General features: G+C 49.0%; 1 protein-coding gene across 5 annotated transcripts; it reads left to right on the top strand.

Moving 5' to 3' along the window:
• Positions 1-15,112: 15,112 nt before the first annotated feature.
• On the top strand, positions 15,113-86,064 carry Zbtb40 (zinc finger and BTB domain containing 40). 5 transcript variants are annotated; one of them, XM_055611258.1, is made up of 19 exons: positions 15,113-15,256; positions 46,747-47,496; positions 48,119-48,252; positions 57,357-57,519; positions 58,079-58,221; positions 63,159-63,351; positions 63,577-63,660; positions 64,934-65,070; positions 65,878-66,079; positions 66,623-66,756; positions 68,373-68,541; positions 68,855-69,316; positions 70,208-70,414; positions 73,172-73,336; positions 75,968-76,185; positions 77,021-77,183; positions 77,842-77,928; positions 80,833-81,059; positions 82,546-86,064. In XM_055611258.1, the coding sequence occupies exons 2-19, from the start codon at positions 46,800-46,802 to the stop codon at positions 82,738-82,740; spliced, it is 3,780 nt and encodes a 1,259-aa protein (XP_055467233.1). In that variant the 5' UTR covers positions 15,113-15,256; positions 46,747-46,799; the 3' UTR covers positions 82,741-86,064. The 5 variants fall into 5 exon arrangements, with proteins under 5 accessions (XP_055467233.1, XP_055467234.1, XP_055467232.1 ...); XM_055611259.1 differs by having other exon boundaries at positions 15,113-15,267; positions 75,971-76,185; XM_055611257.1 differs by having other exon boundaries at positions 15,113-15,267.
• Positions 86,065-109,876: the final 23,812 nt, after the last annotated feature.

Genomic DNA, 109,876 nt, shown 5'->3' with positions numbered 1-109,876 from the left:
TCTTCTTCTTCTTCTTCTTCTTCTTCTTCTTCTTCTTCTTCTTCTTCACCTATATTCAGAGCATCCTGCTGCAGCAAACCGCTTGCTGCTGTGTAGAAATGGTTCTGTTACGGCTATCTAGTATTTTCATGCTTTAAATACACCTATACTGTGTGTGTCATGTATGTGCAGGTATGGTAGGAGGCTGGGACAGAGAATCAGATCCCTTGGAGCTGGAGTTACAGGAGCTCGGGTGTTGGGACTCAGCTGAAGAGTCTACAAAAGCAGCCTCTCCAGCCCCCATCCTTGCTTTATCTGCCCTCCCTTGTCAGAAATGGCCTCTTTTCATGTCTCTGTTTAAAACGTGTCGAGGAGCACACCCTAGCCTGAATGTGGAGATCAGAGAACAACTAACAACTTTCCATCTTCCATGGGTCCCACAAATCGAATTCATGGCATTTAGGCTTGCCTGGTAAGCACCTTCACCTTCTGATTAGTTTTGGTCAACTTGACATAAACTAGAGTTTGCCAGTTTGACTGGTGACTGATATGGGAGGGGCTGGCACACTGGGGGTGGCGTCCCTCCCGGGAAGGTGTCCTGGGAGGTACACTAGAGGCAGCTGAACTGAACGTGAGCCAGAAAGCTAGCCCATAAGCGGTGTTCCTCCATAGTCTCTGTGTCGGTTCCTGCTCCAGCTCCCTGTCTGCCCTGGCTTCTCCCAGGGATGGATTGAAACGGGCTCCTTCCTCCACAAGCTGCTTTTGGCCACAGCGTTTTCTCATAGCAATGGGAAGTAAATGAAACACCCGCTGAACCAAATTCTTCTTTCAAAAGCAAGCCCATTGAGAGACCTGCTCACCACGTAGCCTGACCACAGCCAGAGACACTACGAAGTGCAAGTGTGTGGTGACGGAAGAGGTGGGAGAGGAAGATAGGCAGAATGGTTTGAGCACTGTGGGGAGGGACAGAACTGGAGACGCAAGGGCAGAGAGAAACAGCCTGATGTGAGTAACCTGTCCTGCCACCCGAGGCCATGGTGAAGTTCCAGCCTGGGCTGCTGAGGGACACGTCTGGGTCCGTGGCCATGGGGCGGCGGGGGTCTGTGTGGACGTCCCTGGTGTGGGCTGCCTCCTGGAACCATGTATTGCAGGATATTTAATCACACTGTGAGCCCTGAGATTGTGTACTGGGAAAACCTGTTTCTGGTTGTGGAATGGCTCAGCCCGAGCACACAGCTTTAATCTAAGAGCTTTCTGTAAACAGGATTAAGTAAAGTTAACCCCAGGTCAAGGTCAAGAGGCAGAACAAGCAACCAGATGACAGAAAATAAACATGGGTAAAAAACTATAGAGAGGAAGTCCAGAGGACAGAAAGAGAGCTGCACAGGAAGTAGAAAGGAGGGACATTCAGTTTGAAGGGTTCTTCAGACAATGAAGGGAAGGAAAAGGGCTTTTTCCTTCCGGTGTCAGCTGAATAGGAAGGTCAGCTGGGTGCATTCTCTGCCTCTCTGAGCTATTAGGCTTTCACCCCAGCATCTGGATCCAGAGTCTTTATTGGTAAAATGAAACGTTTGGGATTTTGTTATAAAACCATTTTGGTGCCCAACCTGGGTCATGAGCCTAGAACCCTGGAATAACCCCACTCAGCCAAAGCCCCAGAAGGAAAAAGCCCTTTCTTCTCCATGCTGTCTGAAGGACCCTTCAATGTCCCTCCTTTCTACTTCCTATGCATCTCTCTATCCACCCTCTGGAATTCCTCTCTATGGTTTTTCCCCCCATGTTCACTTCCAGTCACTTGGTTTCTTGCTCCACCTCTTGACCTAGGGTAAACTTTATTTAATCCTGTTTACAGAAAGCCCTGGGATTGATTAAAGGTGTGTGCTAGGGCCGAGCCACAGCATAACTAGAAACAGGTTTTTCCAGTACACGATCTCAGGGTTCACAATGTGATCAAAGATCCTGCAACAATCACGTTGATTTCCAAGGGCTTCACAGAGCTGGTCCCACAACTTGGTGGCTGTAGTACTCAGGAGAGTGGCCTGCACCTCATCTGGCAGCACAGTAGAGCTAGCCCGGCTCCTTGTCTGCTGTCCAGTGGTATGGGTGAGGGAGAGGTGCCCTCTTCCTTCTCCCCTTTTGCAGCCTCCGGCAGGCAGGACAACTAGCCTTGAGGTCATGAGAGCTGGCCGTCGCTGACTGCAGCACTCAGGAGATCAGACCCTGCACCTCATCTGGGCAGCACAGCAGAAGGCCCTGGTGGCAGGGGCACTGGTGAGCTGGATGAAGGGCATGAGAGTGGGAGATCTGTCCCCACCCCTTGCCAGGAATGACATTGGGTGAGCTAGCCAAGGCAGTGCTGGACAGCTCACGCTGGTAGTGTGGGCGCAGGAGAGCTGGGGGCTGATTAACACAGCTATCACCCTGCTTTGAGTTGCCCACCCAACATCTGTGGACTGCTGAATAGACTGAAGGGGCCAGTCCTGCAGATCCAAAGCTGCGGGGTCTCCGTGACACCTGATGTCTGAGGGGAGTCCCTGTGAGGATCCAGTATTGACGGTGTAGCACAAGCCAGAGGCCTCCACCCAGACCAGTGACTCACTGCAATGAACACTTGCAGGTGAAGACATGTGGACAAAGGGTAGACCGTGGGACACACTGGGGCACACCACAGCAAGATGGGGCTTTGTTTCGTTTTGATGTTTTTGTTTTAATTTTCTTTCCAGGGGGAAAGTTGCAAGGGTGGAGAGCAGATGGAAAGGGATGGGAGACAAATGGGCCTGGGGTGCGTGATGTGAAATTCACAAAGACTCAATTAAAAGCTAAAACAGAACAAGCCCCAAGTCTGTTAACCACTTTATTGCGCTTCCCTCAGAACTGATAATGCCTTTAATTATACTGTTTCCTTCCTATTTTCAATCCACTCTGTTTCACCTCCTTTTATGATTGACATATACAAATGTATCATTTTATGTAGTATTTCTAACTTATCTCTTTTTAAAAAAGCTTTTTTGAGACAAAGTCTGACCATGTAGCCCAGGCTGGCCCGGAACCCTCTGCAACTCTCCTGTTTCTGCCTTCCCACTTCTAAGAAATGCATTTAAAAGTCTAACTTCCCCTGTCAGAAATGCCTTGGCAACGTTATACTGGTTTTTGTGCATCTCTGGTTTAGGTATTAATTTCCCTGACAATAGCACCTTTCCCCCCAGGGATTAGAGGAATGACTCTGAGTTTCTAGATCCGTGCAACTTTTACTTATTGATTCCTGCCTGACTTAGCTAATTGCTCAGAACTCTTTCAACTCTTAGGAATTCCTTCATTCTTCTGGAGCTTAGCATGTGATCTGCTTCCGTGAATCTTGTGTGATTGGGGAGAGTCAGTGTTCTGGGCTTGGGGTGGGTTTTTTGTTTTTGCTTTTTTTTAATCTATTTATCACTGAATACTCAAACACTGCATGCCTTTGCTTTTGCTTGATGTCTGTTGGTTTCTGAGAGGATGTGTTCCTATCTGCAGTCACCACTGGGAGTTCACCTGCCTGGCTTCGGAAGCCCACCAAGAGTTTAACTAAGTCAGACCATCAGCCTCACCTGTGCTATCACAGTACCCGTCTCCTCAGAGAAAGGACTTAAAAAAACAAAACAATTCGTGTGGGACTTTGGGTTCATTTGGATGCACTGTTATTCTAGCTTTCTTTTGGTTTTCATTTAATACAGATTATATTATATATTACACATATATAATTTTATCTTTAATACACCAAGTAATATTTGTTCACATGATTTAAACTTATAATAACACAGTAAGCTTTGGTAAGAGGACTTGACAAAGTAGAATAACTAGGGTTAGTAACTGAGTATCACAGCTCATAGGGAGAGGATGCTGAAAATCCTCCAAGGAAGGAAATGATACAATGTCATCTTATACACAGGGGATAGATATGCTAACTATCCTGATACAATTGTCAGGATCCACACATCCTGAAATACTACACCCCATGAACACCCAAGACTGCTCTGTGCCCTTGTATCTACTTAGAGGAAAACCAAAATAATACTAAAAGCTTTGCTGGAAGGGGCTAGAGAGAGCACCGTGGTTCAGAGCCCTTGCTGCTCATGCAGAGGATCTGGATTCTGTTCTTAGCACCCACATGGCAGCTTACATCCATGTGTGACTCCAGTTCCAGGGGCTCTGATGTCCCTTCTGGCCTCCAAGGGCACCAGGCACATACATGGTGCACATACATGCATGCAGGCAAACACTCATACACCTAAAAATAAACAAACCTTAAAAAAAAAAAGAATCCTCATCCCCCACCATTCAATAGCTCTTTTTCTAGTTTCCTGACGTTCTTCTGCTCACTCCTACATAAATTCACACATGTTAACAGTTCAAAGCTGGTATCTGCCCGAGACAGAGAAATGGGTTTGTCTTCCTGAGGTTAGTTCCCTATTAATTCGTAATGTATTTCCCAGTTCCAGGCATTTTCCTGCAATTTCATAACTTCAGGTTTTCCTTATTGCTTAATGAAATTTTAGTGTGTACGTGTGTGTATGCATGCTGTATGCACAATAGGGTGTTTGTGTGTGCATGCATATGTGTGAATGTATGTGTCTATGTGTGTTATGTGCTCAAGCGTGTGTGTGTGTGTGTGTGTATGTACCACGTTTTCACTATCCATCCATCAGCTCAGCTGCTTCTATCTCCTTGTTATTGTGAAAACAACACAGGTTAAGCAGGATGCACACATGTCTCTGTGGTGGGACCAGTCTTCTTTATGCTGTCCTGAGACACTGCGCCTGAAGTGCCTCTTGTTTTATAAATCAAAGGTGTAAGGCATACCTGCTTTGAACAAGCCTGCCAGCTCTGCCTTTCCAACAGCTTTGCCCATTTGGGGTCTCAGAGTCATGCTCTGGTAATTCTCATAGTCCAAGCCTTTTCATTATTATTGTATTTGTTACGGTGACCTTTGATGACTGACCTTTCAATGCTGCTATTTTAATTGTTTGGTTTGCTATGGGCTGTGCCTAGAAGAGATAATGTGCTGAACCAGTGAGTGTGTGTCATCTGACCTCTCCATCCAAATACCCTGTCTTCTCTCTCCTTCAGCTTCCATTCACTAAGACAATGCTGAAATCAGACCGTTATTAACTCTGCATGGCCTCGAATGTTCAAGTCCAAGAAAGTGCTGAAGATTATGGCAGACCAAATGTAATCCTAGTGCTTCAGCACACCAACTTGTATGAGGGAAGTTATGAATAGAACCACTTGGTTGGTGAGTAAGAAACAAAAGACAGCAAGCTTTACTGGTGATACAGAGAAATTTTAATGGTCTGGGCAGAAGATCAAACCAGCCACAGCATTCCTGTGAGCCAAAGGTTGACCCCAAGCCGAACCTAGAAGACAGGGAAGGAAAGGTCAAAAACTCACAGAGGTTAGAATGTGTGGCTTGAGGAAAGAGGTCATGCTCCTTTGGAGGAGCAAGGTGACACCACAGGTACAAGGGACCCAAAAGCAGTAGCTCTGATCGCTGATGGAAGTGGCCACACTACACACAAGGGTGCTGATGGAAAGGAAGTGACGTCCACTGGAGGAAGCCATCAAGGACTGTCACACCCATAGAAAAGTGAAGGCCAGTATCGCATCACAGGTGGACATATGAGGGGCTAATGCAGCTGGTTCAAGTTGGCGCTGCTCCTTTTCCTGTTGCTGTGGTAAAAACACTCTGACAAAAGCGACTTAAGGGAGAAGGGGATCATTTCAGCTCACAGTTCATGGTACAGCCCATCATGGCAGGGAAATCAGGCAGCAGGTGCCTGAAGCAGCTGGCCACACTGTGTCCACAACCTGGAAGCAGAGATTGAATGAATTGCTGGGATTGCTTTTGTGCAGTCCTGGACAGCAGCTGGGGACAGTGCTGCCCACATGTATGGTGGGCCTTTTTACCCTAGTTAATGTCATCTAGTAATCCCTCGTCGTCCAGAAACCCTGCTGCTAAGCTTGAAGTCCACCATGACTGGAACACCCTGAGCTCTGTGCAAAATGGAGGACTCCCTTTGCTGGCAACGTTTCCTCTTCTCTGTCCTGAGAGCCCAGATCCCTGCACCTTCTACCCAAGGAATGTCATGTTGTCCTTAGGGAAGTTACAGGCCCAACTCCCTTTCCCCCCATTAGAACCTCTTCAGCAAGCACCTGGGACTCCTAGAATGCCTGTCCATGTAAATGAGGCATCTCAGTGTCCTAGTCTTTCAGCCAGTGATCTATATTTCCACCCTGAAAATTCCTATACCTCCCCAAAGTTCTATATAACCTTGTTCACCCAGAACAAAACTGATCTGACTCCCTGAAGCTGTTACGGAAGCTGTCATTTCTGTTTTACTCTCCCTGGCACTTCCCCCTGCTCCCTTTGCCCTCAATCCCCAGGGGCAGGGATTTGTCAGAGATTTGTCACCTAGGTAATCCTAGGTCTTGTCAATTTGACAATCAATATTAGCTATAAAAAGAAGCCAAGACTCATTTACAATTCTGAAAACTGGAGACTTTAAGAATTATAGAATAATTATATATTACTTATATATTATTATTTATTATATTATATTATTTAATTATAGAATGTTTTTAAAGTTCTTGCCATGCTGGGTGTGGTGGCATGTGCCTGTAATCCCAGCACTTGGGGAGGCAGAGGCAGGTGGATCTCTGTAAGTTTGAGGCCAGCCTGGTCTACAAAGTGAGTTCAGGATAGCCAAGGTTACACAAAAAACAAAACAAAACAAAACAAAACAAAACAAAAAAAACAAAACCCTGTCTTGAAAAAAGAAAAAAAAAGAAAAAAAGAATCATAGAACATGCAGAGGCAGGTGGATCTCTGTGAGTTCTAGGCAAGCCTGGTCTACATATTGAGTTCCAGGACAGCAAGGGCTATGTAGAGTCACCCTGTCTCAAAAACAAACAAACAAACAAACAAACAAACAAACAGAATTATAAAATCTAAGCAAAGAAGTGAAAGATTGCTACAACAAAAATTCAAGTCATTGAAATAGAAAAATCACAGAAGACATGATAGATAGATGATGGAAAAAGATTCCATGCGCTTGAATTGGCAGAATTAATATGGTGAAAATGTCTATAACCAAAATCAATATACAGAATTAATGAAATGCTTATCAAAATGCCCAGGTCATATCTCACAGGTTTAGGAAAATTAGTGGAACCACAAAATACCACATGCAGCTAAAGCAATCCTAAGGAGAAAGAACCATGCTGGAGTGTAATTACACTGCAGAGCTATAGTGATAAAGACAGCCCAGCATAAGAGTAGAAGACAGATGGAACAGAATAGAGGACCCAGAAAGAAAGCAGCAAAGCTATCCCATCTAACTTATGACAGGGAGGAAGAAAAAATAATTTGGCAAAAAGACGGCTGTGCAGCAAACGGTGCTGGCAAAACTGGACTTTGCTGGCAGGGGAATGAAATTAGATCCATTCACCTTGTACAAAAAACCAGTTCACAACAGATTGAAGACCTTCATTTAAAACTTGAAAGCCTAAAACTTAAAGCACAAGAAACTTCAAAATGTTGAGGTAAGCAAGAACTTGTTTGTTTGAGCCCTGGCTATCCTGAAGCTTACTCCTAAGACCTTGAGCTGGTCTTGAACTCAGATTTACCTGCCTCTGCCTCACTCACATGTGCTGGGAATAAAGGGGTGTGCCAGTACCCCCAGCGTGGCAAGAACTTTTTAAATAGGACACCAACAGCACATGAAGTAACCCCCAGAATCAACAGACACATTGAGTACAAAAAGTGTCTGCACGGAAAAGGACACAGTCATCAGAGTTAACACACAGAGAGCCCAGAGAATGGGAGAAAATCTTAACCAGCTCCACCTCAGACAAGTGTAGAATTTACAAAGAATGAAAAACCCAAAACTGCCAATCAGCACCTAGGCAAAAGAACTGAATAGACTGTTAAAAAGGAAGACAGACAGACAAATGGCCAATAGCTATTTTGAAAAGTGTTCACTCTCCCTAGTCTCCAGTAAAATGCAAATTAAAACTTCTGTGAGCTACACCCTCACTAGTCAGCATGATTATCATCACTGCGTCTGATGACAACTGTTGGCGAAGATGCAGAAAAAATTGGAACCAACCTAGCTGTCTATCAACAGATGGATGAATGATGGGAATTTTGTACATATATGAAAATGGGGCACTACTCAGTTCTAAAGAAAAATGAAGTTAAGAATGTGACAGGAAAATGGATGGATCCATATTAAGCAAGATTACATGACCACAGAAATAAACCACATGTTCTCTCTCATACATGGGATCTAGCCAATACTATACACATATATGTAAACAGCTGCACATGTGGGTGCAGTGTAACATGAAGAAAGGGGAATAAGGATGGATATTAAAGGATGAGGAAGGATGACCGAATGCAGGTAATAAACATGGTTATGGAGGAGGTGAAGATAGTTGGCATTCTAATTCTAAATCTGTAGCAGAGGGTTTCATTTTGTTTTGTTTTGTCTTGGTTTGGTTTTAGTGGAGGATAAGTGCATGAAGTATATTTGATTCCAAGTGTGTAAGATTTAAGGTGAAGTCTCACATCTGTTCTGCATGCCTATTCTAACTGTGCAGAAGTTCGCTGAATTGTGTAGACTTTGGGCCAGGTTAGTTTTGGTGTGTGATGTTTCTATGCACAGCTTTTTATAATAAAGTTTATAACCGTAATTTTTAGAGGATTTATAGAAAATCTCTCCTCTGCCTGTGTTGCAGATACAGGACGAGCCTTGATGAGTGTGCATCTGTTTTCAATGTGGTTTACTGAATATTTTAAACCTGCTGTTGAGAAAAAAAAATAAAAAATACTCTTTCAAAATGTTGCTATTGGCAACAAACCCAGTTATGCAGGGGCTCTGCTGGAGACATACAAGGAGCTTAATGTTGTTTTGTTTGTATGTTGATACTGTCTGCTGAGGGATGCAGGTCAGTGGTAGGTAGAGCAGTTGTCTGTGTGCAAGAGGCCCTGCTTCAGTTCCTAGCGTTGATAAGTCAATCGATGCCCCAAGTTTCTCTGTCTTAGTTACAGTTACTGTTGCTGTGATGAAACACCATGACCTAAAGGAACTTGGGAAGGAGTTTATTTCACTCACAGTTCCTTATCAGAGTTCATCGTGAAAAGCTGTGAGGGCAGGAACCTGGCGGCAGGAGCTGATGCGGAGGCCAGGGAGCAGTGCTGCTTACTAGCTTGCCAGCCTGTTGTCCTACAGAACCCAGACCACCAGCCCAGGGGTAGCACCTCCCACAGTGGACTGTGCCCTCCCCATCAGTCAACAATTAAGAAAGTGACCTACAGGATTGCCTGTAGCTTGGTCTTTTGGAGGCATTTTTCTTAACTGAGGTTCCCTCCTCTCATAGGTCTTTTAGCTTGTGTCAAGCTGACATAAACTAGCCAGGACAGTCACTGTTGTCTTGTTCTAAGAAACTGCCAGCCACCCCAAGCATCAGCAACAACTATCCTGATCAGCTAGCAGCCATCAACACCAAGGCAAAAACTTTACACCAGCAAAAAGATTAGACTTTGGGTTGGAAGGTAGAGCTCAGAGAATGCGTACACTCCCTGATTCCATTCCCAGGAACCCCTCCCCCCAGACAGATGTATCACTGAAGGCTCAGATGATAAAAAAGATTTTAAACAGTCTCTCCATGAGCATGTGTGTGTGTGTGTGTGTGTGCGTGTCTGTTTGTGCCCATGTGCACATGCCTGTGGTGCTGGACATCAAACTAGAGATAAAATCCACCGGAACTAAAGACTGGCTGAAGGCTAGAAAGAGAATGGCGGGTGGGAGCATCATCTCTGAGCTGAAGGGGAGAAACAGGCTTGAGGGGAAACCCGCTTGGGTTTTGGGTGAGACGAACATGAAGGGCCTGTGCACTGTGTCAGCAGAGGCATTGATTCCAGCTTTCTGAATGTGAGTGCCGTTGGCCTCAGGCCTAACCGAGGCGCTGAATTCATCTATAATGTATCAGCAGGCGCAGGGCTGGAGAAGTGCTCCAGGCTGGGCAGTGCAGCTGGAGCGAGAGGAGTGCCCTTTTGTCTTTTGTCACCCAGGATAGATGAGCAGGCAGCTGACCTTTCTGAGGTATTTGGCAAATTCCAACAGCAGCACCATCTGGGACTGAGGTGGCCACTGGGCAAGATCTGAAGACTGGGACTTCCTTGGGACTGAAGGGGAGGACCAAGAAACTAACACTTGGAAAGGCAGGAAGGGGGACTCGAAGCCCTGATACCTGCTCTACCTAACACAGAGCATGTGTGCAGCCTGGAGCGGACTTTGATTCCACAAATAACACCACTGCCTTGGGGAGCAGCGGAGACAGCTGACCCGGCAGCAGCTGCGTGGAAAATGCTATTTAAAGCCCTGGCTTTTGCAGCACAGGACTCTGGGTTGGGGATTTGATTGGAAGGCAGCGACCCTGAGGAAGGAACCAGATTTGGGAGGGAACCATCAGCAGGTGGTTGGCTGCTGTTGATCCTGAATGTGTTCCGTGAGCTCATTTTCATGAAATGATGTCTCTCCACCTCTCTCTGAGTAAATTAAGTGTGTTGGCTCGTGGAAAGTGCTTAGGATAATGTCCAGCACACAGCGATCAGTGGATAGAGCCTGTCATCATTGTCATTACTGTCTCCACAGCCACCTACTAATGTAAACATGTCCAGAGATGGCGAGATGCTCAGCTCTAATGACAGGGTAGAGCTAAGTGGTGAGATTTACCATCATTGGCCTCCCGCTCTTTTTGTGGTTTCCTGTAATCTTTTTGTTCCTTACAGCAAACACATTTATTATGTAAAAAACAAAAGTTAATATCCAAGATTGAAGAAGGTACAGCTCTGGACTTAGACCTCCTATTTTAATCCCTAATTCCTTGAAGAGCTGTGTGCTTGTAGGCAGATTTTTTTTTAGACAGTTTCCTCTTAAAAGAATAATTTTTTAAAATTATGTGTGAGTGTGTGTGTGTGTGCGCGCGCGCGCGTGTGTGCGTGTAAGTGTTTTGGGGGCTACGTGCCCATAAGTACATGTGCCCACAGAGGCCAGAAGAGGGCGTCATATTCCCTGGAGCTAAAGGTACAGGTAGTTGTGAATTTCCTGGTTTAAGTACTGGGAACCAAACTCAAGTTCTCTGCAAGAGCCATACATGTCCTCAACTGCTAAGCTATCTTTCCAGGCTCACAATACGCAGGTTATGAGAGTTAAATGAGGTAATCTAGAAACCATGAGGTGCGGCATTTGGTAGGGAGCTGTAGAGATGAAAACTGCTCTCCTTAGCAGTGAAATGCTGGTGGCTGCTCTATTGCCCACTCAGTGTCCTTGGTATGCTTGACAAAGTGGAAATGGTAGCTTTTCACCGTTCATCTTTTGGTGGTGGGGGTCAAGCTCAGGATCACTTGCATAGAAGCGAGTGCTCTGGCATTGACCCACACCCCTGGGGCTCCACAGTGGATGAGTTAACTGGAACCATCTCTGGTGGTATCTCACATGGGGCAGTGGCCTGAGAAAGATCTCTGTTAAGGCAGAAAGTGCAAAGTCCCCAAGTGTCTTTCCCATCAAGGTCAGGTTTCTACCAACGGGGAAGCATGTGTTATTTTTGCAAAAGCTGGTGCCACTCTCAGAGAAAGTGAGGCTACTTCTTATTCTTCCATGGGGTGACAGGGTCCTCCCATGTTACTACACTGCCTCAAACTCCTGGGCTCAAGTAATCCAACTGCCTCAACCTCTTGAGTAGCTGCGACTACAAACATGGGCCACTGTGCCTACTCAGAGTTTTGTTGTTACAAACTACAGGCTCACATGCTGGCCACATGTGCTCCCGTGGAACCTGCTCCCAGCCTGTGCTCTTCTTCCTGAACTTCAGGCAAGTCAGAAGACTGTCTCATGCTTAGTGCTCGGCCTTGGCTGGAGATGCTTCTTGCTGCAGTGGGCGGCAGTCAATGCAGAGACGCAGAACTGGACTAAGGGCTGCGACTAAGTGTCTATTGAGCACTCAGCTCCACACCAGGCACCTACACCAACCCTGCCCCCAGGCTCGGGGAATGCCTCCAAACAGAGGCGGAAAGGATGTGAGAGCAGGAGGACGGGGACGGAGTGCCTCGCACTGCCATCTTTGAGGTATGACGGGGTCATTGCGTCCATGGTTACCTGCACGCAATCAAGCCAACAAGGCCAGCCAGGGTTCCATCAGGCAGCACAGATTGGACTCAGTGGGTTAAAAAAATTTTTTTTAAAGAAGACATGAAAGTGGGAAAGGGACTTGTTGAGGAGCACCCAGGGGAGTGGGAGGGGGGAGTTGGGGTGTATACGATCAAGGTGTTCACATGTATGAAATTGCCACAGAATAAATAAGTAAAAGATGTTTTTAAGAGATGTCTCCTGCAGGTTGAATATGCTTGGGACTAGAAGTATTTTGGATTTCAGACTGTGGAATATTTGCCATACATATGAGAAGTCGCGGGAGACTGGCCCACATATAAACTCGAAAGTCATGGATGCCTCATAGACTGAAGACTATTTAAAATCAGATTGTCAGTGCAGCACTAATTTGTGTATGTGTGTGTACGCGTGTTTTGTCTGCGTGTATGTCTGTGCATCATGTGTGTATCTGGTACCTAAGGGGGCCAGAAGAGGACATCAGATCCCCTGAGAGAGGAGTTACAGATGGCTATGGGCCACCTTTGTGCATTGTAGAAATGGAACCCAGGTTCTTTGGAAGAGCAGCCAATACTTTTAACCTCTAAGCCATTGCTCTAGACCCTTCACCCATGTTTTACCTGCAATTTGTCACATGAGATCTTGTGTGGAATTTTCTTCTCACGATTCTGTGTTGCCACTGGAAAGGCTTTGGGGTCTGAAGCACTTTTGACTCTGGCTTCCTGACTGGGGATACTCAATGACAGGATTTAAGTAAATGTAACCTGGAAACTGCAGTGAAGGTTCACTGCCCCCCCCCCCCCCTTTCTCTCTCTGTGTGCAGGCATCCTAGGGAAGGTATTTCTTGTTATTCTAATTTTACTATGTTTATGTGCGTGTGAGTATTCCATACATGTGGAGGTCAGAAGACAACTCTTCGTAATAGAGTTTTCTCTCCTTCCCCATGGGTGCTGGCGATTGAACTCAAGTTAGGCTTGTGTGACAACAGCTTTTACTTGATGGCCTATCTCACGGGCCATGTGGTCTTTTTATTACATGTATATCATTTACTTGTGCGTGAACAGACAGTGCTACAGCATGTATGGAGATCAGAGAACAATCTGTTTGAGTCATTTATCTTCTTTCAGCATGTGGGGTCCCAGGAGGACGGAACTCAGGTCATAAGGCTTGGTGACAGGTAACTTTAGCCACTCAGACATTTTGCCTGATGCCATGTATTTATTTATTTTTTAAACATATTTTTTAAGATTTATTATGTATACAATGTTGTATTTGCATGTATACCTGCATGCCAGAAGAGGGCACCAGATCTCATTATAGATGGTTGTGAGCCACTATGTGGTTGCTGGAAATTGAACTCATGACTTCTGGAAGAGCAGTCAGTGCTCTTAACCTCTGAGCCATCTCTCCAGCCCCCATGTATTTCTTTTAAGATTAAAAAAAAAAAAGCTTTTAAAAATCCTACTGTTGGGATTGGAAGAGTAGCTCTGTGGAAGAGCCCTTGACTGCCATCTGCAAGGATCCAGGTTTGATCCCCAGCACTGAACAAAACAAAACAAAAACAAAACAAAACAAAAAAACTGTTCTCTGTAACCACAGTCATGAAAATCCTGTGTGCACGGTGGCCTCCTGGGATCTCTCATTTTAATCCTTACGTGACACAAACCTGGTTAAAGGATTAAAATGTATTGCTTGCTTGAGGTGCAAGTCAACTATATTTCCATACATGACAGTGGCCGCACTGGTCTTTAAAATGCACGAATTCAGTGCCTACTTGTGGAGTACCCATGCGCAGAGGACTGTCCTAGGTGTTTCCTGCACCTGACAGCTCTACGTGTGTGTGTGTGTGGTGGTGGTGGGGGGGGCTCCTTCTATACGTGAACGTGGGGCTGCTGTATGTGGGGGAGCAGTAGTCACAACAGCTGTAGGTGAAGGTCTAGGGGCTACAAAAGCAGTAAATCTGATGCTGAAGGTGGATAACAGTGAGAGCGACGAAAGAGTTGCCTGTGTACTAGGCAGGGGCCAATTAAATACTGGTTTGACTGTGGCAAGGAAGGTATCTGAAGCCAGGCAGTGGTGGCGCCTGTCTCTTACCTCCAAAGCACTGCGATTAGGGATGGGTTTTGTTTTGTTTTTTTGTTTGTTTGTTTTGTTTTTTTGTCAGGGTATGTTATCCCAACAGAAAGGAACTATAACAGCTGGCCAGAGTACTCTAACGACCTAAACTCCTTGGCGGCGGCTGTGCACAGTGACAGTAAACATGACAGGCCAAGTGACAGCAATTCGGGTGACAGCTCTAGTCCATTGGTTGAACTTCTGTTTTAAAGTTGCACTGAGTCAAGTTGACAAAGACAGCACAGGGGACAACTGAATATGACTGCCGAGGGAACAGCTGTAACCAGGAGCTCGAATTTGCAACCAGAAGCCTGGATCTGGGCACTGGCAGCAGGTCTGTGCCTGCCGTGACCGCGTTCATGGCCAGCGATAACGGTACTGACGTTAACGGGATCCGACTCACATCCGTTTGACCGCCAGAACGCCCGGATCTGGGTTTAAAACCCGTGTGTGCTGCGGCGGTGTCAAACGAGGGAGAATAAGGGCAAAAGAAATGCTGTGAGCACCCACACCAAGCCAGGCCCGGAAATCAGTCACGTCCCCGTCCCGCACAAGACGGTGTTTGTTGTTATGGAAAAGGGAAAGAAGCCTTTGCGGTCTCTTCGCCGCTAACCTCACGGGGGGCAGAGGAAGGAGCGATCCTGACAGGAAAACGAACTCCAAAGGAGCTGTTGCGGAGGTCAGAGGTCAGGAGCGACCCGTCGCCAGCTTACCCTGGGATCCTACCATTGGTGGAGAGCGCGCACGTGACGCAGGCACCACCTCCTCGCGAGACCGTCCCCAGCACGTGACCGTGGCGTGCGCACGCCCAAGCCGCTGCCCTCGGCGTCCCCGGCCCCAAGATGGCTGCCTTTTGGGGTTTCCAGCGCTGTTGAATGGAGAAAGCTTTATTGTTCCCTTCGGGCAGGAGTGTTCGTGTCCTCTATGGCGCTGTCAATAAAGAACGGCAGTTTGAATCGGTACTGAACAGGTAACCATAGAAACGGCGCTGGGACTCCGCGTGGAGACCCCTGTTGTGGCGGAGGCTCCAGAGACTCCCCGAGTGAGGGGCGCCCTGGGACCCCTGCGCGATGCCGGCTACGGCCGCGGCGAGCTCCGCGGGGCTCGCGTCGGTCACAGCCGCCGCTGTCCGCTGTCCTCGGGACGTGGCCCCGGGGTCGGCCCTCATTCCGGGCGTAGTCTCGACCGTGGTCTCCGCGGACGGACGCTGGCCCCCGCCAGGCAACCGAGGGCTTTCTTACCCGGCTCCGCTTCCCAGCCAACGCCCGCGCCCCGAGGACTCCCTCCCTGTCCCTGCTCTCAGAGTTTGTGTACTGCGAGACAAGAATGGTTTATCCGTTTTAAAACAGTTGAGGGGGAATAGAAGCCATATGTAATAAAACCTCAGCTCCCCGAAGTGAAGTTGCACCGAGACGCAGCCATGTTCATTGTTTATGTGCTGTCTGGCCGCCTGCCTGCCGCAGGGCGGGGGCCGTGCGTGCAGTTGTTTGGCTTGTATTCAGCTCTGATGGAAAGGCCGGTAAAGCCGGAGTCATTTCTCTCTGGCGCTTTACAGAAGTTTGCCAGCCAGCCCTGGCCCGAGACACAAGTAGATTCAGAGAGTGTTCAATTGACACAGTACCCTGGCTTCCATGACAAGGCCAAGCTAATAGCTTCTTATTCTTTGTAATGTTATCATCTGACCAGTACGTGCGGTAGGCAGTCTACTTTATGTTTATACGTAGCTTTGCAAGATACTTTCCTTGTACAGAAAGTGAAGTGTGGTTATGCTGTTTTAGAGCGTGCTAGGTTATTAGGGCTAGCAATGTAGCCTGTCACTGGGAACCCCCTGTATGGTAGCCTAGGTCAGATCGCCTCAGACTGCTGAGTACCCCCCCCCCCACACACCCACCGTGAGCGTTCTTCCTTGGAATTGTATCCAAATCTTGGTGTGGGTTATAGCTGTTTAAGTAGTCTCCGAAGTGCAAATTTTTGGTGCTTTGCATAAATTGCACTGACCCGAAATGTAAATATGGTTCCAGCCTGTTTTTGTTTTGTTTTGTTTTGTTTTGTGACAAGATGTCCTGTAGCCCAGGCTTGCCTGGAAGTGTGTGTGCGTGTGTGTGTGTGTGTGTGTGTGTGTGTGTGTGTGTAGTTAGCCTTGAGCTCCTGATCCTGCTGCCTCTTCCAAGTACTGAATTTATAGGCATGTGCCCCCTTTCCCTGCTCCCTCACCCATTTAACATTTTTTTGTTTTGTTCTGTTTTGTTTTTTACACTTATGCCTGCAAAGTGGTTTAATCAGTGGCCCAGGAACTTCTACTATGTGCAGGCATGATTCCTGGAAATGTATTGTGCACAAGATTCCATGTGCACAGATTCCTCTTCGTGGAATTTAAATTCTTCAAAGGGCTTGACTAATACACAGATATACAGAAATAATTTTTCCTCCTTTTTTTTTTTTTAAGAAAAGTCTTGCTGTGCAGCCCAGGCTCACCTTTGACTTGAGATCTTTCCTCAGCTTCCAGATGGAATTACAGTTGTACATTACCCTTTCCTGCCTGGCAAAAATAATTTCAAACCTCATAGCATCGTAGCAGTAAAATGAGTAGTTAATACTCACTGAGCAATTTCTTTGTGCCAGGTGCCGGCACTAGGGCTTAATAGGAGCTGTCAGCCTGTGACACAGATAGTGTTAGGATTAACATTTTACCCAGGGGAGAGATGGCCAGTGTTACATGGTGTATGAGCAGGGAGCACGGAGCTGAAGTAAGCAGATAATGCCATGCTGTGTTCCATCTGTTGTCTTTCCTGCCAGCTTGTGAGGTCCACAAGGCTAATGCCACCTCTGACTTTTTGTGGTCTCAACTGCTAGCCAATGCCACAACTTGGTGTTTCCAGGAAGGCAGTAAACATACAAACCTTGAGCGTCCTTTGAGCAAATATTTGAGAATTTGTTTCATGTCAAGGGCACTGGTAGAGCTGTGGCTTGGTGCACTGCAGAGCACTTGTCTGCCCTTAGTCTGGGCAGCGTGGCTTCCTCAAAACAAAACAAAACAAAACCAAATTGTCTTGTTCACTGATAAAGAGAAACTGTCCTAATAGGTCTCAGTGTTTTCTTTCTGAGGGGTCTTCTTGGTCTTGAACTGGTAAAGCAACCTATCCTCCTGCCGCAGTGTGGAGTGCTGGGATAGTGTGCTTGCTATTACATGTAATTATATCTAACTGGAAATGCTAACCCAAATTTGGCCCCAGGTGTATTAAATAACTGAATATTCAGATATGTTACAAGCAAAATGAGGGGTGGCTGGATATGCGTTGTTTTTTTTTTTTTTTCTTTTTTTATCTTTTGGGAAGAGAGGGAGACAGATTTCTCCTAGTGTTTAAATAGAGACCAGCTTTCCCAAGAGGAATTTAATTGTTCTTCTGAATTATTTAAAAATTACATTAATTGTGTGTATATGTGTGTGTGAGTGAGAGAGAGAGGGGTGGAGGAGAGGGAGGGAAGGAGGGAGAGGTGAGAGGGGAGCTAGGTGTGGGTGTCTGCATGCAGTGGTGTGATTGAGAAAGAAGACAGTTTACAGGACTTGGGTCTCTCCTCCCACCATGTTGTGGCACCGTGAGGGACTGAGGCTTGGCAACAGGCACCTTTAATCCACTGAGTTGTCTCATCAACCCAGAATTTAGTTTTTAAAACCAAGCCATATAGTTGTCTACACAGAAAGTTTTTCATCATTTTAGTGCTTTAAGCTTGGAACTGTCTGCGTTCCTACATCAGCAATACCTACATTTTGTGGGAAGTTGGAATGGAACCCAGGCCTGCGCCACACCAAGTATGTGCTTTGCACCTCAGCTATGCTTTAAACCCTAATATCTGCACCTTAACAAGGGCTTTGTGGGGAAATAATGGGTGGTGCCTCAAGGGTGTGTTTGCAGTTGATGGTGATTTTCCTTTCAAAGTCTTCTTAATAAAGTAGCATTCTTTAAGTCAGGCGTGGTGGTACACAGCTTTAGTCTGTGCACTCAAAAGGCAGAGGAGGGTGGATCTCTGTGAGTCTGAGGCCAGCCCAGGGGGGGTGGGGGGAAGCAAGCATCATCAGGCTCTGTCTCATAAAACAAAAACGTAGATCCTTTACCATGGTATGGGATACTTGAAAAGCACCAGGCCTTTTGAATAGGTTTGAACAGAACATGAGCATGAGAAACTACAGACTGTGCTAAATCGAGGAATTGCAGGAGCTGTCATATGGAAGAATGGATGTCAGGTTTTGCTTTAAACTGTATGCAGTAACCGTGTTGGGCATGTCATCAGAAGATGTCATCCAGGCCAGAGAATGGTGCTGGGAGCTGGCCACGGAGTGGCATGTTAATGCAGTGTTGAACTGCAAGCCCAGAATTAAATTGCTATTTTGGGTTTGGGTGGGACCTTTTCATCTGAGCTTTGCTGTTTCTACTTTGTGATTTGGGTCTGTTGGGTTCCAGTAAAGAGGAGGTGGTAACGCCAGCTTTGAAGCTTGGTATGAAACTGCAGGAGGAGCCAGGGCATACCAATTTGTTTTTCAATCTATTTTATTTCAGTTCAAAGCGTCAGTGCAGACGGCAGCCCAGGAAAACAAGCCACACTTTGGCAACACTCAGCTGCATTTGGAGATTGAGGAAGACCGAGAGTAACCAAAGTATGGCTTGTTTTCCTGGGCTGTCATCTGAGATGATGCTCTGACCTGAAGTAAAAGAGATTGAAAAACAAATTGGTGTGCCTTATTGCCTCATACCAAGTACTCACATTACCCCTCCCCAGCACTGCCTGGGCTGACACGCTGGGGAAGGTGCTGCCCCTCCAGCCCTTCTCAACTCTCAACCCTATGGGTGCTTTGCTTTTCTGAGGAAATTGAATTGGGATATGTGCTTCCTGGATCCAATCGCTTCCCTTCCAAAGCCATCATCTGGATAATGTGGAGAAGGAAGCTAGTACCCACAGAGGAAGGAGTTAAATATTAAGGATATTAATGTTCAGAGATGAAGTTATCGTTTTCTGTAAGTCACACAGAGGCTTCAGTTTTTCATTCGCAGAGAGCACAAAGTGTGCAGCCCTGGCAGCCCTCCAAGGAACAGGGGTTGGGGTTGGGGGCAAGGAAAAGACCCTCAAGACACCAAGAAACTCATTTCCTTACACAGAGTAAATACAGGATAGCTGATCCACGAAAACCAGAGACCGTTAATCTCCAGGGAAATGTTGGCTCTTGATGGATCCATGAGCCCTTTGAAGATGCCTGTAACTCCACGTCAATGCCATTCTTCCTGGAGGAGATCCCGTCACTTTAATCACATCTCAGAGGGCCCTTGACCCTCAAAAGGAGCAGAACAGATAATGAGTGTTATATGTAACACCAGACTGGAAGTCACACAGTCAGTCACTTTACAGATCTGTGACCTTGACCCCTAGAGTTTTGAAAGTTCCTTTTTTGGTTTTGTTTCTTTTGTGAAGTGGTCAAATATAATTGACAACTTAAGGACATGCTTCAAAAACATCTTGTGACTGTTAGGACCTTACAGGAGACTAGTGAGATAGTGTCTTTTAGCAACCTTGTTAGCAGATTCTGCCTGCCTTCCTTTTTGGAGATGGGCTCACATATAGAAGACTGGCCTTGAGTTCCCTGTGTCAACAAGGATGATCTTGAATTACTGATTCCATTGCCTTTTCACCCCAAGTACCAGGATTACTGTGTGGGCCTCTATGCCCTAATTGTCTCTTCTTTTTAAAATATTTGATGTATTTCTTTTTTTAAGTATTATTTATATGTATTGGTATTTTGCCTGCTTCACACATATATGTCTGCGTGAAGGTGTCAGATCTTGGAGTTACAGACAGTTGTGAGCTATGACGTAGATACTGGGAATTGAACCCAGGTCCTCTGGAAGAGCAGTCAGTGAGCCATCTCTCCAGCTGCTGATGTATTTTTTTTAAGTGCCTTGCACATGCTCAGCATGCAGCTCATCATACAGGTTCATCACTGCCACTAAGTTTTGATGTGGTACGATTTTAGTGTGTAAAACGTGGTGGCTGGCTGTGTATGTACTGCGTGTCACCTTGTAGAATGCTGAAGTCTAGCTGGTTACATATGTGCTTTCCTCTTCAGGTCAGCAGGAGGTGGTGGAAGAAGCTGCTGCTGGCTAAGCCCCTACCCTGTATGTTTCTGCTCCCCTTTCTCCGCCTCTGGTTACAGCTGTCACCAGGTGCCAGATATGGCAGCAGCCTTCTAGTGTGCAACCTTCACATTGCCCTCTCAAAGGCTCTTCTGTTGTCTGTGGCCACTGTTTCCTGTTCAGTACTTAGCACTCTGTCCTGTATTAGGAAGTGCTCAGTGTCCACCTGTTAAATGGGTGAATAAACCAGAAGAGGGCAACAGTGAGAAGACCTGAAAAGGGCCCCACTATTTCCACCCCCAGGTACCCCGAAGTCTGCAGCCACTGATTCAGGGTGGTTGTGTACCTTAACCCATCCCAGAAATACCATATCAATAATAAAAATTACTGTCCTCGCACACACACCAAGTATTGTGCACCTCACTAGGTGTCTTACATAATTATGCCCTGTAGTCCTGTGTGCCCTCCCAGCCGCCAGACATTGGGTACTATTAGTCCTACCCTCAACCCCATTGGTGGAGTCACCTGGATAAGGAGCTTTCACCTGTTTTTAGATTTTCACGTTTTCTGATTCTAACCAGAAGTGAAAGCCAGTTTCACTCGAGCTGAGCAGGGGCATTCAGTTTTACTCCAGTGAAAGTGCAGCCTGTGAGACAATCCTCGTTTCAAACAAAAAAACTGTACAGCAGCCCTATGCTCACTGCACAAAATTACTTCAGCTTTTAGAACTTTGGCAAGGGTTATTTGAACATTTTATTTTTTGAGAATTTCAAAGTCTTGTGTTTACATTGTTTTCACCCCACAATCTCCCCTTTTCAACTCCTCCCATGTCCCCTGACTCTCATTTTCGTGACCTTGTCTTTAATTATTAGTGTTACATATATGTATATATTGATAAATGCAACCTGCTGAGTCCATTTAGTGTTGTTCATATTTGTTTATTTTCACAATTTTAAGTCCCAATCATTAGTCTTTTTACATTATTACTGTTATGGTGGTACTACAGCCTTTTGGGCATGCTCAGAAGTTCTTTCCATTGAACTAGAATCTCCCAGTGTCACTCCCAGCTCCCATTTCTAAAGACTGTGAAGAAAAATTCCCAGTATATTAATTTGAGGATAAGGTGATGAGCTCCTTCTTAGGCTTGAGAAAGCACATGTTAAAGGCTCCATACAAGAACTGCAAAGCTAAGTGAGGCTTAGCTCTTCATACGGCCTTCTACAGATTGCTTTGCAAATTTTCAGCTCCAGTTGTCAAGGGAAAGGCAGAAGGAAGGGAGACAGGAGCATGCCATCCTTAGCTTGTGTTTTCAGCTTTGGCATGGGCTTCCCACGCAGAATGCTTCTCACCCCTGTCTGTAGCCAGCCCTTGCTCATGCTTCACTGCCTCTGTGTGCTCTGCCTGTTCTAACTCCTCCCTTTGGTTTTATTAGAGCCATCAGGAGTGATTGGTTTTCAAAGGGCTGCCCCTGTTCCGAGTGCCCAGCTCCTAGCCCGATGTCACGAAGGAAGAGACTTTAAAGTGAGTGACAGTGAAATTTGCTCGATTAGCCTGTAGGTTTGGCATGGCACTGGAACTTTTGAGTGTTTCTCTGAGGGCCTGGCAGTCATTAAGTATGATCACCCTGGACACAAGCTGCTCATTCAGCTGGCCCTCTGCTGTCAGATGCCCTCCGTTCCAGTCAGGTTAAAGCCAGAGGGAGACTTCTGAAGGTCAAAGTCCAGACGGTGGAGTAATTGGCCCCTAGAGTTCTGGATTTCTTTCCTGGGCTGCAGAATGGTGAGGATGAAATTTTCCCTGTTTCCCTTTGAACATTTTTGAGCAAATAACGATGGAATCCCACAGGCTCTTTGCCAGAGTTAAAGGCAGTGGAGAAGCTGCACTTTTGCATTTTTTTTTTTTTTTTGTTAGTTCCTTAAGATAACCCTCTTGTTATACTCCCCTGTGATGGACTGGGGGAAAGCTAGAGATGAAAGCAATTCCCAGTTCTTCAAAGACAAAGGAAGAAGTTAACAGTGCAGGAGAGGAGAATGGCGTTCCTCTGTGGAACACACACAGAGGGTACTGAGGGCCGAATGATCTGAGCATTGCGGTAGGACATGGTGCAGAAAGACAGGCGTCCGGAGTCGCTCTGTGCTGCCATCCTTTTCTACAAAGGTGGAAGAAAAGGCAGATTTGGGCAGAGAGCGGGCTCTTCTTCCTAGCTGGGCCGTGATCTCTCTGAGAGCAGTGTGTCTTGTCTGTGTAGTGCCAGGCATCATGAGGGGCACTGGCCTGAGCTCAGTCGAGCTCTGCTGGGTGGACAGGCACACCCCACTCACAGCCACTTCTGGGAAGCTGGGCACGAGCTCATATAAAACACTGGAGGGGTAGCAAGCCATGAAGGGAAGAGTTTGGGCTCTTGGTTTGGCCCATGGTTGGTTGGCCCTGTTTCGTTGGGGCCTGTGGTGAGGCTAGGAGCAAGCACATGGGAGGAACAGACTCCACTGTCCTCTCCGGGACATGTCCTCAGTGCTCAGGCTTTCCACACAGGCCACTGGTTAAACTTTTAACACCTCCCAGTAGCTCTGTTCTGTGAGGTTCATGCTTTCAGCACGTGGGCTTGTGAGAGCATTTAAGGTCCACACTGTGCCAAGGGCTTCATACAGCAGAGTATAAGCAGAGAACAAGTAAGCTTTACCATTTCCTCAGTCTCATTTTGGTGCTAGGGAGACTCCAGGGTCTGTTGCATGCTGGGTACGGACTTCACACCCACTTTCTGATGTCACTTAAACAACCTGTTTACTGTGTGTGCTTGGTACCTCTGAGCAGGGGCAAGGTGTCCGGATGTGAGAAGACCAGGTTCATCTAATTTGACGTTCTCAGGCTTGGCCCTTATAACTCTCTGGTAACAGTGTCATCTCTGTCATCAGACGGTGTAGGTTCATTTACTGACTGCCACTCACTGACTTGGTTATTTGGGCAAATGCCTTCATTTTGTAGGCCTCCACCTCCTTAGTGGAGAGAGGTTAATATTAGCAACTGATTCACTTGTTTTACAGGATTCTGTAACGCCACTTGTATAAGATACTTGCCCCCAAGAGGAATGCTTTGGAAACGTTACCTGCTATAGAAGGGTCCTGATGGCAAACTCACAACTGTCGTCGTCTTTCCAGATTGTCTTCCTCATTGCTTACCCTTTAGAATATACAGGTGGCCCTGTTTGCCTATGGGTTTCTCATCCATGGATTCAGCCAACCTTGGATTGAAAATATTTGGGGAAGAATGCACCTGTCCCGAGCATGTAGAGAGTTTTCCTTTCCTGAACAATCTCTAGAACAGCTGTTCACATACCATCTGCATTTTAAAGAGATGAAAGTTTACTCAAGGATGTGCATGGGTAATTGGAGTTCTGCACAGTGTTCAATGAGCTTTGGGCATCCAAAGGCTTTGATAACTGTGGGGGACTAGAATCAACACACCCAGGCACCAAAGTACAGCTGTTTATTACTGTGAATTTAATAAGGACTTAGGGCTGGGGTGAGGATGCTCAGCCCTGGGTTTAAACCCCAGCTCCAGTTGACTTATTAGTGAGGAATGGTTAGGTATCCCAGGGCTGTGAGATGTAGCCACACATGTAAGATAGGAAACAGGAGGGGTCTCTTCCTGGACCTCCATCATCAAGGAACTTCAAAATAAAACACTGAGCTGTGAAATGTGAGAACTGGGCTGGGGTCACTTGAGAAGCCCCTCATTTCCATTATATGCAGGGTTTGTATGAAAGTTCTCAGATCATAGCCTGGTGCTCCTGAGAGAGGCCTCACATTATCCTGTCTCTCCCTTTTCTAGCTGGCTGTATCCCAAATCAGCTTTGTGAGGTGAGCAGTGGAATTTTTTTTAAAGATTCATTTTTATGTATACAATGTTCTTTTGGCATGTACACCTGCACACCAGAAGAAGTCATCAGATTTCATTAGAGATGGTTGTGGTTGCTGGGAATTGAACTCAGAATCTCTGGAAGAGCAGCCAGTGCTCTTAACCTCTGAGCCATCTCTCCAGCCAGAGCAGAGGGATTGTATCAAGTCTTTGCTCTCAAAAGCGATTATGTAATATCTGACATATATATCAAAGACAAAAATATAACTTAATAATGATGCACAGTAATAAAAACAAACATTTCAGCCGGGGGACGCCTATTTTCCTCTCTTTGAAATGGTGCCCTGTGTTGGGCAATAACAGCTCACTCTGATGAGTGTCTGTAATGCTACAGGAGCTGTTGATATCTATCAACTTGTTTATGTAGAGAGGTTATTCTCACAACCCCTCATGAGGAGAGCAAGCCCTGATGTCATCTCCGTTTTACGTATGAAGAAACTGTTCCCAAGAATAATCAACTTGGCTCAAGTCTTAGCTCATTAGGGGGCTCTGGTGCTTACCCCTGGGCAGCTGTGTCTAGAGGGCACACTACAGAACTTTACCGTGGAGCACACAGCCTCCAGCATCACAGTACTTAGTGGGGTACTGGGTCCCTGCCAGGGCACTTTCATTTGTACGTCATATGGAGATTTGGAGATTGGAGTCTGGCGCTGCGTTAAAGGTGTAGTCCACATGTATTCCCTGCCGAAGAAAGATGTATTCAGATAATTGAGTTATGAGAACTTGCAAGTCATCCAGGTTTTCAGGTCAGAGCAAAAGGCCTATCAGGACAAAGCCAAGGGTCTTTTGTACACCTAAGAGGCTGGATTTGAAAGCATTAAAGCAGTGATTGCTTGTTGAGACTCTTGACTGCAAGATGGAAAAGTTGGCATTAAGTATAATGCAGTCACAATCCCCAGTCGCTCATTAGGCGGCTGTGCTGCTCAGGGGATTTTGCGGTGGAGTCTGTGAAGAGTAATCTTGGATGAACTGGATCAGAGCAGCGTGCCCAGAAAGGCACCTAAGTCCTGCAGAGCCTCCTTCTGCTGTAATAGCCCTGCAGAACTGCTTGTTTCTATGAATTAGTCAGACGGTGAGAGGGCCTGAGCAGTTTGCTATGCTGTTTTGATGTTTTTGCTTCATTGTATCTTGTAGAAGGCCCCAAGAAGAGTTTCCTTAGAAATTGAGAGAATATGGGAAAGGCAATTAGTTGCCTAGGGTGCTTGCTAGAGGCAGAATACCAGTCAGATGCCTGCCCCCAGCTTGGAGTTGTGGAAGCCAGCCTTCCCACTGGTCTTTAAACATTTTAAAAATAATTTTAAAGATTTATTTTTAGTTATGTGTATATGTGTGTGTTAACATATATTTATGCAGGTGCTCGTGGAGGCCAGAGCCATCAGATACCCTTGAACTGGAGTTAGAGGGAGTTGTGAGCTACTGTCTTCTAGAAGAACTGATGTGCTCTTAAGCACGGAGCAGTCTCTCCAACCCCCTTTCCTCCAGTCTCTGTTTCTGGTGATTAGCCGCTGCTCGATGCGTTAGACGCTGTGCTTATGACGGCCAGAGCTTCTGCTGTACTCACCCAGCCTCCCTGGCACCCTGTTGGGGAGGTGAGGAACCTGAGCCCCACAGAGATCCCACTGCTTCACAATTGGGATTCACACCACACCTGTGTGGTTTGCTTTGACTAAGCCACACCTAGGGAGAGAGGAACCCCCCCACACACACACACACACACTCCAGAGATGCAGCTGGGTGTCTGTGGGTAATGTACGGAATATGCAACTTCTCTTTCTCTTCACAGCCTGGGCTTAAACCCCATCCTATACTTAAGGAGCTTTCCTGCTGGCAGTGTCCAGTGAAGGTAGAGAGGTCCTGGCTGAAGAGACTGAAAGACAAAAAAGAAGCAGCAGTAACAGGAGCAGCATTATTTTCCCCTTACACTATTAAAAACTCTTAAAGTGTCTAAATGTTTTCAGAAAATTTATGTAGATGTAATTTATTAGATCTAGTTTATTTAGATGTAATTTAGTTTAAATTGTATGGTTAAATGTCTGTAACCATTACTTACAAATTTTAGGACCTCTCCTATAGGGCACTTCAAAACAATCTTGTTGCAGTCACTCTTCCTTTCCTCCCTGCAGTCTGTGGTAGCCTCTAACCCTCTTGTGGAGCCCAAGTTTCCTTCCGTGGACCCCCACGCAGTATGCAGACCGTGTTAAGAACTTCTTTAAGGTCGAATGCTGTTCCACCGTGTCGATGTGCACTGTGCCCGTTCCCCAGCTGATGCGCAGCTGATGGGTTGTTTGCCCTGTCGCTGTGTTTGATGCTCTGGAGCACACCATTGCAGACTTTTCTGTGTGGGTTTTCTGCTCTCTTGAGTGCAGCCTGGCAATGGAACTGCGGGGTCATTTGGTGTTTAACGTTTTTTTTTTTTTTTTTTTCCTTGAGACAAAGTCCCACTGTGTGCCTGAGCCCCCTGAGTGGTAGATTATAGGTGTGCATCACCACATCTGGTGAATGTGTGTTTAGCTTTTTGAGGAACTTCCAAATGGTTTCCCAGAGCAGCTGCGCTGTCTACACGCCCACCTGCTCTTCCGTAGGTTTCAGCGTGCCGCACGCTTGGCCCTGCAGCACTGTGTTTTCTCCCCTCTTCTGCTTGCTTACAGCCCGGCACGTGTCCTTTCCTGCTCTCTGGCTGCGTTGCCTGGCCCAGCAGGCGTGCCTGTCCAATCCTTTGCTCACTTTTGGTTGGCTTATTGGTCCTTCGTTGTTGTGAATGCTAATTCTGCTATATTGTTCTTCTCAGATAGATGGTTTCTAAGTGATGTGTTTCTGTTTTCTGAGTTGTCTTTTTACTTTCACAATGGTGTCCTTTGATATACAAGAGTTAGTTTTGTTTTTGAGATCTGATGTAGCCTAGACTGCCTTGAACTTTTGATCTCCCTGTCCCTACCTCCCAGGCATGGGCCAACATGCCTGGCTCTGAAAACCTTTAAGATGACATGAAATCCAGTTTCACTATTTCCTCTGGTTATTTGTCCTTTGGGGATCACATAGAACTTTGTCCAGAACTGAGGCTGAGCCCAGGCCATGTGCATGCTGGTCAAGCAAGCACCCTCCCGATGAACTATACCCGAAGCCAGCAGCCTGTTTGAACGGCTGCATGATATTCCCCAATGTGGCTCTATATTATATTTCCTTAAAAATCTCTTGTATTTTACGTTTTCAGAGGTTTTTTTCAAACTGCTAATACTGTTGCCTTGACTACAGTGCAGGATTTCCTTTCCTTTCTTTGCATTGATAGAATTCTAGAATGGATCTAAAGGACATATCCATCCTTTCTATCACATAGTACTCATTTCTGTAATTACATACTTGATATGTAATTTCATTTTGGTAGAATAGTCAAGCAGCAGCACAAGTAAATACATTGTTCTCCATCCCTAAATAGCCCTGTCTTATCAAAGGGCATTTTTTCTAGTCCTGGACAAGCATTTCGGCTCCACATGACTTGCCAGTATGCACTTCCTCAGCAACGTGTGAGTGTCCGGCTCATTGTTCCTTTTCTCTGTTAGCATTCTAGTAATTTTATAATGTGAGCATCTAAGCTGATGTTCCAGGCCTGAAATCCCAACTCTCCCAGAGAAATAAGGTAGAGAAATAAGGGCCAGAAGTTTGAGGATAGCCTGGGCTGCATGAAACACATGCACACACTTTAGCATTTATTGAGCATTTGGTGTTGACAGCACTGTTAAGATGCTAAAATTCAGTAATTAAGTGACTTACCCAGGTCATGGAGTTTGCCAAGGAAGTTTAACAGTGAGTCCTATGTCGAAAAGCCACTCCTTCCCAGTTAAATATTACCATTGGAAAAACGTTCTGATTTAATTGCCTCTAAATTATACTCATTTAAAAATTTTTTTAAATGTGTTTGGGTGTTTTGTCTGCTCATATGTCTGTGTATCGCTTGGATGCCTGGTGCCCACAGAGGCCGGAGAGGGCATCAGGTTTCCAGGAACTGGAATTACACATGACTGAGCTGCCTTGTGGGTGCTGGGGATCCAGCTTGAGTCCTCTGGAAGGGTGGCCAGTGCTCAACTCTGGAGCCATCTCTCAGCTGTGATGGTAGGTATTTTAATCACAGTCAAAAACTGGACTAACAAATGTGCTGTGTGCCATGTCCAGTGCTATGGCAGTCTGAGACACAGAGCCCTCCCTCCTGAGGGCCTCTGTTGTTATCTTAGAAGGTGGGTGTTTTAGTTTTTTGCCCAAATAGAAACATAGGATCCAGAAACTGGGATGCTGGTTCTGGCCTGGTGTCTAGCATTGCTTAGACACAGGAATAGCTTGGGCAGGCCACTTAATTTCTCACAGTCTCTTCAGCCATAACTGAATACGCTGAGTTATGTAGTCTCTAAGCATAATTTAATTGTACAGTTTTCAGATTCGTAGTTCTTAGTTTTTGACAGGCTCCTGCTGGGTAGCCCATGCTGGGTTCTGACTCACCATCCTCCTGCCTTCTATGTGCTGAACCTACAGGTCCCACCACACCAGCTTTCATCACCTTCTTATGTAGGATCATTTCATGGCGGTGGACAGTGATGAATTAATTTCTTTTCTAAGTTTCAATCTGCTGATAAACAGTAGGAAGGTAGGCTGAGGAAATGAATGAGGCATGTGGAGAGAGCCAGGGAGGGGTGGGGTTAGTGGAACAGAGAGGGAATGAGGGGTGAGTCTGTTGCAGCCGGTGTGTGGTTGGTGGCAGGGAAGGGAACAAGGTGAAGGTGAGTTTGAAGTAAGCTGGGGGCTTCCTCGGGTTTAGGCCACTTGGAAGAGGGAGAGATCTGATCTGCCTCAGATAGATGCTCAGAGTAAAAGCACGCTTTGGCAAGTCAGTGAGGGGCCTCCTTGCATTCTTTTGGAGCCATTAAATCCTCAGCTCATGACCAGTGCTCAGAAGAATCCTGCATGCACTGGTCACAGGACAGACCAGGCTGCAGAAGAGGACAGCTCCTCAGTGGTGGAAGGAACAGGGCACTGACATTTGGCATTGCACCTTGATCCCAAAACTTACTGTTGAATTTACTTTAATGACCAAGGTGATCTATGGGGCTTTCTCTAAATGTCAGCTCCATGTAGCTGACTTCTTTTTGTTTTCTTCTGTGATTTGTAAAGGGTTTTCTGCTCTGGCCACTTGCATCTTTTCACAGATAACTGCAAAGAATAGGCATAGCTCACATTATGGATTGATTCTCTGATTTATATTGAGTTATTTGTGTTTCTCAAGTCCAGCCAACTGTGAGACTTTGCAAGGATAGGTTTTGTGTATCTGCAAGGCTGATAGCCAAGTCAGACCTTTTGGTAAATTAAGTTCAAGCCATCTGGGGAAGTTTCTTGGCAGCTAGCTAGCTGGCCTGTGCCAGCAGCACTTTCCTAGATACATAGCTTCACTCAGTCTCTAGCAAAGTGCAGTAAGAACAAGACCTCTCAAATGGGGGCATTCCCATCAGGCTGGCTAGCATTTCATGTCTTTTGGGAGAAGCTTGGGGAGCCCAGAAGCCCTGGAAACCAGAGAAACTGAGGCTGTGAGGACAGGGAGCCAGGAACTGGGAGGGTAGTTTCGTGGAGAAAGGCACTTACTGGCTAAGTCTGGTGACTTGAGCTCCATCCCATAACCATATGTTCTAGTTTCCTTTCTGTTGCTGTAATAAAACACATGGACCAAAAGCAGCCAAGCATGAGAGGGCTCCCTTCAGCTTAAAGGTTAAAAACCTGAGTTTTCAAGTGCGGAAACTTGAAAGCAGAAACCATGGAGGAACACTGCTTGCTGGCTTGCACACAGGCTCATGCTTAGTTACCCTCCTTGTACATAGCCCAGAATCAAATGTCCGGGAACTGTTTCTGTCCACAGTGGGCCAGGTCCTCCTACATCAACTAAGAATCAAGACAGTGCCCCAAAGACATGCCCATAGGCCAATCTGATCTGGGCAATGGCCCACCTGAGACCCTCTTTCTCAGGTTACTCTAGGCTGTGACATTTAACTAGGGTATCACATAAAGATAAAAGGAAAGAAGTGACTCTAAAGAGTTGTCCTCTGGCTTCTATGTGTGTGTTGTGACATGTCCCCCACCCGCAAAATATAACTAAATTTTTTAAGGGCAAGGAGCCAGGCAGATTGGCTTTTGAGCTGTGCCTAACATTAATAACTACTGTGCAGTGAAGTCTTGGGCAAGTTCCGTTGCAGTATACCAGTTTCCTCCACTGTAAAATGGAGATGGGGATGTTAGGGGAATTAAACAGGCCGATGCTCCTGGCATTGACACTTGAGAGTCAAGGATCTAGAAAAGAGCAGGTGGAGAGGACTGGCTGAAAATGATGTTTTAATTGTCTCCTGCTTACCCCCTTGATGAGAAGGGGTTTCTGTTTGAAGAGTCTGGGGATGGCCCCACACAGAAAGCCTGACAGTTAGAGGGTGGGAACAAGGTGCAGCTGTGCAGAGCCTAGAGAGCACTGAGTGCCAGTGGGAGGCAGCTTGTGCAGTCTCCAGAGGTTGTGTGTGACTGGCTTCTGCAGCTGCCTTGGGGGAGCTGAAACCCTCTGCTGAGGAGCTGCAACTGGTTTCTGTAGATGTTTTATTTCCTCTGATGAGGGGATGAAATGAGCGCTAAACCCAGGTTTTACTAATACATGGCTTGGGCAGAGCCAAGAGCATTTCTGGCTGGTATACATGCCCTTAATCTCTCTGGCTGGAATATAGACATGACACACCTTTGATCCCCGTGGCTGGAATTTAGTACACACCTTTAATCCCAAACAATGACATCTAATTGAAGGGCAGGCAAAGTGATGAATCAAAGAAAGATTTGACAGGATGAGTCAGAGATAGGATGCTCTAACTATCCCTAGCCCTAAGCCTGGAAGCTTCAACCCTCCTTACAGTCTAATCTTCTACAAGCCTAGACCTGAAGGCTTCAGCTTCCAGTCTCCATCTGCTAACATAGGCCTAGAATGTTTTCAGACTCTGAGGCTTACTGCTCACCCTTTCTGGTTCTTTCTAAACTCTGGCTGGCTGGTTCAACTTAGCTGTTATGGCTCAAAACTTCTCTCCAAGCTGACTGATTCAAACTGGCTTCTCTCCACTTCTTACTGAATTGCTCTGCTTGGAAAAACTGCCTCTGAACTCCATGAACTGAACTGTACAAACTCAACTGCACTCAACTGAACTGCACAGAATTGTACTTTAGTCCCAAACTCTACTGTACTATCTCCATGAACTCTTGCTCTCTCTCTCTCTCTCTCTCTCTACACTGCTCTTAAGTAGCTTTTTTTCTCGTCTGTTCTTGCAAGAGTTGGATGCATCCTATCTCTAACTCATCCTGTCAAATCTTTCTCCAATTTGTCACTTTTTTTGCTCCTCCAATTAGAAATGTCATTGTTTGAGATTAAAGGTGTGTACTAAATTCCAGCCAGTGGAATTTAAGATTTGTATTCCAGCCAGAGGGATTAAAGTTGTATACTAAGGGCATGTTATTTCAGCCAGATCACACAGACCTAGGTCTTTGGATGTGATCCTTTGCCAGAGCAGCCATGTTCCTGGATTAAAATTTCTCTACAGGTCTTTGATTGGAAATTTGTCCTGCTGATTAAGCTGGAGCTGAGTGTGGATGGGCTGAGCACTTTAGGTCCTTTGAAGCCCTTTCAGTATTGCCAAATTCCAAGGCAGCATCAATATTGAGTTTTAATTTTTTACAAAAGAATAGTGGTCTCAAATGCCATTGCAGGCAGCTTTCAGGATCTGGCTAGGAGACTGCTAAGAAGTTGAGTTGTGTGGAAGAAGACAGATGCATTGTGGTTAGAAAGGAAATGTCACAGTAGGTCATGGATAGCATCGTGAGCCAAGATATGTACTCAATTCTACATATATTAATGGCTTGTGTGTGCCATCTGTAGCCTTTCAGAGGCCTAACCAGGTCCCTGTGACCACTTCTTGACCCTAGGTAAAGAGCAGCTTGTCCTGAAAGTGAACCCTGTTGGGTCTAGTTAGAGTGACAGTAACCAGGGAAGCTGGAGGTTTTTGGAAGACCAGGTTGTTGGAATGCAGGCCAGAGGCACTTGGGTTGGTGCCAACAGGCTATGGAGCCTCTGTATTCTGTAGATTTATTCCCAGAGACACTGGAGTGTTGTGGCTGTCCTTGGTTTGACTAGAGCTAGTGCAAAAGGAAGGGACTGTATAGATGACTTGTAGCTTTGCAGACATGAAGTGTGGCTTTAACATATTTGAAAATAATTAGATATGATCAAATGTGACTTGAAGTTAGGCCATGGCAGGCAGTAACTGGCTACTCCACAGCATCTGTGTCACCTGGAGCTATTAGAAGTGCAGAATCTCCTTTGACAAGATCCCCCTGTGATTGTTGGGCACGTTAAAGCCTGGGAAGCTGCTGTAGTGGATGAGAGGGCTCGAGTTTCAAGTCAGAGAGATGGGTGAGACACTCGCTGCCGGCCTTGGCTTGCTTGTGTCCTTGGACTGCTACTTAACATCTTCACTGTCAGGGCCTTGTTATAAAGGGAGTTTAATGCCTTACTGGGTTGTTAGCATTAAACAGCTCAAGCGGTTAAAAGGGCAGTGTGGTTCATCATTACCGTGTCTATCAGTGGATCTGTGAGAAGTGACATCCTAGTATAACTGGTAAAATATGAAAAAGAAAGCCCAGTCTATCAATGCTGATGGAGACATGAATTGGCAATTTAGAAAAATCAGCCACTAGTTGTAGTGTCACTGGAGAGGCCAGTCTGGGTTATTTAGCAGGGACCTGTTTTAAGAGACCAAGTGCTCAGCAGTACAACATTTGCTTAGTTAGCATCTAGAAAGCCCCCAGTTAGGTCCCCAGAACCTCACAAAAGGAACAACTGGAGAATGAAAGCCAAGAGAAAAACATGGTCCTGAGCTGCTGGCCAGTAAATATGGTTGCCAAGGTCGCTGCCAGTCTCCTCAAGGACAGGCACAGTATTTCTGTTAAGTAACCAATGGTTGACAGCTCAGTTGGTAGAATTGGCTGCAGAGGGGTGGGCGGCTAAGTCTTAGCAAGCAACGCAGCCATGCATTGTAGAGCACATAAACACGGCTTTCGTATTGAGACCTGGACTTAAGCAGGCCTTAGCCCTTTATTAGCTATTTGGTTGCTTTACAAAGTATTCAGTATTTCTGTGCCTTGGTTTGCATCTGTCCACAAGGTTGAAGGGGACTGTGAGCTGTAAATCCCAGTACATAAGCAAGCTATCTATCTATGCAGCTCCTTGCTCCGGAGGTAGCCTCCCGAATCCCTGAAGGCATGTGTTGTGCCTGAGTCGGCCCTTAGACCCTTCCAACCTGGACTTCCCTGGAGCTCTTTTGACTGCTTGGAGTTCCCAGTGACCAAAGTGTGCCTCGGGAAACACCACTGGCCCGTTGAAATGTTGCCAGTGGTCTTTCCTGATGTAGATGGTGACATTACAAACAACAATCACAGGTGAGCGACTCAGCCGTGAGCCTCCGGGTGGCACAGGGAAGTCTGCGTTCCTTACACTGCAGCTCTGCCTACCAGGCTTTCTGTGTCAGAGAAGATACCAAATGACAGCTGCTTTTGAACTTGAGAGATCCAGGCCCGCTGAAAGCTACCGTCACCCTTTTCTAACCTCACCAATCCTCCTCCCATCCTCAGAAATAATTGCCAGGGCTTCTCTTTTAACTTGGCTGATTCCTCCAATACCTTACATTTTAAATCATCTCTTCGTGTGGAGCAGTCCCCCATTTCTTGTCTCTGAGTGTGTGATCTTTGCTGTAATTATGTTGAGAGCCAGCTATTTCACCTGGCTCTGGTTGTTTGTGAGATTCTAAATAGCCACAGGGTTAAGGCCGACTAGGATCAGAGAGTGGCTCAGCCTCTCAGGACCTCAGTCTCCTCCCTTGAAAAGGAGGCGATTGGACTAAGGTCATCTGGTCGTGTGACAGGAGTACGTGACGAATAAAGTAATGAACTCCTGTGCCATAAAAGCAACCAAAGGGCTCTCCAGGTCCCCTTGGCTCTCTGGCTGCCACAGAGCCCGGGCAATGAGACAGAAGGAGACCAGGATTATCACTAGAGACAGTAAAGCGAGAGGTAGAATTGGTAGGAGACCCAAAATGACAATCCTGGACCAAGAATTAGAATAGCTTTTCTCTCCTGCGGTGGAAACCCAGCCTCGGGAGCCTGCAGCTGGTAGTGTGCGTAGGGCGTCTGATCGGCCGTCTTTGCTTTCGGTCCCTCTCCTAGATCCATTCATCACCCCTTTCCTAATGCTCTGACTCAGTTGTCTCCTTCCTGTTTTGGAGGTTCCACCCTCAAACCCACGTGCTCTTTCCTTGGCTCCGCATCTGGCCACACCCACTACACTGCTGTCATGGTGTATTAGAGACTGTCTACGGGTGCCTGGTGACTGCCATGGGGTCCCTTCAAGAAATGGGCCCTCAGCCTAGAGCGCTTAACCACTGCCCTCACCTATTGAGGTCACAGCTCTAATCTAATCTTTTCCCCTTCCTCGCTGTTCAGTGGGTAGGCCAGGCCCATGTTGCCTCCCTTTTGTCCTCTCTCTGGTCTCTTCTAGGCTGAGCCCGTTTGAGAGTTCTGCTTTTAGCTAGCCAGTGCTGGGTGGGCCAGGTGCTCCCTGTGGACATGGGTCTTGGTTTATATTCCACACCGCTCCCACACAGCACCTAGCAGCGTGTTAATGATGGTGTGTGGGCTGCTGCCCCGAGACTCATGGAAAAGTAAATACAGGAGATCTGGTGCTCAGCTCTCTGGTAGTAGCAGCAAATGTCTTCGCTGGGTGGCTGTGGAGGGCAGGACCTTTTCAGTTCCACAGTGTGTCTGGACCTTGTCATCTGGAGTGTTATTTTCTTCTGTGTTCTTTAAAGGGATGTCACCTTCCCTCCAAACTGCGACTTAGCTCCCACGTGCTTTCTCTGGTTTCCCCTGTGTTCTTTGTAACGTAAGGAACCTCAAGACTTCCAAATCCTTTTTGGAAGGAGTCAGAATAGAAATTTAAATAAATAAATATTCTTTGTGCCCCTTTTAGAAAGCTGGCCTAGTTTTCTACTTTGTGTTGAATTCCCATTTGTGTTTTGGGTCATTATACAGCACTTGGTTCAGCCAATTAAGTTTCTTCTGTCTGGTGTCTTTATTCTGAGTCAGTCTAGCCTTTTCTTGAGGCTTTAATAGTGCTCCTTTGAGGAACATCCTTCTTTCTGGAGTTCTTTCTTGTTGCTTAAACGTTTTCCCCATGGGACCTTTGACGATTTCTCCTAACCTAGCAATTTCTTGCAAGTGCTTCGTAACATGCTTTCTGTTGCTCCTGTGTCAATCTTCAAGACTTAGAGATTTCAACACTTAGTGATCGGTTATAATTTTCTTTACCTCCCAAACCACACTGTAGGGAGTGTTCTGTTCTCTCTCCATGGAACTACCCTGCAAAGGGAGTTCGGCTGAAATTGGAAAGCATGTTGGAAGCTTAGCCTCTGGACCTTCTGTAGCACTCCCTCCCCCTGCGCAGGCCACAGCAATATGGCTCATCATATGCATTTACTTAGCAACAGAATTCTGTAGCGGAAAGTGCTGTGCCAAGGTTGTATAGTTTGTTTCTTTAAAGACAGATACTTAAGCCAGAACGCTAGTTTCAAAACTATTTAGATTTCACGGTGTCTTTTGGTAGGAAGCATAGCTAGTTCATTAATGCTGACTACACATGGCACTATTTTAAGTGTAGACACACGTAAACACACAACACTGTTTAAAGTATAAATACACATAGACACACATGGTACTGCTTTAAGTGCAGGCACACACAGAGACACTTGCACACATGCAATATAGTTTCTGAAAGTTCAAGCAGAGAATCCTGCTTCTTGACAAGAAAATTGTTGTCGGCTTATTGTGATTACTAATACTTACAGATTTATTGTTTCCATTTAGTGCGCTCCCCTTGCCTTTTCCCTCACTCACTACTGGATTAATCATATTTTCCTTATTCTTTTTATACATCTGATTTGTAGATACTTTTTTATAGCTCTGGTTTGTAAATTCCTTTCTTTTTGTCTGTTATTAGGGATCAGACCAAGGGTCTCATGCATGTCAGGCAAGGGACTACCCTACTGCTGAGCTGCCTCAGCCGTGGCTTCTGTTTCCTTATGTTCATATATGTCACCATGTACACTTATCAGGCAGGTTATTTGGGACATCTTCTGACTTATCAGATTTTAGGTGTATACCATCACTGATCACAATTAGTGATTTTAAAAGAACTTTTTTATTGGTTCTTTGTGAATTTCACATCATGCACCCAATCCCACCCATCTCCTGACCACCCCCCTTATCCACCCTCCATCCTTGCAACCTCCCCCCAACAGAGGGGAAAAAAAAATCTCCTCGTGGAAGCTGTAGAGTGTCAGTGTGTCCCACAGTACACCCTTTGTCCACACTTCTTTGTAAATGATAATGCAATGAGTCGTTGGTGTGCTTCAAGGCCTCTGGCTTGTGCTACACTATCAATGCTGGATCCTCACTGGGGCTCCTCTCAGATGTCCTGTTGTTGCCCTGTGTCATGGAGATCCTGTAGTTTTGGATCCACAGCACCGGCCTGTCACGTGCTCTTTCACATGCAGTTCACCGATGGGGTAGATGCTGGGGTGGGCCAACTCAAAGCCCTGGACCTGGGCCTGGGAGGTATCTCAGCTGCTCAGCTCTCTGGCTCCCCTGTACTCACACCACTGGGGCAAGCTCTCCTGTCCTGCCCTGCCCTGGCTGGCCCATCCAATGCTGCAGCTGGCAAGGGGCAGAACCAGCTTTCCCTGCTCTCCTGCCCTCACACCCACACCATCAGGGTCAGCTTTACTGTGCTGCCCAGGTGAAGTGCAGGGCCAGCTCTCCTGAATGCTGCTGAGGTGAGGGACAGGACCAGCTCCTGCTGTCATGACCGCAGGGCCAGCTTTCCCACAGTGCCCCAGCAAGGGGTGGTGCCAATTCTGCACAGCTCTCAGCCATGAATATATCCCCAGGCGGCAGCCCAGACCAGGGACATCTACCTGGCCTTTGGTGGTAACAGACCCCTGGTACTGCAGGGCCATAAACCCAGATATGCTCTCCTGTGGCAGCACAGGCCAGGACCCCACCATGCTCCTAGGTGACATCACTGGCTACTCACATCAGGCTCTTCCTCACTACTCTCAACTCTCCAGTTTTGCATCTCTTTATTGTGCCGGCATCTTTCTGTTCTTATTCTATTTGATTTTCCACCATTTACTTGCTCCTCTTAGTGGTGCCCGGGATCTCTGAGTGTCAGGGGGTCATCTCAGGAGTGGTCTCAGGAGCGCTATGCCTGGGCTATGCATTGTGACATGGCCTCTCTCCTCTCCACACAGCAGCCACACCTGCAACGCATCTAGGGATGGGGCATTAGTGATCTCAAGTATTCTGTATTTGACAGATTATGGGAGGCCAAGGTTGAGACAGACAGGGTCTCGCTGTGTCGCTCTGGCTGGTCTAGAATTTGATCTGTAGACCAGGCTAGCCTTGACCTCACAGAGATCTACCTTCCTCTGCCTCCTAAGTGCTCAGATTAAAAGCATGCACCACAATTTGTGCATCCATTCCTCCACTGAGGGGCATCTGGGCTGTTTCCAGCTTCTGGCTATTGCAAATAAGGCTGTTACAAACATGGTTGAGCAAATGTCCTTATTGTGTACTTGAGATTCTTTTGGGTATATGCCTAGGAGTGGTATAGCTGGATCTTGAGGAAGCGCTATTCCTAGTTGTCTGAGAAAGCGCCAGATTGCTTTCCAGAGTGGTTGTACAAGCTTACATTCCCACCAGCAGTGGAGGAGGGTTCCCCTTTCTCCACAACCTCTCCAGCATGTGTTGTCTCTTGAGTTTTTAATCTTAGCCATTCTGATGGGTGTAAGGTGAAATCTTAGGGTCGTTTTGATTTGCATTTCCCTGATGGCTAATGAGGTTGAGCATTTCTTTGTTTCTCTGCCATTCGATATTCCTCTATTGAGAATTCTCTGTTTAGCTCTGTACTCCATTTTTCAATTGGATTACTTGATTTTTTGCTGTTTAACTTCTTTAGTTCTTTATATATACTGGATATTAATCCTCTGTCAGATATAGGGTTGGTGAAGATCCTTTCCCAATCTTTAGTCTGTCGTTTTGTTCTGACGACAGTGTCCTTTGCTATACAGAAGCTTTTCAGTTTCATGAGGTCCCATTTATTGATTGTTGCTCTTAGAGCCTGTGCTCAGCAATAAAAAACAAGGAAATCATGAAATTTGCAGGTAAATGGTGGGATCTGGAAGAGATCATCCTGAGTGAGCTATCCCAGAAGCAGAAAGATGCGCATATAGACACTCATATAGACATATAATATAGGATAAACCTATTAAAATCTGTACACCTAAAGAAACTAATCAAGAGGGAGGACTCTTGCTAAAATGCTCAATTCCTATCCAGAAAGGCAAAGAGGGTGGACATCAGAAGAAGGAGAAAAGAGGGAACAAGTTAGGAGCCTGACACAGAGGACCTCTGAAAGGCTCTGCCCTGCAGACTATCAATGCAGATGCTAAGACTTATGGGCAACCTTTGGGCAGAGTGCAGGGAATCTTATGAAAGAAGTGGGAAACAGTAAGATCTGGAGAGGACAGGAACTCTACAAGGAGAGCAATAGAACCAAAAAAAATCTGAGCACAGGGGTCTTTCCTGAGACTGATACTCCAACCAAGGACTCTGCATGGACATAACCTAAGACCTCTGCACAGATGTAGCCCATGGCAGTTCAGTATCCAAATGGGTTCCATTGTAATAGGAACAGGGACTGTCTCTGACATGGATTGGCCTGCTCTTTAATTACCTCCCCCTGAGGGAAAACAGCCTTACCAGGCCACAGAAGAAGACAATGCAGCCACTCCTGATGAGACCTAATTGACTAGGATCAGAAGGAAGGAAAAGAAGACCTCCCCTATCAGTGGACTTGGGGAGGGGCATGCATGCAGAGGGTGGAGGGAGGGAGGGATTAGGACAGGAGGAGGGAGGGAACCACGGGGGGGGAAAAAAAAAGTGAAAAAAGAATAATTAATAAAGAAAAAATAAAAAAATAATAATAACAATAATAAAAAGCATGCACCACCACATCCAGCCTGTATATGATAAATTTGGACACATTTGCTTGTAAAACACAACACATGGGGTGGGGAGAGAATTCATTGGTAGAGTACTTGTTTGTGTAGCATGTATGGCCTTGACTTCCATACCTGCTACTCCAAAAGAGAAAACTGTAGGAACTACCGCTGTCTACAAAAGGGTGGGGAGCAGCTCCACTTTGTTAGACAGAGTTCTCCCATCTTTCTCATTCTGATTTTAACTGTGCCCAGCAACAGCTGCCTGATGCCACTACCTGATTCTATTGTAGGATCAGTTTTGCCTGCAATTGTGTCCTGTATGCAGGACTGTCTGTCTAGTTAGGGCCCATGTCTGCTTTCTCTGGCAGTTTCTTTGAAATGTATCCATGATGTGTAGACAGGAGTCTCTCCTTCATGGGAAGAAATTATGCAGTTTCTCAAATGGTTATTGTATATTTTCACCAGAAGAGATTCCAGTTCTCAGTACCCCCACTGCTGCTTATTTTAGCTGAGGGCTTTGTGATTTCTTTGTTGCTGCTGTTTCTCTGACCTTGCCTCTTCTCTCTGGTTCATTTTCCCTCTCACAGTGGCTCTGGCACTGATGGTCTCCCAGTCTCAGACTTTGAGGCTCATCTCAAATGGCACTTTATCATCCTGTGCACACTTGGTTTATAGGCACACCCTGCAGGTGAGAACAGTGCTACTCCGTTTCTTTTCACACCATTGCCATGGATGGGAAGTCAGCAACTTGTCTGCCATTCCATCGCTATGGATGGGGAGTCAGTACTCTGCTGTTCTCATCATGCATTTTTGTTTGTTTTAATTCTTTTTCTGTGCTAATTGATATTTTGAAATTTTCATTCTAAAGACATATATCTATCTGTGATTTTATTTACTTATCTTGGGGGACTGCTCATGTCTTTCATGTTTTTAGAAGTGTAGCAGAAGCTGAGAGAGTGTTGTGATTGTCACTCGCTGACACATTTCCTTGAGACAAGGTAACAGAATTTTCCTGTCTCTGCACACTCCCTTTCTGTCTACACTGGCATCTTGGGCACACACAGCCACGCCCAGCTTTTACCTGAGTGCTGGGGATTAAAGCTCAGATTTCCATGCTTGCGCAGCATGTACTGCTTAGGCACTGAGCCATCTTCCCAGCTCAGAATTGGGGTGTTCGCCCATGTTTTTGTGTCTCCATGTCTAGAATGCCCACAGATGCCTGTCAGGCTTCTTGTCCTATCTTCTACAGTCTGAGCTTTCCTTTAGTTTTTGTCTTTTTAACTCTACTGTCTGCTGTGAGCAGTTGTCTCAGCCTTTCCTTCAGCTCTGTCTAATCTCTTCAGCAGTGAATGGATTTCTGTAACTAGTTCCCTTGGTGTGTGTGTGTGTGTGTGTGTGTGTGTGTGTGTGTGTGTGTGTGTGGTGTCGTGTCTCCATTGTTACATGGTATCCTTTCATGTGTTTGTAACCTGTGTTCATGGTATTGCCTGCTATGCCTCATCCTGTTGGTTAGATTTTACTTTCATTCACTACTGCGTATTAAAGACCTGCCCCTGTCTGTCTCAATAACAGGATGTTTTCCTGTCTGGTGGCTTGTCTTCCATAGTGCACACCTTCCATTTCTGCTCACCTGTGCTCTCAGTCACAGTTCAAATACCCCTCGTCTCGAGCTGCTACCACAGACAACGCTCAGGGAGCACTTCCCGCCCTACAAGGCATGTGTGTACTGCCTGACGCCTGAGCTCTTTACCAGATTCCCTTCCCAGAGCAGCATGGATTAATACCCACCAGTGACCCCTGAACCCAGCTTCTGCCTAATGTTTCTGTTTGACCTTGAACCTGAGCAACTTCTCTGGGCCTTAGTCTTCTCATCACTAAAAGAGGATAGTGTTCATCCCTGCCACCGACAGGGGATACTGTCATGTCTGCCTCCTCAGGTGTTTCTAGAATGAAATGAGTTGATAAACGAAATGAGTCATAAGGTGAGTTGTAGCAGCTCTGCTGACTGCCTGTGAGTTATTTCGCTTGCCCTTCCTCTCTACATTCCTTTTTTTTTTTTTCTGTAAGAGTATAGGAATTTATTCTATTTTCTAGCTATAAATTCCCTGATGCAGAAGTTATCTCCATTTGTGAATCTGCAAAGAGAGTTCTGTTGATACCTGTACACTCAAAATATGAGCCCTCCTGTTTCTTTTAGGGCACCATGTAAGAAGTCTTTTCTTACCCCCACTTCAAAGGTCCCCTATGAAATTTTCTTCCGTTACCCTATATACAGTTGCCTTGCTCACCGGCCTTGGCCTTCACGTGGTCTGCGGTGGCAAGAGTCCTTTCTGGGTTTTCTGTTTCTCTGTGTGAGTCTCTTTGCTTTGGGGTATGAAAGTTTCTCGGTTTCTTCTGATGCATACCAGAGACATGTTTTTGTGTTAATTTCTCAGATTGGGATTCCTGTAAGACACAGAATGCTTGCTGTGCCTGTGTGGCAGAGGCCTGTGTGTGGTTCTCTGCATCAGGTCTAGATGACTAGAGGCTGCTGTCAACTTCCTGGTGCTCAGTGCTGCTTTAGCATCGGGGGATGGGCCTGGGCCCTGGGCTTCCTGCAGGGTCTCAGTTCTCGCTCCCTGTCCTCTGCCTGCTGGAAGCCGCATATCTTGCCTGCATTACTGCAGCGTCCTTCAAGTCCAGGGCCTGAACAGGAGCTTGAAACCCCACAGGGCCACTGGTCTCAACTCCCACTTACTATTCTAGCTTTGATTTTGATGTCTCTTTCATTTTCAGGTGCCTGGGGATTTTTTTTTTAAACTTGACTATGTATTTTAAAAGCATTTTTGTGGGTTTTATCCAGCATTTCTGTGTGTCTGTAGTTGTAGAAAAGATGACTTTATATCACCTCGGTGTGCTGTTTTGCCAAAGGTCGATTCTGAAATTAGCAGTTCTGTTAGTTTTAGTATTCTGTTACTTTTAATATTGTCTGCTTATACATTCATTAAGTAGCCCTTGCCTGTCCTTGAATGTTTTTGTGTATAACTAACTCCATTCTCCTTTTATTGATGAGGTTTACCACATTGCTAGTACCTGCACACTCGCTATGTAATACACTAGTTTCCCAAAGGACCTCGGCTCAAGTCCTAGCACCATATGGTGGCTCCCAACCATCTATAACTCCAGTTCCAGAAGATCCATCACTCTCTTTTGACCTTCGTGGGCACTGTAGGCGTGTGACACACTTATATACATGCAGGCACAACACCCATACACTCTGCCTAACTGCTTATTCATCAACTTAGTACATTATATTTTCTTTTTACTTGTTAATAAGAGTATGAAATAGTTTGACCAAAAGATCTCATGGGCAATGCTTAAAATTTTTAAGTTTTCTGCAACTTTTTTTTTTTTTTTCTGTAAGTAACAGGAGATGGATACAGATTTTCCCACGCCGTCACTGTTGCTGCTGTCACTTCTGAGTCTCTCGGCCCTCTGTCCATGCATTGAGAAACTCACAGGGCCTTTCTCCTCTGTGGCTTTTGTGCAGCCCTGGCAACTGACGTGTAGACAGGGTGACCCTCTGCCTCCTTTCTGCCGGGGTTGCGAGCATGTGTCACCACAGAAATCCATGTACCGTTTAATAGTAGAGATGTTAAAATAGCCTGTACTCAAGTGGTAGCTAAGTGCTCCAACCGCCCTCTCTGAGGAAACCGAATGATTATATGCATTAACAAATGTCAGCCACCATGGGACGGATGACGTGTGGGATGGCTGGAAGTGGAAGATGTGCAGTCTCTTAGGAATGACTCTGTAACATTTACTCTGTGTGTGACTGTTTTGCCTGCATGGTCTATGGACCTTGTGTGTGTCTGGTGCCTGTGGAGGCCGGTGGAGGGGCATCGTATCCCCTGGAGTCACAGATGGGTATAAGCTGCCTTGGGGTGCTGGTGAGCCTCCAGGAGGGAGAACTCAGGAAAGAGTGTGGGGCGCCCTGTGACAGGTGCCCTGGGTGTCTGACTCTCAGTTGCGGGTACTCGGCCTTTGTCAGTTCATTAGTCAGGGTTTAGGGTTTCCAGCCTATGCTTGTTCTATGGAGGTTTTTGCCCTGGACCTTTGTTCCTGGTGATTCTCTGCTTCTGCCTGGCCCATCTTAGGGAGCCAGCATCTCCCCTTTAATCAAGGGTTCCCCATTGTTCAGCTTTTTAATTATTGTTAGGACCAGGAACCTTATAAGCCCTTCACATGCACACGAAGCCTGGGCCCTGGATAGATTTGTTTCTGTTTTTCAGGTGTCAGAAAATGTAAAACTGATAGTGGGTGGGATCAGCCATGATTGTTTAACAAAAATGTTCTTTTAAAATCTCTGTTCTTTTTAAACAGAGATTCAGAGATTCTCCAACCTTGTCTTACCCTGTGGAGACACTGATTTTTGTCATCACTGTAGAATCCACAAACCCAAACCTGAGCTGTGCCCTCAAGTACCTGTCTTCTTCAGTGTCATCTGGACTATCTTGTCAGTGACCTGAGTACCATACTCAGGACCTGGGGTGTTGGTTCTCTCCTCCTTTGTGCCCTTCCGTTCCTAAATCACTTGGACTCTTTTTCTTCTGTCTTCACCTCTAGTGAGGCTTCCTTGGTTTGTTCTGGATCCCTTTTGAGGGCAGAGTCTGCCTTTAGAATTGTCTTTCTTTAATTCCATAGAAACACCACTGAAATAACATTTTAAATGCATCTCTGGCCATGTGACCTCAGTGGCTTCTCTTTACCTTTAAGAGAAATCGCAGGTTCTTCCAAGTGGCCTACCTCCCCTCTGTGTACAGATCCCTGTCTGGTTCTCCAGACCCATCTCTTGACTCTCCCAGTCCCCATTTTATGTTCTGATACCACTGAGCCCTTTATGACCTTCCTCCACTCCAATGCTCTCCCTGCTCAAGAGGAGGCTCTCCTACCTGTGTGCCTTCTGCAGGTGGTCCTTCACATACTGTTTTAGGCCCTAGCCTTCTTACCTCCTCACCTGTTAAGATGCGGGTCATGTTGCTGGGGAGGTAGCTCCACGTAGAAATGTGTTTGCCACACACCGCAAGGACCTGAGTGTAAATCTCTGGGTAGCACAACTCTCCTCCCAGCACTGCTGTGGGGAGATGGAGGCAGAGACACTCATGAGCCAAGTAGGCTGGTGTGTATTGACATTCATGAATATACATCTATTGTGTGTACACACACACACACACACACACACACACCAACACCAACACACCAACTCCTGGACTCCTCTATCCCAAACTGGGTTGTTACACACACATTGCAAATCCCTATCATCGTATTTCCTTCTAATTGGTGTTTCCTTCTGCCAAGTCATCAGCAATATGTGTGCTAGGCAGCGTTGTGAGCACTGAGAGGGAGTGGTAAAGACCCTCTCCTAGTAAAGCTTAGGCATTGCCTAGGAGACAGGTGAGGCGCAGCCACAGCGCCACATACCTGTGAGTGATGTGTGACGGGTGAAAGCAGAGCAGGACGAGGTGAGGACAGTGCCAGTGGCCAAGTGTTCTTGCCTGCAATGTTCTAGACATGAAATATTTTGGGTATATTTTTTTTAACATCTGCCTTATGGAGACTTGAGTATGGGCCCTTAAATATAAACACAGTATTCGTTCTTGTACAGTGGCCTGAAGGTCATTACACACAGGCAGTATTGTTAGTGTACTTGATTGTTGATTGTTGAACCTGTTGTCTGTGATACCATGTTGGTGCCATTTCTGATTTGCAGTCAGAAATGGTAGCACGCTCCTATAAACCGTTATCCCTATATAAACCAAAAGCCCTATATAAACCGATATGTGAGGAACCCTGTGGCTGAAGTGTGCTCCTAGGTCAGCAAGGAAGGCCATGCACTTAGAGCTGAAGGTGGCAGCATGTACAGGAGGGTAGGCAGCCAGTGGCAGCTGGATGACGAACAGCTGGTGTAGTTCACTATAAGAGCCTTGACTTTGATCTGACACTGAAGCTGTCTAAGGCATTTGTGCAAAGAAGTGTCAGCCCTGGCTGTGTGCTAAGTAGATCGCTCTGGCTTTCAGATAGAGGGAAGGGCAGGCAGAGGCATGGAGATCAGCCATGCCATTATTGCAGACTCTCGATAAAAGGGAGTGAGAGCTTAGATCGGCCTGGAAGGACTGAGAAGTGCCGGGATTTGCACTTACTGCAGGCAGTGCCAGTAGGGTTTTGAAGGGTTGGATCTAGGGTATGAGGGAACATAGCTATCAGAGCTTACTATTGGTTTTTATTTTTATTTTTACTTTATTATATGTGCATTGAGTGTTTGATCTGCATGTATGCTTGTGTTTTCTGAATTCCGGGTAGCCTTGAAGGTCAAAAGAGGCCTCCAGATCCCCTGGAACTGGGATTACAAACAGTTGTGAGCTGCCACATAGGTGCTGGGAATCGAACTTGGGTCTTCCAGAAGAACTGCTGAGCCATCTCTCTAGCCCCCACTATAGGGTTTTGGTGTGAACAGTGGGAATATGATTTCTGGGAAGTAGGGGAGGTGGCGGGGAGCTTTGGAGTCAAAGTTTCAGAGGCCTTTTAGGTTTCCAGTTGGAAGTGTTGAGAAGGAACACAGGAAGTTTATATACTGGGTGTTGGAGTTAACCAGGAGTTAAGAGAAGGCTTGAGCTGGAGAAGTGATAAAGAATGCCCCGCAAAGGATACAGGGAAGCCTGGCCAGTTGGTCAGTGGAAGCATAAACCAGTGACAAATTTGTACAAGGTAAGGGTGATGATGCCTGTCCACTGCTTTGACAGCTTGAGCATGGGATCATTATACTTCCAGCCTGTGTCTATGTGTCCGTCCTTCCTGCTGGTCAGCACTCCTAGGGGGCAGGAGTAGCATACAGCAGAGCAGTTACAGCATTCAGATTAGCTGCTAGAGATGACAGGCCTTTCCATTGCTGGTTTTCCCTCAGCTGCTCTGTGGAATGAGGAAGGAGAAATGATTCCTCTAGAGTCACAGTAAGAATCAAGTGAGATTATGTATGGAGGGCACCAAGAGTGGTCTCTGCCTCTAAATAACCGTATAACTATTATAATTACTGCTAACTCAGGAGCCTTGGTGCCCTGCCCCTTCCTGTTGAGCAATACTGTTGCTGAATGAATGAGTGGGTTTCTGCTATTGAATGCGTGAGTGAGTCTTTTGGCTTTTTGAGCATCTCCCACTAGGCCTTTCCTGAATGCGTGTTTGTTTAACACAGTCCTTTGTGGTTCTCTCTAGGGCTAGGTGGAGTCTGGAGGGTGAGAGGAAGGAATTGAGGGCAGAGCCAGACCATGGAACTCCCCAACTACAGCCAGCAGCTGCTTCTGCAGCTCTACACCCTGTGCAAGGAGCAGCGGTTCTGTGATTGCACCATTTCCATTGGCAATATCTTCTTCAGGGCCCATAAACCAGTCCTGGCGGCAGCCAGCCTCCTGTTCAAAACCCTGCTGGACAGCACAGACGCCATCTCCATCGATGCATCAGTGGTGAGCCCTGAGGAGTTTGCCCTCTTGCTAGAAATGACATATACTGGCAAGCTCCCTGTGGGCAAGCACAACTTCTCTAAGATCATCTCCTTAGCGGATAGCCTGCAGATGTTTGATGTGGCTGTCAGCTGTAAGAATCTTTTGACTGACCTCGTAAACTGCTCCGTCCAGGGCCAGGTGGTGAGGGATCTCTCAGTGCTGTCCTCAGGGGCAGGTGGCAAGGAATCAGAGAAGGCTCAAGTGGAAGTCCTTTCCTCTGACAGTGCTGGGAAGCCCTCTTCTTCCCTGGAAGATGCTGCCACGCCAGCAGGCCCCGAGAAAGCCGAGACCCAGGAAGCAATCCACGTGGCTCCTGTAGAGATGAATGCAGACCCTCCCATTGCCCATGAGGTTCAGGTGGCTGCAGAGGCGGCAGGGATAACCCCTCAAACGGCGGAAGTTTGTTCTCCTTCCCCTGTTGAACAGATCCCAAGTAAGGCAAAGGAGGCCAACATGGAAGCAGGTGACAACCATTTGATTTTGTACTTTGTTTCACTTAAATTTATATTTAATTGAAATATATGCCTCTATTGCTAATTTCAGTAGTTAGTGGTTTTTATTTTTTGAAATTCTTTGTTTTGTTGTCATTTGTTATTTGGAGTCTGAGTCCCTCTATGTAGCCCCAACTGGCTTGGAATTCACCATGTGGACCAGGTTGACCTCTAACTCAGGCAGTCCTCCTGCCTCTTCTCACAAGTGCTGGGATTACAGGTTTGCATCACCATGCCCCACAAATGGTTTGTTTCACTGATAATTTGCCAAAGGTCACCATTAAGTAGGAGATCACAATTTACTGCAATCATCACTGGAATCTTTTAAAATGTCTGGGTTTTTGGAATTAAAAGTTGAAGCAAGCTACAGAGCAGGGAGACAATACTAAGACAGCAGTGCTCTGCTTCCCAGAGCTACCCAGGGCCATCACCAGACAGATGATGTGCAGAGGAAAAAGCTTCAAGATCCTGCCATCCTGCTTGTTGCTCGTGTGCTAGGTGGGCAGTCTGTGACTGAAAGTCCTCAGCTGAAACTGCTTCTTCATCGTTTCAAGTAATGAAACCCTGTTTTGTTTCATTCTCTTCTTCATTCAGAGTGTGAGAGGAAGCAGGACCAACTGAATTTCCTGCTAGAACATGAATGTGTCTTCTCAAATGCAGTCTTGCTCACCCAGGACGTGTTGCACAGGCTGGAAGAGTGCTCAGAAATTAAAGGCTCTCAGAAAGAGGTAGGTGCCCTGGGCAGCCTTTGTCTCTAGTTCAACACTTCAGGAGTCCAAGTCAGTGTCCCTCACAGGGCAGAAATAGGCAAATGCAAAACACCCAGGGCTCCACTTTCTCAAACAGTCTGACCTCCTTCCCTTCCTGAAAGAACAGGCCTGAAAAATTGCTAGGCAGTGTGCTTCCAAAAAGAAGTTGTGTCTTGATCATGTGAGAGTACATTTTTTTGTTGTGTTTTGAGGCAGGATTTTGCTTTGTAATGAAGACTGGCCTCCAAGAGCCTCCTGCTTCAGCCTTCCAGGTGCTGGGATTTCAGATGTGCACCATGATGCCTGGGTTATCACCAGTTTTGTTTCTGTTTTTGTTGTCGTTTTGTTTTGAGACAGGGTCTCATTATGTACCCATGGGTGGTCTGGAACACTCTATGTAGACCGGGCTGGCCTTCAATTCACAGAAATCCTCTGCCTCCCGAGATGTACCTCACTATGCCGACATCACCAGTTTTGGTCCATAATACTTCACTGATCACACCATTCCTTTCCAATTAATTAAGGATAGGATGAGGCAGAGGTAGTTTCAGATAACCCCACATCAGAGAGGTAGACACAGATACTCAAAACACTTACAAAGACTGTTTAATGGAAGCACCCAGCAAGTGGCATTTCATCAGGAAGGAATACAGTGGCCCTTTCAGACATTAAAATCACATGGATAAACATTTGTTTAGTAATGCTATGTTAAACTTGATACATAATTTATCTCATTTAATCCTCACAATAACTGTGGGTCTATTTTTGTCCTGGCTGAGAATACAAAGAGGTGATGTAGCTTGGTTAAGGCACAGAGCACGTAAGACACAGAGCATTCTGTGTCTTAGGATTCTGTGTCTTAAAGATTCTGACTGTTCTGTGTAGTATTACAGAGAGAGCACTGGGCCTTTCTTGTGTGTGTGTAAAGCAGGTACTCTGCCACCAAGTACACCCTCGGGCCAAAGTCTGATGTTAGAGAGCTGCACACTGAGTTACCCTGATTCCAGCAGAGCAAAAGTGACCCATATGTGTGTATAAACATGTTAGCAATTGCCTGACAGGAAACTGCCAGATGGTTGTCACGCTGTTTCCTAGCTGCCCTTTTCTGTTTTCAGTAAGGCAACTGAGACCCAGCCCCATGTGTGCTCTGTACACCTGACCCTACAGGGTTCACAGCACAGGCACTCAGTACCCATGTGCTTCCTCTGCCAGCCCTGATGCCCCTGCTGAGAGCTCGGCAGGGGCCTCTAGCAGGTGAGCGCCTCTGATGGAGCCCTCTGGTGCTGTCGGCATGTTAACTGCTAATACTGAGGGTGAATGCCTGCCAGTGCTTCATTGCTTTCCTGGCTCATTGCAGGTTACTTTTTAGAAAACAAAGTCAAGATTTAGTATTGATTTTAACCATATTAATAAATAGCTGTGCATAGTCCTGAATTAGAGCAATACTTTTTATAAGGCTGGTTGAACCCCCCCTCAGGTGGGGGTGGGGGAGGTTAAGTCCCTTTGTCTGATTGCTCTGAAGGACGTTGTGCTTTAATATTTTTTGCACTTGCATGTGCTCTTCACAGCTTCTCCATCATTTTTGTCATTGGTTTGTTACCTTGATAACTTCTAGACACACCTCTTCACGCTCTCATTCAGGGCTTCTCTCCGCCTCTTCTGGAACCTCATTCCTTAGACCAGCAGTGCTCGCATTCGTAATACTTGTGTTTATTTGACTTGTGTCTTTGCCCTTTTTGCATGGCACTGTGCCTAAAAGTGTCCCTTGCAGGTGCCAGAGAAATGGGCCCAGTGGTTAAGAGTACTCACTACTCTTGCAGAGGATCCGGGTTCGGTTCCTGGCACTCGTGTGGAGGCTTACAACTGTCCATTACTCTGGCCTCTGCGGGCACCTCCCCACAAACACGCTGTGCATGCGTACACATAGGCAGAACACTCATAAAAGTAAAAGAAGCCACAAAAAGCACATCTTTTTGTGGGTCTCTTGAACACTTCCTTTTTATTTCTTTCCTTTCTAATTCGTGTTCTAATCTTCTGATGGCAGTAACTTTAGCAGTGCTTAGAAGAGCCCCAAGTCCTGCTGGTGATCATTATAGGCTTATGTTATTTCTTCCTCAAGCTTAGAGGTCAGAGTACCAGCTTTAAAAATCACTTGGTGGTTGTATTTAAAACTGCTGTAGACTGTGGTACAGCTTTAGACTTCAGAAGGAAGAAACAGTCTTTAAGAACATAAGATTAACTTAAATGTAAGGGCAGAGCATGTAGCGCATGGTGGAGGTCTTGCCTAGTAAGGCCCTGGACTTGACCCCCCGCACTGTGAAAATGAACTCCTGAGTTAGGGTTAGGGTTGTGGGGCTGTCTTGTACCAAGTTCCCTTGTTCTCATTCCTTTCAGCTGCTCTAGAGAGGCATGCCTGGCTGCAGTACACTGCACACAATTAAAGTGCACAATTTGCTACAGTTTTAATGTACGTTCAGAAACCACATCACAGTCAAGGTGGACATGCAGCGCTCCAGATCTTCTCACGGCCTTGGGTGATCCATCTTTCCACATACCCACCCCCAGGGCCAAGCTGCTTCAACCTTTTCTATTCACAACCCCTTTCTGCTTGAGAAATTTTATATGACCCTGTGTATACAGGAATATAAAGCAGATATGCAAATCCAACATTTACTGATAGTAAATCAAGAAATTTATTTTAAAAATAATTTTTTGGCGTACATATATACTTTCATCATTTATTACAGGCAAAAGCAGATTTGTATACTAATGAGATAGATGTCTATTTTTACGTAAAGAATTAAATTTTGGCTGAATATTGATACTACAAGATGCAGAGAGCATCGTCAGCTTTTTCAGAGTTGATGAATACCTGGGCTTCACAGCCCTGAATGCAAGAGAGCGATGCTTCATACAAAATGGCACAAGTCTGTTTATGGCCGTTTCAGACATGATGTGAAATTCTGTCCTAATCCCAAGCCAAAATTCATTTAACCTTTTAAAAAATATATACATAAAATACAAGTCAGCACTTCGAACAGCAACTTGAAGGTTGAGCATTCTAGCACGATGCAACACAAAATGCACTGCTTCAGCGCTCACGCTGAGAGAGTGTGGTAGAAAACGGTGAAAGTCCTTGTTTCCATAGGCCATCGTCTCTGTACGCAGACGGCTTGCTGGGAGCAGTGGAGTCTGTAGTTCCTAGGAGCGGCAGTCTTGACTCAGCGCTGAGGTTCCTGAGGCAGCATTTGCAGCACCGTGTCGCATGCCCGTGTGTGCGTGTTCAGAGCGGAGGCCGCAGCAAAGTGGTGCTGTCACACCATGCGGGCACCTCCAGAAATACTTCAGATTCAGTGACTACTAGGTTAAACTTTGATTTTCTTGTTGCATGTTCAGAAACATTTTGTTGCCATATCTTTTGTAACAACAACTCCCTTCTCCCCTGTCCCCCACCCCCATTCAGTCAAGCACCTGTTGGGCCAGGCTCCAGATAACCACTGATTGGCTTTCTGTCAATTTAGATTAGTTTGTGTTTTCTAGAGTTTTGCGTAAATGGAGCCTGGGGGTGAAAATCGTTTCCTTAACATGCTTAGTTGAGATTTATCCATGCTATTGTGTGTTCTTTCCTTCTTGCTGCTAGGTGGCGCTCCCTTGCACAGCTGATAGTTTATTTGCCCAGCTTGGCTACCTCCTTGTGATGTTGAGCAACCTAGTCTTTACAAGGCTTGGTTTCTTCATAGAATGGGAATGTCATCAGATACCATTGTGGGGTTATCATGACATAATTAGGATTATTTATATGTTGTTCTCCCTAAAATGCCAGGCACTCAGCAGGAGCTCAGTAGGTAGCAACTGCTGCTTTAGTTTGTAATTACCTCAGTGCTCAATGGCCTAAACAGCCACTAAGCCCCTGAGTTCTCTGTAGTGTCCTAGTACTGTGTGCTTTACATGTGAGATGTCTACAGTGGCCCTAGGCTTCATCTATCAGGCATGTGTTCAGAGAGGTACCAACCTCTGAGTGGAAGTAGCTTCCTGAATTGCAGGGGCAGGGTCTCTGACAAAGTCCTCAGTCTCTCCAGAACAAGGGCGTGTTCTGTATGGTTTGGAATGCTTGTAAAGATGTGTGCCCCCAGAGAGCCTGCTTCGCAGCTTGTGATAGAGCTTGGGAATCTGCCTTTAACAGGTTCCCCAGTAGGCTGCCATCTTGGTGTCTGGGCACCATGGACCACATTTTGAGAAGCACCACGGAAATTGATGACCTCCAGACTCTGACACTGAGGGCAGAGGACATGATGCCTGTGTCCTAAGAGGCCAGAGAGTATCCATTTTCCCCAGGTGTCACTCTGCTTGCTTTTGATTCAGCAGGTATTCACTGAGCAACTGGCTTGAACCAGGCAGCTCTGATCACTAGCATCACAGATTACTTCCAGGTATAGCCAGCTCCTGGGTGGAGTCCTGCTGTAAGGCTTCTGTCATGAGCATATTCAAGAGCAGTTCCCTAGAGCAGCATATTTTAAGTTCTAGTACAACTATAGGGCTTGGCTTTTCTTGTTGCTGTTTTTCCTGTTTCATACATTTTTAGTTCCCAAGGAGTTTTGGATGTTTTGTTGATTTTGTTATTGGGCTAATCGTCATGATATAACTTGACACCTTTAAAAAGTTTGGCCTTTGAGGCCTGCTGCCACTGGTGAGTGGCACAGGGTTCTGGTTGAGACCCACGGATGCGGGTATACAGCTGGCCTGGACTGAGTTCAGGGAGGACGTGGGCTCCTGGTGTCTTGATGGGTTTAATCTCCCACACTACCTGATGAAAGGTGACAAAGCCATTCCCTAAACCAATGATTGCGCAAACATGAGAGGCAGGGCACTGGAACCCAGGTCCCACAGTCGGAACTGATTGTGACAGGTCTCCTGGGGCCCGGGGTGTGGAGCATCTCCTGACAGATCATGCCAGTCTGACTGTCACTACCATAAGCAAAAGCAAGGGGTGACTCCTGGCTGAGTAAAGCCTGCTTCAAGCCAGCCCCTACTTTCTTCAGTTTGTGCTACAACTTTTAATTGTCTTCCTCCTTTATCCATAGCCATGTCCCTGCTTTTAATTAATTGTGTGTATAGCAAAGCGATCTTTGTCAAGAATAAGGAGCTAACTTTTCCACTATTGATTTCTGGGCTGTCTGATTCACTTTCAGTTTATGTCCTAGAAAGACTCCCAGAGCTGAAGACCTACAAGCGCTTGTCCTCCTTCAGCTGCATTTCAAAGGCAGGCTAGTCTCCTCCTCCTCCGTGAATCTGATGCTCTCAGCAGTTGCACTGCTTTGCCTTGTGGCGCGGTGCAACTTTTCATTGTCATAAGGACAGTGCTTACTGGCTGGGGTGTATATACTGCTCAGAGCAAGTGACTGGCAGTCATTTCACAGGGCTATGAGGGGTGAGACTCAGCTGGTGTTCCAGATTTCCACTGTTCATCAAGTCTGGGCGGCACAGCTAGCACTGCAGAAAGACTCAGTTAAACTTTGCGTAAGTGCCTGCCAGGTACTGGTCTCAGTAGTAATCACATGGACTAAGAAGAATGGCCTGCATGTTGCCTGTGTCCCGCTCAGTGTTCAGTGGCTGGTTCTGGTGGGTCCAGTAGCATCCAGTGCAGATACATTTAATGTACCCAGTGTTTCGTTCAGACCACTCTGTTTGCTACCCTGTAACCTCAGGCAGGTTACCTAGCCTCTCCAGTGTTCATCTGGAGCAGCAGGAAGGCATCCTGGGGTAGAGTGAGGAGTAAAGTAGACAGCAAGTTTATACTTTAGTCCAGGATGCTGCAAAACTATTATGGTCTGTACCATGGTTTATTTTTATTTTTTCTTGGCGCTAGGGATTAAGCATGGTAGGCAGGCACACTACCCCAGAGCTGTATCCCAGCACTATCTTCGTCATTATTGCTGGCTCCTGCCCCTCAGCATGAAAAGGAGGGCCTGAGTGCACAAGATTGTCACCCAAACGAATGTAAAAGGCAGAAACAGTTGAGATAATCATATGAATCCAATGAAAAGGCTTGAGTGCAGGGACAGATTAGATGGGTTTCCTCTGTCATAGAAGGAAAACTACCTCATCTTTAAATATGTCTCCTTGTATTTCACTTTTGTAACTTTGACTACTTGTGTGAACATGTGTGTGACGTGGACTTACTGCAGTCAAAGGAGTTGTGGCATTTGGTTAAAGGACCTGGCCCTGAGGCCAACCTGTATTTAGTTGGGATCTTGGAGCTCTGCTACATGGTAGCAACCCTGCACAGTATACGGCACCCTCTTGGCACTCCATCTGGGCAGAGCTGCTGTGGCAGAAGGGCCGGCTCCACTGCAGAATGCCTGCAAGCCTGGAGTGCCAGCTCTGATGTGGCTGCCAGTCAGTACCAGAGTGAAGAGCGGGGCTTCCAGGCAGCCGACGGCTCCCTCCTGCCCTCTCATCAGCCCACTCCTGATCCTCCTCCCGGGTGGTCACCCAGCACTGCTGCTGGGCAGCGAAGTTAACAAATGTTTTAATTTCACCGCTGAGTAGTTCTGCAGAGGGAGAGACAGCAGAGAGGATAATGAGAAGCACTTCATAAGCTACCGATGGTGGAAGCTCCTCTATGCCCTCAGCTCAGATCATAATGCCAGACACAGTGGATGCCCAGAGAGAATCTGGACGATTCCGAGAGCCAGGTGAACAAAGGAAACAGCCTGGGATAGAATAAGGTGACTGTGACCGGTGAGAAAGGAAGGGAGGGAGGAAAGGGAAAATAGAGGAAGCAGTATGTTTACTGAGGGCGCTAGGAGTGAAGAGTACCTGTGAGCTACCTCTTCTGGTGTGAGAAGCCTCTTCAGCAGCCCAGAAACAGCGAGCACTTATTCCTGCAGATTCTGCAGGTCAGGAGTCCAGGCGGAACCTAGCTGGTCCCTGATTGAGCATCCCAAGGCTGCAGCTGTAGTGTCGCCAGCTAGTGCTGTCTCCAGGCGCAGTGGGAGAGCGTCTTTTCTAAATTCTCCCAGGACCTTAGCGGGTTCCAGAAGGTGTGCGTTCATGCTCACTCTGCCGCAGTTGGGCCTGTCCCTTCTTCCCAGGGTAGTTCAGATCGGGTGTCTTGCGTCTCCCAGGGCAAGGAGAGAGGGACAGCAAGTACACAGAGCAAGCTGTGCTTGTGCCTACACTGTCGCTGACGTGCACGCTGGCGCTCATGGGTCACACAGAAAAGTGTAGAAACCTGCCTCCCAAAGGTTTATCCTATTGCTTGCGCCATAGTCTCTTTTTGAGAAGTAAGTCATAAGATTCAGCCCAAGGGTGTAGGTACCTGGTCACAGAAGTCTTGAGAGCTGTTTTTCATGCTGTTGATCCCAGGGTCCCTAGTGCTGTCAGTGAAGGGTGTTCTAAAGAGATGGCAGACCAACTAACAAAAAAATGTGAGAAGTTGAATTAATTTGGCCAAAGGGGGTTTAAGCATTCACCTGCTATCTTTATTTCGCATTCATTGTTTTTGAAGTAGATCTGTTACCTAGGGGTAATAGATATTACTGTATAAGATCACTGTGCAGACTTTTAAAATGTATGTGCGCCTGCATGTGTGCAGTGTGTCTTCAGATGCCTGCAGAAGCCAGAAGAGGGCATCAGATTCCCTAGAAGTGGAGTTACAGGTGGCTGTGAACTTCCCAACATGGGTGCTGGAGACTGAATGCTGGTCCTCTGCAAGAGCAGCAAGTGCTGTCAGTCATGGAAGTAGACTGTGAAACTAAGTTTGTCCAAGCTTGCTTTTAAAGATGAACAAAAAAACATAAGAAACCCCTTTTCAAAGGTTAATTTAAGTGCTAAAAAGGCAACTGTATGCATGGGATTATACCTTATGATTTTTGAAATAAATTTTTGCTAAAATAGAAATATTAACTCTAGCTTCTCACTGGCCTTCCTCCCATCTACATAAGAGATGTTCTGTCAGACCAAAGGAAAGCATTTGTTTGTTTTTCCACTGGTGTTGCTGATATTTTACTGTGATCTGAAATATTTAAGGTTTGCTCTGTGACCTGAGACCTGAAATCTAAGGCCTATCTCACAGAGCTGTATGGCTCTATATCAGAAGAGACACCTGGAGCTTGGAGCCTCTTTACAGAATTGTCTGGGGAAAGAAATGAGTTGACAAGAGGCTGGGGCCAGCCAGGCTGCATAACAGTTCCGTCTGCTCAAAATACTGTTTTAGCCAGTCTTAGCTCCTGCTGTGGTTGTGGATTTGAGGGAAAGCTGAAAGTGGCTGGCTACAAAGATGGGTTTTTAACCATAGTACTTCTTTGTCACTGATGTCAGAGAACTGTGATACCAAGGCAGAGTGATGCTAGATGTTATTGCAAGGTTGAGTGGCGCAAGCTGAGAGGCAAGGCAGTCTGTGTGTGAGTGTTGGTTCCAGAAGGAACTTTGTCACTTCCCTTTCTAGAGTAGAAGCAGCCATTACCATGGGGGTAATTATTATGTGAATCATGTTCTCTGACAGCTGGCACCTATAAGCCAACACATTGTTAGCCTTATTACAGAATAGATCTAAATGTAATAAGGCCTGTGTCTTTCTAAATAGTCTATCATTCAGAATGTGAATGACTTAAAGTGTTCTTTTTTCCTAACTCGCAAGATTTTAATTGCATTCTCAAATAGTAAAATGACAGTTCATTCAATTTGAAATTCAGATATCCTTGCCTGAAAAATACCCAGTGTCATAAGATTCAGAACGGAATAATTAGGCAAGAAGTGCATTGCATTTGTTAAAAATGTACTGCACACCTACTATGTGCCGGACTGTGCTTCTTGCTGAGGCTATAGAGCCCTAGAAGCATGATTGTTGCCTTCTAAAAGTATCAGAGTAGAAAACAGTAATGAAACAATTCCAGTGTATGTGTCCAGTACAGAGGAGGACCACCAGAGAGGAGGTGGGCCTGTGGAACCCCTAGCTAAGCAAGGCTAGCTGGTGGAGGGCCAAGGGAGAGCTGTGAGGGTCAAGATGTCAGAGCCCTCACGCCACAAATACAGTTCTTGTAGACAATTAATCTCTCTTTCTCTGTGTACTTGGTTCACAGACCATAATGGACTGTCTCAAGGGTGAAGGAGGGGCCTCAGCATTCCAGAGAATCCTGGACAGGGTGCACAGTGGGAGCCTGGACGTGCAGGCGGCCTTGTCTCTGGTGAGGCTGTACCAAGAGTCTCCACCGACAGAGGACTCGTCTCAGGCTCAGCCAGAAGGTAGGAGGCTGTGCTGGCCACTGGGTGACCCAGCTTTTAGAGTTCTAGCCAGGAATCATACCACTGACGGTTTTCACAGGGGGTCTCGTGGCACCCCAGAAGCTGCGTGTTAAATATGCACAGGCTCCCTGTGAGTCCTCGTCTCTGCCCTAGTTATCTAGGCTGCTGCCTCAACAAGCCGAGGCTGCTGTCGCTGTCTGCTTGCCTTTCAAAAAGTCGGACGTCCAAAGCAGTGCCTCCAGTGACTGGTTCGCTGCCCGCACTTAAAGGCTGGACAGACTTGCTCTCTTTCGGGTTAGGTACAAAGCAGTGGCCTCGCCTGCCAGAAGTTAACCTCTGGCTGGCTCTGAAGCTTTGTATTTCGACAGATAAATGAAACATTTTTCCTTTCATAGAGTTTAAACAGAATAATAAAGTATTTTCCTCTCCAAAAGTGATTCTGCATTCAGGTGCACAGAAGCACTTTACTATTCTGTTAGATCTCTCTCGACAGACCACGCTGTCATTTTCTTCAAATTGACTAGCTTCTCTTGTGTGTCTCTAATTCTTTCTTCCCCAGGGAGCGCAGGGGAGGGAAAGACCTTGTCTGTTCTGTTACTGGAACACAAAGAGGACCTGATCCAGTGTGTAACACAGCTCAGACCTATTGTGGAGTTCCTGGAAACAGCCAAGGAGGAATTCCTGCCTGGCTCCGAAAAAAGGGTAACTGTGTCGAGCCTCTGCCCCCTTCTGAACTGCTGCAGAGCTTGTTTCTAGCCCCTCTGCGGCACGAGGCACTTTTTACCTTGGATATTTTGATACCTTCCGCATAATAATCACCTTGGCTGATTGGCAGTTCCTGTGGCATGCTCCATTCATTTCTTGCCATAGCCTATACCGTACACTTTGCAATACATGACAGCTGGGCAGGGAGGTGGGCAGATGAGCCTGCTGCTAGGACTCTGAATTTACAGGAAGTAGTCACATTTGTAATTATGATGCTTGTCTTGTTTACAGAAATGACACATGGTTAATATGTAGCTACAGAGGAAAATAAACAAAAAACGAAACAACAACAAACAGACAAACAAAAGCGAGAGGGCTCTGCTAGCAGCCTTGTGCTTCCCTTCCCTCTGTCTCCTTGGAGTCCTGGGGTGAGGCAGTGAAAGCTCAGGGCTCTTCTCTGCCCTCATGTGTCTCTTTCTACAGTGTGGACGGGGGAGCAAGTGCTGTGATAGTCCACGGGCGCCCCATGACTCACTCGCTCCTTATTCTTGAGTGCTTGTTGCCAGTATTTTGGTGTTAATGAGTGATACTGCAGAGGACATCCTTGCAGGCAAAGCTCTGCAGACGTCTCAGTATTATTTCCTTAGGGTAATTTTTAAATGGAATTTTAGAATAGAGTGTAAAAAGTTTCTCGTGGACATTGTCAAATTGCCCTTCAGGAAGGTCACAACAGTTTATTCTCCCAACAGCTAGCTGCTAAAACCCTCATAAAACTGCTGGCATGACTTCTCAGGGCAACTAGATAACTGTATTTGTTGGTGTTATCGATTTCAACTTTGTGCTAAAAATATGTCTGTCTAGAAGGAAGGGTGGGAAGAGAGAACTTTCGTGGCATTGCTTCTTAAAACTGCAGAGAGTGACTTAGATGCCCAGGAGAGATGTTGTGGAACTGTTGGTGTGATAGCACTGGGTTCAGAGTGGCCTGGGTCCTAGATTCCATCTGCCTGAGTCGACTTAGGTTGAATATCCAGGCAGACAGAGGGGTGCGGGCAGCTTCTAATCTCAAAAATGTATTCTGGAAACTGATGATGTTCCACAGTTCTGTAAACTTCATGGACAGTGCTGATAGGCTAGGGAATGAGCTTGTTTTCCTCCCGAGGTTTCAGATTAGGTGTAATTGTAGTCACTCAGGTTGGGTGAGTTGCTCATTACGCTAGGAGCCCCTCATTCCCTGTTGCTAAATTTCATTCGATTATTCCTCCCAGCCCTCTTCTGATGAGCTGGGCTGAAAGTGGACTTTGAGATGTTCTATTATCTTGTAAAGCAGCACTTAGAGGCAGAGCCAGCCCCAGCCTCTTTGCTCTGCTGCAGGATAGACCATACTGTCATTTTCTTCTGTCACTTTCAGTTTATTTGACAAAAAAGGCTGGAGCAGAACTTAAATTAGTTGCAAATCACAGCAACACTTCTTAAGCTGGAGTCGTACAGCCACAGCAGCTACTCAAGCAGTGCAGCCAGGCAGATGGTCCAGGAGAGTGTTGAGCCCATGGCACAACTTCATGTCACCATGGGGAGGGAGCACTGGTCCTTTCAGAACTTCCTTTATGAAATTATGCTTTTCATGCTTTATCTGTAAAAGCCTTGAGTTCTTTCTGTAAAAAGTGAGAAAGAAGAATTTCTTACCTCAGGACATACGCATAGCAATTACTATAGTTGCCATTTGCATGCTGCTTAGAGCTTGCTAAGCGATGCACTAAAGACTTCCAGTGTTCCTGGATTTTTCTTCCCAGCAGCTCAGTGACCTAATACCATCCTCAAAGAACCCAGAGCCTGGGGAGGCTGAGGCTCTGCTGGGCTGTTCTGGGCCTGAGCACACTGAGACATCCTCACTGTGCAGATGGCTTGTGGATAATTGCAGCATACTGTTGCTTCTGAAGGAGCACGTGTGTCCTTAACAGCCACACCAGGCGCTGTGAGCAGCAGCCTCATCTCAGAATCCCCAGAAGAACAGTGCAGGACATGGTGTGGTTATCTTCATTTGCGATGGGGGAAAGCGAGCTTCCAAGGTTCATGTAACTTGCCCAAAGTCACCCAGCCTGAATAACTAGAGCTGGGGTACAAACTGGGTCAGTCTGGCCTTAAGAACCATCTCTGTGCTGCTGCACTGGGCATCAGAAGGCTGCTTAAGAGTGAAGGGTTGGTGCTGAAGTCACTACAGGCTTTAAATACAAGGTCTTAAATCTTAAATTATGGTTCACTTATTCGATATCTACCATATATTAGACCTTATCTAAGTAAAAAGGACTGGTTTTAAAGCTCAATTCATTATTTTATGATGGAGCTAATTTGATAATGGCAGCTCCTGGCATGATTCCGTGACGGATCTGCTTGGCTGTCTACTGAGAGGAGGCGTTCCCCAAAGGAAGGTGCTCAGTTCTGTGGAGCCATGGACCAAATACATTGAAATAGTCTCCTGCGTCTGCTTTCACAGGTCCTTTGTGGCCCACTAACAAGCAGCTCTATGGCAAGAGGAAAGTGTCTGTCACATGTGTTATTGTTCAGTATCTCCACTAGACAAGAAAGATCAAGGGAAGTGAGACTGTTGAGTTGTGAGTTGAGCTGAAACATGTGGCCAGTGAGAACAAATTCACAGGGCTGTGGAGATGGGGGGGTGGTAAAGGCAGCTGCATGAGCACGAGGGTCTAAGAGTGGATCCCAACACCTATGTGTTAGGTAGGCAAAGTGTGCCTGTAGCCCCAGTGCTGGGGTAGGATAAGGGGGTCTCACACAGAGGATCACTGGGGCTGATAGGCCGAGATCTGGGTTCAGTGAGAGACCCTGTCCCAAGGGACAAGGTAGAAGTTGATAAAACAGGACACCCAATGACTTCCAAGTTGCTTGAAAGTTTTCCTCACTGCTTCTGCTTGCACAGTGTGCGCACACTTGCACACAAGCGCACCTACATAGCATAGGAGCATGGGCATGCATACATGCAGAGAAGAATTCGCAAATAAAAGACCGGCAAACCACAGCGGCACACGCTGCGTTCTCAGTACTTAGGACGCCGTAGTCTTGCACTGCATCCAAAGAGCTGTCAGACGTTCACTACTTACTGGATCAAACCAGCCAGATGTGAAAGGGCTTTCAGATGGCCGTGCTGGTGCACACCTGCAACTGTAGTACCTGAGAGGCTGAAGCACGCGTATTGCCATGAGTTCAAAGCTAGCCTGGGCTATATATCAAGTACCAGGGCAGTCCTGTTTCTAAAAAGGTTTCCAAACAGGGCAAGCTGTTGGAAGCAAACTATTTATGGGCTTGCTGTGGGGAAGTTTCATAGAGCTATTTATTTGAAGAGTGTTTGAGGGTTTGGTTCTGTATTTTTTTTTTTAAACAGAAAAAAGAAGGGATTATGACAAAAAGTAGTGCTAGAGCCTGGCACAGCCATGTCTAATGGGAACAGCGAAAGTCATAAAGCCAGCATAGCTGCTTGATAAAGATCCAGCAAAACTGAGCCGCGTGTTGCAATCACCATCATGCCATCTTTCAGTTTTGGTCTTGATATCTGTGTGTCGCATTCTTGGGGGGGGGGAGGTTTTTACAACTTGGGGAATTAGGTTGATGGGAAATTTCCCAGGAATCGTCCACTCCTTCTCCCAGGAGTGCTGTAAGCTTCCCCAGGAAAGTCCTGAGCGTGCTACCCCTTCCGCTTTTAGGGAGCTGTCCTTATCTGGCCCTACTTGAAGACCTTCCGTGTGCCCTAAAGGTTGTAAAATAACATAAAGACACCAGAGGTCTCCTTACGAGGCTCTGGCTCCAAGATATTCTTGGAACATCTGCTCTGTGCTTAACTCAGGAACAAGATAATCAGAACAAAGTAACCTTAAGAAGGTCAGCAGGAGTCGATAGGCTGGAGGAGTTAGCAGCAGATCACATCACAAACCTTTTTCTGCTTATGCTTAGGTGACCACGTGGCATATAGGATTGGGGCCATATGATATGCCTCTCAAGGAAAAGATGCAGTAACAAAGTTAGATCGGCTGGAGTTATCTCTGCCCTACACTGAGGCTTATACTGATAGACAAAGAATGGTGTGGGAAAATGATAAAAGATTGAGGTATCAGGACCTCCCTTTCTTAACAAAGCTGGCTGGTCCAGGGCCACTGTGGTGTGTTATGATCAAGGAACAAAAGAATACCAAGATAAGACATATGAATAAATTCTAAAAAGATATAATATATAAACACTGTATTTTGCCAGAAATTGAATAATAATTGCAGCAGCTTTGGCCTGAGGATTTTTCTTGGGAGTAATGACAATCGATGCTCTGACCATTAAGAGTTAATAATACACTGCTTGGGACATGGCACTCTGCCCAGGCTGGCTTGGAGATTTTCTTTCTGTCTCCTGCCCTTGAAACTGCAAGAGCTGCCAGCCTGAGAACTGGCTGCCATTCACCATATATGTTTGCTTTGGTAAAATATGCCTCAAGATTCTTAGAAGTTGGGTTATGGGGTCGATGAGGAGAAATGATTGTAAAAGATAACTGTTCTATCATGGTTTATCAATGATGACTAAACTTATGACCAAAAGGAAATTAATACACATGTCTGGGAACAAAAAGTAGTATTATCTATATAACTTGGACCTGTCCCTACCCACTGAGTTGTATATCAATAAGGAGGCTCCATGGCTGCCAGTCAGTCAAGGCTGGAAGATTGTCCTGACCACTGTGCCTGACTCCGTGCTTCCTCACCTACTCCTCACATCCTCTCTGGAACCTGTCAACTGCTGGGGTGGGCCCCTGGCAAGGGACCAACTTGGGAGGGCTTGGTGGTGGGCATCCTGTAAGGCTCTCTTGCTGGCTTTTCCAGTAGTGTGTCAGATTCATTTTGAATTGCAGTAACTGGTGTCTGCCTGATTGCATGCCCCTGCAGGTGATTCTGAACTGCTGTGAGGGCAGAACACCCAAGGAGACGGTAGAGAGTTTGTTGCACAGAGTGACTGAAGAGAAGGCCCTGCCTGCCGAGAGCCTGGTAAAACTCCTCCAGGCAGTGAGGACAGCATTCCCAAACCTGGGCCTCCTGCTGGAGAATTTGCAGAAAGTCGCGGAGTCACCCGGCACCACAGGTACTAGTTAATTGTTCATTCTCTGAACAGGAGCTGCTTGTACAGAAAATCACAGCTTAAAGCTGCCTTCTGGCCCCATGCTGGGAAGATGAGACGCAAGTTAAGAAATGGCATTGTGAAGCAAGCTCACTGTCACAGAGCAGTTGGAATCTGAGGACTTTACTCCATTAAGCTCCCTCCTAGGGTCTGTTTCTTCAGATTTATTAATGGGCCCTCCTCCCACAGGGCTGGCCAGGGTTATCTGTGAAACTGAACAACGGACAGAGGGGCCCAGGACGCTGTGCATTCCAACAGACCCTGTGGATGGATGTGAGTGGAAAATTCAAATCCTGATTGGCCCCTTCTTAGCTGTGCGCTACAGTCCCCTACAGATAGCTACAGATAGCCCGCTTGGTGTCCCTTAGCCCGAGGGAGGGGACCCAGTTCCATTCTTAGCCCAGCGGGAACTATTTTGCCCCTATCCCAGAGCATATAGATCCAAGATGGCTTTCAGAAAAAAAAAAAAAATGATTTCTAGGAAACAGAAACACACACACACACACACACACACACACACACACACACACACACAGCAGGGCAGCTTCCAAAATGAAGAAGGAAATAGGCTATTGTCTTTCTCCCCCAGTCAATGCTGAGATATGTGTTCAGGTTCCTAGACTGCCTTATCTTTTAGTTGTATGGTTTCCCCTGTTTAACCATATCAAAACATTCTCTTGCATTTCTAAAAACTCCAATCTCCTTTAAAGGCTATGTACTTTTCTGTCACAAAGGTGTGCTTGTTGTGATACATGGGCCCTGATGTGGGCAGATGTGTAGGCCTCAGTGCCATTTGTGGCTGTCTGACATTAAGCATGCAGCTTCACTTTATGAACTTCATTGTTCCTGGAATGGGTGTAAGAATTGTAGCTGTCGTATTCGTCTTTTGTGGTTATTGTGAAATGACGCCTGTTAAACATTTAGTGAGAGTGCCTGGCACATAGTAGGCCATCAGCAAATATTAGTTGCTGTCTTCACAGTCAGCATCATCACCCTTGTTCTTTAGTTTTTTTTTAGGCTTACTTTCCAGAAGTGGATTTACTGGGTCAAAGAGAAAAATAAATGTGACTATGAATAAAAGTTAAGGGACAGGCACATTGCTTGTATTTTCTTTGCCTTTAAGGAAGTATGACTTAACAAAGCAGCTAGCAGATGGGCTCAGGGGATCTGAACACTCATTTTCCAGGCTCCACCTTACCTGGTGTTTGGGATCACCGCATGGGTCCTTTACCTCGGCCAGGCATTGTGGAGAAAACCCCCTGAATGAGTACATCACCGCCTCTTGCAAGTGCAGCCTCCTCATTACCCGCCTGCTGGGCACTCACTAGCCTGTTCCCATGACCCTGACACACAGGTGGTTCTGTGTAGACCAGAAGAGATCTGAACCCTGTGTATGCAGCCCTAAGCTGGCCACAGGACCCTGCTCCGCGGCATAAACAGCTCATGCTGTTGTTCTCCCTCACTTGTCTGTGACTCTCGTCTTCTGTAGAAGCCCTTGGCTGCTTTTGGTGCATTAAACATTATTGTTCCCATGCTGTCCTTACAGCCCACACTAGCCCCGATGGTTACGGCGCTGAGCTATTAAGAAAGTACCACGAAAACCTGTCTGAGATTCTCACAGACAACGAGGTGCTGCTAAAGGTGATCTCAGGTGTGAAGAGCTTAGCCCCTGGAGACAGAGAGGTGAGCAGATGGGAAGGGGGCTAGGAGGGAAACTGTGGTTATGTATACATACATTTACATTTCTATAAATATATATACACAGCTATATTGAGATATGCCAAGAAAGAGAACTAGAAGGTGAATCATTTTTTAAGGGAAAGTGCCAAATAGAATAGTTATAGTTTCTTTTTAAAGTTTTATTTAGTTTGCAGAGTGGACAACTTGCAGGAGTTGGCTCTCTCCTGCTTGGTGAGTTACAGGGAACTGAGGGCATTAGACTTGGTGGCCAGTGCAATTATCCCCTCAGCCATCTCACTGGACTAAATAGTTGCAACTTCTGTAGCAATAAAGAAAGGCATTCACGAGAAAGAATCAAGAACTTTGTTACAAAGAAGAAATCTGTCTGTATCTAGGTTTGGTAGCACATACCTATAATCCCATCCCTGAAGAGACTAAGGGAAGAGGATTTTGAGTTCAATACCAGCCTAGGATGTACAGTGAAATCCTGCCTGTAACCCAAGCACACCACACACTCACACTCACCTTCGGCTAAAATTATATTGTGTGTGTCTATGTTACAAGTCACAGTCCGGGCATTATGTGTATTAAATAAGATTTCTGTAGCTGGGCAGCATCCCTGACTCCACACCCCACCCCCTTTCACACAAAGTGGATTGATTTTAAAAGCCTCCCAGGTTGAGAGAGGTGAATGTTGAAAAGCCGTCCCCTCTAGAACATAATTACTTGAACCCCGTGCTGAGACTTAACTGTTTCGCCCCCAGCTCAGGGCCAGAGTTTTTACACCCATGTCTGTATTGCATCTTGAAGGTCATGGAGACACTTGTGAAACAGGACTCTGGTTCAGGTGGCTTCAGCTCCCTGATGTCAGCAGCTCTGGAAAGGAAGACTCTCTCTGCAACAGCCATTTGGCAACTGCTGCTAGCGGCTCAAGAGACTGAGACCTGCCCACTGAACCTGCTCTTGGAGGAAGTAGGAAAGGAGCCTGGCGCTGGGGCTTTCTTCCAGGCAGGTGAGTTGTCTGCCCTCTGCCTTGGTGTTGCCCCTATAGAGACAACTGTCGACCCCCAGGAAATAAGAGGACTCTGTTAGGGTTGCCGTCTGTGTCCTTGCCTTCAGGAGCAACAGCAAGGAAGTGCCTGTATTTTCCTACACAGTGGGGTGACCGTACATGACCAAGGTACTGTGTGTTTGAGGAGGGCAAGGAGGACGGATTTTGAGTGTGTTCAGAAAAGTGGTGTTTGAGGAGCTAGAGAGTGACTCCTGAGTCAAACATGGCACAGTGTCCACACACATAGAGACATCAGGTGGTAAATACGCACAAAGGCTTAGGAGTGGAAGGAAAAACATGGCTGGCCATTGTGTTGAGGGATGTGGGTGCTGACAAGCCTATTCATTACTGTGCTCTAGCTATCGTGCTGTTAGCCACTCTCCTCACTCCTAGCTCAAATGAAGAGACAGATGAGGTGTTGTCTTAGTGAAGAGTGCAGTCGAGAGGCGCAGGAGAACGTGGTGCCCATGGCTTGACTGAGTGTCCAGTCTCCCTTTCTTTCAGTGACTGCCCCAGAGAGCGCTGTGTTGGAAGCAGTCCTGAGGCATAGCAAGCTGGTCACAGAGGCCATCCAGCAGGTGGTGGGGCTCGAGCGCTTGTCTTCAGAGGAGGAGCACCTGGCTGAGATTGTGAAAGAGGTGGGGGTGGGGAGTGGAGGAGGGGATGGAAGTGTGTGGGGCATTGCTTCTGTAGAACTTTGCCAGGTAGATGCCTGGAACCACCTTCCTACTCTGCAGAATGCACACTGCGTGCATAGTGCTCCGCGAGCTCTTCAGAACACCAGCTCCTCAGTTTCCCAGCCCTAAGTGGCAGGTGATGTCATCCTCCTTTGCAGAAGAACGCAGGCTTGCACAATTGTGTTTCTGGTCTAGCACACTGGAGAGTAAGCTGTGAAGCCGGAATTTGAGGCCAGGATCACAACCCCAGCCTGTATATCTTCCAACTGCCTGAGCTTAGAGCAGCTGGGGAAATGGTGATTGTCCTTTGCCATGTTCTCAGGAGCAGTTGGTCTCAGATGAAGGAAGCTGGTCTTATTGTGTGTTTTCTTCCGGCTCCTTGAAAGAGCCAAGATAAACATTAGATAGAATAAAACTTTGCCCATATGGGCCAGCAAATAATGTCAGCTCGTTTTCTGTGAGGCATCTCATACTGTGACCAGCATCCCAGAAAATAAATGGGGCTGAGGAAGATTCAGAGATGTCCAGACCCAGTCATGTACATCTCAAACAGGGAAAGATAATAAAGGAACGTAAGATTAAGCTACAGATGTACTGGAGTGTCCTTTGATCCACGTAGACAGAGGGGCAGGTTTCTAACCATCCCCACTGGTGACAGCCCTGCCTCAGACAGGAAGAAGGTGGCACACACTCCCACAGAGCTCCAGAGGCAAGGCTCGTCGGCCCACCTCTCTCCAGAGTGCCGCTCATGTCAGAGCTGGGGCCTCTGCCATTGATCGTTTTAGCCTCACTAATTAGTCTCCTGCCTGCCTCCTGGGACATCAGGTTTATTTAGATAGACTTGAAAAAGAACAGAAATAAAATATCTTCCGAAATGAAAGTTCCATGTGGCCATCTGTGGATGGTCTCGCTTTATTTTCTCAGTATGCTGACACCCTGCCCATAGCTCTAACAATCTGAAAGAGGACAGCTTTGAAATCATTTTCCTGGCCTCTTTAAAGCCCCTATTTGAACCAACTTTAAAACGTTGAGTTTCTTTATGAAAGAAAATGATGTTTAAAAGGGTACATCTAAGTGTCTAAAAATATGAAGCCAGTCTTCATGCAGAATTACTTCGAGACATGGAGACAATTATATATTATGAAAAATTATCTTGATCTCTACAGAAGCAGCAGCTGCCAAATGCTATAGCCCCCTTTCTGTGCTCACTCTAGAATCCTATACCTCCCCTTCCTGTCACACTTCTAGACTCCTGTACCCACCCTTCCACCCCAGGCTTCTGTGCTCAGATCTAGAAAGGCTCCTCGCGCAGTGCCTTGTGCTGAGACACAGTTCCTACAGGAAACATAAGTGCTCGTTTGTTCTCTCAGCACATCTTGGTATGTGCTTCACTGGTTTGCATTTTGCTAATTTTCTTATCCTCTGAAAAACAGAGCTCTCTGCACATGTCTCAAGGAGACATAGAAACCACCTAGAGATGGAGCTGTGTCTTGTAGAATTCAATTTTTCCACCCTGATGTGGAAGATCATGGAGAAAATCTGATGTTAATACAGCTCTGTCTCTGGTTTTCATTTAGATGCTGAGCATATCCTCTGAGACAGGGAGTCCTGAAGCCTCCTTGAGAGCAGTGCTGATCAGGGCAATGGAGAAATCTGACTCAGCCTCTGTCATCTGTCACCTCCTGTGCAGTGTCCACCAGTCTTTCCCTGGCCTGCAACCCCTCATGCAGGAGTTGGCACATGTTGGTAAGGAACCGGGGTGGGGGTCCTCCTGGAGCCCAGGGCAGTGTCTATATTGAGGAAAAGAACAGCGGTTGATGTAGGAGGGTGTCGTGCTTCAAGATATTTACTCCTTTTATGTGCTGTTGGTACTAACAGCCAGGAGCGCAGGTGTGACATGGTGCTATTTGTGTTTAGTGGGAAGTAAAGATGACAGCTATATTACTTCTGAGTTTCCTGAGGAGCCAGTTAATCTCCAATCTCCTCTAAGAGTGTGTTAGAAAAGTTGCAAAGCATGACAGAAGCCGAGCCCTGGAGCCATGAGTCTTCTCCTGTGCAGGTTTCCTTACCAAGGAAAGCGGAGAGGAGAAGTGGAAGGTGACTGAGGGGCTTCACCCTGGAGCCAAGGACAAAGAGGAGAAAGCAGCCAAGGCGGCCGGAGAAGACTGCCAGCCCATGGAACAAAAGGATCAGGGGGAGCCTGGGTTCGTGCCAGAGCAGCAGGAGAAAGACACCTCTGCCTCCCAGGACTCTGCCAAGAAGAGCTTCGTCTGCAAAGCCTGTGACAAGAGCTTCCATTTCTACTGCCGGCTGAAGGTGCACATGAGGCGCTGCCGGGTGGCCAAGAGCAAACAGGTGCAGAGTAAGGACAGCAGTGAGACCAAGGACTCGGAGAAGGAGCTGGAGAAGCACCAGCTTGAGGCCCGCAGAGCGGGTGGAGAGCCTGATGTCCCCAAGAAAAAGAAGAAGCGGCTGCCAGTGACATGTGACCTCTGCGGAAGGGAGTTTGCCCACGCCTCAGGTAGGCCAGAAGCAGACGTGAGGACAGTGGCTGCAGATGCTGTCGCCTGGGTTCCAGACCCCATAGAGAGGCATGGTGGTATTCTGAGAAGAACATAGGCTGTGGGGTCAGCTCCCAGAACATTGCTCTCCCAACTGTTGCGGCGGGGAGGAGGGGGTGATGGTGTCCCTCACCCTGCTTGTCTGTTCTGTTAAGAAGTTTGAAGATAAAAGAACTACTAAATGCCTAGCACTATACCCACACATTGTCAGTTATAATAATTGTATCCAGATGTTTAGCATCAGGCTTGGGGGTGCCCATATCCCTTTTACCTAGTGATAAGGAACTTACTGATACGGAAACCCCACGGAATTACATCAAAATCACTTTGCCTTGCCCCAGATGTCTGGTAAACCTAATGAAACATAAAAGTGAGTTTTATTTCTCTCTTTGTGGGTAGAGGAGTCCTATTTAAGAGAAGGGTGGGGGCTGGAGTGATGGCTCAGTGTTAGAGCATTGACTGTTCTTCCAGAGGATCTAGTTCAATTCCCAGCACCCACATAGCAGCTCACAACTGTTTATTAATTCCAAAATATGACACCCTCATACAGACATACATGCAGGCAGAACACCAATGCCCGTAAAGTAAAATTTATAAAAAGAGAAGGGTGGATGGGAAAGATTGGCTAAAAATCTCCATGCCAGATTTAACGAGGAGTGAGGTTAGGACGACTGGGAAGCAGGTGGTGGACTAATGGGCATGAGAGTGGCATGGACAGGATGCTGAGGCTAGGGTGGCCCAGCCTCCTGTGGCCCAAGCATGAGCCTGGTGAAGCAGCTCGTTTGGGCATCCTCCTGCTATGTTCCTAACACTACTGCTGGTGTCCCCTCTGGGCATGATACCCCTACTAGGCATGCAGTACCACAAGCTGACTGAGCACTTTGATGAAAAACCTTTCTCCTGTGAGGAATGTGGAGCAAAGTTTGCAGCCAACTCCACCCTAAAGAACCACCTGCGCCTTCACACCGGGGACCGTCCCTTCATGTGCAAGCACTGCCTCATGACCTTCACTCAGGCCTCAGCCCTGGCTTACCACACCAAGAAGAAGCACTCAGAAGGTGAGGGCATTCCCCAAAGCACAGTGCCGCTGGGGAGGCTGAAACCCATTGGGCCTCTGGGAGGCACACTAAGCAGGGAATTAAGGCAGAAGTAACCGTGTTTGTATGGGCTGTAGGAAGCTGCCCATGAGGCCTTCTGGAGAGTTGGCTGGAGCAGCATTAGGACTTTGTGGTCAGAGTCTATGTACAGCTGGGAATTATTTGCCCTTTTGATAGAGTTGAAGCAGGAGAGAGGCCTGAAGGAGTACTTCTGTGGCTGGAGTGTGTTGGGTGACTAGTCTGGAATCCTTGTTCCCCTGTAGCTGCCAGCCTGAGGGCTGGGGAGGGGCACTGACGGGTGCAGCGCTGTCAGTGTATCCCAGGACGGTGGAGGAGAACCAGGGGGGGACCAGGCTGGTCTGAGAAGGACTCGGAGCTCCTAGGTGTGAACAGCCATGCCTCTGTTACCTTGGCTGGATGGTTTCAGTGGCACCGCAGCCTCTTAATCTCAGCCTTCTTTACTTTTAAAGCAAAACCTTGGTGGGCCGCTTTACTCAACACTGCAGTGGCTTTTCATCTAAAGTGGGAAGTCTGAGTCCTGATAGCCTGCCAGGCCAACCGTGATTCAGTCCCTACTCCCATGACGTCTGTGGTCATCACTCCTGTCGCTCACACTCTTCTGCAGGCACTGGTTTCCTTGTCAGGCTGTAGGCCCACCAGGCACTTCCTCCATGAGTCCTGTGCTTGTTCCCTTTCTTGGGGCTCCTCCCTTCAGAGCGCTCCACTCCTCTTCGCTCCTCCAGGCACACCTTCTTATGATGGATTTTGGCCTCCTTAGTCGAAGCCACCCTCAGCCTGTTTCTTTTACTTTTCTCCACATGCTTACCATGTGGCAGGCATCTGCACCGTAGTTCGTTCCCCCCTGGTTAGTGCCCCATTAGAGCACTGTGAAGATGGAGCTGCTAGTCTTTCAGGGAACTTGGCAATAGAAGGCCCTCAAGAAACACTTGCTGGAGAGAGAGAGAAAGAGAGAAAGAGAGAGAGAGAGAGAGAGAGAGAGAGAGAGAGAGAGAGAGAGAGGACTTTCTGGGAAATGGATTTCTTAAGTGCTGTTCCAGACATTGTGTGATAGAGATGGAAAAGGAAGTCATTGCTGTGGTGGAAACTAGCGCTGGAGAGCAGTGGGGGATGGATAGGGCTGGGGGCTGCTGTTCACACCATCAGGGATGGCCTCAGAGAGATGAGCAGTCCAGCCAGAGGGACATCTGGAAGAAGGGCCATACCCCTCCTCAGTGCAAAGGAGCTTCACCTGGACCTCAAGAGCTGGAAGCAGAATCACGAAGGGACAGGGTTCAGGGGCTGTTGAAGGTCAAGACTTACAGGGTTTTCTGAAAAGCCAAGGAAAGGACTTTGGTTTTCTCCTCTGTCCTCATGAATTACCCTAAAAAATAATAGCTTAAAATAGTACATGCACCATGTTAAGTTTTTGTTATTTTTGTTTGTTTTGGTTTGATTTTGGTTTTTTGAGACAGAGTTTCTCTGTGTAGCCCTGGCTATCCTGGACTCACTCTGTAGACCAGGCTGGCCTTTAACTCAGAGATCTGCCTGTCCCTGCCTCCCAAGTGCTGGGATTAAACGTGTGCATCATTATTGTCTGGCTCACTAGAAGGTCCTAAAGGCTAAAACTAAGGTTTCATCTAGGATGCCTTGGTCAGAGGTTGGGGTTCTTGGAGAGACTCAGTTTGTAGCCTCTGCAGCTTCTAGTTACTGCCTTGACTTTGGGCCACACCAGTCTGGCCTCTGCATCTATTGCAGGCCTCCTTTTTGGGTTCTGACCTCCCTCGTATCTGGGGCTGTCCTAGGCCACCTGGATAGGACAGGGCCGTCTGTCATCACAAGGGTGCTGGACTCAGCTACAGCAGTGACTTACAAGGGGACAGCAACAGATTCTTGTTACAAGAAGCCCCCATAGACTTTGGAACAGGGTGATGACAGGCTGGGGTTCACACTGTGTGTATGTGTTTGTATGCAAGCATGTGCGTGTACAAAATCTTACTTCAAAGCCCAGTCGGTAGAAAGATGAGAACGAGGCTACCTGCTCTAACTAAAGGGGGCCTACCACTGGGCATGTGAATCTAGAGCCCCTCCTGCCACTGGCTACTTCCTGGCCTGGGAGGAGCTGGAGGCTGGTGGCAGATGCCGGTTCTCCAGGCCTGCTCATCATGTTTTTCAACTCTGGTTACATTCTTGAGCACATGGGGAAGTGAAGGACTCCAGGCCTGTGTGCTGACTGCAGTGGGTCACTGGAATGCTTCATCCCCTGTGAATCCCTAGCTCACATTTGCCGTAGTAGGGATCCATGCTGTATTTTGTTGTTGTTTGCTTTGTTCTGTTGTGAGAAAGGGTCTCCCACAGCCTAGGCTAATTTGTAAGGGGAACACACTGTGTTTTGCAAGATCTAACTCACATTTCTGGACAGAAGGACCATTCTGTTGCGGGGAGCAGGGTGGGCTCTTCCTCTGTGTGGAAGCCTGCTAAACAGGCAGGTTCTCTTGGAGACAGAGCTTTGTTCTCATCTAGTTGTGCTCACCCACTGTGTGATGGGCTATGTTTGTGAGGTGCATGCGTTTGATGAAATGCCTCAGACCTACCCTGCATTGCCTGAGGTAATGTCACCTGCCAGTGACATTTCTCCAGTGTGTGCTTTAGAGTCGGCTGTGTTTGCAGGAGTGCCATCGTGTTCAGTGCTTGTTCTCACACGCTCATGTGCATTTGCAGGGAAAATGTACGCATGCCAGTACTGCGACGCTGTGTTCGCCCAGTCTATTGAGCTGTCCCGGCATGTGAGGACCCACACGGGGGACAAGCCATATGTCTGCAGGGACTGTGGAAAGGGTTTTCGGCAAGCCAACGGCCTCTCCATCCACCTGCACACCTTTCACAGTATGTACTGTAATCGTCGTGTCAGGCACCACAGGCCACACTTGGCACTGGGGAGGCCTTCAACAGTCGTAACAGATCTTTCCCTGCGCCAGAGCTGGGCCCCATTCTGGGTCCTCATCTTCTGAGTCTGTAAAACCCTCAGTCCCTCAGTCCCTTAAGAAGATTCTCTTCCTAGCACATCACTGTGCTTCCGCTTCTCTGACTGGCCTGTCTCCTTGTCTCTTTAGCTCACCAGTGTTTGGCTGGCAGAAGCAAATTATGTTGGAAGGAGAGAGTGTCTTCACTGTCAGACTCACAGGACACGGGGACAATTCCATCAACCCATCCAGTTTCCATTTGCTACCCTCCCTCTTTCCACATTCATCCTGCTTTCATCCATGCTTTTTCTAAAGAAGCAAGCCTGCGCCTTCCCGAGTTAATGTTCACTGTGCTAGGCAGTGCAGCCATGTCCCCTCCAAACCCCGCCTGGCATCTCCCTTCTCATGCCGTGCTGTTTCGCTGAGTTATTTGTGGCTGCCCCAGCTGCCTGCCTTTCTCACGGAGCTAATGGAGACACACACACTGAGAAACACTATTGGGTGGCTGACCCCTGACATTTTCTTCATCCTCCCTTGCTGTAGCCATATACAGGACAGATCATGGAATAGCAAGCACAGCAGAGCAGGTAGACCGAGAGCTCATACTCTGAAAGTCATGTGAGTTTAGACTTGAATTTTGACCCTTCCACATATTTTCCTTGAAACTTCAAATGAATTTCTTTGCCCTGCTAAGCCTCTTCTGTGATTTTCAAACTGGAATAAATAGTAATAGTGATGTCAGCACCTTGACTTGTTGTAAAAGCTAAATGAGATCGTCTTAGCCAGGGCTCTATTGCTGTGAAGCGATAGTATGACCACGGCAAGTCTTATAAAAGAAAACATTAAATGGAATCTGGCTTACAGTTTCAGGGGTTTAGTCCATTATCATCATAGCGGGAAGCATGGCAGTGTGCAGGCAGACATGGAGAGCAGCTGAGAGTCCTACATCCAGATCTGCATGTAGCAGACAGAGAGAGACACTTGGCTTGAGAATTTCAAACCTCCCACGCCCACCCCTCAGTGACGCACTTTTTCCAACAATGCCACACCTCCTAATCCCTGTTCAAGCAGCACCACTTCCTAATAACCAAACATCCGAGTATCTGAGCCTAATCAGCCCGCCACAGAGACAGCACATGGAAAGCACTAAATACTAAATTCCTTGCCTGACACAGAAGTGCTCAGTGAATGCCAGGGATTGGTGTTAGTGATAAGTGCGGCCCAGTCAGGTACCAAATGTCACCCTCAGAGCCTGTGTTTCTTGCATGCCAGGTACCTTGCTCCTATTCCCCTGCCCCTACTTTATTTCTCATGCCAGTTTCCAACTATAGGCACAGTGTCACACAGCATGTGCTGTCTGTAAAACTGTCTACAATTTTTGTCAGCCACCCAACAAAGACTGTACCAGAGCTCCTATGTGCCCAAAATGTGGGAGGACTCCTGGGTCATGTACCTCAAGGAGTTAGCAAGGCTGTCCAGAACTCCAGTCACAGTGATCCCTACATGAGGGGGCTCAAACCTCAGGAAGTGGTGGTCTACTTTAGCCTTCCCAGCAGCAGACTTAGTCTTCACACTCCAGAGCCCACTGGCCTACCCTAGAGTGCAGCATTCAGGCAAGCCCAGCTTTCAGGCCCCGCTTTCACCCAGCCACAGCACTGCTCATAGAAACTGTGTCAAAGTGTCAGAAAAGACAGTGTGAACCTGGGATTTCCATGGGGAAACTAGCCAGTGATTGTGAAGGCTGCTGCTGGGCAGGATTCATGAGCTAAACAGAGTCACTGTACACACAGGTGTTCTGCTTTGGTCCCTTCTTATGGGCAGAGGACTTTATTATCGAAATAGTTTACTTTCAGTTGCTTTAAGAAAAAGACTGATGTTTTCTGTCATATGGCAGAGGGGTCCATCAGCAGTAGTTCTTATTTTTGAGGTCCCACTGAGGAGTTGGTATGTGCATGGGTACATAGGTGAGATCTCTTCCCAATTAGATGCTTGGACAAGGTATTGGCCGCTCTCTACACCTTGATTTTTGTAATCTTGAAATAAGACTCACACTAGAACCTTCTCCCCTGGGCTGTGATGGAGCTAACAACATAAGGTTCCTGAACACACCTACCCAGTGTTCACCAGGAATCTGTGCAAAGACTTTACTATTGGGCATCAAGTGGGGGCCGGAGACATGTCCTTCTATGGCCATTGGCAGGAGACACAGTGACACTAGGGGGTGTGTTGGGAAGTGGAAGCCACAGGCATGTCACTGCAGACAGCAGGAGCAAGCACAGTACTCCCTGTAAAGCAGAGTGGAGTCTGACATGTAGAGGGAGGGGAGCAGAATAATGCTGGGAGATGGTGAATCCCAAGGCTTGGCGCTGCGCTGCCTCCTTGGGCGTAGGGAGTAGACCAGATTGTTGCCCCACTTGCTTGGGATCTGGGCTCTGGCACACAGGAAGTCCGAACAGCCTTCCCTCTTTCGGTATGAGATGGGGCCTGTCACTGACTGCTGCTTGTCTGTTGTCTCCCTCTGCCCCTTCCTCCCCTTGGATGCCCTGCCTGGAAGCAGACATAGAAGATCCTTATGACTGCAAGAAATGCAGGATGAGCTTCTCCACGCTGCAGGATCACCGGAAACACATCCATGAGGTGCACTCCAAGGAGTACCACCCCTGCCCCACGTGTGGGAAGATCTTCAGCGCCCCTTCCATGCTGGAGCGGCACGTGGTGACCCACGTTGGAGGGAAGCCCTTCAGCTGCGGGATCTGCAACAAGGCCTATCAGGTGACCTGCCAGAAGTGTGCCCTTATCCCCGCCTTACTGCCCATTGGAGTTTACCAGCATGTTGTCCAAGCTTGTCTCTAGGATGTGACAGATAATTTGACTCTAAGAAAGTATGAGCTGAGGGTATCCTCAGTGAATAAACACGAAGCAGCCACAAGGTCCTGGGTTACATCCCAGCAGACATTCTCTTGGGAGTCCTGGTCAGAGTGAGCTGGGCAGAAGTGTGAGCTGGCGAAGGGTTCCAGCCTCACCGTGCTGTGTTGGTTTCCTCGGTGGGTGCTCACAGTCTGTGGACAGTTGACTCCAGGCATGAAGAACATGGCCAGTGAAATCACACCCACAGTTGCTGCTTGCCTCTCAGGAAAGGCTGTGATGGGGATAAGGCTGGATGTGATCCCTAGGAGACCAAGGACTTGTAGAGAGACGCCCCCAGCGCACTTTTTGAGTGGGGACCACGTAGGGGTGCAGCTTCTGCCTCTGCTCCAGCAGGTCACTCCACACCCCAGGCCTCAGCAGCACTGCGGTCCATCCCAGTGTGCAGAACACATTCATGCTCCAGCCAGCCAGGTTTTGATCCTGGTCTGGCCATTTGATACTGTGGCCCTGGGCAAGTCCTTAGACCACTGCAGTCTGTCTCACTGGGAAGATCCTCACATCACCTCCTTAGCTTGTGTGAGTGAAATCACTGAAGGGTCCGATGAGCCCTGCCTGTAGTCACCTTTCCATTAACTCCAGCCTCAGCATTCAGCGTGATTCTGGGTCCATGAGCTTTTCTCAGAACTTTCTCCCATTGTTGGAACTTTCTAGACCCTAACGTTTGCCAAATGCTTTGCAGCAATTGTCTGGTTTGTGGTACCACAATCGGACACACCACCCAGATGTGTTTGCTGCCCAGAACCATCGGTCACCCAAGTTCTCTTGGCTGCAGTGCGGCTCCTGTGACAAGACCTTTCCCAACGCCATCGAACACAAGAAGCACATCAAGGCAGAGCACGCAGGTGAAGCTGGGGTGCAGCCGAGGGGGGCGGAACTCGGTGTCCTCTTCCCCGGGCAGCGTGGTGATTGCCTTTACCCTTCCCTAGCACACCAGAGGAGGTCACCCTGTCCATCAGGAGCAGTTTAAGTGGCAGCAATTCTTGAATCCCTCAGCATAGAACACTGTAAACCCCAACTAGCCCTCAGGAGACCCTGCCAACACCTGGAAAGGGTGTTGGTTTCAGGATAGATGGGTTCAGGTGGGAACCTTAGCTCCAGCACTTAGCAGCTGCATGACCTTGGCAGGTGACATCTCTTTTCTGAGTCTGTTTTCTCTCTCTCTCCCTCTCTTCAGAATGGAAGTTATTAATACCTCCCTTGCAGGTACATTTGGGGATAATCACAGCAGCTGTCAGTTACAGAGCATTTCCTATGTGCAGAGCACCAGCCAAGCACTCTGTATTTTGTCATTTAATTCTCAGCCCCCTTTGCATCCACACGGGCTGGACCACATCAGTGCTCTTTACCAGCAGGTTTCCCAGATCTCGCCAGGCGCAGGTTCCTAACACTTGGCAGATGCTTTGTGGAATATGGGTCCTCGCCCCACCCAGCTCCATTCCCCTCCAGCTGCAGAAGAGCCAACTTTTCATCCTTTCCACTTCTTTCCTTTCACGCTCACAGATCTGAAGTTCCATGAGTGTGACCAGTGTAAGGAGCTCTTCCCCACACCAGCTCTGCTGCAGGTTCACGTCAAATGCCAGCACTCAGGTCAGTGGTCCTTCTGCATGCCCCTGAGTTCAGCACTAGGGTGTGGGTCTTGGTTCCACCATCCACAGCTCTACAGCCCAACCCAGGTCCCTTTACTGACTTGTGCCTCCATTTCATCTGGAAGACTTCATGTCAGTATCAACCAAACAAAGCTGTGAAAACCTCAGACCTGGCCCCTGTAAGCAGCCCTGTGGGAGTGCCATGACTGTCACTGGTGCTGTATTTCATCAAATATAAATTGAACTTCTTTTAAAACTTTTTATTGGTTCTTTGTAAATTACATATCATGCACCCAAATCCCACTCATCTCCCCCTTCCCTCGTACCTGCCCTCTACCATTATGACCTCTCCCCTCAAAAAAAAATCTCACTGTGGAAGCTGTAGTGTGTCACAGTGTGTCCCACAGTACACCTTTTTGTCCACACTTCTTTCCTAACGTGTTCATTGCAGTGAGTCATTGGTCTGTTTCAAGGCCTCTGGCTTGTGCTCCACTACCAATACTAGAACCTCACTGGGACTCTTCTTGATAACCTGTTGTTGCCCTGTGTCATGGAGATCCTGTGGTTTGGATCTGTAGGACCGGCCCCTTCACGGTGCTCCCAACAGTTCATAGATGGGGTAGATGCTGGGCCCTGGATCTGGGCCCGAGAGGTGTCCGAGCCCATCAGCTCTCCCAAACCCACATTACTGAAGTGAGCTCTTGTGCCCTGTCCCACCTGGCCCATGCAGTGCCACAGCCAGCAAAGGGCAGGGCCAGCTCTCCACTCTCATGCCCTCAGGGCTGGCTCACCTGCAACCCCCACCCCCACCCCAGCCCCACAACCAGGACGTCCTCTCATAAGTGTTGCAGCCATCAAGGAATAGGGCCAGCTCTCCCACTCACATGACCCTGGGACCAGCTCTCCTACCTGTCATAGGTGGTGGGGAATTTCCCCCTCATTGCAGTGCTGAGACAGGGCCAGCCCTCCCACTCCTATGACCCTGAGGACAGCCCTCTGAGGCCACCTGAAGCTATCATAGGTGGCAAGGGGCAAGGGTGGGGTAGGGCATCTCTCCCTCTCCCAGGCCACTGCACAGCAGACAAGTGGCAGGGCCAGCGCTCCCACTCTCACACCCTTGGGGCTGGCTCACTCTCCTCCCCCTGCTCCAGACCCCAGCAGGGTCAGCTCTACTGTGCTGCTCAGGCGAGGTACAGGGTCTGTTCTCCTGACACCAGGACCAGGTCTCCCATCTGTTGCAGGTGGGGGTGGGGCATCTCTCCCTCATCTACACTACTGCATTGGAGATGAGTGGCAGGACCAGCTCTCCCATGCTTATACCTTCTAGGCTGGCTCACCCAAAACTCTTGCAACCAGGGCCAGGTCTACTGTGCTTCCTGGGTAATGTGAAGTACTGGCTAGGGGTGGGGTCAGATCATCTGCTCTAACCCAGGCAAGGGGTGGGGCCAGTTCTGCACAGTCCTCAGCATCAACATGGCCCTTAGTGGCCGGCCAGACCAGAGATGTTGGCCTGGCCTTTGGTGGCAACAGACCATTGCTACTGCAGGGCCATGAACCCAGACATGATCCCTAGTAGCAGCAGAGGCCAGGATCCCACCATGGTCCCAGTTGGAATCACTGGCTACTCACATCAGGTTCTTCCTCACTACCCTCGAGTCTCCAGTTTTGCCCTTCTTCATTGTGCCCACATCCTTCTGTTTCTTCTCCCTTTATCCATCAGTTTCTTGCTTCTCTTAGTGGTGCTTGGGGTCTCTGGTGCCTGGGATCATCTCAGGAATGATCTCAAGAATGCTGTGTTCCACCTGTGCAGTATGGCACTGGGTAGGAGTCATCTTGGGTGTGAACCGGCCTGGGACTGGTGGTTGTCTCAGGCTTGCTTCCCACCTGGGTCACATGATCCTAGGCAGGGGCAGGGGTCATCTCATCTCAGGTTCACTTCTGCCCAGGCCACACATAATTAAACCATTTTTAAAGAACCATCAAGAAGGAAAAGTGCTGCCAATGAAGCTGTGCTTTCTCATCATTAGAGTTTGTAGCCCATTCTAAGTATTTAATTTTGATACAGATTTCATGTCAGTCAAGTTCATACATAAAAAGGAAAACAGGAATAAATTAAGGGAAGACTTGAGCTCCACAGAGTAGCTTTTGCTCCTTTTCCAGTATTATACTGCCATCAGAGCACTGATAAAGCACAAGCTAGAGGGTTCCATCAAAGGAGAGGAAGCCATTGGTTTGGTCTCCTGAACATCTCATAAAACTGGGCCGCTTTTGGTCCCTGGTCTTGGAATGTAGCTAAAACACTCCATTTGCCTCTCCCTTTTAGAGCACTGGATCCCTGGGAGGTGAAAGTGTACCCCATCCTGTCTAGAGATGTTTTCCTAAGCCATAGACTCTGTCCTGCAAGCCTTGATGTTCTGCATGCCTTGATGTCTGTGCATGCACGGTCATTGATAATGGCTCCCAATTGCAGTGTAGCCTGCAGCAGTCAGGTGCCCTTGATCCCATTCAGAAGTCTTAAGATGTGCTTCTTGAGCCTGAGAATATAGCTCAGTGGTAGGCTGCTTTCCTAGTACCTGCTTGCCTAGCAAGTTCTGTTCCCAGCATGGAACAAAGTGCTTCTTGAATCCAGGAAACACAGTCCCATTGGCAGGCTGTCCACTGTTGATTGAATAATGGACATCAGTATGTGTGATTCAACCAAAATCTTCTGCAACTGACATTATGGCCTGAGGGTCCCTAGCCTGCTCTGTAGCCACATAAGGAAGGTGGATGAGCTTCAGGTCCCCTGAGCTCTCTCACTCGGCCTCTACGCTCCCATGCTCATTGTGCCTTCCTCTACTTCCCTTGCTCTGTACCATCATTTCCTCTGCAGCCAAATGATGTCTTTTGTCACCTCCTCCTACAGGGACGCAACCATTCCGGTGCTTGTACTGTGCGGCCACTTTCCGCTTCCCCGGAGCGCTGCAGCACCATGTCACCACAGAGCACTTCAAACAGTCAGAGAGCACCTTCCCCTGTGAACTCTGTGGCGAGCTCTTCACCTCCCAGGCCCAGCTTGATGGCCACCTGGAGTCCGAGCACCCAAAGGCTACGGGCACCGAGACCCAGGCGGCCGCCTCTCTCATGGTGCAGGTGAGTCTTGGGCCACTGGATACACAGGGTGTGAGTACAGGGTTCTGGGGCCTTCTTTAGGGCAATCTGTCCCAGCATCTACTCCCATTCTGTAGGGCTCACACAGGTTCTTACATGGTGCTCTCCTGACCTTGGCGTCTCTGAATAGGAAACTGTAGTTGTTGCTGGCCCCTAGGTGGAGAGATCTTGAACAGGAATTTGCCCAAGTGGAACACGAGTTCCTCCTTCTAGTTCCCACATTCCCCACCATCTGAGAAGCATTGTGGGATTTGGGGGGTTGTCAGGAAGCTTGGAGAAGGTTGGCTGTACTCTGTTGAGCATGGCCTTGAGGTAGACCTTCAGGCTGGATCCAGTCCACATTCTCCATACCTGTGCTTTTACTTACCTGGTGAAAAGCCTGCCTCTTGCTGTGAGAAGGCCAAGCTTGAACCAGACTGCTTCCCAGCTGCTTTCTACTGTCATCTTCTCCAGGGGCAGCAGAAAGGACAAGAAACTGGCTTCTGGCGGCTGTCAGTTGTTCCTAGGGAGGTGGGGGGGGGGGGGGGGGGGGGGGGTAGGGGAGAATGCGTACCAATAGAGGTTTCTCTGTCCAAATGTCACACTCTTCAGGTGTAAACCAGTCTGGTTCTGCAGTCTCTGGGGAGCAGGGCAAGAGCAAGGCTTCTAGACAAGGTGTCTTGCAGGTAGGAGAGATTCCAGCCCTCAAGGAAAGAAAGGCAGTTTACTTAGAGTTTAGTTCACAGCAGTGCTACCGCACCAGCTACAGGATCACACAGTTATCCCTCACTACCCTGCCATAGAGCTGAGCTTATTTTCCTCCTCAGTGCCCACCCTTCACCCCTGGCCAGTCCTCAGGAGCCGGGTGGCTATGCCCTTCACGTAGGACACAGTGCCTTAAAATGTCAAGGCATCAAGCTGTCAGAAGTATTAGCTTGAAGGTGCAACAGGAACCACTGAAGAGCTGAGGAGGCCACTGTTTTCAGTGTGCAGGCTTGCAGGGGCAGCTGTGGCCCTGGAGGGGACAGGAGCCTATATCTGGCCTCCCAGCCATTGAGCCAAGAGAGTGAGGTGAGTGGGGGAAGCCACAGTTGAGTCTCAGAGGGCCAAAGCTCTTGGTAGACCACTCCTTTCCCTTGGTCCCCTTGCATGGCACTTATTCTGCAATGCCATCCTGGAGACAGCAGAAGCCAGCGTAAGCTGCTGCGCCAGTGTTCACTGGGGTGTAATCATAGGGTCCACGCTCCCCGAGGTGGCGTACTGAGCGAGATTATAGCAATTTAGTGCACAGAGTTATTTAAATTGTCTGCCTGCCTCTCTTTTGCATCGCTGGTGTATGAAACTTCCCTCTTCCCATTAGGTGTAAGTAATTGCTCTCCTCAGGTGAAAACATAAATATCATCATTATGGCATGAGATAGGAGCCATGTAAATTCTGGGGAGCTCACTGTGGACAGTGCCCAGAGCAGCCTTCCTGTCTTTCCTTTCAGGTGATCCAGGCTCCAGAGGCAGTGGCCCCAGCCGAGCAGGTGATTGCTTTGGAGGAGACGCAGCTTGCTGGCTCCCAGGTGTTTGTGACCTTGCCAGAGTCACAGACCTCCCAGAACAGCTCCGAGCTTGTGGCAGTGACTGTGGAGGATCTGCTGGATGGTACTGTCACCCTGATCTGTGGCGAGGCCAAGTGAGCAGCAGCTCCTGCAGTAGAGGAACCTGCATGGTACCAGAGAGGATGTTCAGCCGCCTGCCTCTGCTCTGGCTGCTTGGCTCAGCTTCACCCTGGTGCTGTCACTTGGGAAATAGCAGCTTTGTCGTTTTCCTAGGATCCACAGTGTCTGAGCCAGCCACACTGACGCCAGCACTGCTGCCCTTCATGGCAGACGGCCTCAGTCCTCCAGGCTGTAGCTCGGGCCTGGATTCCCACCCCCCAGGGAAGTCTGGCTTCTGAAACCAGAATCTAAAGAAGTAGTGGACCAGAGCTGGTGGCCAGGATAGCCAAGGAGATACAGCATGCAGGCTGCCCTCAGGAGCAGGGGCCTGCAGACACCTCCAGTGCCTCTGCCAGTGAAGCGCCCACACAGCCTTCAGGCACCCCAGCTTGGCAGCCTGTCCTTCTCCACTTCCCCCAGCCTCCCCTGTGTGCTGGTACCCCTGGGAGGCTGTAAAATGGGTGGCAATGTTAACAATGCAGGAAGCCCTCATTGCCTTTCCTGATCAATTCCTGCTCTGCCTTTCCCAAAACAAAGCTTTGGAGCATTCCCAGTCGGGGGTTGGGGAGACGAAGCTTCATGTGGGGCCATCCAGCTGCAGCTGCCTTCCTGGATGTTCTTCCTTATCAGAGTTTCCCTGTGATGCTCCAGCCTTCTAATCAAGGCTGAAATGTCGCCTCAGCCTGGAGACCTCTTGCTGGCTTCCTCTGTAGCATGTGATAGCCTAATGAACCAGCTCCTGGGGACAGGCCTATGCCTGCATGTGATGGATTAAGAACATCCGAGGTGGCCTCTGCTTCTCCTCTCGCTGGCCCACATGCCTGGTGCATGGCCTGTTCTCTGGAGCCCCACAGGCTACATGTTTACCGAAGGTCCATGCTTCTTTCAAGTCTGAGTGTCACAGAGCTTTTTATCTTTAGTTCCTGAAATACAGTCTGATAATTGATGGCCTGTGGAATGCAGTTGGAAGTGCGATTAGATGGATGTTGGTTCCTGCTGCTTAGAGAGAAGGGCTCACATTTATCTTCCTTTCTTAGAAGCCAAAAGAGAGAAGTGGGCTATCATAGTATTTACCCATCAGGCAGGGCTCCTTGCCACCTGGTGTGGCTGACTCCCTACAGAGAGGAATGGCCAGACTGGTCACTCACCGTTAAGCCACCTGCTATCAAAGGTAAGCCCACACCTTCCTCCACGAGTAGCTCACATGAGCATGTGCAGAGATACGGGTTAAGTCTGCTCATGGTGGAGGTGCGTTACCACCATTCCTCCAGCCAGCTCACTGGAGGACAGGAGGTCACAACCTAACCTGACAGCGGTGTTCAAGGGCTGCCCTTTGGCCCCAGCTTGCCACAGGCAGCCCTGGTGAGTTTCTAAGCTGGATTCCAGCTCTCCTCATCAACCCCACCCTCCTCAATGTATATGCATATTGCTTGAACTTAACAGTTAGGGGAATCTTCCCATTCTAAAGTAAATGTTTTCGAAGCAAGTCAGCCTCAGAACCAAACATTGACCAGAAGGTGGTGCTCAAACATCAAGGCTTCACCTCCCTGGAAGCTTGGCTTCTACCCTGCAGCCCTGGCCTGCTGGTTTTCAGACCCGTGCCAGCAGGCTTGGGGAGCTCTTGATCAGTGAGTGGTGTGACTGTTTCTCAGTCCCTCTGCATCAAATGACCCATCAAATGATTCCACAGTGGAATAGCACATGCTTCCAGGCTTCTGTCAGAAACAGCAAGCACCTCATAAGCCATGAGAGAGTTAGGAACTGTAATGAGTGTCACCCACAAAGGCTCTTCCTGGCAAAAAGCAAACATTGCAGAGGGCCTGTGAGGGAAATTTAGTCTTTAAATACAAAGAGCTGTAAGTTGGAAACTTGAGTGTCAGACTTTTCCCAGGCTGAAAAGCCCCGTCTCCAGTTCCCTGGTACCCAGGTGGTGCTTAGGCACATGCTTGCTTCTGTAGTTCGCTGCAGAGAGCCTGAGGGCAGGTAGGCTTGGATGCACAGCTCTGGAGCACTAGAGGCACCACAGTGCTGGATCTCAGGGGCACAGGGAATTCCCATCCTCGGCGAGGTCTGGGCTGGTGACCGGTGGCCTCTTTGCCAGCTGCCTGACTGTTTACTGTGACTCTGAAGAGGGCTGGGAAGAGTCTCCACCTGCTGCCCCAGAGAGCTGCCACATGGGCCTCCTTAATCCACATTGCTTTTGCAATGGAAGTGTGGTTCCATTTGCTTCGTCCTCATGAAGCCTGCCTGCCTTGGGCAGCAGCTAGAGGAGTTCCTTGGAGTTTGTGTATTTGAGCAGTGAGGTCTCGATCCTCCCCAGGGCTCATGATTCAGCTACTAAAGAGGGAAAGGCAGATGCCAAGCTGGAGTCTGGTTAGCCTGTCAAAGTGCATGCACAGCAAGCAAGTAGCTGAAGAACAAAGACTAGGTAAGAACAGGTGAGACTTGCTGTCCAAATGTGTGAGCAGAGGCTAGGCCAGACAAGGCCTTTCTCAATTGTTTTACAAGGCTGGCCTCTTCTGTCTCCAAAGTCCTGTGCTGGAAAAGCTTTTAATTTAGTTGCTACCCAAGCTATGGTGTAAGCTCTGGTCCTGTTTGTTGTAGTGGCCATTCCAAGGAAACTGTGGCCCATGCTGACTGTGGGAGATACCTCAGCTTCATCCCTACAGCCTACCTCTGATGGTCAGGGCTGAGCAATGAGATAAGGGTCAGACATGCCACATGAGAAAGAAAGCTCTCTGTAGTCTTGGTAATGGGAGGGCGTGCCTTTAAATGACGTGTGCCTGAGAACCTGTGCTGACAGAGGATGGAGACACTGGCAGCCTCACTTAGAGCAGGCAGCTGCTTCTAAGACAGAGTGTTTCTTTTGGAACTAGAAAGTTGGCCAGCAGTAGAGATGACACTGGTTTGCTCCAGCCAGCTCTCCTGGCCCAGCCTTGTTCTGCTGAGTTCTGTATGTCCCAGCAAATACTCAGGAGAACTTGGGAGTCAAAGACTTGGCTAAGGGAGTCAAGGGCAGTTTTATTGCTATGGAAACTTTGGGGTGCTGAGAATTTACACTAAAAACTCAGAAACTCAAGCTTACTCCAGTCTAACTGGGCCTATAAAGAAGAGGAGAGTGGTACCTTCTTTGGGGAAATCATTTCTTGAGCTAATTTACATTATCTCCAAGTTTGTGAAAAGGGTCGAGGTTTCCTGGAGTCAGGATGGCCAGCTTGCATGAGGAGTTGTGTAAACTGGATTGCAGGCTAGAACTGCTCAACATGCACTGTGGATAGAAATAAAGGATGTGCTTTGGAGCAACCATGGTGCTTGTCGTTCAGGAGACTGGTGTGGACGCTTTTTCTTTTTGGTTCTGGTCAAGGGCACTTCCAGGCCACGTTTGTGGCCCTGGGGACTGATCATGTGACATTTCCTATTCTAAGTCCCCCTTCTGCCTGGGGCTCTGACACCTGCTCAGTTCCTTGCTGGACTTCCAGCAAGAAGGGGGATGGTAGCTACTCTCAGGACTAGGGGACAAGTTAAAGTCCATACTTATGAGTAGACTGCAGAAAGTCTTCATGCAGGCCAGCCTCCTGTGTTCTCTGATACAAAGAGAATCTCTTCTTCCCCCTCACCTTGTCTCCCCATCCCCGAATTCCTTGAAACCCCTTATGACACCCACTTTTCATTTACATACTGAATGTCAGCGGCCCCTAAAACAGCAAGTGTGCAGCAGATAATTGTAAAATAAGCAGAGCCGAAGATGTCACGTTGCTGACAGCCGACAAGGAACAAGAGATGCTAGGAGGACCAGAGTTGAGGGCTGGCCTGCTGCAGCCTCCCCTCAGTTCTGAGGGGCTCAGCTCTCAGCTCTCAGCTCAACCCAAGACTGGGAAGGCAGGACCCATGGAGGCTCTGCGCTCACTTCTGGAACAGTCATGGGCACAAAGGTGGATGTATCCAGACCCCATGGACTCCTTCTGTCCATGGTTTCTCAGAGGCTGGGGCTCTTCAAGTCTCATCTGGGGTATTGTCCTGAGTGTCTGCACTACTGTGAAATCTAACTGAAACATGTCCTTGGACCCTGGAGGAAGGGGAACAGGGAGAGGGCTGTCTTGGGATGGTTTGAGCAGAGAGAAAAATTGGGCTGAGAGATCCCTGGTGAGCCAGTAGTCTTCCCTGTGGATGAGGGTAGCTGGCTGAGAGAGGCAGGGAAGGAAGGAGAGGATGTGGGTACTCTCCCACCCCTTACTAAGAAATTGACCTTGGACAAGCCTTTCATAAGAGTGACTGAAAGGTTACGAACATTTTAAAGTTCCCAACAGTGTGGAGGCATCCTAAATGGTTGCTGTTAATGTGTATGATAGGTTCAAGGGGCCCAGGAGGCAAGCCAGGAAGCCAGGGCCAAGAGGGACTGGACACAAGCAAATCCTGGTGTAACCCAAGGGAAGCTAAAAACAAAGCCTCCGAGCTGTGCTGCAGTAAGCCCAGAGCTTTCCTAGGACAAACGGGCTCTTGGAGCCCTCTGCAGCACAGCCGAAGGTCACACCAGAGGCATGGGACAGGTCTACTGAGCACGGAAGCTCCCCACTGCTCCCCTGCATCTGCAGTCTAATGTTCGTCCTCGTTCTCTCTGTGAGCCTGTGATTGTGAATATGTTTGGGTGGAAAACAGTAAAGCAGCCTAGTGTGATGACACAAGCCTTATAATTCCAGCCTTCCCAAGGAAGAAACAGGTAGATTCTAAGTTCGAAGCCAGCCTGGGCCACAGAGCAAGTTTGAGGTCAGCCTTGGTTAGTTGGCAAGCCCCCACCTCCAAAAAAAAAAAAAAAAAAAAAAAAACTCAAAAGATTCTAGGTGAGGTAGCACACTCCTAAACCCCAATTCTCGGGAGTATCTCTGAGTTTGAAGCTAGCCAGGTACATAGTGAGACCTTGTCTCAAAACACATACATGTATGAGCTCACACACATAGACACAGACATGCACACAAAAAGAGAAGAGAGGAATGAAGTATAGGGGGCTGTCTTCACCACCAGGGCTGAGGTATCTCTGAGAAGAGGCGTCTAGGATGAGTGTAGACACCAAGTTTCCCTTTTCTCTATGTCTGTGCTCTTTGCTCCCTGCTAAGCGCTATCAAGACGTAAGTCCCACACCAACTCTGGCATGTGTGGTCCACGACCACAGAACTGGTCGTGGACATTATACTCGGTGGACGTTTAGGTGGTGCTCGCTGCTGGAGCTGGATCTCAGCCCAGGCATAGGGCTTCTGCCCCATGTCCTGCAGGAGCTGTTTCCCATGGGTGGCAGCTTGTGCTGTAATTCCTTCCGTGGTTCCCTGCTCGCAGCACATCTGCAGCTTGGCAGGGCAGAGAGCAGCACTGGCTTGGGATGCGTGTGGCTGGAGCCCAATGGAGGTGGGCTTGCCCGCTTTCTTCTCCAGCTGCTGCACAGTGGAAACGTCTGGCCGCAGAAGTTAGATTTTGTTAGATTCTTATGCTGCTCCGTCCCCATTCTGAGCCTCGAGGAAGGGACCAGACCTGACAAACAGGCTCTGTTTCTCTGGAAAAGCAGGGAATGCCAGGCTAGGAACAAAGGGGACCCAGTACTCTGCTTGCTGCCTTTTCCCCAATCTGCTTCACATCTCTGCCAAGGCTGTTCCCGTAGATACCTGTGGGAGAGTCTGTGGGAACATCCTTTCCTTTGTCCTCCGAGATGAGATTAGCAGAAGGCTGAGCAAGCTAGCCTGAGCTCCCCAGCTGCCCTGATCAAACACGAGGCCTGCCGTTCTTCCACCCGGTTCCCCCAGCGAGACTGGGGACAGCTGATCAAACACATCCAGACAAGGTCAGTCCGGGGACTCGCAGGCCTTTCCAGGAGAGATTTCATAGTCCTTCCATCAGGAGGGTCTGATAATAACGGACAAGGTGAAAAGGGCCCTCACAACTGGCAGGGGCCCCAGCAGCTTTTCACCCTGTGTAAGATGGAAGTGCCCGATCCAGGCAGGATCAGGATGGAAGCCAGCTTTGCAGGACTAGCACTAGGCTGCCTCGAGCCCAGGGGCTGCAGCTGAGGAGCCAGGTGGCTGTTAAGATGTCCCTGTGTCGTGCAGGGGAGAAAGTGACATGCAGGTGGGAGATGGGACCACGAGATTATTAGGTTATCACAGGGTGACTTCGGGCCTCTCTAACTGTGGCCCCTTTGAGGGCAAAGATGGCCGTAACCTTGCTCATGGGCCCCCATGCAAGCTAGTTAGTTAGCCTGGCCCACCACGTGCCTCAGTGCACAGACCTATTAGACCAGGGGCCCTGGGAGTGATTGCTCCCACACCACATGCACTAGACTTTTGGAACGAGGCTACAAAGATGCATGGCTTCTGCACCTGGGAAACATCCTCCTAGCTAGCTGGAGAGGGACCACATTGCCAGACACAAGCTCGGGAATCCCATACCACTCTACACTAAAGCCACGGGAGCTAGAGATTCGGTGCAGTGTTCAGCAGTTTTATCTGTCCTGGGGAGGTGCTTGTGTTTTAAAGAAATATCCTCATAATTGTCTGGGGTGATAACCCAGTCCGTGGAGTGCCTGTGAGGCAAGCGTGAGTTCAGATCCTCAGCACTCATGTAATCCCAGTGCCAGGGCGGCAGACACAGAAACCTGGGCCTTGATGGCCAGCTAGTACATGGCCATTCAGTGAGCTCCAGGTCCAGCGAGTGCCACTGTCTTAAAAAGGTGGGGAAGTAATTAAGGAAGACACCAACAATGACCCCCTGACCTTCACATGCACACACATCTGTGTGGACACACACAAGTTCTCGTCATCAGTAATTGGCGTGAGGTGCTTCCCACACAGTGGACACTGGACCTCTTAAGGTTCTTAGTCCATGAAATCACGGTGCACACTAGTATAGATGTGGGTGCCAGAGGAGATGGGGTAGCGGTGAGCGCAGCTGGAGCGGGAACCGGGCTATCTGATCTGAAGATTGCTGCATATAACCTAGCTCCTCGCTTACTGCCTGGCCATCGGGGTAAGTGACAGATCCCTGCTCCCCCTTCCGCTCCAGCTGGTAGGCTGTCCCAGCATCCCCCTTGTCCATACAGTTGAGACAGCAGTGGGCACTATATTCAGCTCAACAGTAGTGTCTTGCTGTGGGATTATTGGCTAGAGACCTGTCCCTGTTTTGATCCCAGAACCCCTTGTAGCTTTACCAGATACCTACCAGCTCAGTCAGGGTTCCCCTGGAATGCAGCACAGCCACAGGTCCTGCTAGGGCTCTGAGCCTAACACAGTGTGCTGTACCCTGTGGACCTTCCTTGACCCAAAAACTTAGGAGGAAGGTGCATGGTTTCTCTGGCTTCTAATCCCACCCTGGGCTCCTAAAACAAAATGTTTCCTCTGGCAACATCCATCCTACCGGAATGTCAGATGTAAGGAAGACACTAGAAAGCATCAGGGCAGAGCCCAGCTCTGGAGTTACTCAGACCTGGGTTCAAATCCCTGTCCTGTCCTTTTGGTAGGTGTCACTTTGAATGTGCTGCTGTCTTCTCCTGATGGTCTTGTCTGTGAGTCAGGGTGATGGACACTCTCAGAGACAGACAGACAGTCATATATAAAGGGCTCTGGTATGGCTGCTGGTGTGCCATCAGTGCTCAGTGACCATAACAGCGGTCATGTAATACATTGGGTACAGAAACTCCACAGGGCTTTCAGCCCTCAGACAAGGTGGACTGTGGAGAAGATGAACAACAGTACCAGAGGACAAGGCCTGGTCCCAGCTGTCTGTCTCTCCCTACTTCCCTGGTGGCAGACACATGGCTGGTGCTCTGGAAACTTCTGGAGTGTATATGTGGGGATAGCACGGGGCCAGCGCTCCTCCAGCCCACACCTCTTACCATGGGCAGAACAGGTCATCTTGTCTATACATTGTCCATGTTTCTGTCCCAACCAGAAGACTCAAGGCTCTGTGGGTGCTGGAGCTCAGCGAGAAAGGGTAGCGAAGGCCCAACCCAACAAAGGCACCCTCAGTTGTGGACACGTGGGACAAATTCCCACTGTGCCTCAGGTCCCAGACTCTGCTGTTTTGTGTCGGTTCACACGTGTGTTCTTTTGATTCTTACAATTTGGAGCTTCAGAATCCCACCACCTTCCCTTCTCCCTCAGTCTCAGGCTCCCTCAGCTGGCTGGAGTCCAGCTTCCTCGACTCCAGACTCAGCTGTTCCCCCCCCCCCCCCATCATGCTGCCCCTGCCGTCTGTCCTGGTCTCCTGTATTCCAGGGCGCTTCCGGTCGTTCGCTCATTGATTCTGGCCTCAGGCTGGAAGGACGCTGCGTTGCTCTGCTACTGAGGAAGTTGAGGTTTCAGGAAAGCACATCACCGTGTCACGTGAGAAGACAGTAGCAGACCTGCAGTCAGGACAGCTGCCATTAATCTGCTTTCCCAGGAAAGACGTTGCGCCATGCCTTGCGACGTGGGACAGGGACAGGGACACCATTTGTTCGCTCCCGCTGTGAGCATCCCCATTGCAGGCACCACATCTGCATTCAGGTCCCTGGATCAGCAGTGTCCCTCGGGACGCCTTGACAATGGGAACAGTCTACCATGTCATTCAATATGGAAATCACTAGGCCCACGTGGTTGATAGTACTTGAAATGTGGTACAACTGAGGGACCTGAATTTAATTTCCATCTCAGCATCAGATGCAGCTAGTGACTGTCACTGGGCAGCATAGAACCGTATAGAGGCTCAGGACCACCTCCCAGCCCAGCTCTGCCATCTGGTCCCAAAGCCTGTGTCATTCCCATTGGTGCCCAGGTCAGAAAGAAAAGGCACCTGATGTGGGCGATATTGGCTCATCGTGCACTTCAGAAAACAGTATCAGCGCTAGGGCTGGCCCCTTGCCCTGGGGTCCTGCAGGAAGCACATCCCAGATGCCTTCGCCCTCTTCCTCATCCCGAGGGACCACGTGGATGCTCAGAACACTGAAAAGGAAGCTTGCTCAAGGTCACTCAGCTTTCAGGGTCACACCGGTGTCAATACAAAATCCCATAATAGCCAGCGGTAGACCAGGGCTGGAGAGAAATGAGAAGGGGTTGAGGAGCCAGCCTGTAGGCTCTCCCTCCCACAGCCTTGAGAAGGCTCCGTTACACAGAGGATCCGCACACACACTGTGCATTGCCACACACTTGCTGTGCCCCACCTGTGCCAACTTTTCTTTGTCTACTGATGCCACTTGCAGTATGAAGGAGGAGTGAGATCTTGGGCCTCAGCAGGTGTGCAGCAAAGGCCTTTCCAGGCTATTTTGTGTTGTGTGAACGGTGCCCCAGGAGCCCCATGGCCCCACTCTCAGGGCAGATGCAGGGAGAGCTCTGTCCTCGGGTAGCTGTGGAGGGATTGTGTCAAAGACCAACACACTAGACGGGCACTGAGAACGGCTTCAAACGTGCCCCCCTTCCGCAGGTATGGCTTACTGGCCCGGAAGAAGAAAGTTTTCCAAGGTGGGAATAGTCCTGCCCCGAGCAGCAGGGTGTGAACACGGTAGTGCTGCCTGTTTGCCGCATGAAGAAACCATGCCTCCTTGTGCAGGCTCTGGTGCCTGTGGGTGGTGGCACGCTCTCACTAGATTGCTGTTAACCTCCAGCTGTGGCCTCAGTGCCAGCTTGGGCGGGGGGCAGTCTGAGCACAGAGAAGCACCCATGCTTCCAGATGTTGAGTCTTCTGGGTCAGGCCCACCTGGTTAGATGACCCCAAAGCACTTCCTCATCCTATCGCTCAGGAGGCCTGAGAAGAGCCCCAACATCCCCACAAAGCTTTCTCGGGGCCTCAAATGTAGGGAGCTGGGGTGAGGTCACTTGCACTCCCGACATTGGGGTGTGCCCCAGACATGTGCACACTCCCGGAGACACTGACCCAGCTGTGGCCACCAACGCCCTGTCAGACTGTCCACGAAGCACCTCCCTACCCTGTACAACCCATCCAAATGCCTCCACTCCAGACAGCTGCCACTCACCAGCTCCTCCCTGGTCTCCACTGACACCGTGCAAACACAATCCCGAGCTCATGGTCACTTACGTTCATGTTTGGGTTTTTTGGTTTTTTAAACATTTTTTTGGTGGTAAAATACATTAACATAAAACTCCACCAACTCATTTTAAGTGCAAAGTTGAGCAGTTTCAGGCGCACTGTGACCCTCACTACCAGAATGTTTCCAGCCTTCCACATTTCAGCTCTGTACCCGTGAAACATTTTCATCACCCCAGGAGAAGCTTCCTCTCCATCAGCCTTCCCCAGGGACCTGTCACTATGTCACTAGCTATGACTTTGACTCACCAAGCTCTCACAAGAAGATCTGTGTTGTGTTTGTATTATCTCGATGCTCTGCAGAGCCTGTGACGATGTGATTAAGAGTACGTGGGGCTGGGAGTGTGGCTCAGCATGGCAAGATCCCGAGTTCCACCGTGACACTGCGGCTCTGCGTCTCTGAGGTCCCAAGCACTGAAACAGCAGTAGAGCAGCAGAAGGAAGAGAGTGTCATAGCTTCTGCTGCCCGAGCCGGGCACCGCACCCCATCATATCCACTACACACCTCCGGACTCCAGACTCCTGGAATCCGATCAGCCAACCAGAATGCCGAGCACTGTGGCTTGATAGTGATTCTGGGTATTTGGATAACCACCTTGAAAACACCAGGCTGCAGCCCATGCTGTGGGGTTCACATTTTAACAGAACAGACAGATAAGGAAGGAGGAGTGTGCTTGGTGGTGGTGAAGAACCAGGGAGAATTGAAACTGGGAAGGAAGTGTCGGGAGGTGTCAGGCGGTGTACCATTTTAGATGGTGTCTTAGCCTGGTGTCTGTTGCCATAACAGAATGCCCGAGTCTGGATACTATATGAAGAAATAATATTTATTAGCCTAGCACTACCGAGGCAGAGGCAGGAGGATCATAAATTCAAGGTTGGCCTGGATTACACGGCAAGTCCCAGGTTAGCCAGGGCTTCACAGTAAGACTCCATCTCATTAAGATCTAAATAAAAAGGAAAAACGAGAGATGCCCAAACCCCCTGAATGGGATCTTTTGGGTGACACATGCCAACGGTCTAAGCCACACAGTGAGTGTAACCAAGACGGGCCCCGCTGACCGAGGGATTCGAGCTAAGGCTTGGAAGCTTTCGGGGAGTGGCCACACACATATCCTAGGAGAACATTTCTGGCAGAGGCAGCAGCTGGTACAGGGCCCTGAGGCAGGAACATTCGTGTGGAGTACTGAAGCAGCCACTGCAGCTAGGGCAGAGAAGGCAAACTGGGGAGTGGTTGGAGGTAATGAGGGCTCTTAGTTACACAGGAGCTTGTGGGCCACTTAACAGGTATGGCTGGAAAGGCTTTGGAGCAGGAGGGCTGGGCTGTGGTGAGGAGAATAAGCATAAGGAAAGGGTGGGTGCTGGGGGACGGGTTAAGGACTCCTGCAGTCTTGTCACAACAGCGCTTTACACAAATGGAACGAGATGGTAGCACCGACAGAATTCTGAGATGCTGTCTTAGGTGAGAGAGGAAAATGATGGTAGTGGAGGAAACTAGATTTGCTAGTGAGACGGACACGGCATCTGAGAGGAAGGAGAATAGTCCGGGATGACGCCCCAGGGTTTGGGGGCTTTGGGAGAATCTGGAGAATGGCATGTTTGGGGAAGAGATAAGGAATGTGCTGGATGCTTGCAGCCTGTTTAATATTGCAGAACGTGCTGGCCAGTGTTCCTCTGTTGTCTCCTGTCTGGCACCTGGCATCACAGAAGCCCCCTGGAGACCCTAGCTGCAGCTCCCACTTACCAACTCAGTGTGGGGAAGAGACAGGGGTCAGTTTGCCTTCCTATCTATCCATCCATCTGTCTGTCTGTCTGTCTGTCCATCCATCCATCCATCTGCTCTCCTAATAAGCCCTGCACCTCTAACCTGTGTCAGACCCAGCCAATAAATTCAGCAAGGAGCAAGCCCTGGCCTGGCCTCTCCCCTCCAGGGCCTCTCATTCCAGTTACAGATTGCCTGACCCTCCCTTCCAGATTCTGTTCCCACCCCCAGGTCTCCGATGGCCAGGTTTCTCCATCAGTAAAATGTTGTGAGTCAGACAGTTTCCCGGTGCCCCAGGAACCCATCCCTCCAATAGCTTCACAAGATCAGCTTGCCTGCCCTAATCCTCTGAGCTAGGGGAGGGAGGGCTCTGTGTCAGCACCTTGTGCTCTCCTAGAATGCACAGCTGACCAGCGAAATGTGCCCTGACATCAATTTTGCCGTCTGCAAGTTCCTTGGAGAAGTGATTAACCTTCCCGAAGCAATCACACCCGCCCCGCCTGCGCGCTCAGGACCAGGGCGGCTTGGGTTGCAGTGTGGATCCTCAAGGGGGCGATAATGAGCTGCCGGGCCGGGAAAAATCTCACTCCCCGTTAACTCACAAAGCACACATGTACACAGGATACACACAGAGACACATAGTCCATCTACAGAATGAAAACGTTCATTAGGGGGGATTCTTAAAAGGATCCTTGGGGATTAACACTTAAAATAAGATGAGGCCACTCTGGGCCAAGGGAAGGAGGACTGGGTCAGGGCTGGGAAAACAGTGGCCAATCCGGTGCTGGGGACAAAGCAAGGACACTGCTCTTGAGAGCCCGTATCTACTGAAAGGACATGCAAGGAGATTGGGCAACAGGACACCTTGTGACCAGAGTCATCAGGCCAGGGGCCAGGAGAGGATAGACTGGGCTTCAAGGTTCCATGGGCAGTGCTGGCACTGACGGCAGGCTGGTGGACTGGTCTGGTTCCTTTGGAAAGGTAGAGTGGTGGAGGCCAAGAGGCTCAGCTCAGGGTAACGCCTGGCCCACCATCCCCAATCACAGCTTAGTTCCTCGGCGGCAGATGGTGTTCTGTGGCTACCTGATTTCATGTGAAAATTCCAGACCAGGGGCTACAGTAACAGTCCTGGTCTGGGGCGGGGTGCATTCCGAGTGTCCGCAAACAGGCCACTTCTCTCTCAGTTAGGGCTTGGCCATCTAAAGCAAGAGGTAAGCACAAGCTCCCTCCCCCTTCAGCCCCCCCAACCCCCATCACCACAGTCTTCACCTATAGCCTGGAGGAGCAGCCAACGGAAGTCGCTGCCTAGGGATAAATGTGTTCCCTCATGTGAGGAAGAGATTCTGGAGGTGGGGAAACAGGCACAGAGGAGCTCGTCACTCGTCAAAAGTCACACAGGTGGTGTTGAGGCAGGGTTTTAGCCTGGTGACTGAAAGCAGGTGCTGAGCAAGCGAGACTGACTCGTTGTTCGTTGGTGGGGTGATATGTGACAGAGAGGCAGGCCCCACAGATTCCCTGGGCTCGACCTTCCTATGGGTGGCCAGCACTGTCTGGCCCAAGAGCCACCCATCTGGCTCTCCTGGAGCTGTTAACAAGCCTAGCACGCACTAAGGAGTTGGACTGGGGCAGCTGGAGGCCCCAGAGAGCCCCAGCAGGGAAGGGAGAAGCCCGGGGGTGGTGGTGGAGCTGTCTTCACAGACTTCTCAGCTGTCAGAGCTGCACTGGACACAGATCTGACCACACTGAGGCCTCACACGGACTCCCGTGGAGCCCAAGATGAGGTCCTGGCAGCTTAGCTGGCCAGTTAGGCCCCCGAGGCCTGACCTCTGCCAGCACCGCCCCCCAGCCCATCAATCTATCCTTGCTTCACTTGGGTTACCCCACCCCCCGATTCTGCTGCCCCTCTTCTGGGGGAGGAGAAACTGCTCTGCTCTTGGAGCCTCCAGGGCCCCACCCCCATCTACAAAGATGGACCCTCAGCTTGTTTAAGGGTTGGGGAGGCTCTTTTGCTGCCTCTGGTCCTGGAATCTGGCTTCCGCTGCTTTTGTATGTGCCCATCTTTCCAGCTACCAGCCAGAAGTTGCCTTTAGGGGTAGAGGGACTGTCACCACCCTCACAATGTATCCACCAGCCCCATTGAACGCTGAGGCAACCAAGCTGAGAAATGACTTGCCTAGGGGCACACTCCAAGCTGGCACTGGATAACGCCCCAGGAATCAACATCAGAGCCTCAGTTCTGCTAGCACAGCCTCCATGGGCCCATAAGCTACAGTGTAGGACCCCTGGCATTTACTCTGCTGATGTCACGTTCAAGGACAGCGTGCCTTCCTGCCCCACAGGACAGCTCATATTCTTCTTCCACCATGCCTTTTGTTTCTCTCTGAACTGAGCCTTGGCATTTTAGGTCTGTCCCCACCATGGCACAGCCTCCCAGCGCAGAGACCTAGCCAGCTGTGCTCACTGCTGGGTCTCCACAGCTGGACTGGTACAGGTGTCCAGGAAATGCTTGCTGAGTTGAATCCCGCTCACCACGTGGCCACGCACATCTGTCACCTGCTTGATCCTCTCAGCCATCCTCCCAGCAGGGAGCATATGGTTTCAGGTGAAGAGGCAGGCACCCACAGAGGCTCACCCAGGGCTAGTAAGTGGCAGAGTCTTGTGGCCAGGTTGGCCTAATCCCCAAGCTCACATTCAGACATCCTGTCACAAAGGATTGTGACCAGCCTTACCAAGGTCACTCAGCTCTGGCTCAAAACACTGTCTTTATTCTTTTCAGGGCCTTCAGCTGGGTCCTCGGGGCCCAGGCACAGAGCCGGTAATACTTTCAGGACTTCATTCTTGTCTTTTATTCAGCCATGGGAGGGTTCTGCAGACACCATAATCAGCCGCAGCTCAGCCTGACTGGTCCCCCCAGCCCCCTGTGGCTTTTGAAATGAGCGTACTCCTTCAGGGCTGTGGTGTCATGAATTCTCTGGCCCCATCTTTGATGAGGCCTCCGGCTGGGGTCAGGATCTTCTGACAGCCTTGGCAGGAGCCTTTTCAAGCTCCTAATCCACCTGGCAGGTGTTTGAACTCTGGGAAATTATGCCTTCAAATCTCGTCCTAATGAAAACTCAGCCAACACTTGCCAGAGGTGGGAAGGGAATGGGAGGAGGATGGGAGTGGGTGGAAATCAACCACGGTCTCGTCCCAGCTCTGTCCCCAAGACCCTTGCTCAGGCCACTGTGCCAAGTACTCCTTTCTGGCTCCTGCATCTAGGCAAAGTTCCTTCCTTCTGTCTTCTTCAGTTTCCCTACAGTGTGTGTGTGTGTGTGTGTGTGTGTATGTGTGCGTGCGCGTGTGATAAACAGCTTCTGTCTATAAACTGCCCAGTTGAGGGGGTCAGGGCATCAGATGAAGGTCAAGGCAGCTTTTAAGGAATGGTGAGACAGACATTTCACCTCTGACCTTGGCTTGGGAACTCTGCCCGCACGTTGGCCCCCACAAGCCCTCTGGATGGGACCTGTCTTGGTCCTGTGCACAGAGTCCTGTTCAGCAAGTGCATGCTGGTTGTACGGACACCTCTGTGTCTCTCCTTTGTCCTCTGAATCTCCCTCAGTTTGTCTGTGGTGTCCCCTGCCACTCTTCCATCCTTTCCTGTTCTGTCTCTCTCAGAGCTGCCTCCATTGGCTTTCAAGTCTTCCCTTCTCTCTAGATCTCTGTTCTTCCTCAGTCTAGCTTTCGGCCTGCCAGTCTCTGCCGGTCTGCCTTCCCTTTCTTTGTGGCTCTCTCTGTCTAGTTTTCCCTCTGGAGCTGACCACCCCTCCCCTGCACACACTTTACTCTCTTAGTTTCTGTTGCTGCCTCCAGGCCCCCCAACCTCATCCCTATTTGCTTTCTCAGCCGTCACTACCCAACTCCTCCTCTGCCTGCTTCCCTTCCTCCTCCTCTGCCTTCCTCTCCTCCTCCCACCCTATATCCCTCCCTCTACGCTATTATGTCCCTTCCTAGTCACTTGTTTATCCCTCTCCTCCCCTAGCTTCAATGGAGCCGGGCTCCTCATAGATCCCTCTCCTCCTCCTCGGGAAGGCAGGCGCTGCAGCGAGGGAGAAGCCCCCTGGATGACAGCAGAGCCTGCGCATCCCTCGCAGCCCTCAGAGCTGTCACCGAGGAAATCACACACTGCCGCCTGAAATTCAAATTAGAGTTTTGCTGAAGCCGCTAAAACTCATCAAATACCATCTTTGAAGTCCCCTAGCAAGCTGGCCAGTGCTCTTAACAAGCTGTGGGCTGAGGCTCTGGGCAGCAGGCAGGGTCACCAAGAGAGCAAGCCCCCCACCCCCCGCCCCAACTCCCAACCATAGCCGCTGGCCACATGCAGCCAGTGAGGGTCGCGACCACCGGGGGCTCCCACAGATCAGAATCAGTGAGGGAGCCACCAGCTTCACCAAGGTGCAGCCCCGTTGCTGGGACCTCACTCTAGGCCTCCTCTGCAGAGAGCATGGCGTCCCAAGGTGTGGCGAGGATAAACTCGCTATGACCTGACTAGCGCCGAGCCCTAGCTGCTCCGTAAAGGGTCATTAGCAAAATGGCAGCAACAGCAAAGCACCCTGGTCACCAGTAACGATTGGCCCGTCATGAGCACCAGGCATTGTTTCAGGAGATGACTATATTAACATGATCGCCATCTTAAAAATGGGCTGAGAAGGCTCATGACCTCTGGTTCTTATCCCCACAGATGCCTGTCCTGCCCACAACAACTTCAGAGCCTCTACCTGGGGCCTCAAGCCCAGGTCTGGTCTTCAGTTTCTGCATGCACTTCAGTGATCCCTGCAAATGTCCACCTGCCCTTTTAAGGTTACCCTACTGTCAAGGCCCTCTTGACAGGGTAGCTTCCTACTTGAAGGCAGCCGGAATCTGTCCCTGAGAGACCTGACTGCCCTTCCGCCATTGCCTGGCCTCTGCCAGACAGATTCTTTCTGCTGGGAAAAGCCCTCTGGGTTTTGGTCTTATTACCAGCTACCATCAGGCCCAGATGGAGGGGCAGTTTTCTGCTTGTGATCTTCAAAATAAGAGCCCTTGACACACTCTTCCTGTCATCCGTGACACATGACCCCTGGAAGGGACAGAAGTCACTTGCCTAAAATAGAAAGATGGGTTTTCAAGGCCTTTTAGGAGCAAGAGAAAAAGACACTGAGTTTGGAAAAGTTGCCCTGATGTCACTACTGAGAACTCCCCACACTACTTTAAGAGAAAAGCAGCATGGCCTGGCATGGCTGTGCCACCATGATCCGTCTGAGAAGACGGGACATTCCAGAAGTTGGGGGGAAAACTGAGGACATGGCTGACCTGGGAGGGGAGCTACAGGAGGCTTTGGATTTGGGGGAGAGGACTACACTCTGCAGCCCAGGCTGGTCCTGGCCTTACGATCCTGCCTTCCTTCCCCTCCTAAGTGATGGGATTACAGGAGTGTGGCGCCATGCCCTCCTCAGGGAGTCTTTTGGAGCTTGAGTGGTTTGAGGCTGAATTCAATGACTGGAGGGAAACAGTGGGGAGGAGAGACAGAGAAAAGACACCCGCTTAGAGAAAGGCCACAGCAGACAGGAAGTCCAGGGTGACCCTCAAAGGCATAGGAGTGGTGAGGCCTGCAGCCAGAGAACAGACCTAGCAAGGAACAGCACAGTTGAAGAGGCACCTGAACCCTTCCTGCGAGACCCCAGGAGCATTCGCCTGGTACCTCTATGGGCCTCGTGTCTAGTACTAGGTGAACTAGTACTAGATGGTCAGGTGAACTAGTACACGATGGCCTGGGGTGACCATGCAGGCATGTCAGGCAGGTGCTGAGCCCACTGCCAGACTGAAGGCCACTGCCCACCAAAAACCAGTGCTCAACTTCAGACCAACTCACAGAACGCCCTAAGGCAGGGCGGGATAGAAACTTTCCCAGTAGTGAAGAGGAGTCAGAACCATTGGCCGGATTGGACAAACTGGGTCTCTCCAGACTGTCCCTTGAGGGCCAGGGCACCTAGCTCATCTCTACCATGCCGGGCATCATGAAGGGTAGGCTGACAAGGAGGTGTGATGCTAATTAAGTAGCTCGTGAACCATGTCCTTTATGGAAGGACACAGAGGATGAGTGAGTCCTGCATACATGCATCAACTGTGGCCTGAAGGGGGTGCAGACCAGAAGGAGGGATGGACTCGCGTCCCAGGATCGCCCCCCTCCCCCAAATGGGCTACTCGACCTCCTCTTACCCTCTGTCCAGCCCCCGAGCTGCAGAAGCGCGTGCTCACGAGCAGCTATGTGTGCCTGTGTGTCGAGCAGCCGCGGCTACAAGCGCCCCAGGTGTATTTCAGGGCCGCTAAAGCTCCGTGCTTAATGGCTGGAGCTACAGCGGTCACGGCTGTCAACCGGGATTTCACGGGTTCGTTTACATCTTTAGCATCGTCCTTTTCTGACGACTTCATCATGCCCATCCCCCAGCCCCTTCCCCTACTGGGGAATAGGCAGGGCCTGAGCTAAGCCCCCATGGGTTTTCCAAGCTGTTCTGTAAGCCCAAATCCAGTGCAGGGTCTTGCTGGGCTCCAGGGTCGTTCCCACTCGGCTCCCCCTCCCTTAATGGGGTGATCAACTGGGAGCAGATGGGTGGCCTGAGAGGGAAATCGAGGCGGGAACAGCCACAGGCGGTGAGACCTCAGGCATCGGTGAGTGTGACAAGGACAGACTCTCACTGAGCAGCTCATGAATTGAGGGAAACAAAGGCTATTTAAGCCTTTGGGGAGTGGGTAGAGGCTTTGGAGGATGAGTGAATTATTGGCTGGGGTCATGTGCTGGGGATGGCTTATTCGTATGATGAGGAATTCCAGGTGTTTGCTGGGCATGACCTTATAAGGAGAGAGGATACCAGGCTGTGTGACCACCTCAACGGTGGCAGAGGTGGGGGTCATAAGGCAACCTGTGCTGGGACATGTGGGCCAGAGCAGGGACAGAATGGTTCTAGTCCTGTCGGTCTCAGGACAAGATTTTGGGAGTTTGGACACACCTCAACCTCCCTCTTGCTCCAGGCCAGCTGCCCCAGTCCCACAATTTCTCAGCCCCACACTCCAGGATTAGGGTCACTTCTCAGACTACCCAGTGTGGCACAGAGCTAGCCAGCAGCAGGCGTGGTGGGCCATGAGGCCAGATGTGAAGTGAGGATATGAAGATCCAAGGTGAGGAGGAAGTGAGACCTGGAAGCTAGGTGTCACAGCTGAGGGAGGGAGAGAAGTTTAGAGGCAGGCTAGAACCCAGGACTGACCCTGGGAGTGGCAGAGAGGAGGGATGTTGTTGCCAACCGGATCTTCCAACTCACTGGAGTTAGCATCCAGCTGAGCCAGGAATGACCCTCGGAAGCTCAGACGTGAGGATGATCACCCCTGCTCCCTTGTCAAGGGCAGTTCTATGGCCTCTGGTTTGGCTGGGTAAAATAATGAGCCGGTATCACCGTGGTCGGTGCTGGGGTTGAATTCAATATCACAGCAAACAACACAGCCAACTAACTGGTTTTGACAGCTCCCTGCTGTAATGACAAATAGTCCTGGGCAGCGGTTCTCAACCTGTGGGTCATGACCCCACAGAGGGTCGCTATCAGATATTTACATTATGATCCATAACGGTAACAAACTTACAGTTATGAAGTAGCAACAAAATAATTGTATGGATGGAGGTCACCACAACATGAGGAACTGTATTAAAGGGTCACAGCTTAGGAAAGTTGGGAGCCATTGGCCTAAGCATATGTGATGGGGGCAGGCCCATTCTACCCAAAACTGGGGCTTTGGTCCAGGAAGGGCCTCAAGGAGGAGGTGATGTCCAAGCTAGATACCTGCATAGGTCCATGGGAGGCAGAACAAGCTACACATGTATGACCCAGAGCCGGCGAGATGTGGGATGAGCTCCAGGGCGAGACCTCACCTCAGACAGAGAAGCGCTCTTCCTGGGACAGGAGCATTGCTGCAGCTAAGAGCTAGGGGGATGCCCTGCTTTGGGGAGGCACCCTGGTCAGGGGTGGAGGCAGAAAAGCCCCCTTCCCCAAACCTGCAGCTAGGGGAGAAGATGCAACAGAGTTAAACAGGGTTGGATGTGGTCACCGGTCTCTGGGGACAGGTGAGTCCCAGGGCTCCTGGGGAGGAGACGCTGTGCTGAACCCTTGCTCAGGGAGCCACAGAGAAGCATGAGGGCTGCTCTGTATCCACTTCATACTCTCCCACAACCAGAGATGAGGCTGTCACAGCGGCTCCACGAAACTCCCCGTGCGGACTCTGTGTCACCGAGGAACTGTCACCACCTCTCCCCAGCCAGCCCCTTCTCAGGCTCTCACAGCTGTCTGTCAGCCCCACCTGAGCCCCAGCTCCAGTGGGCAGCAAGGGTGGGCAGGAGCTGCCTTCCTTTCCTCAAAGACGACCTTGAGCTGCAGCTTAGTTTAGTAGGCACTCAGCCACCCTGGACACAGGGACCTCTGACTGGGTCCTCTGAAGCCCTGGGCTCCTCAGAGAGGAAGAGCTGGGCTGTCCCTGATTCTCCATCACCTCCCAGGGTTCGCGTCTGCATTTGGGGCAATTCCAAATTAAAATGGCACCTCAAGTACTGAGACACTAGTGGGTCTCTAGCTTCTAAGTTATCCCAAGAAATCCATCTCAGTCAGGGACCACTTTGGCTGATAGGGTGTATGCAGAGCTGGCATCCGGGTTCATATCTCACCCCACCTACTTCCTGATCTCCAGTAGGTTGCTTTTCCTACCATGAACCTCCACAGAGCCCAATATAAATGGTCTGGGACCTCTGCAGCCTTGGGGCATGGCCAGTCACAGGGGTATTAATGGCAAAGCACCCAGTCACTGTGGGCACCTCTCCAATGGCAGTGCCTCCCAGCTGTGTGTCCCCCTGCTCCACTGGGGCTTCACACTGCCACACCCCAGCCCCCCTGTTTGTGGGGCTGGCATGGGTACAGACCCACAGCCTGGCCTCCTCTCTCTGCAGTGGTTCCACGATGAGTTGTTTTCCTGGAGGGCCCAGAGCACCAAGTGAGGGCTGGGAGATTGGCTGAGTGGCATCAGGGAAGTCATCTCTCCTCTCTGGTCCCGAGGTCACTGCCTCTGCTCCCATGTGCACACTGTTCCTTAGGACTGACCATTCAGTAGCTGTTCCTGCTCCTATCTTGCTATAGTGAACTGGTGACTAGATTGGCCTGGTCCGTCCAGCCTTGCTGCCATCACACTAGCCATTGCCCCAAGGGGCATCTGCGTGCCTCCCAGTAGCCCCAGACTGTCAGGCCCCACAGAACACAGGAGAAGGAGCAAAATGTAGATGAGTTGGGGTCTTTGCCCGTGTGACAGATGAGCACCTGAGGTCAGGGGTGGGGAAGCTGCCCATAGGGTCCCTGGGCGGCAGCAGCAGGGACTCACGACTGGCGATTGGTGATGGCCACCAGCACTGCAGGGCCAGTGAGGGCAGAACTTCCTCCAAACAGCTGCTGAGGTGAGGGGCCTGGAGGGGAGTAGTTGGCAGGGTGGCTGGTACCACACGGACTGGTTTTGATCCTGGCATCAGACCTTCCCAGAAGTGACAGGCTACCACCCTTCTGTCTGACACTCATAATGAAAAGCAGGCTCAGGTCATCAGGTTGTTAGCATCCAAGTCTGGGCCCTGCCTCCTTGGTCCCCTCCTCAGCTAGTCTCTAGAGAGACACCAGCACCTTACCAGTTCTCCTGCTCACCTCCAGCAAGGTCCTGTCACCAGCTACTGGCCTGCTGGCTTTGCCCCTCATCATTGTCTGTGGAAGCCATCACAATATGAAGTGAGCTGCTCTTAGCTGTCAGAATGCCATGTGGGCTCCTCTCCCGACAAGGCAGGGTGACAGAAAGGTTATCTTTTAATATCAGAGATATGAACACATCTCTTTCTGCTGATGAGCCCTGGCCTGCTCCCTCCTGATCCCCGAGAAAAGTCTTGAGATGGGCAGGGAAAGGCAGGCACAGGATGGTGAGGCACACGGGCCTACTTTGTGCTGGGTGCCCTTTTATTCTCCACAAGCTGAAAGGTGGGGTGGTGGTGTCCTCATTTTACAAGACAGGACAAAAGTTCAGGGGGGTGAAGTGTCCTCCCAAAGCTACACAGCAAGGGCTATGCCTGGAGTTGGAACCAGGTCTAAGGTCAGAGCGCATGCTCTTTTTGTCCTGCCAACAAATCTTGACCTCTCCAGCTGCTGCCCGGGAGTCCTGTGGCCTGGCTCTGCTCCAGGCAGCCTGCTCTGCTGCATGCCTGCACGGAGGTCAGGCCCAGCTGTGCTCTCTGGACTCAGCACAGCACCCTGCCCCTTCCCTGTGGTTTCCCTGCATGGCCCTCTCCTCAGGCTATGTGCTGTTTTCCTTCCCCCCAAGCAGGCGAATTGGGGGGGGGGACAGCCAGCAGGCCCGGTAGTCCATAAATCAATAGCCTGGACCAGCAAAGCATCAGCTTTCTCCCAGGCCTGCGTGACCATGATTTCTCTCCCAGGCCGGCATGACCCTTATCTGTCCAGATTTCTCTACTCTGGCAGTGCTCCAGCTCCCCTCCCTGTCCCTCCTGGAGACCTCACGGCCACGTGCTCCTACCATGGAACCAGGCAGATCTGAGCCTGCCACTTAACAGCTGTGACATCTTGGACAAGTTATGTCACCCCCTCCTCACCCAGTTCTCATTTCTATAGAGATAGTGCAGATAAGAATAGAACTCACTTCAAAGGGCTGCTATTAAGATTAATAAGAACAGTGCATGAGCTGTCACATGATTCCAGATGTGGAAAAGTCCTCAGTAGCTCCCCCTACCCCCTGGCTGCACAGAGCCCCAGAGATGAAGTTCAGTGATTTGCATGAAGTTACAGGGTCACCTGGTGGCTGAGCTTCAGGTGCAGGTCTGTCTCAAGTCTCAAGCAGAGCCATGGCCAAACAGCACCAGGCACTAGGACTAGCAGACCCCTCTGTCTTGTGATCTGACAAGAACAGAAGGGAGGGGCTGTGCCAACCCAGGAGGCATTACTTTACACAGTCAAAATACTCAGTGGGTGCTCAGTGCCAATGGAAACGGCTAAGAGAAGAGCTGGGGTGAGCTGAAGGTGAAGAGGGGTTGGAAGAAAAGGTGGGAGCCGGCACAGAGCCCGTGGACCGGCCTGCAGGAGCCAGGTGTGGACCTCTATCTGCACAGAACAGCTGCTGACTCTGGAAGAGATGTAATGAGGAGATGAGGGCATAGGTCTACCATCTTGGGCAGTGAATCAGAGGGTCCCAGAGAGTATGCCCAGATCCAATGATTGAACACAGAAACATATATGATGACAGGGCTAGAGGCAGCAGACATGAAAACAGGATACAGTTGTGGTCCAGACTGATTTGTTGCTCTCGTCACAGGGCACGGCGTGGTGCGAGACCAAGTTCAGTTTCCTGGCTTGTGTAGCTTAGAGAGGACCAGGGTATCAGCCATAGCTTGTGGCGTTGAGGATGCGGGAGACTCTCCTGGATCCCAAAGAGAGCTGAGCAGAGGGGAAGGGGCTGGGATGGGAGCTGGGCACAGTGAGAACAGTCCTCCCATCCACACTTGCTGGGAGGAAGGAGAGGGTGAAGGCAGGAACAGGGGACAGGGTGAGGCATGTTTCTGTTTTAGTTGGCTTTTCTTGCTGTAGTTTTGTTTTGACATGAAAGTCTTGAACTTGAAGGATGGAACAGCTGAGGCCGTTCCCCCATCTGGACATCTTTCTGATCCACTCTGCTCTTGCCAGTGGTTCCCACCATAGAAGTGATTGATTGTGTATAAACAGGAAGGAGCAATTAGTCTGTGCATGCCTGGCCATTAATAAACCTCTTATGTATTTACAACGATACCTCTTCTATCCTCCAACCTAAAGATCCTAAGAACAAACATCTTTGGAAGAGCCTGGGATAAGAAGAGGAGCCTGCAAGCAGCCTCGACTCCCCGGCCCCGCTGCTGTGAAGTCCCTTGCTTGGAACCCACAGACTCCTGATTTACATGTGATTCTAACAACAGTGATTGTCACTGAAGCCTGCAGTGAGTCAGAAACCACAATTTTGGAGGAGATTTTGCAGTAAAGGGAACAGGCGGCTGCTGGCCTGTGAGAGGGAGAGAGCAGAGGCACCCAGGGTCACCTAGCTGAAGGACAAGTCAATCTACCCACCTCAGTGTCCCCAAGAGCATCTGCCTTAGACTGCCCTCCCTGCACCCCCAATGCAGGGGCTCAGACTAGCTTATCTCTGGATAAGTTTCCACATAAATCCAAGGATTCTCTGTTCACATGGTGACTCTGAGCCACCAAAAAAAGGACTGCATTACATGCAACATTTATGCTTAAAGGAAACTTCAAAGATATGTATTTTTAACTTGTAAATTTGGTTTTAAGTTTTGGTGCCTACAGCTTCTGTAATACCCATTGTGTGGGAAAGGGTGTGGTGCTTGCCCGTTTATCCATTTCATGGCTGTGCTACATCTCAGAGAGAACAGAGAGGCTGGGTCTGGGTACCTCGACCTGTCACCACCTCTCAGAAGGGCCCAAACACAACCTCTGAATTCACGATTTGAACTGGTTTAGTTTTCGTTTTTGAAGCGTGCGTGGCCTCGTGTAGCCGAGGCTGGCCCCAAATTCATTACAAGCTTAAGATGACCTTGAACTCCTGACTCCCCTGCCATCACTTCCCAAAGGCTGGGATCATAGGCATGTGCCTGCCTGGCTGAGTTAGTGAACTGATTTATCAGATTCCATACAAGGCACCATCCAGCCTACACACGCATCGTGTTTCACTGTTTCGTTTTACTTTTTAAATGTGACATTGGTGGTGGTGGGGGAGCTTGAATCCTATATGTCACATACGTTGCCTTGAACACTCTTGCATGGACTCGGGTGGAAGATGAAGCTTGCGTCTCCTGGAGAGCAGGCAGTGCTCGGCTGTGGGGCGCTGGCTGTACTCGGTTGTCCTCCCTCTAGCTTTGTGCTCTTCAAGAGTAAGGTCACCCTTTCATTTCCAGGAGCTCGACACCCCCTCCCAGAGGAAGGCCAATGCCAGGCTTCTTCGTGCCCTTTGCAACTCTAAAATAACTCAGGAGGCTGGTACAAATGGAAACTGAGGCCTGAGGAAGCTGTGTTGCCTTACCGGGAATCCGAGCCCTTTCTAGATAGATCTCAGGCCTGGAGGAGAAGGAGCTTGGCATGCAAATTAGGGAGCACCCAGTCCCTCTAATCCTGCCCAGGTGAACCAGGCCCAGGGTAGGGCCAGGAGATGGGACTGGCCCAGAGCCTGCCCCAGTTCAGCCAGGCTTCTGTCCTCCCTACCTTGACCTGCCTGCTCTGCAGATCAAGGTTTCACTGCTGGTAAGAGAGGGCAAGTGCTCAGCTCTCCCCTCCGAGGGTTCTGGGAGTTGTGCTTGGTCATTCATCAACTATCCCTGGGCATCTGTGGTGTGCCACGTAGACCCTCTGCAGACCCCCACCCTCCCTCGGATCGGCAGACCTCAGAGAGCAGACCTCAGCTGTCACATCAGACAATCGCCGGATCACACACGTGTCTTTCTCAGAGCTCCTCAGTCCTCTCCAGACTCTCACCGTCCTTGTCTGTGTCGGGTGAGAGCCTGGCTAAGGGGTTCCGAGAGAAGAGCTTGGGAGGCAGCCTAAGTGTGCTTAGTGACTGGAAGGCCCCGCCCCCAGCCCATCCATGGCCTCCGGGTGGCCCAGGCTGCTCCATCACTGGGGTCATTCGCCCAGGGCCCCCGCAGGAGCACATTTAATGGCTTCTGTCTCCCTCCACAGCCTTTGGACACCCAGGACAACAGAGACCAGGAAAGAGAGACTCCTTGGGAGAGGACACACCTGAGCGCTTCCGTGGGGCACTAGTGTCCCAGTGAGGGCTGGCTGGGCACAGTGGATTACACGCTTCTTAGCTCTAGTAGTGGGGGTGGGGGTGGCAGGAGGGCAAAGGAGGACTCAGGCAGATCTGCAGATTCCAACTAGAATGGCTCTGGCACCCTCCTGGTTCCTCAAGGGTCCCCAGCTGTTCCCAGCTCCTTGTTCTCATAGTGAGCAAGGCTATCTCTGCCTCAGGGCCACCTAGGGGTGCACACGGCAGACACTGGCAATGCCTCCCCACCAGCAGGGGTTTCCTGCAGCTAGGGCTAGGGTAGACAGTGTCCCCTGGGTGGGTGGCGACTGAGACCCGCACAGTCCTGACACCCCATGGGCCACTTCCTAGCTGTGCTCTTTCACCAGAGGAGCGGTTCTAAGTCCTTTGAGGCTGGCCAGCTGACACACTTGCTCACCCTTGGTCTTAGAGTAGCACTCTAACTTCTGGGTTTCAAAGTCAGGAAGCCAGTTCCAATACACAACTGCTTTTGCAAAGGCACGAAGCCCAGCTCATGTGGCCGTCGGTATTGCGGTTGGAGCCATTCACTGTGCCAGCTAGGACCACAAGGATGCCTTCTGGCCTCACCTGGGTACTTGAGCTCACTGCCCTCCAGTGCAGTCAAATCTGCCTCTCCTACCACCCACCCCACTGACCATCTCTAGCTCAGTATCTGCCCGAATGTCTCCGGGAACGGGAGGCTCCCTACATTTTTGAGCTAGCCAGTTCAGTCTGCTAGAAAGAGTTGTGAAAGGGAACTGCCCCGCCTTCTGTGATAAAGCTGCAGAGCAAAGAAATGAGCTTCAGAGCCAAACAATCTGGATGCCCTCTCTGGCGTCTAGCCGGGGGACCTAAGGGTCCTGATGGTCTTTCCTGGCGTTGCTTTCCTTCCCTGGTGTTCCCTGCCCGGCTGTGTGGGGCTTAAACTAGGTGCATTTACAATGCCCCGAAAGAAAGCACTAACAGATTAGGGCATATCTGTGTTTCCCAAGTGGTCTTTGTCATTCCGTATGACTTCGGCAGAGGGCTGTGTCAGTCAGGAACTGATGGGTCTCACCCTCCCTGGTACTCACACTTGAGGCTGCCTTACAGAGGCCGCTCAGAGGGCCGAACCTTGCTGGGTCCTTCCCGTGGGTCGTGCAGGTAAGAAAGAAGCAGGAAGCGAACCTCAACCGCTGCCGGCTTGGGTGTGTGCCCTTAAAGGATGCTGGGAGCTCACCTAGGCCCATTCACTTAACTCTCACCACAGCCCTGCGGCACGGGCACAGTGAGTCCTGATCTGCTCGGCGAGGGTAAGAAACCTGCCTGAGGCCACACAGCCAGGATGCCCAGCCTGCGGAGCTCTCGGAAGCATCGGTCTGTACGGCCCCTCTGAATCTCGGTGGCCGCCCAGTCCTGGAG

Source organism: Psammomys obesus, unplaced genomic scaffold, assembly GCF_907164565.1.
Source record: "Psammomys obesus unplaced genomic scaffold, mPsaObe1.curated_primary_1811, whole genome shotgun sequence".
NCBI classification, from domain to species: domain Eukaryota; kingdom Metazoa; phylum Chordata; class Mammalia; order Rodentia; family Muridae; genus Psammomys; species Psammomys obesus.
Note: the sequence above shows the minus strand (reverse complement) of the source record. Positions and strands in the feature narration are given on the sequence as shown.

Coding starts and splice junctions, on each gene's coding strand:
- Zbtb40 (XM_055611258.1), top strand. CDS start 46,800: ATGGAACTCCCCAACTACAGCCAGCAGCTGCTTCTGCAGCTCTACACC. Junction 73,337..75,967: donor CCACCTGCACACCTTTCACA/GTATGTACTGTA, acceptor CCTGCCTGGAAG/CAGACATAGAAGATCCTTAT. Junction 77,929..80,832: donor CGTCAAATGCCAGCACTCAG/GTCAGTGGTCCT, acceptor CTCCTCCTACAG/GGACGCAACCATTCCGGTGC.